At 46.5% G+C, this 127,255-nt stretch overlaps 5 protein-coding genes across 14 annotated transcripts; 3 read left to right on the top strand and 2 right to left on the bottom strand.

Annotated features, from left to right (window-relative positions):
* Positions 1–12,213: 12,213 nt before the first annotated feature.
* On the bottom strand, positions 12,214–26,064 carry EAF2 (ELL associated factor 2). 2 transcript variants are annotated; one of them, XM_087732669.1, is made up of 6 exons: positions 25,873–26,064; positions 23,093–23,187; positions 22,281–22,417; positions 21,399–21,544; positions 17,504–17,770; positions 12,214–13,054 (listed from the first exon to the last, which is right to left on the bottom strand). In XM_087732669.1, exons 1-6 carry the CDS (start codon positions 25,973–25,975, stop codon positions 13,008–13,010), a joined length of 795 nt encoding a protein of 264 aa, XP_087588795.1. In that variant the 5' UTR covers positions 25,976–26,064; the 3' UTR covers positions 12,214–13,007. The 2 variants fall into 2 exon arrangements, with proteins under 2 accessions (XP_087588795.1, XP_087588796.1); XM_087732670.1 differs by lacking the exons at positions 23,093–23,187; positions 25,873–26,064 and adding an exon at positions 22,066–22,178 and having other exon boundaries at positions 22,281–22,399.
* A 140-nt stretch (positions 26,065–26,204) lies between these two features.
* IQCB1 (IQ motif containing B1) lies at positions 26,205–50,244 on the top strand. Of its 7 annotated transcripts, XR_015698906.1 has the most exons (16): positions 26,308–26,616; positions 26,767–27,049; positions 27,877–28,039; positions 29,708–29,837; positions 32,261–32,354; positions 33,394–33,493; positions 33,881–34,053; positions 36,696–36,808; positions 37,917–38,026; positions 42,879–43,021; positions 43,448–43,596; positions 44,047–44,175; positions 44,556–44,712; positions 45,816–46,045; positions 46,775–46,923; positions 49,252–50,244. XR_015698906.1 is itself a non-coding variant. In XM_087732666.1 (15 exons), the coding sequence occupies exons 2-14, from the start codon at positions 26,932–26,934 to the stop codon at positions 46,043–46,045; spliced, it is 1,809 nt and encodes a 602-aa protein (XP_087588792.1). In that variant the 5' UTR covers positions 26,308–26,616; positions 26,767–26,931; the 3' UTR covers positions 49,258–50,244. The 7 variants fall into 7 exon arrangements, 6 of the variants coding, with proteins under 6 accessions (XP_087588793.1, XP_087588792.1, XP_087588790.1 ...); XM_087732666.1 differs by lacking the exon at positions 46,775–46,923 and having other exon boundaries at positions 49,258–50,244; XM_087732664.1 differs by lacking the exon at positions 46,775–46,923.
* A 1,016-nt stretch (positions 50,245–51,260) lies between these two features.
* Positions 51,261–107,942, top strand: LOC104020332 (uncharacterized). Of its 3 annotated transcripts, none has more exons than XM_087730672.1 (7): positions 51,261–51,322; positions 85,770–87,509; positions 92,854–93,028; positions 93,808–94,012; positions 94,442–95,064; positions 96,799–96,944; positions 97,800–107,942. In XM_087730672.1, the coding sequence occupies exons 2-7, from the start codon at positions 85,939–85,941 to the stop codon at positions 98,593–98,595; spliced, it is 3,516 nt and encodes a 1,171-aa protein (XP_087586798.1). In that variant the 5' UTR covers positions 51,261–51,322; positions 85,770–85,938; the 3' UTR covers positions 98,596–107,942. The 3 variants fall into 3 exon arrangements, with proteins under 3 accessions (XP_087586798.1, XP_087586796.1, XP_087586797.1); XM_087730670.1 differs by lacking the exon at positions 51,261–51,322 and adding an exon at positions 84,008–84,104; XM_087730671.1 differs by lacking the exon at positions 51,261–51,322 and adding an exon at positions 84,141–84,253.
* TSN (translin) lies at positions 106,979–115,613 on the bottom strand. The gene is made up of 6 exons (XM_087730674.1): positions 115,332–115,613; positions 115,165–115,258; positions 110,639–110,735; positions 109,703–109,818; positions 108,925–109,004; positions 106,979–108,585 (listed from the first exon to the last, which is right to left on the bottom strand). Exons 1-6 carry the CDS (start codon positions 115,395–115,397, stop codon positions 108,349–108,351), a joined length of 690 nt encoding a protein of 229 aa, XP_087586800.1. The 5' UTR covers positions 115,398–115,613; the 3' UTR covers positions 106,979–108,348.
* A 119-nt stretch (positions 115,614–115,732) lies between these two features.
* On the top strand, positions 115,733–120,671 carry NIFK (nucleolar protein interacting with the FHA domain of MKI67). The gene is made up of 6 exons (XM_087730673.1): positions 115,733–115,907; positions 115,990–116,115; positions 117,031–117,139; positions 117,858–118,069; positions 118,770–118,850; positions 120,091–120,671. The coding sequence occupies exons 1-6, from the start codon at positions 115,767–115,769 to the stop codon at positions 120,259–120,261; spliced, it is 840 nt and encodes a 279-aa protein (XP_087586799.1). The 5' UTR covers positions 115,733–115,766; the 3' UTR covers positions 120,262–120,671.
* Positions 120,672–127,255: the final 6,584 nt, after the last annotated feature.

The following is a 127,255-nucleotide window of genomic DNA, read 5'->3' as shown; positions in this document are numbered from 1 at the left end:
GCCCGGGGCAGTGTCGAGGTACCTACCCAGCCCTCCGAACCTGTGTCTGACAGGGACGTACACCAGCACCGCACGTGTCCCACCACCTTCACCCAGGCAAAGCGCCCTTCCTGTGGCTTCTTCCCACAAATCAGATTTATATGTTTTCTTTCCTACTTTTTCATAATTTGCATTCTGCTGGACGGGGCAAGTCCAGGGAGTCAGAGGGACACGGGGACCATGTGGCACACGCCGCACGGCGCGAAGCCACACACGTGCTCGGCAATCAGCAGGCGGCACGTTTTTCAGTGGCTGGCGAGCACCTGGTACCACACGGGTTTCTCTGCCCCTGAACTGAGATGTTTGAGAAACACAAGTCTGTAAAGGATAAAAGCCCACGTTACCAAGTGAGGAAAGGGAGGGGAGAACAAATCCAAATCACAACATACTGAGTGGTTTTTTGGCTGTCTGCCTTACTTCTGACAGCAGCTGCCTGCTGGCAGCAAGGAGGAGCTCCCAGGCAGGGAAGACCTTGTTGCTCCGGCTGCTCCTGAGCCCCATTTTCACCTGGGCTCTACCCATACCACCAACTGTACTTTGAATTTTCCCTCCCAGCCCGGGTGCAGGTGTTTCATCCCCAGCCTGGGAGCGCTCCGGGGCAGCCGGAGGGACGGGGCTCTCCTCATGGAGGCAGCGGCCGGAGGGCGGGAAGAGGCGGGAGAGCCCCGACAGGTCTCGCAGCTCCTCACCGGCGCCCCAGCCCCTGGGGCCCGCTCCCCTCCAGGCCCCTCTGAGCGCCCCTTTGCTCCCCATCCCCGCTGCTCCCTCAGCGGCATTTCCCCGCCGCTCCCCAGCCCGGCCTTCTGCCCCCTCTGCCGTCCGGCGGAGCCCAGAAGATGGCGCCGGCCCCTCAACCATCGCCGCCTGCCGTGCTGGCGAAGCCACGCGGCACCTGCGGGGCGCTGAGATAAAATACGATGGAGGAAACATTCCTGTTCCCCGGGGCAGCGATTAAAATAAAACAGCCCCTCGCCGTGCCCGCAGGGGAACAGCAGCCATCGCCCCCGCGGCTTTGGCTGCACGTCACGGTGTGAAGGGCGCCCGCAGCAGCAGCCGCCTGCGGGCCGTGAACCCGCCGATGCTGGCGGGCGCTCCGGGAGCTGCTGTGGCCGCTTCCCGCCTCTCCTCGCCCGCCTCCAGAGCCCCGGCGAGAGCTGGAGAGCCCCGGGGAGCGCTTCGGGCCACCGGCGACCCGACGACGCAGGATTTGGGGAAACGGGAATGTACGGGGTCACCCCGGGGGGGAAAACGCCGGGTTTATAGTTATGGCAGGCTTCAGCAGGCGAGATTAAACCGTGACCTGCGGAGACCAGGACGTTCGCCGCCTACAGAACAAGTTTTCAGGCAGCAGACGGAGCAGTCCAGGGAGCCAGCGGGTGAGGCGGCCTGTGAACGCCTGGGCCTGGCCCTGCCGCCAGGAGGATATTTATTTTTCCTTCAGATCGGGCTGCAGAGGAGTAACGCGCTCTCCCTGGCGCTGTCCTCAGTTGTCACTACCTTTAAATCGCCGCTGAGCGATTGCCAGACAGCTTCGGTGCTTTCAGGCTGCGGCAGGAATTCTGTCGGGGAAGGTTTGATGTGGCAGCTGGGACTAAGTGCTTGCGACAGACCTCAGGAAACGCAGGAGAAAATATCCACTTACAAGCAACAAAAATGCAGCATAAAGTTGTTTTTTTTTACATGGCTCGTTCTTTGGAAATGTTTTTCTTCCAGGGCTGCCGTTGGAAAGGCAATCCTTGGGATGCATGGCAGTCTCTGGTGGAACTGAGGAAAGAAATAGTTCCCTTCAGGAGTTACTGTCATCTCACTCATACATAGATATACACATATAAATCAACAGCGAAGCCTGATTTCTCAGCAGTGGCAAACAGCATCGCAAGATGAACTGAAACATCAAGAGCGCTTTTAAAAAGGGAGTCAGACATCCCAAACACCGGCGTTCTTCAAAGACAGCAAAACCCTGGGCAACTCCCTAGTCTGGCACCTGGCCTGAGCCCACATTATCCCTGCTGGAGGAGTGAGGCAGGGGAAGGTCCTTGAGCGGGAGCTGGGGAGAAGCAGGGTAGCAAAGCCCACGGGCATGGCCATTTGGGACCCGACAGGGAACTGAGCCCACCGGATAGAGGGCACACGCAGCTGCCATCTGGGTGTTTGTACAACGGTCGTCAGAGTTCCCTCCAGGGGAACACCTTCTGTGGGAGATGTTTCAAAAAGCTCCACTTTATTTGTCTTTCTTCTCTTTTCTTTTTTCTATCCCTGCTAGTAAGTCAGCTTCATCTTCTAGGTGCCCCGTTCCCAGTGTCTTGGTTAGAGGATCTGCTGGCACCCAGGCAGTCATTAAGAAATCTCTCAGTAAAAGGTCCTGCTCTGGACTGCTCTGTAGAATAACCTTGGGAAGCCCTCTGAGCTCTGTGAGTCCTAATTAATACCGACACCACCTCTCATGGGGCTGGTTCCCATCCCAAGCCTCAGAGGATCTCTCCACTCTCAATCTGAGGTTGTGGAAAAATGGTCTGCCTTCCTTGGCAAACTGTGGTTGCACAAGAAGGAAAGCACGCAGCATGCAAAAACAGATTTAAGACCAGAGCACTGTGGGAAGAGGCCCCAAACCAAATTGCTTCAGATTTTCTTGCAAAGCAAGAGTCCAGGGAATCAAACTATTCCTGAACACAGCACCATCTCCTGTCTCGCACACAAATCCCCCAGTGCCATGTACTGAAACACCAGTTTTAAGTAATATGTTATTTATGTGCTTCCCCAGCATGCAAATGTAAGTCTTTGGGGTAAGACAAGCGCCTGGAAAAAGGCGTGTGTCTGCAGGAATTGAAACTTAAGTAAAGGTTTGCCCAGATAGGGTACAAACTATACTTGGGATCAGTCTGGTCAAATCCGTTGGACTATTTGGGATGCCAAGTTTAGGCTTTTGGAAACCTGCAAGCACATGAAATGCAAGTACTTTCGTCAACTGGGGTGTCTTTTAATTGCAGGGTTTTTTTTTAAAAAAAACACAACTGCTTGGATTTAAACTTCCTCTTTGTTGGAAACGAGCTGGCTGCTCCTCAAGGGATGGGGAGCCAGGAGCCGAGCGTGATAGTGCAGCAGCAGAGATGGTAGCCTCGCCAGCGAGTTCCTGCAGCGCTGGCTGGGAGCCTCTCCCCACGGTCACCAAGGGAAGGGGGCTGCCCTCGGCTCCACTGGCTCTAGCTCGGCCCAAGCCCAGGTACCAAAAGCCCCAAGGAAAGGGGATGCTCTCAGGACCTTTATACGCTTCCCACTGACGGCCCAGCTACGCTAGTGCATAGGGATGAACAGTCCTGCTGGCCATCAGAAGAGTGAAGTGCAGAAAGACCAATGAAACCACACCAGTCGTTTGAAGTAAGCTAGGGAAGGCGACTCTGGAAGTCGTCATGTGTGTATCTAATCCCCATGGAAATTACTTTTCCGTGCCCTGAAGAATGCCACTTGGATATTTGTAAATTCAAGTTGTGATTTTGGTCACACTGAAGTCAGTTAGAATTTTGCAATTAATTTAAATGATGGTCAGAATTTAAAATCCATGTTACTACCCTGAGGCATTTAAAGCTGTTGTAAATGAAAAATGAAGTTTATCAACCATTTCTCCCTTGCACTGAACAAGTGCTCTTCACCGAACATTTTCTGTGTAACAGTTGTCTTCATCCTGTTGAAGTCGAGACCAGAATCTACAGCACCAAATGCTCGCTCTTCGGAGCTGTCTGTATCTCAGCGCGCACACACAAAAGACAGTTAACAGCAGGCCTTGCAGACGCATGGTTTTATCTTAACACAGCTAATACATTACCACCTAATTCATGGAAATTCAAAGCAGCCAGGTCTTGGACCCCACTCACGCGTGTTGCTTGTGATAAGAAGCCGCACTTTAGTATTTATGCATCTGTTTGTCAGTGTGACTGACCAGGTAAGCTGGTTTACTGCTAAATAGGTCCTGACTGTCTCCTTGCTTCCCAGCCCGGTGTCAGCCATCTGTAAGCCTGCCTCTCCAAAGAGTTATTTTGGCACTGCCGGTCGCTAACAAACAGCCATCACACTCTCGTCTGGGGGAGGCTGCACTGGGGCTGGAGATGAGTAAATTTTATGCCGTCCATACAGGGCCTCACAATGAAACGCTTAATTGTTTCATACCCTGAAGGCCTCAGAGAAAGCCATTTGAGAAAGCAGTGCTCTAATTTCCAGTTGTTTTGTTGTTCAAGAACTAGTAATGTTAAAAGCAGGAACAAGATTCTAGTCAGACAAATGTCTCTCTGCAAATTGCCAGAGATACACAATTAATACTAAACTGTCATTAACCCTGCGTACAGCTTTACACAGCAGACTATAAAATAATCCGAAATTGCGTCCTTCCAAATTCATCAGGACATGCCTTTTCAATACAAAGATGCCGATTGTTTGAAATAGCTCCTAATGAGTCATTTTGGGCCACAGATACATTGCTTCTGCCTCAAGGGATTCAACTCTCCTTTGTCACAGGCAGCAGTAGCCACAATATATCCCTGGTTTGCTTTTTACCATCGATTTTGTGATGTCTCCATGTAAGTCCAGCCAGACCCAGGCCTGGGATGCCATTTTGGCAGGGTGGCCCAGGATCAGAGTCAAGACGTTTCTGCACCAGCAGCACCTTCCAATGCCACCTTGAGCTTCAGCAGAGCCAGATCCCTTTCCTTCAGAACAAATTGGGAGCGATACTTGCCTGTTGCTGGGGTGGGTTAGTCAGCACAGCCTCACCTAATCCTACTCACCCACCCTTTATTTGTGACTCAAACATTTGCATTTTATGATTTTTCTTTCCTCACAGATGGTAGTGCCGGAGGCTGGGAGACCATGCAGCTGGGTGGGTTATGCCCTGACAGGACTGCGAGCTTGGATGCGTGACTAACTCAGACCCCGAGGGAGAAGGACTACCTGGTGTGGTTCCCATGGCTTGGCTCCCTTCTGAGGTGCGCTTTCTTTATGCTTTGGAAGTGGCACCTTTAGGAGGACTGGGCCTCGTTCCCTTTTGTCAGAAGGGACACGGCAATGACGTAAAATACTATTGCATCAACTGGACCAATATAGAGTAGCTGCATGAAGAGTAGGGTGAGAGTCATGCCCGCTGGTTATGGACACAGGACCTGCCACCCATCGCAGCTGTGTGTCTGCAAGGAAGCAATGCAGCACTGCTACAGAGCTGTCCCAGGCCAAGTCAAGGAGATAGGGGAGACCAGGAGAGGGCACATAGATGCCCCGTTTCTCTTTTCACCTCATGGGCTGCCCAACCACACACCACCGTGCAAAGTAACCCAGATGTTCCCTTGTGGCTCCAGCTTGACTTCAGCATAGTCCTGCTTCAGCCTTTGGAGAAGGTACCTGACGTGGGCCTGGCCACTGAGGCTGAGGGACACAAGAGTTGCCTCCACCTCCCCCATTCGGAGGGAGTGGAGCAGCTGTATGCATTGCAAAGGTGCTTTTAATTTCCTCCCCTGATGCAGTGGGAAGGTGGAAAGAAAAAACTCCAGTGTTTTACTCCATGAGACCAGGCTAAGGAGGCCTCAGCAAAGCCAGGAAGGAGCAGGGGCATATTATCAATTCCCCATACCAGATGCAGTTAACACAATCCTAAATACCCTCTCCCATGAGGAGAGAGGAGGGAAGTTCATGCTAGTATGGGGAGAAAGGAACCTGTGAGACCAAGTGGCCTGATGTCACTGGAACCGTGTTGTGTGGCAGTCTGGGGAGGCTGTAGTAGTGCAACAAGCTGGCTGGGTGTTAAATTGTGTGGTTTTGTCACCTGAGCAGAGTCCAGCAGTGAGTCCTGCTGTTGAGCCACTGGGCTACCTTGAACAGTCACCTCACCTTATTCTGGGATGAACAAAATATTTCCCTCCCTGCCGAGCACCCTGCCACTACCCCTATAAACTGGAAAGGTGTGAGAGGTGCCAAGGCAAGCAAGCTTGAAATTACAGTTTTCATTTAGCTTGGAAAACAAATTTACCATTTATACAGCCCCTCCTCCTCGTCAAAGAAGTACAAGGTGAAGACAACACAGCTGCGAGGCAGCCTCTTGCAGCTGAGCATCTATATCAGGCAGGAGGTCTCTGCCTGGTGTGAGCTGCTGATAAGACCCAGGAGATTCACAAGCTACCATGCAGGAGGGAGCGGTTTGCAGTCTCTGTGCTTCCAGCGACCAACGCACCTGCCTGGGGGTTGCTCTCAAGGTCCCAGGAAGCATCAGATCCATCCACCAGCGCCTTCGTACACATCCCACAGACGCTGGCTGTTTGCCAACCTCCCATCGCAGAGCTGCTCCCATTTAACAGCGGCCAAAGCTACCTGATGGTGATCGTTCTCCAGTACAGCACAGACAATCTCACACGTATTTTTGTTGGGTTTAGAGGGATTTGTGCAGCATAAGCACTTCTCGTTTCCAGAACAGAGGTCATTTGGATCAAAGGCTCTGATGTAACATAGCAGATTCTTTGGCTCGCTCAGCTCAGAGTCTTTTTACAGAATTATAAATATAGCCAAGACATTATTAAAATTTTAACAAGTTTCTCTCTCGGGGACCTCAATTATTCACCTGCGAGTAGCTGTTGTTTCATCACCAGGCGGGAGTCAAATGGAAAGTACAAAAGCAGGGATGGGTTTTAAGCTTTTAGCAGTCATTTTGTTTTACAAATTAACGGGGATAAAAAGTCCCCACTAAGCTCAGTACGCTCCTTCCAGGTGGTACTTTCTAAAATGTACTCATTATGGCAAGAACTTCTTAAATAGCTTAACGGTCTTGCATCCTCGGTTAAACATAGCCACAGCCACTGATCGTCAGTATCCTTGACAAATACCATATCCTGGTGAAGGTTACTAGGCAAGGTCTGGCTGTGAGGGGGAAAGGAGCTCAAATAAGGGAGCAACACAAGCGTAGCTGCTATCTGCATGGAGTTTTCCCCACCTACATTCAGGTCACATTTGGGAAACATTTTTGATAACCAGTATTTATAAAAAAAGCATTTATGAAATGGTAGCTAAATGTTTCTATTGGTAACTTTCGCCCAGGGCAAGAAAAAACCCTCAGGTTATCGTGCAGTTGGAAGTTGTCATATATGAGGATGTCCATGAGTATTTATTCCAAAAGCTGTGGCAATGAAAAGGTGCAGGAAAAAGGGGGGGCTGCAGAGTTTACTGGAAACTCAGTACATTGAGGGTCTTAGAAAAGGTATGGCCAATTAGGTGAGCTCGAGGTTAATTCTGCTTGTTGCTAAGAAGGAAGTCATTGTGCAACTGTTTTGCAAGAGCATTGAAACTGGTAGAACAAGATACACAGCATGTGGAAGTGAAACCAAAGAGATTAAAGAACAGTTTGGGTTGTTGTTGGGTCTTCTTTAATTACCTTTTTAAGACACTCCACTTTTCTTTAAACTTTAAATAACAGCATGAAGAAGGCCTCATCTCTTAGAGGGAGGAAATAATCCTCTGTCATGCGTAAGCACGCTTATGAGAACAAGCCAGGTATGAATTTTCGGGAGACAAACCAAGCTGCACAGCAAAGACAGCATATGGGAGATGAGAGATGGAGAACAGGTTCTGTAACAAGGGCCCCTGTTCAAAGCAAGTCAGGAGAGGTCTCGGTGGCTAACTCGCCAGGTATGTGTTGTGCATCAACAAAGCCTTCTCTGTTGAATGAAAGGCTCCTTCATCTTTGCCTCTAACCTCCATTCCTGCCTCGCCACAGCAGAGGGATTTGCTTTTCAGAGAAGGAAAATCTGAGAACATGCTCATTTCTTCTATGGATTTAGAAAACCACAGAAACAACTAGAGCCCAAGCCCTCGCTGTTCCCAGCAGGCCAGACCCTTCACTGCCGCAGATGTAGCACGGGTTTTATGAAAACCCTGTGTGAAGTTGGTATCTCTGCTTAGGAGCTGAATACTTCTCTCTGCTGACACAAACCCTGAGCTCTGAGTCTGCCCTCCAGGAGCTTTTCTCCAACACCAGAATCTGCAAGCGGTGAAATAAAAGACACACTAACAGAGCCTTTAGAGCTTTCCGCTAATTCAGCCCATTCCTGTGCGTATGGCTGCTAAGCAAGGGGCTGCTGCCTGCAAATACCCAAGCCAGCATGAATGATTCTTACGCAGAGGGACCAAGGTCACACGGGACAGAACTGCTAACCAGTTAACAACCAGGAGAAGTTGTCATCATGGTTTCATTGAACTGGGCAGAATACTAGCTGAGACACATAGGTCTTTCAGTCCTCCTCTCGGATGCGGATGACTACCCCTATCAAGTTTTAGGTCTGAACTGTGAAAGAAATTATCATTTCTCACTTTTTTCTCCTCATTTCAGTACATCTTCACCTTCTTTTCGCATTTCCCCTACCTTCCCCAAAGCAGGAGGAACATACATTTTAACAAAATGCAAACGCCCTTATTCAAAACCTCGCATTTTCTCATTCTTCTCTTTACATCTCCTCAAAAAGCTGGTCTGAACTCCATATCTACTTAGACTGTCCTCAGCACCTTACGTCGTTAGCTGAATGACCTCAAAAAATGGTGAGAGGAGGAATTCACATGTACTGCAAGCATCCAGCCTGGGAACCATCATGAGCCAAGTCATCTTCTCTTTCCTCCTCTGGGCTTCTTCGTTTCTGTCCAGCCTAGGCATCCTCATCTCTGGTTTATAAGAAGATTCAAAAGTCTGCTTGGCTATTCTCAGAAACCTTCCCGTAGAATTTCTAAAGAAAATAAAAAGCGTTGGCCAGAAATGATACAATTTTTGTGGGCCAAAGTCTTGAGAAGCAAAGCAAACTGTTATCTGAGATGATCTGCTCATGTTTGGTTCCCCAGAAACCAGTCAAGAAAGATCCAACAAATAATTCTTCTTAAAAATACTGTTGCTCTCTTCTCAAGATGATTCACTGTCTGTTAGCACAGAAGTGACTTACTAAAGTCCTTTAATCTGAAAAATGGTTATCTCCCACCTTCCTCCAAAACAAAAAACAAAGCTCATGCAACAAAGCTGATCATATCAAGTGCCTTGACAATAAACTCCGCAATGAGCTGTGCTCCAGCTGATGCTGTACCATGGTTTTGATGAGCAGCTGTTTTCAGTAATCCATGCCTAAGCATCAAAATAATTTTCAGAGATTATGCAGGAAATGAGATTATTACTTACCAAACAATTACCAAATGCTTGGACATTATATTGAGTTTGATGCTTGTAAAGCAGAACTTCCTAAAGGCCCATTACAGCATTAGGGGCACGGATCTCAAGAGGGAATTACAGACAGACAGAAACCCCCAGGTAAATGGCAATCCCAGTGTTAGTTGTGGAATACAGCGGTGCCAGAGCTGCCCTGAAGAGATCACCTCAGCCTGGCCACCTGCCCCAAGATGCTTTTCTCGTTGAAAAACAAGAGTAAGACAGAGATCTTTCTTACAAAAATTGGAAGCTGCCAGGCCAGGTAGTTACAATTGGTAAGCACGCATAATCACCATTTCAGGACTCAACAGGGGCTGAATACTACAACCCTGAAGAGGTGGTAACTAGACAAATTGTGCACGTACCAGGTGCCACGCAGAGAGAAGGGCTCAGGTGAGCTGCGGCTGCAGTGGTCCTTCGCACTGCAGTGGTCAGAAGGCTAACAAATTTTGAAGTTATTTGGAAAATACTTTTGATTTATCGATGTGAGCGATACGCAGATGTTCCTCAAATCCAAAACATACACAACAGCTTAATTATAATGTCACAATAAAATATATAATGTCAAAATAAAATATTCTTCAAATGTATCTTCTGCTTAGAGACACATACACACACATATGCTTTATATCTCTGGATATAAAGACAAAATAGCTGAAAGCAACAAGATAGAACCAGATATATTTCGGAAGATTATTTTGAAAGAGGCACTTGGAGGTCATAGGAACAGTGGTCACAGGAACCTACAGCAGTTGCTGATTTTATTCATTGCTAGCTAAGTTGACATGACAGGAATAAAACTGTTTTTAAAGGAGGAGAAAAGAATTTTCAAATCAGCGTCCAAAAAAAAATTCCAAGACCAAAAAGACAACCTGATCTGGTTTTCTATTGCTAAAATGCCTCCCTTATTCACGCTTCTACACCTCGACGCAGCCAACCACCTCCTCACTCCCGCCGTTTGGGAACACCCTGCAGTAGGAGATATGGGGGCTCAGCACTGCTTGGGTCACGCGAACCAAGCCTTAGGGGAGGAAATGCCCCCAGCAAGTCTCAAACGAGATCCGGGCCAGTCCCAGACAAGCTCTTTAGCTCACTTGCCTGTCTTTGATACTTAGATGCAGAGGGGGAGTCAGATCACAGACATTTGGGCTGGAACCAGCATACAGCGCTTTTTTCTTCACACATTTAAGGTCTGTTATCTTTTTTCCCTTATCTCTATAGGAACTCTGTTTCAGAATCTTATCTCCTGTCTTGATGTTTAAAGGGAGCCTTTCCTGAATTACCACAACTGCGCATTTGACAGACTATATCCACCTAGGTCACAAACTTATTTATACTGGGTAGTGCCTAACTGGCCACTCATCACTTTGTGCTTCGTGCTGTACAAAAGCTTAACCCAGACTCTTCCCATCCTAGAAAGCCTTCAACCCAAAGATCAAATCCTAAAGATAGCACAGGCTCGGTTACAGTCCTGAGACTCAGGAGCCTGGAAATCCGCGTTACTCCCAGAGCTGTATTTAAATACCTGTATACACGCGAGTGCAATTATATACAGATAGAGGTAGGTTGTACTCACCAGGCTTATCGCTGAAGGAGTGATTATAATCCACGAGTACGCACACTCTCCATGATTTAGACCCTGGCCTGGTCAGTGCTGCCACACATCTGCTCACTCCCACGCACCCTGAATTCACTGTTATTCAGAAAAAAACATCACTGGTCTAGCTAGGATTAGAATTTAGCGTTGGCCTAAAGGAAGGCTTTGCTGCAAATAAACCACTGGGGCAGGCAAAAAGAGGACACGTCAGCTCAGGACACCGCTTTCTCATGCACCCCTTCCTGTTTCGCACACGGGGCTGCTCCTTAGTCCTGAGGTTACCTGCAACATCTCAGCTCCTCACATCACCCTGGCCGGCTTTACTAGCGGCAGGTCCCAAGAACCAAGTACTCTGCTAGAGTTCCCACACCAACAGCAACGATCCATCAGAGAACTCAATGCCCTTTCCCTTGAGAAAGCTCCAAGTACCTGACAGTGCTTATTGCACAGCACCTTCCTCACGGTTGCTCGTTAGCGCATTTCTTCTCAAAGACCTGTTCGCCCATGGTTATTAACTTTTTCCTGTGAGTATAAACAAGAAAACGTTTTGCTTCTTATGACACCGGCTTTAGGAAGCTGTTAGCTGGCGCAGAGCATGGACCAGTGCCACGGTTTGGGGTACAGAGCGCAAGGTGGGGAAGCATCAGAAAGCAGAATTTCCCATATTTCATTTCTGCCTGGTGGTACCAATAAAGGTCGCTTTGCGAGGGCTAGACGCATTTTTGGCCTCTTAATCTGTCTAGAGGTAAGCATGGGCTGACACTGGCAGCACAGCTGAGAGAATAAGCTAGTCCAGTACCAGCTATTGTATACATTTACTGAGTGTGCATTTTGTCACGTCCGCACATTCAGGCTTACCGATAGAATTCAGTGCTCCACAGCTCAGGCAGAGCTGCAACGCGATCACTGCAATCTAGCAAAGGAGACTTCTGCGCAAGACTGAGCAGATTTATCTCGTCAGAATTCATCCTACAGACATTCGCTACTGTTAGTTACAACACTCTTCAGCAGTAAACCACAGGCTGAAATTTGGACTCCTACTGCATTTCTTCAGGTCTCGAAATATAATTTCAAATGAGGAAAAAATAAGACTGGGCAAACACCTTTTCTTGTCTAACACAGAATTACAGATATAATCTGTAATAAACATTCATCAGTACACTAGCACCGCCGTAAACTTTTGGCAAGCTCTTATTAGGGCTTGTCTCAATGTAGGCAAAAGCGACAAACACTTGCAGAGGGGGTGGGGAGTCCATATTAGCTACCCTTTCACTGCTTTCTGTTTCTTTGCGTGACCCTTCCACTGGCATGACTCCTACAGGTAGAAAGTGGAATTCTTAACCAGTAGAAACAGAATCGGACACATGAAAATGATAAATATTGCTTTATTAAATTACTTTTATACTCCTACAAAGAAATTTTCTGATTTCCGTTACAGAATTAAATGAAGGAAATTCATTGCTGTCTCTGCAGTTATCTAAATTTAGATACAAAAAGGTTGTAAAAAGACCAGCCTATTCAAGGTACATAAAAAAGGCAGAGAATAGACAAGTTCCCTTAGGAATCTTGAGGCTCAGAAATATAAAGTCCTATAATACAATGAAATTAAGAATTCAGCAATGTGTTGAACAATTGTAAACTGCAACTGCACTAGTGGACCACATTATTCAGCAGTTTCCTTAAAGGTATGAACTGAACTGAACAAAAAGCGTAGCTGACACAGCAGACCTCGTTTAGTTGTTCTCCCTTTCACTCCCTCCAAGTAAAAGTTGCGAGATCAGCATTCAGCATTTAAATGATAGGAAGGAAACTTGCCTCCATAAATATCAGAAATTTCTCCATTCCGTAACTATCTATATAAAGTAACTAGCTGTTACAAATCAGTTTCAAGTAAAACAGGTGGCTGAGGCAAAAATAATCAAAATCAGATCATACACAATTTTACTGTAAATACAGTAATTTGAAAGATAAACACACAACCATAGCACTGACAGGATATCAATGCTGCTGTATTATAGACATGATGTGTCAGTAGAAAATTAGGATGTCTATTATCAAAATCGAGGACATTCATTCCAGTCTCTGGTAATCTAATCTTAGTGCAAAACAGATGCTAAGACATGTTTAGCAAAAAAGGTGATACATTTAAGGCCAAAAATTTGTTCAGTCATCACTATCGCTTCCAGATTCACTCAGCTGCAAGTCATTTCCTAGAAGAGAGAGAGAGTCATCGTATTAGTCATTTTCAAGGAAATACTTTTCTTCTTTCAAGATATTCCCTTTCCCAATTAAAAGCTTACAGAAACTAATACTAAACAGGTCAGGGGGGTTGAACTAGATGATATTTAAAGGTCCCTTCTGACCCAAACTGTTCTATGATAAGAGAATAAATAGGTGTAGAACCAAACTCCCCAGTGACAGAACCTTAGAGAGATCGCTTTTCTACAGTTTTAAAATCTTGTCAAGGAAGCCATTTAGCCACAAGTGCATTTATTTGGTATCACCAGATCACAAAAGATAACACCTAGCTATCTTTGCCACCCACATTTTCATGCTTCATAAGTGGGAAAACTGCTGGTGAATGCAGTTTTGTGAAAAATGAGGAGTTTTTTTTTTTTTTAAACACATCTGAATGTGCTCAGCTGTGCTTGAAAACAAAGCGGTGTCTCAATCAAGAGCAGCAGCTCTTTGATGTACCATTTAAAGATGTATCAGTGACCTACTATTTCAAACAGGTTTTAGAACAAGTGAACAAACAAAACATCAAAAGAAATTTTACACAGCACCTTAATTTGGTGGCTATATATATATTTCAAAATGGGGAAGTAAGAAGAAAGACGACATTGTGCTTGCAATGGATGTCCATAAGCTTAGGGGGCGGGAGGGAGGGAATCTTTCCAGGATGACAGATAACTAACAAAAAATACAGCAGCATGCTATACAGAATCTACATTGTATCCAGCAACTTCCCACGCATTTTTAGGAATTTGTTCCAATTAGTATGCTTTTATTCACACTTCCCTTGCCAAACAGCCATTAGAAATGAAAAAAAAAAAAAGAATGCATCTCAGGTTGTGCAGAAATGGCCTAAAAGGCAAAGAAAAATCACTGAAACTGAGTAAGCACCCTGTTTTCACATGCCCTATCCTCAGCTGCAGCACTCTTCACAGATCACTTTTGCAGATGGGTAAAAAAAAAGTAACCTCAAAAGGGTAAGCCCAACAAGACACTCAGATTGCATCTTTTGTTATCAGGCATATCATTTCTGCCAGAACACTGAAGTCTTTAACGTGGCTGCATTTAGCCTTCCTTTGTTTTCCACTGTGTCATCCCTAAAGCTTAGGAAGTGGTACATGCAACAAAACGGAAAACACTTTATCAAGAATAGTGAAGATGGCTGTTTCCAGCAATCTTTAAAGTACTACTGTAGACAAATTTTTTCCAATCCTCTATATAGAGACAACATTTGCAGCTGTATTATTTTAATATAAATTTAAAAAGTGATTTTGAAAGAACAAAAGTAATTTGTCAATAATTATTCAGGACAATATATGAACCTGAGAAACAGTACTTCAAAGCAGAGAATGGCCTTAGTAAATTAAACTAATGCATTTATCACTCAAAGGAAAACTTACAGTGAATTCTTAGAAATCCCAGCCCTGTTATGCACTACCTAATTTAGGAGAGCACTGGGAGTACGAACAAGAAGATAACCTTCCAAATAGTGATTCTGCAGCCTTCAAAAGTTATTTCAACATAGTTAATAGAAATTACACAAACCCTATAACACCAGCCAAAAATACCAGTGCTTGTGAAAACCAGCAGATGGGAAAAAGCAAGAACTCCAAGTTCCAGAGGCAGAAATAATGCATTAGGATTTATTTCAGAGAAAACTTTCTGCCCCATTTTTATAACCCTACCTCCAAAAACACCTTCAGAGAGATGGCAAAATAACACAGACCGGAGTTGGTACTTTTCAGATGGGTTTGGTGCAAGAATAGAAACTTCACTTAACTAGGACTCTGAAGAACCATCTAGACTCTGTTGTACTTAGGAGGCAGCAATAAAGTGGGGAAAACTTGAATTCAGTTTTCACCATGCCAATTGCTTATTAGCAATATTAATTGGGGAAATAGATTGCACTGCAAATTACGACATTTTGTAAACTTTTAAATCAGTGACTATAACACATGCAACTGAATCAATTCTTGCGAGTTATAGGGGATGGGGAAAAACTCATAGAAGTGACCTGTGTTTCACAGATCTTAGTGGTCACACCAACAGCAAACGAATACAAGGGAAAATGATTTCATGACTAGCTGCTTGTACCAGCACCAAGTATCAAAAGAAGTGAAGCTGTACTGAATACTATGTACATAACACAAGGCCCCAGAATAGCCAACCTATGCTGGTTTTTCTTTGGAAAGCTACTTTATTTAACATAACTTTCGTTTAAACAAAAAGTAGGCATAAAGCAACATATGATCAAATATTTATGAAGAACAGATTCATTAGTGCCACCATGTACAAACTTTGTTATAAGGCAAGTTGTGAGCCTATATAATCAGCTTCTGAAGGTAGAAAGGGGAAAAAAAAAACAAAACAGTATTTTGGGGGTGAGGGGCAGGCTTGAGCCCCAGATTCCTGAAGAGGTAGATCACATATATCTTGACAGAAGTATTTGGTTACCATACTCTAGACACCACCTCCTGCGTTTTGCAAGTTCCACAAAACCTCAGCTGTACGATTTCTACATGCAGGATGAAACTCTGCTCTCTAACCCTTCCCCCAGCCTTCTGCCTGCGCACAGTAAGCCAAAGGAAAACTGCACTAATTACTCAGTACGGCCCTGATTCTACCAAGGTGCACACAACTAGTCACGCACATGAGCGGTCAAACCTCAAAACAGGATTAGACAAGCAAACAGCTTGTGCTGACATTTGTTGATTCAATATTTTATTTTTGTAAAACATTGAGATGGAAGAAATGACTGTACAGGACCCCGACAGAGAACTCTTGCCATTCAAGCTAGAACCATGTGCTATCCATTTAGTTTCTCCAGGTTTCACTCTCCTGCCAAATTCCCTCAGCAACAGAAACACATTCTCCTTGAAAATAACTTTTTTGATCCTTGTCTAGTTGAAGTGTATTTTAAGCGTTAACCGTACTGGAAGAACCGTTTTAAGCAGTAAATAGATCTGTAACGATAACAGAATGGGATTAAGCTAAAGATCTAGGCAAGCTCAGATAGTCAAGCCCAAGGCTTGATGCTACAGAGCTTCTACCTGCCAATGTAGTTCTCGAGCACCATCAAGCCACCAGCTTCGCCTGTAATAGTTTTGATGTTGTCATCTTTTAAGCAGCGTTTTCTCACTATGACTGTTGGACTTGGCCACCTGTACTTGTAAGTGTATTTCTCAGTGGAAGCTTTGCCAGCTGGGATCCTGTCACTGGGGATAGAGCTTAATCTCATTTTTGTAACAGTTGTATTTAAAGCGTGAAGAATGGGAAATCCCATTTGTGAATAAGGGTTGAAATAAATGGCACGCTCTGAAGTTACGCAAATTATAAACATGAAGACATTGTTCTCTACAGTGACAGTAAAATGAAAGCAGCGTTTAGTCCTTTGCACACAAAGTCACAGGACTTTTCAGTCTGATCTTATCTGTCAATGCAGTACATAAACAACCAGCACAGATATTTAATTAAGTATTTAAATGCTACCTACAAAAAAAAAAACAAACCTGTTCATGTTATCCATTAAGTACTGAAATAAAAGTAAATCTGCCAGAGTCTAAAAATTTCAGTATAACAAGTTTACATATAAATGATAAACCCTAAAGATCTTAGGCTGCAAACCAGGGCTGATGGGAATTTCTCGAAACTGGGAGCCTGCAGCTAAGCACCTAATTAAAAACGTAATAATTTTCAAAGAGTCACCGTAGCTGAATACTCACTTCTAGGTCTGAATACTCCTGCTATTTAGGTAGCAAACTTAAGATTCCCTACCTAGTGGGGTTTCTTTCCTGTCCAAACTCTCCTTTTTTGAATACACTAAGCATTCAGTTCCAGGCTGCGCAGCAACCACTTCTTGAAGAAGATCACAGCTACTCTTCAAATTACATTTTTAGTTGCCTGAATGGGTGGAATAAGATAGTATCACCTGAAAGCGAATCGCCTCCTTCCTTGTATGCAAAGGACAATTTTGCCATGCTGTCCAGTGGAAGAGTGCCATGAATAATAGTAACTGAAGTAGCTAAGAATACACCATCTCTTCTGTAATTCAGAGGATTGCCAGTACAGTATCTTTCCCATAGTTCTACCCAAGAAATTACAAGCATATGTTTTGGGAGTGCCCTGTTAGTTCAAGTATTTTCAATACAAAATTACTGTTCTCCAGTCCCAATGTATATAACTGGGAGGAAGCCAGAAGAACTTAGGAAATATTTTCAACTGCATCAGCTTTAATTTAATATCTCTGGGGACCAAGAACCTTCTAGCCCACTGTCTAATTCAGACCGCTGCTGAACAATCAAACCCTAGCATCACTTCCCACAGTTTTAATTATAACAGAGACATACTTAAAAACAATATGGTTTCCTTTCAGAATCTTGATGTCTGGAATTGTGCACTAAGAAAAGAACAGCCTTTGTACTTACGTAGTGTATTCATCATATGACCGCTGCTCTCTTGGGATCTGTTATGACTGGCATCTTTGTCAGGGACAGCCTGCTGTGGTATGGCAGACACGGTAGGCTGTGGCTGCAAATACGGCATTGATATAGGAAGAGAGGGCTTCGTTTCCTCGTCTTCAGAATCACTAGAACTATTTTCACTACTTGATGAAGAGGACGAAGAACTTTTGGAGTCAGATGAGCTGTCAGAGCTACTCAGCTGGTCCATGATACTGGCTTCTGCCTTTAGCTCTGCAAACAATAGGATTTGTTTCTTAGTTAACTTCCATCATAATTGAAATATAAGAAGGAAAAAAATAATAATAAAAAAACAACAACAGAAGCGAGGTACATGCATTATAGCAACTAAGAAACCAAACAAGACCAAACCAAACCAAGCAAACCTCTCCAGAACAAAGAAAAAGGCACAAGCAAGCATCCAGCCTGTTACGTGGTTTTCTTATCTCGTAGCTTGGGCACTTTCTCCCTTTCAAGCCAAGAATTAGAACAAGGGTGACTGTGAACCCAAATGCTAACCCCATGTTTCACAGGGCAGTGCATCCCACATAGATTTTTATTTCTGTAACTAGCAAGTCTTCTGTATTTTCCTTAGCCCAGAGATGCCTTTCCCCCATGATGCCCATCCCCCAGAGATGCCTTTCACTGACTAAAAACTGCAGTTACAAATCACACAGGTAAGTTAGCTGTAAGATGTCTGCAGCTGCACCCAAAATCCCTCCCAGCAGTGCAGCATTACAACCAATACACTTGTTTGGACTATGTGACATTTTGCTCAAAACCAGGTTAAGCCTGAAGAATATCCAAAGGAACCATCCACAGTTTACTATTAGGAAGATTTCACCAAATCCTTGTTCTCTTTATAGGTTTGGAGATGGGAAAAAAAGCTAGAACAACACAAGGTAGACAAGAAATACTGGAAATTAACAGATCAAACTGACTCGACCAACTTGCATTCTTGATGAAATAACTCACCTGACTACAACAATATTTAGGAGAGCATGACTGGATAGATCATGCTGCACAGTATGCATTTTTGATATATATTAACCAAAGTCCAACATACAGAGGAAGTTAAGTTTTGCAGAAAGGGTACACATGGTAACTGTGCAAAATAGGGGCGCTGCTGAAGCAAGAAGTCTGAAACAGACCACTGAATCACGGTGGATGGAGACTTTATACAGTAACTTGAGGAGTTACCCTCAGTGCAGAAGTTCATCATTATACGAGATTTTAACTACCCAGACATTTGTTAAGATGGTCTTAACAAGCACCTGGAATACTTCAGGAGCAGTTTTGATACAGCAGACGTAACAAGCAAGTAGGAGAGTGGCTCATCTCACTTCAGATTTACCCAATACAGAAGAGGTTGAAGATGAAAGTCACCAAGATGCAAGATGGCTCAGAGCTTAATCAAGAGAAGAAGGGATAACAGAAGAATAAGCTTCAACACAAACTTCCATGAAGCCGTCTAATTCTGAGTGGCCTTTGATAACTCTAAAGGAAAGGTACTTAGGCCAGTCAGCCTTATCAAAGGCCAGTCTAAAGTAAAACGGTGTTCAGGAAAAACAGCACCTGAAATAGTGCGGCTATGGCTACAAGGACAAACTAACCCAATGTCAAGGAAGAAGAGAAAGTACAATAAAAGATCATAATGGCTGACTCAGACATAAGGAAAGAGAAGGGAAGGAGGAAAAAAAAAAAAAAATATGGACGCATCCTCCTGTTACTAAGGATGTGTATAACATAACAGCTTAAGGGCAGAAAAGAAGACAGAAAAGCTAAGCCAAAAAATAGGATGCAGCTAGCAGAATGATCAAGAAATCATTTCAAAATTAATTCTACAGAAGAAAGGCCAAAGAAACACCTGACCTACCACACACCTGGAGCTGTAAGCTAACTGAAAGATACCACTCAAGTCCTATGCACTTAATTCCACTTCCTCCCTGCTCTCACCAATGTCTAATGAGAGAAAAATTTTAAGTGAAAGGCTAATAGCTAGTACCAAAAACTGAGGAATAAGATCTCTGCCTTGAATTTTAACAGAATTTAATCTGACAGAATTTAAATTAAGTATTTTCAAACAGTGAAGGAAGGGCTGTATGTATACTAGAGAACAAAGGTAGACTGATCTTTCCCCCACCCAAGAAAACAACATTAGTAACAAGCTCAAGGTAGTGTACTTCAGCAGGAATAGTCAGTTACACAACCATGGGATGAAGAATGATTAAGTAGGCAGCACTTCTGAAGAGTCTGAATTACAGCGGATCAGTAGGCACAGTTGTACCACACCACGCTCTTGCGGAAATGACAAGCGTTGCAATGGGACATGATACTATTTGGTCTTTGTGTATAAAGATAAATAGTGCCTGTAAGACAGTCTTCTTGCTCAACTCAGCACTGCTAAAATCATAGCTGAAACAGTAAATGTATTTAGGCACTATGCTTCAGGAAGTTTTTGGACTTGTAAGATAGCTAAAGGAGAGTGACAATGAATCGGGGATCTAGAAAACTTAACTTCTGTAGAAAGATTGAACCAGCTGACATCATTTTGCATAAAAAAAATGGAGAAGACATAGCAGCTCCCAGGTACATGAAGGACTGCTCAAAAGCAGCAGAGTAATCTGTTCTATACTTGCATGATAAATATGAAAGTAGCAATGGGCTTACTGTCGGATTATTTATTAGGAAGCACCTGAACACTAAGGAGAGCAAAGCCCTGCAATAGACTGCCAGAGAGAACACAGGATCTCTCACTGGAAAGCTTTAAGAACAGGTTAAAAAGTTATGTCAGAAATCTGACCTTAGGACAGAAGGATGGACTAGATGACTTTAAAAGGTCCCTGCCATCCCTATTTGTCAATTATTCCGCATTCTTTGCTAGTACTCAAAACTGGACTGGCACTACACAAGAGTTTGATACACGCTGGCAGCCACTTTGGTGACTTGCAGTGTTTGCCACCACCACTCCCCCCAAAACAACAGACCACCAAGAAAAAGCATCGTTTTATTCCATGCACTCAAGTACTCCTTCCTCTTCGCAACCTTAGATGTATTCTAGTACTGTTGTGTAGCACAGATTTCTGGTCAGAGTTTAAAACCAAAATGGAAAAAAACCCACAAAACTTCATAATGACACATCTAAAAAAAAAAATCTGTTTAAAGGAATTCAGAACATCTTGGGAGGCAGATGTCAATTCCAGTCAATGAAACTGCCACCTGTCAGCATTTCTGTAGCAAGTAATTACCACCTGCCATCTTCCTTGTCCTCCAAAAGGAAGTAAGGCCTCCTATTAAGTGAAATATGAGTGCTGCACCAAACCAAAACCAGAGTCTCTCAAAAATACAGTACATAGCACTGTTCAAGGGTTGATTTATGCAGGTTTTTAGCTGTCTTTTTCAGTGGAACCTCATCTTTCACAGGTCTTATCCGGTAATTTAAAATGTATTTTAAGTTGTAAAGCACTGTAACCTATACATTTGATGAGTGCAAAGAAAGAATGAGGAGCGACGTCAAAATGGAAGCGATTCAGTTGGTTCCAGCATAACCAACTAGATACTTGCTTAAAGTAGCACTGGAAGACAGAATCGAGGAGAGAGAGCAGGGAGACCCTTGGCATTATTAAGCCTAATGGTTCATCTGATTTTTTTTTTTACCTTAGCAAGTTTCAAATACTGCTTTGTTACCACTTGAGCCAGAGCGGTCATTTCCACACAAGGGTAAAGTGCTTACATAATCAGCTTCTAGTGTGAATCTCAAACTAAAAATAACCCAAAACCCACATAAACAAAAAACCTTGGCTCTTAAAAACCAGTTGCTAGTTTCTAAAGTTTCTAAAACTTACGTGACAGTGGAGCTTACCTCGTTCAATATCATCCATAGGAGAAGACGGAAACATCTTTTCTTTTGGTGGAGAATTTTTAACGTTGTTTGGAACCTTAGTTGCGTTTCGCATTTGCTGCTGTTGCTGCTCTATGCGAGACTGGACTTTACTGCTCCCTTCAGCTCTGTGTGTAAAAGCCAAAGATTTTTGATTACTCTAGAAGACAAGATGCAAGGAACAAGGCAAGAATACAGGGGACACAGTACCTTAAGTTATGGAATTATTTGTCATGCCTTTCTAAATAGCATCATTAGATTTCTAGGTACGTTACTATACTGGCATATAATTATACATAGATGTATTAAAAAGTGTTTTTAACTTTTTAACCCTTTGTCAGTTGATTTGTTTTTATACCTGGCTGCCCAGGATCATTTAATAACGGTTCTGCTGGAAATTACTTATATGGACTCAGCAGCAGAAACCAAAAATATCCAAAAACTTGGTATGAGAAAAACAAGTTGTTAATATTACTGAAAGGTGTCACAGAATTTATCTTTTTTTTTATTTTCTCATTTAGAAGTCAGAATACAGTAATCAAGCTACTTTCCAAACAGATTTTTCCCCCCTCTAAGTTAATCAGAAAATAGTTACAATCTCTTTCAACAATCTGACAGTTTTTAATTTAAAAAAAAAAAACAAACCCACATTCCCATTTCTTCCACCAGTCAAGACTCGAAAGCTGTGAAGTCAGTGTGCTGAGAAAGCAGGCTTTTCACTCTATTGAACAAGGCCAGGTACTTTCTAAAAATGATATTTTGCTAAAAATAGTAATGCGTAGTTACGTATCTCAGTTTAGACTCATTAACAAATCAATTTTCACAATGAGTAAAGCACAGTTGTTCCTCCTGTAAATCACCCACCTGGTTTTTTTCACAGTGATGTTGCTACTAAGTTTCTCTAGGCGACATTCTCCAGTGTCATGGTTGATAATTAAGATACATTCTTTTAGGTAAGGCTTCTTTGAGCCCTTGAACACAGTCACTGGTGGAGTTGAGCCCTATTAAATCAGAAGGCCAGTAAATGTTACTACTGTAGTCTTTTTTTTCCTTAGGAGCAGCAATCCATCACAGTGGTGATAAGTTCACTATAAGTGATTATTTCTAGCCTTTAAAAATGTTATCAGTTAATTCAACTTAGATTCGCAGCAGACATGACCAAAGGAGCTGGTGACTGACTGGAATGGCACTTCACCCAGCTTAGCTTAATTTGAAAGTGATTAAATGCTTATTTCCCAATGAGAGCATGCTCACTGTAGGACTCCTTTTACCAAGAGGGGTTTCAGTTACCGTATCAGCAGAGCAGTAAAGCATGGCAGGTAGTAAATTTTCCCTTTCCAGTCTTTCCTGCTTTAGAACTGCACTAGAGCAGTAAATACCAAGGGGTAGCTTGCGCTGCCAAGATCGACATGAAGCTTTTCTGTGTACGCAACACTTCTGGGTCATCCTACAGCATATTTCCAATGTGGTAAATACACTTAAAGTTACAGCGCAGCTGTTTAACCTTCAGGTCTTTTGTGGTTTTACATTCTTAGAGCAATTGTTTTTCTACCCCAAAAATCACACAAGCAGCTATGAAACAGCACTGAAACGTCATATCCTTCTATATTCAGTATATACTTATGACAAAATAAATCATTCCCTTAGGCCCACCACTCTTCAGCCACCCCACTCACCTCGATATTTGGCAGTGTTATTGTCACCTGTTCACCTTTGCCAACTTCAAGGTCTCCTTCGCAGGACATATCAATAGATGCAGGCTTAAAGTCATCTAAATATAAAACCAAACTGGATTATTTACAGGCTTTTCAGGAATCTTATAAATGTAGACACCTTTTAATTGCAGTTGGAGGCTATTAAGTTAAAGCCTTTTTTGCTAGTGTATCATCTACTACTCCCCCGACCAGATGATTCCATAAGTCAGTAGAATTCAAAGTCAAGATGGTTTTCTCAGGATTCAGTGTAAGTGTTAACACCTTTCAGCTGAAATTAGAAAAATGCTTTTAGGTTTTAATGGTTAAAGAAGCTGAACGAGCTGTGTTCTATTTCAAAAAGATAAATCTTCACATAATGGCTTCCAGAAAAATCAATAAGTAGTTCTTGAAAAAGTCAATCCCAAACATGGGAGATGTAGACAGGTGACTGAAAATGCAAAGAACAACATCAATCCTCAAATCCATTTCTGTATCCATTTCTGATTTCACTATAACACGCATGCCAGAAGCTGACCAAAACTTGGGTTTCAGTGTATTTATTTTTGCCAAAAGTGAAATTACTTCCCAATTAAATATTAATTTCCTTTTTGTCTTTTTTAACATCTAAAGTATTGATTAAAATAAGTTTTAAAAAAAACCCAAGGTATCAATTTCTGGTCCTTTTAAAAAAATCTGAGACATTGAAAATGAGCACGTGTTCAGGTGTCAGCACCGCTGCTACGTAACATACCATTATCTGTAAAGTATATTTTCCACCACAAATGAACTGGGAAAGGCTACAGCTAAAAGGCCTGCCTGCACAGATCTAGAGAGACAGGACGGCATCAAGAGGCTCTGCAGGGCACGTAGTAACAGATGTGGGCTTGAACCCGTGGTTCCAGCAAACTCGGGCGCAGAGCCAGCCTCGCAGCCCGGGGATGTCTGCTGCCCTGCCTCGCACGCTGGGGAGAGGCACCCTGTCGCAGCTGGAGAGAGGCATGGAGGGACCAGGGACCCATCAGACGGCACACTCCCTGGCTGCAACACGGCATGCGCGCCTTGCCTCGCAACCTGTCACGTCACCCGTTGCTGGTCACAGGCAGCAGCACTCTGTTACAGCTGGGGAGCTTCCCAGTTCAACAACACTGCCTGTAAACCACTGGCCAGGCGGCGCAGACCACAGCAGGGAACGCTGGCTCCAGCTTGCACACCAACCGGGCAAGAAAACCAAGCCTCAAGAGCTGGTGGGCAGGACTATGCATACAGCAGAAGGCTTTGAGCTAAGACGCGTGTACCAGCCCCTGCTAACCTTGCTTACGGCAAAACCCCACACGTCATCTTACAGGGATAAGCGTAAAAGAGTTCCAAAGTTTCTCATCAAATGAGAAAATGTTTGCTTTAATATACGGCCACTGGGTGGGTAATACTTTAGAAAAATAAGATACTGATTCCAGTGTCCATAAACAGACTTCTGCTCTCAATCGGCAGATGTCTTCCTCTTTACTCATTTGCTAACAAAAGCTTCAGGTGTCAGAGAAGGATATTTTTGCATGTGCATTTGACAGAACTGATGAATGTGCCAGTTTTTATGTCTCATTTGTTGGAAAGGAAGAGAGATTTCAAAACAGATTTCAGAATAAATCATCAAATTACAGGAGTCAGCAAGAAATTGTAAGGGTAGGAGGTACCAGACGTGGTTTTTAGTTAGCTTTAAAATTAGGGTAAATTTCAAGTTACAGCATTTGTTTAAATCCATTTATAGCTGTCGCCTGCTCCCTCCCCTCTCCTCCCCTCCCACAGTTGCAGACAATCCTACTAAGTGCCATTCCATTTGCTCACAGAAAGCACATTACCCATCTCGCTGCACTGCGTGAAAGCATACGGGACATTCTCCAGAGAACGTACATGAGACTGAATCTTGTGGATCAGTCTATAAATAATGAGACATCAAAACCAGAAGCAACAGTCCTAAATTACCAGAACTATAATCCTGAGAGCATTTGTTTCCTAGCTACCCTCAGAATCTTTGAGCACACAGCTCTCTAGATAGTAATTATGTACTCAGGGAGGGTATACTGGCTTCGTGATTAATATTGCCTTTAACCTTTGATTGCTGAATTGTAGTTAACTTGAAAAACTAAGTGCAAGGGAAGACGGCAAAGCCAGAGCTTCAGCCAAATTCAGTTTTCAGCAGAAAAATCCTATTCCGCATCCTATTCTGGATGCGGAAAATGTAAAAAGTGAAGTTAGTACCCAGAAAGCAGTGAGGGACAGTACCGGGATACAACGGCCGTACACCTCACCAGTAACACGCTCTCTCAGGAGCAAATGGAAACCTGATTTGCACCACATTGCTCCCCGAGATCCCGGACCAGCAGCCCAGCCATGGGGACTCTGTTCCCAGGTGTGCCCCAGGACCCCGGGAGGAAGGTAGGCAACTCATTTCGGCTCCCCGGGCGGTCGTCTCCAGAAGACAGCCCTTCGGTGCCTGCCCAAACGGGGTGCCCCGAGCTCGGCCGCAGCGCAAACAAACCCCGCGGTAGTTTTGTCACGCTGCCCTTCTCCTCCCTCAGCTCCCGGCCGCCTGCCGCGCCATGCCCTCCCCTCACACCCGATGCCCGCCCGGGCCTCAGCACCTGCCCGGCCAGCGCTCCCACCCCTCAAGGGACCGTTGGGCCCGGGGGGGGGCCGGGGGCCGCGGCCCCTGGCCCCCCCCCGGGCCCAACGGTCCCCTGAGGGGGCTTCCCCAGCCCCACGCTCACAGCGGACGGTGTGGAAGGCGCAGCGCGGCTGCTTCTCGAAGCTCTCGCCCAGCTTCAACACCCTCTCCTTGGGGTCAAAAAGCGACGGGACCGCTCCGTTCATGGCGGCGCCTCAGACCATGGCGAGCCCGGGCGGCCCCCGCCGCTACTGCTGCTGCCACCGCCGCCGCCGTCGCCGCCGAACATCCCTCACACGGCCCGGACACGCCCCCACGCCCCCACCCGGGCTCTCACAGGCCGCCGCCGCCGAAGCCCCGCCCCCTCGCTAGGTGCGTCACGGGCAGCGTGGGCTTGGATTGGTCGATGAGACGTCCCTCTGTAGATTTCCACGAGTGGAACGGTCGGCGGTGCCAGCCCGCACGCGGATATGCAAATGACACCCTCCTCCTTCAGGGGAGAGCTCTGGTTGGTGGAGAGCGGCCGCGACCACACAGCTGGGGGGGGTGTGGGGGCGCGGTCGGGTTAGAGTCGGCGGGTTCAGTGGGCAACCCCCCCCACCCCCCGCCCCGAAGTGGGGGAGCCCCCGCGCGGCGGTGCGAGGGGAAGGGGCTTCCCTCAGAGCGCCCCTGACGGCCCCGCCCGTGGCGTTGCCGGTCCCGGGGCTCCGTGGCACCGGTCACCACCACTAGCGGAGGCCGTGGGGGCGCTGAGGTGACTCCGGTGGGAGAGGGCACCTGTCCCTCGCCGCCCTGCTGGCGGGCAGCGCCCTTCCGCGGCCCCTGCCCCGCCCTGCCCGTGGCCGAGGTGATGCTGGCGGCCCTCAGGGAGGCCTCGCTCGGGCCGCCCTGCTGGAGCCCTGCGCTGCCGGCCGAGCCAGTCCCGGTGCCCGCGGCCTCGAGAGGCGACGGGAGGGATCGTGGATGGGCTTTCCTCCATGTTTGTTTCCTTCCTCAGGGGGAGACCTGCAGCCCGAGGCGCAGAGCGGAGCGTCAGCTTCTAGCTGACGGTGCGGGAGCTGGAGGTTTGGTGGAAGCAGTGGCTCAAGGACCCCACCCTGCACTGAAACAAAAAGGGAACGAGGCTTGAGTCGATGGTATTGCGGGCCTCTCTCCGTTTCCTATGGCCAACGCGCCCAGCGTGGGGCTGGCCGCTGCGGACCCCCGAGTACTGGCCTTAGCTGCTCAGGTCACTGAGAGCAGAGAACAGGACATCCCCTTGCTACTTCTGAAGTTAAAGGGTAATTAATACCGTTTCTAAAATAAAAGGGTGAGGTAGTGAAGTGTGGACAGTCCTTCCTTCTGCCTCCTTAAATACAGAATTTTTTTCGGAATATTTCTGGCAGGGCTGGAAACTCTGTAAGGTTGATAATACAGCTTTTGCTGAGAGTGGTACTGAGTGGTGTTTGGCTTGGCGACAATAAGGAGGAGGAGCTGGGGAGCAAATGGAGAGGAAGTCTTTTCTCCGTCTCAGCTGTCACCGTGTTTGTAAGCCCCTGCTGATGCGGGCAAGGATCTTGCACTTGGTGAAATGATTTCTCCCAGTGCTTTTGGGTAGAGAGCCGGAGTGGTCGTCAGTATTCAATTTTTAAGTCTTAACATAGAAACGCGGTCGCGAGCTCCTGTGTGACTCCCCCTGTCTTTCCTTTTGCCACATAGCCACTGCTCATAGAAACAGTAGAAACAAGTTAGGTCCTGTTCTAAATTGGGATGTAATTATAAGGAAGCTATATGTTTCACAGTGGTTGTGGTTTTATCTGGCCTAGGAAATTCATACAAATGGGCTATATCCCAGGTGGTGTATGTTTTACTACTAAATGTGTAATGAGAAAATGGAAACCTAAGTTTAGCTATCCTTCCCAATTGTCATGTAATCTAAGAAATGGGTTGTAGCTGTAGGAGTGAAAAATGCTGAGAAAATATTTTATGCTGTTGTTAGCACTTTTAGAATTACCTTAATCCTGGCTCTGTGTACACATATTCCTCTTATGTTCTGGAAAAAGAAAAAAAATGTTGCACATCACAATCTTATGCTCCTCTTTGTCTCTCTCCTGCTTTCTTCCCACAGGAATTTTAAATAGTGCTTCCTTGGGGTGTGAAGAGTCAAAAAAAATTAAGCAAGATATATACGATTATGATCTTACTCAGTACTGCATGCTGGTCCTTAGACAAGACCATTCTCGACTGTGTGGAGGCTGGGCTACTGCTGCACAGCTAGCAGAGATACTAAGGTAAAAAAAAATTGCTAAGAAGTTTTCTTCTTGTTTTCTTACTGGCTTTTCATCTTGCTCTTTTTCTTTTCAAGCTGTAATACTTTGGCTCCCATCCAGAACAAGGCTTGTTGTTCAGGAAAGGCCAGGGTTAAAGTGCAGGGAGCAGTCAAGAGCAGAGGGGTCAGGCATAGCCTAATTGGTCCTGTTTAATTCATTCGCATTGTGTTTCATAGAGCTGGGTAAACTGTTTGGTGGGAACAGTTTTTGTGTTGGCTTTACCTTTTTTTTGTGAACAGTACTCGTCAGTGTCACAGTTCTTACCCAGTAATTGCTAATTTTGAATTGCAGTTATTTTTAAAAGTTTGTTTACTTACATTTCGTCTTGCAAAAATCTTCAGCCTGATTGACTCACAGCTTGGCTTGAATCTGTTTAAATATCTATTTAATATACCTATTTTAAATATCTTTTTACATTTTAAACATAATAGAGCACACAGTTCATATGGACTAGGTAGCTTGATGTAGTGATATTGTGAGATTGGCATAATGAAGTTTAATGCATAGCTAGTAAATAAGACAACTTTAAACTCAAATCCCTAGTGATCCAATCTCAATCTTTGATGCCAGGAAAAATAATAAGTTTTAAATTTTCTGCAAGTTGTACTTGATTTTGGCTTAACTAGGGAACAAAATTCTAAGGCATGAAGCAATTAGGCAACCATCTCTTATTTATGTCATATCTGCAGTGTAGTATGAATTTTTAATGCCAGGAATTTCACTAAGAGATGCAAGATTTATCACCAGAGTTGTGTGATACTTAATCATCCGCTATAAGCTATTTCAGTTTGCAGAGAAAACTGAAATTTATTTTAGCTATAAAAATGTCCTTTTGTAACTAGATGAATCTCAGCTTCATGCCTAGAATTTGCTTTCCAAGGGCTTTGGTAAGCAAAGCTTTACGTGTGTGCATTCACAAAAGGCTAACAAAGCCTAGATAAGGTATCAGAAAGCAAAATTCATAAAAAGTTAGGAAGACTCTTTTGTTGCACTAGTATCAGTGCAGAGTAAAGAATTGAAAAACTTCCCAGTCATAAAACGTGCAGTTTCTTGTAAAAAGTCTTCCAGAAATGACCGACATGTTTGCGGTGAGTAAAATAAGAAAACTGAGATCTGGAGAACTGGTTTCTAGCCCACATGTATTACTCAGTTAGAGGAAAGTCGTAGACAGACAGACTCGCTGAAGATTTTGTGGTAAGTAATATTTTTTTAAACATATTTTCGTTGCCTGATCTGTACCCCCTTCATCAGGTTTCCTTTATGACATTTTTGTCTCCCTTTTAATTTTGCCTTTTTTTTTAAATTTATGACCATCAGAGCCCTTCCCTAACATGTGGAATGAGCGTGAATAGATCCTATGAAGCTAAAGGAGAAAGCGCCTTGGATATGCTTTAAACTGAGACATGCTGTAATAAGTAGTAATATATTTGCTGTCTCCAGCCTGCCAGTGATTCCTCTTCCTTTTGAGGCAGCTACCTTGGAGCCAGTCACAGTAGTTAACTGTTGTTCAGTGTTGAATTGTCCCATGCCAGTGAAGCATTTCTTCTCCGATGACGTGACATTCATTCAAAGCTGTTCAAACAGGCCTTCAACTATTCAGGTCAATTTTTTTTTTCCCCCCCATTTCAGTCATTGTTGTGTAGGACTAGAGGTGAAAGAAGATCCTGAGGAATTTTACAAGAAATTTCTTCCTTCAGCTGTAGACAACCTGCTGTTTTTGGGAAGACGCTTGCAAGCACGATTTATCCGAGCAATCAAGGTATTTAAATTTTGTAGTTAAAAGAGCAGAGAGCCTCTGTAAACTTTCCAAGGTTACGTATTGTATAAGTAGGATAGTATTCTAGGGACACTGTATTATGAAAATTTATTTTCCAGAAATTACAGTAGTTTTTCTTATGCCTTGGAGCTTTGAAACTGAAATCTGTCATTGTGGAGCATTTGGTCCATTACATGCGCAAAGCTAGTTTCTTACCATAGGTTTGTTTGAAGAGTTTGGTAACTACTTTTTTGCAAGTTTTAAAGGCAGGGGAAGGAATGCAATTATAAGTAGCATAGAAGAATTAGAGCAGTATGATAGAAAAAAATGCCTTACAAAAGGCAGCATCCCGGTCACGGTAGTGTCTTTTTAACTGTGCATATAATTAGTTCAGTCTTTGTAACGGCTCTGTTCCCACTGCTTTATTCAGCTTTACAAAAAAGGTTTAGGAAGTTTTAAGACTTTAAATCAGATTTCTTGAAGTTTGTTTTGCCATACAATTTCTGCCACAAAATTGGCAAAAAAATTCCAAAAAGGCTCACTGCTTCTGAACCTTTGGGAACCCCAAAGACAGACTTTGTAGGATTTGTACATTTGAACACTCTCTCTTTGCAGAGATGAAGGGTTTTGCCCAGCTAGGTTCCCTCATGCTTTTGAAGCAGTCCGAGTTCCAGGATCAGAAGGAAAAAAAACAACAAAGGAAACCCATGAATAATTGAAATAACCAACCTCATGGATTCTGATAGTTTCTTTTAATATCCCCATTTCCCCTTAGTATCTCATTTCTTGGCTCACTGGCTTCTTGCACTTAGTCAAACTTTTCATACAGAGTATTGTGCTGAACACCACAAACACAATCAATTCTCAGAAAGTATCAGTAGAGTAACATATTTTCTGTTAGTTGACTACTTTAGAAGTGCATTTAGTGCTTAAGGAAGTTTCCTGAATGACATCCCAGGAGACTCGAGTCTTATCCGCAATATGTAATTTCCCCCACACTTTCTTATTATGTCTCAGCTTCCATGCTACTTGAGTCATGCTTGTGGGCAAAGATTTCTTTTGAATACAAATGTAGTCTGCATTATAATTAGTACTTTAGCTTTTAAACCTTGTGGTCTCAGAGGTGACTGGGCACCGAGACTTGGTGCTTGCTCAGTGGAACTTTGGAAATCCCACTCTACCAGTGGAGATTAGTAGTTTATTCTGCCCTCATTTGCTTTTTGCACAAAAAAACTTCTTTGAAGTCAAGGAAGCACTGAAATAGCTTTCAGAAACTAATGTTTTGCCAAAACGCAGAACAGATAATATTACAGCTTAACTTATTGCTGTGATTTTGTATCTCTTATTGTCAGTAAGAACCAAATACAAAGTTAAACCATGACTGATGGCTGGGATTTACAGCACAGATCTAGGCTTTCCAGAGTTTCACTTGTGGAGGCTCGATTAATGTGGGAGATATCAGGCCAAGTGCTTTGTAGCAACATTTGTCAGCAATGTAGTACTATCAAAAGCCCTTTTGCTGTCCACACACCAAGATTCTAGATTTCCAGTGGCCTGTGGCTCACACCTGGAACACAGACTCTAGACTGTGCGCATGTATGTGCATTCATGTATGAAGACCTGGATTCTTCCTGGTCATTTTTTCCAGACCAGTGTTATCACAGGCAAGCACATAGCATAGTCCGTTTGGCAAACTGATCAAACTTCAGCTTAATAGTGGTTTGGTGTTTGCTCCCAGGCCTCCAAGTAGGAGGTGCTTCTGAAGCCTCACCATGCCAGTTTTTAGGAACCTTTTCCATTTTAACTGTGTCCTTGGCCACTTTGTACCCTTTTTTTCCTGTGCTTTAATCTTAAATAACGTATTTCCCATTTTGTGTATTAAATCTATGATGTATTTGTATTGATGTATTTGTATGTAATATGATGTATTAAATAACGTAAATACGTTATTAAATAACGTAAATAACGTAATAAATAACTTAAATATTAACGTAATAAATAACTTAACGTAATCTTAAATAACGTAATCTTAAATAACGTATTTCCCATTTTGTGTATTAAATCTATGATGCATTTGTATTGATGTATTTGTATGTAATATGATGTATTTGTATTTGTCTTCTTAGCTCTCCTATGCTATCAAATATTTTTAAAGGAGTAAACAAGACTTCTCTCTCCCTGTTATGATGTTTTCAGGAATGGATGCTTTTTTTAGTATGTTTAGATTTTCTTGGTTGATCTCTGGCCTTGAAGGACTCACAAGTTATTTTTTTTGACTGGTTCCTGCAGTTTCACCAACCTCATTTGGAATTGGGTGGAGTTTTGGTCTCCAAATTGGGGAAGCATGCAAACCTTCCCACTACATCAAGCTGAAGTCCTCAGTGAAGATACGTACACATGCTTTTACCTACTTCTGTTTTGTTTAGGATGAAGAAAAACAAGAGTTTTTACACTGGTTCCAAACAGTAACTGATGCCATCTGCTGGCTGTTCGGTGGGCATATTCAACTAGCAGCATGCGGTAAGGGAAAAGTAAACCCCTAAAACACCTGAAAATTTATTTATGCCAACTACAGGTATCAAGAATCATTCTTAAGCTAATCTCCACCTAGTTTTCTAAATTGGAGTAGATCAATCTCTTGAAGTAGTCCACTCAACAGAAACAGCAATATTGAAAATGGAAAAGATCCACTAAAGGGAAATACTAAAGAGTTCCTCTTCTAGTCTTTCAGAAGCAAACATTAAAAGTGTTTTCCTGTGATTTTGCTTTGTAATTGTATACCTTAAAAAATTCAGATTTTTTTTTCCTAATAAGATACAGTTAATCTTTTTACCTGTGTGTGATTAACGTATGCAGAAATTTGACCGGAGTACATTGCTGGCTCTGAAAAGTGGATGGACTTGAAAACAGTTTTCTGAAGTTGTTGCCATGCCAGAAAATTTTACAAACATCTGACAAACTTCACTATACACTTCTGACCAAAATAAGCTTTCAATTAAACCAATGTTAATCACACTGATGTTAAAAATCAGAATTTGGTTTCGTTTCTAATATAGAGCAAAAACCTAAGGATCATAAAATATGTAACTAAAAACACACATGGCCACAAAAATTACTAAATGTGTAGACAGTGACACACTGGAATAAAAAAGTGGTGATTTAAGGACATCAGTGGACTTGCATTAAATAAACCAGGTGTAACAAACTGTCAAGGTTGAAGTCCTTATCTTTTCCGGATATTGTTGCACCAGTGATAATTCCACTGTTGTAATAAGAAACATAAAAGGTTTTAAAGCTTTTATTCCATTGCAACACCAGTGCCTGAGGGATATCCAAAGGCAGAAAAACAGGGCTCAACATGTTTTTTGGGTGTTGAAGTAGCTTACTTATTCCACTAAGTTTCAGTGTAAAAATTATAAAAGAGTTTGTTCCACAAACAGTATCTGGTTTTACTTGCTATGGCTTATGTTCCATAGTGAAGTTTATTTGGTTTACAGTATTTTGAAGTCTGGTTCTGATTGTGTGATTTCTTGTTTGCTTGTTTTTGGTTTTTTTGCAGTACTGCAGAGTGATCACTTCCTCCAGTTGTTAATAACAGACGATGTTGAAACGGCAGTTATAATGATGTCTGTTTTACACAATATTTTGAGGGTCAATAGGTTAGTTGCTTTTATATCATTGATTTTTCTGAATTTTAAATTTAAAACTCCGTTCAGTACTGCTTGGTGAAATAGAACTTTTTCATATACAAGAATTGTTATGTTTTGTTTTGTTGTTTTTTTTTCCCCTGGTCTTTGTTGTAGAAGTAGAAAAAATAGCTATTTTCTTTATCTTGCTGTTAAATTGAGGGAATGGGAATCAGTTGATTGAAACAGTAGTACTGCCTGGATCAGATTGCTGGTTCAGCTAGCTGGGTATGTTGACTTGCTGAATGCCTGACATATCTAAAAATAAGTCACTGTTAAAAAGCTCGTAGTTTGTAATTAACACTTCAATTCTGTTCCCCCCCCACCCCCCCGCCCTTTTTTTTTTTCTTCTTTTTAAAGTTCTGTCTTGCTTCAGGTTGATGAAGAGACCCTTTACTCTGTTCTGGATGAACTTGTTTATAAGCTTTCATCTACTACCAACCCTGTCATAGGAAACGCTGCTACAAAACTGCTATTGTTGGTGGCAAAATTTTGCAAGCAGCTTGTGAAGTTACTCACAGCTCGCTACAAAGGTTTGTAAACACACATGGGACCAATCACTCGGCCTCCTCTTGCATTCACTGTAAAAATACAAAGGTGGAGGTTTCCTGTCTTGGTTCAGTAACTATCCAAGACAGATGGAAACTGCAGTGCTGTGTTGTTGGGTTTTTTTCCTTCTCTTCTGTTCATTTTCATTGTAGTTTAAGGTGCCACGCCTCTGATAGATTTATTTTCTTCTGTATATTGAGGGCTCTGCGTGTGGCAACTTGTCTCTTAAAGCAGTTGTTTGTTGCTTCCAACCTGATGGGCTTTACTTCTTTCTGGGTCATGTTCTGCGTCTTTTTTCTTGTGCAGGCTGGATATTGAGAGATCTTAGTAGCAGGGTGCCAGGACTGCCGCAGTAAGAGCCGTGCGTCAGGCATCTGCCAGTGTGCTAAGGCTCACTAATCCAGAAGCATGAAAGTTTTACTTAGAGCCAACTTCTGACCCTGGCTGTTACAGGTCTGCTTATCTGATAGGTGCTGTTCTGTTACTGAGGCGCTGACTCTCTTTTGATATCCGAGGGATTGGAATGAACTCTTTCCAAGAATTCATGAAATGAGTTTATCGTTCTGTCTTGATGCCTTTAGATGAGGAGGCTGAGTATGCATATAATTTGCTCTGTGTTATTCATTATTTAATGAGATGTCCCATTTAATGTTTCTGTCTCTAGCCTAGCAGAGAGCTCCAGGAAACCCCTTTGTCCCCTGTTATGCCCATGGAGACTAAGAAAGAGGCTTTGATGTTTGCCAGGTCTTTTATATTCTGGATGTTGTTGATGGTCAAAACTACTTGTGAGCAGCTTCAGTCCTTTGGGGACAAGGGCAGTAAGAAGTGGGTATGTTAGGCAAAAAGGTCCAATTCCCTTTTTTTTATGCTTTTGCTGACTACTTACTAGGCAGTACCAGCCAGATAAATTTCTGGACCAGATGGGCAGCTTTGCCATCTCTTGCCTACAGAATTGAGAGAGGAGGGCTTCCTTTTGGTATGAAAATAACATGCTTAAGGCTGGTATCGCATTGCGGATTCTTGCGAAGCTGCTGTGATGGTCTGATCATCCCAGCTGTAGAATGCTGGTTTGTCTGAAGAGGTGCAAGTCTCCATCAAAGGATTATGCTTTATTTTGCTCTAGAATCACAATATGCCACAGTCATTTAGAGACTCTTCATCTCTCTTCTATACACATTTCCTGTTTCTACTAAGAAAAAAAAATACAACGTTTTTCCTCTATTTTTTTTTTAAGTTTGAGTCCTTACATTAGTTTTCACTCGAGCTTTGGAATCCTTTAGATAGTTTGAGGAACAGCAGCAGCAAAGAAAGCATTCCAGCATTTCCACCATCTGGCCATCTCATTGCAGTAACTTGGCTTCACAGTGGCTCATAACCGTTGCCAGTGTGAGGTACTTCAGTGTCAGCTTTCTGTCAGTAAAGGGAGCCTGCCGGAGGTGAGGACGTCACCTGAACCTCACATCTCCAAGACTAGCACATCAGGTTTCCAGGGGGGCCTGGTCTTTTTGTCTGCATGGGTTGACACATCTGAGAGGCGCACTCGAGGTACTCCCTGTCAATAGCTGAAAGGTGCATATGGCTGTGTAGTCTGTACAGAAACTGGGAAATGGTTGCGTCAGACCCACAGGACTTTTGTGAGGGAACTGCCTTGTGTAGCCAGACTACGTGCTGTTGCAGAGCTCAGGAAGCCTTAGGGCACCCACTGACTCCGTTTGGAGTCTCACCTGCCTCTCTCCTGAAGTATTTAACCGCCATCGGCTTTCCAAAATGGCGCATGTGTGATAGAACAGAGGTACCACTTCTGTTTGCGTGAAGGACTTTGTGCTCCATATCCAGATCCTGTAAGTATATGTGAGTGTTGGAGTTGCCTAGTGTATGAATATGCTTATGGACAATGATTTGAAGATGGAAATGTTACTTGAATCTGCAGTTCTTCAGGAGGCTATCCAAACATGTGTCTGCTTCCTGCCCTTCTTCCTTTTCCCTCCAACTCCCTGCAGAACTGTCAGGCTCTGGGATTTGTCTGATACAAAGCTAAAAGCATGTGTTGTGGTCTACTCGCGTCCTGTGCGCAGCACAGGGAGTGTATGTGTGTTGTGGGCGGAGCACAAGTGTGCTTTTTAGCTACTGCAAACCTAAAAAGCTATTTTGTCTCAGGGATTGGATGCGCATGTATTCATAGTTAGACTATGCTATACAGATAAGACATCAAAGAATTCCAGTTATAAATAAATGAATTTTATTATGAAAAATGTGAAAGCAGCGCTAATAAAACCTAGCACTTGCATGGTGCTTTACATCCTTTTAATATCTTACAATGACTTACTGATAAGACACTGAAAGTACATCGATAATTTTAACTGCCAGTTATGTAGACACAATAGATAGTGACTTGGACATACAAAATTACAATCACTGTACAATTCTTCTCTGTGATGGTTGGAGCACCAGATACTCATTGATAATATTCTATGTTGAAACTCAAAGATGACTGATGGTGTTCAGCTCTAGTGTTCCTTTGCACGTAGAATCAGATTTGATTTTTTGACTTGAAAATTGTGAGTTTGAAATCCTGAAAAGAAAAATTCACCTTAGCGGTATCACATGCTTCTTCTCTCTCTCTTAGGATTAAGAGGGCTTTTAAGTAAACAGTGGACTGGCAAAGGATTTGACAGGGATCTCAGTCAACTGTTGGACCTGCTGTACTTGGAACAATCCAATGGAAAAGGAGAAATGCAGGTGCTGAAGTTTAATGAGGCTTTTGTATGAGAAATCCTGGTTACATATGATTTATATATGTTTAGAATGGATTTATCACTTTGGTGATGCTTTTCAAAGCCTGTGTTATTTTTTCACGATATTAATGGATTTTTAAATTTCCTATTTATTAATTTTTTTTTCTCTCCATTATTTTTTAAGACATCAAGAAATTATCCAGTGATTAAGGTGTGAAACTGTGACTCAAGAGTTTGACTTTCTGTTGCAGATTCACCATAGAATTCTATACAACCGAAGGGGGGGAAAAATAATTTTGTTTTGCTAACTACAAAACAAAAATAACTGTATCTGCTTTTCTCACATCAGTGTTACAAATTTAGATGTCTGAATTCTAGGCAGCATTCATATAGAATTAAGTCATCTAGAGGGAATGTTCAATAAAAACACTTTCTGGGCTGTGTTCCCAATAAAAGAGGCAATGTGTGTTTTATGAGCTTCTTACCAAAATTTTACATGCAGGTTTCTCAGAGACAGTACTTTAAAGGAAATCAGAGTTATGTTTGTAGAGACCTGCTTTCATCTTCAACAGAGCAGGGTGCTTTGTGGGTTTTTTATTGTTTTGGTTTTTTTTTTTTTAAATTCCATTTAAGAGTAGAATTGATTTTTTTTTTTTTGAATGTTCGCATTTCAGTGACTTCTGATCGTACTGCAAATGTAACATTTTTCCTGCTGCTATTTCTCCAAACTTGTCTTTCTGTCCTCTCTAGTGTGTAGGTATTTTGATTGAATCACCATTTGAAATATCAAGTGCTTTAGGTGTTTTAAATACAAATTTCTAACATTGATTAAGGCAGCTAATATATATATATTTGTGCTGTAGATTCATTTGTTTACCACAGAGAGCATCAATCCAGATGATTAGATCAATTGCCTTTGGAGCAAGTACAGGTGTCATGATAATAACTGTCTTCTAGGACCTTAAATTCCCCAAGCTGTTACAAATACTGAATTTTCATCTGAAAACTGACGTTTTTTCGCCAAATGTGGAGATTGTTCCAAATATGCAAGCAGTAATAAAGTGGTTTTATATGCAGGGAAAATATTCTACCAACTGCTTTATTAATTTCAGAGGCAGCATCAAGCAGCTTGTATAATCCAGGCTACGTGGAGGGGATTTCAGACAAGGAAAAGGCTGAAAAAACTACCCCAAGCAGTGACCACTTTACAGAGAAGCTTCAGGTAAACAGTATGGATTTGTAAAAAGCACTAACGAGAAAAATCTAGTAGGAAGGTTTGGTTTGGTTTGGTTTTTCTCAGGTCACAGAGACACAGGAAAAATTTAGGTCATCTAATCCAGTCTCCTGCTTGAAGTAGGGCCAGCCTCAAAATGGAATCCGGCTGCTCGGGGCTGTATCCAGTTCTGGAGGTCTCCAAGGATGGAGATCCCACCATCTCACTTGGTCCCTGTCCTGGTGCTGCTTGCCTTGCCTTGCGAAGAGTTCTTCCATTGCAGCCAGTGGGAATTCCCTTGTTGCAGCTCTTTACCACTGCCTCTTGTCCTTTCTGTGGATCTCTAAGACTGTGGCTCTGTCTTCCCTTCCTTTAGGCAGCGGAAAACAGAAATTAGGTTTCCCTTCCTCTAGCCCGAACAAGTGCACCTCTTCACCTGTCGTTGTATATCATACATTCCATAGCCCTAATTGTCCCTGTCTGAACAGTCTCTGTCCCTTCAGTTTGTCAATATCTGTCTCCTACTGGGGGGCCCAGTAGAGTGTGGGCGATATTCCAGGTGTGTCCTCAAGAGTGCCGAGTAAAGCAAAATAATAATCTTCCTTGATCTGCTGCCTCTGCTTTTGCTAGTGCAGCCCACAACGCAACTAGACTTTGTTACTGCAAAGGCACGCTACTGGCTTATGCTTGAAGTTGTCACCCACCAGGAGCCCCAGGTCCTTTTCATTGGAGCTGCTGTCCAGGTAGTCAGTGCCCAACCTGCCCTGGTTCATGAGGTCATTTTGTACCAGGTGTAGAACTTCCCATTTAAACTTCATGTGGTTTCTGTGGACCCATTTTCTGTGTTTGTGGAGGTTCCACTCAGTGTCAGCCCTGCCCTGCATGGGGGACTGTGATGACAGCCTTGATAAGGAGAACGACATCCACTGCTCTCCCCTCATCCACAGAGCCAGTCATCTCATCACAGAAGGCAATCAGGCTGGTCAAACGTGATTTGCCTGTGATAAATCTATGCTGGCTATTCCCATTCGTTTCCTGTCCTCCTGGAAATAGCTTCCCTGAGGATTTGTTCCCATGTCCTAGGGCATAAGTTTGGGCTGACCAAGAGTTCATTCTTCTTAAAGATGCCTTTTTCCAGTCAGCTGTTATTTCTGAAAAATAAAGGTAATGTAATGCCAATATGAGCTGTTTTGCTACAGATTCTTTCAGCAGAAACATCCAAACAATGTGCTTTTCCAGCAGTACCAAACTGCTGCTTCTGGTGCCAAAAGCTCCAACTGTCCCCTTCCCAGCTGCCAAACTTCTCCATGAAAAAACTTACTTCTATGATGCTTTTATATGTTTTCAGTGTAAAAATGTATAGCATATGGAAAAAAAGTACGCCACACTGTATCATGGGATTGCACTAAATAGCACTAGAAGATGATGTACTGCTGGTGGTAGAACAGTTAAGTGGTTCACAGTTAACTTGCCAGAAAATTCCACCATAAATTGAATGTGGAGCTGTCCTGGAGTTTCCAGTCTGCCATGCCATAGTGCTACAGAAACCAAGGACCATAGTGCTTGCTCAGTATAGTGCTTGCGAGACCTTGTTCTTCATTAATATTTAAAATCTTTGACCCTCAGAAGTGGAGTCACTTCAATGACCTAGAAATAGTGTCCTCTGACTTGGAGCACCACAGAAGAATGAAGCTATGTAAATAATGCTTGTCTTCCTTGAAGAAGGATTTCAGCAGTAATGTTAGCACATGTTAGGCTAACTCTTTTGAGAAATTTAGTCTGAATTTAACATCAGTTAAGGGATCTAAATCAAGTTCAGGCTCCACAGCAGGTTTTTTTCAACCTTTTTTTGCACACGTTGAGCACAATGGTGTCAAAACTAGGTCTTAGAAATCAATTAGTGAAATCACATTGCATTATGATCAAGGTGTTAGAAAGCAGACAGTTACGATTTGTCATCTAGACTGGCATTAAGAAGATATTGGACTATCTAGGGTGTAATCCTTAAATTCTGGAAGATTTGCAGGGGGAAGCGGTGTGTCTATTGAGGGCCAACTTGGCTGAAACACCAAGAATGACATCCATGTCACTCCTTTTTACTCCACCATACTCTTTGAGCCAATATTCCTGCCTTCATCAGGCACCTTGCAAGCCTGCAAGACAAAATCATAGCCCAGAAAACTTGGACGATGGGCTAAGACATAACATGGTAAAGCAGAAGGGAAAGGGTGGCAAGGCTCTCAGCAATCAACAAGCTACTTGACTTTCTTGTGTCATATTTTCAGTATTGTGTTAGTGTGCGCCTCTTGAGTAGTTCTTGAGTCATTTAAATGGACTTTTGAATGTGTTTAATCTTGAGAGGAATGGAAATGTATTAATATTCTTACAGTTGTGTGTTCATGGCTCAGTCAGTCCTAATGTATTGAGTACAGTATAGTAACTGTACAGCTCCAGTGTTGTTTTTTTTCTGCGTAGGTCGAACTGCAGTTAGTGTTGTGCTGAAAAATAGTGTTTGGAATACTGCGAGCATGACTGTAGAAAAACTTTCAAGAGGACTCTTGAATTTTGAACAGTCAGGGTTTGGTTATATTCACAGATTTATTTTAGAACAAGTGTGGTTAAATACTGCTGGGGTTGAAACTCCAAACTTGGCTCACCTGCAGCTGCAGTGGAAGATCTTAAACTTTGCAACTTATAAACTCCTGAAACTCTGTGGTTTCAGAAATGTCTCCTCAGTGAATATTAAAGCCTGTAATCTCTCCTTGAAGTTAGTTCACTGTTACATAGCTAATTGTAGAACTGTTAAAATGGCAATAATTTGTATTAATCATGTGTCAAAACCCAAATGGTTATATATATACATAAAGAGATGATCAGAGGGAGGCTGATCTGTGCCATGAACTGCTGAAGGAAGCTTGGCTCTTACTCTGTGTGATTTTGCATCTGTTCAGAGGCATTTCCCTGTCACAGCGTGGTCTTGTGCAAGAAAATATGTCTTGTCATTAGGAGGAACAGAGAATGAAGAAGAACACGTGTTTTGCAGACTACGTGGGAAAGAATCGGTATCAAAGAAACATTTAAATACCTGACAGGCACTATTAGTAGTTTCACAGATGCACATCTGAGAAGTTCATGAAACATTCTTGTAGTTTTCCACCTAGTGGAGCTGATAAACTTTTCTAGGGAAAATTATTAATAGTTTTATCAAGAAAATGTCATCAGAAGTCCTGTTTGATCCTGTGACATCATTCTGCTTAGAAGTATAATGTGTGCCTGCCTGGATTAAAAATGCAAAGATTTACAGCTCTAATACGCAGAAATGTGTGGGCTGAAAACCTCTAGTTTCCTTGAGACTGTTGTGATGTAATCACGTATATCATGATCTGTCTCTGTAGGTAGATGTGTGGGCACGCTTCAAGTCTGCATTACTGTCATGAAAGGATTATGGCCTCTCAGATCGTGGTGGAGGCTGTTTTATCAGTTAGGGCCAGATCTTTAAATCCAGAGCATCTCTTTTACACAATAGCTTCCATCCCATCTTTCCCAGCCAGTTACGGAGACTGAGGAGAAAGTATGGTTGGTGCAAAAATTACAACTCGGTTTATAGTAGCGATGGGAAACACGCAAATACCTTTAGACTCACAGTACTATTGAGTTATGTGACATGCAGCAATACCAAAATTGCTGGACTTTACTTCTAGTCTACGGCTTTTTTTTCCCGTTTCTGGCACCCCTTATGCCTGTGCTCTGTCCATTTGTTCTCTTTCCTAGCGCTTAAGGTGCTCCTTTCATTGTCCCTGGAAAAATGCTAGAGGAGAGCAGAACTGAGGGCAGTGGGCCCAGTGGGGGTACTCGGGTCCTAAGTGGGCAAGTGATTTTGCTGCAATAGGAGAAGAGAAGGAGTCACATCATTACCTCATTGTGGGTTAAACTTGTAAAGTCTCGAGCATTAAGCTGCTAATGAGGTCAGGTCCTCACAGCTCCTCATGCTTCACTGAATGTCGGAGTGGTCTCAATAATTATTAGTATCAATACATCAGTATATTTAGTATTAATATATTAGTCTCTATGTTAATATGTTAGCATATATATAATTGATATACATGCTATTATTAGCTTAAACACTCCAGGGCCAGTTACAGAGTTTTCAGTTGTCTTATCTGTGAAACATCTGCTGGGGCTTTTCCAACGCCAAGCACAGTGGGGCAACATCCTAATATCAAATTACAACAACTAGTGCAGATCAGGAAGAATTTGCAAGAAAATTCTTACCTAGCATTCTGTTAACAAAGTTGATGCAGAAAATGTGTCAGTCTCTATTTCCTGGAGAAAAAAAATCCCTCCAAATTTAAGAAGTGAGCCTTAACAGCCAACATTCTGACCTACTCTTGCAGTCGGTACAAAAATAATAGTATGTATTATGTAAAGCAGGTGCCATGCATGCTGATGGATGCGCTGGAAAAGGTGCGTACTGGAGCAGATGGCTAATGTCGCTTTACTGCTTCCTCAGATGATGGAGTCAAAATTGTTGGTCTAGTTCATGCTGACTGGGAATGTCCCACATGGAGCATCGTTCCCTTCAGGGCCCTTAGAACTTTATCCTAAGTAAAAATACATCCTTTGATTTGATACCAGATTGAGTGACTGGCTCAGAATGTTTTGTGGCTATAGATAGTGTGGTAGTTTGTTCGCTTGCAGGTGATTTCTTGTTGCTTGGTGTGGTCCTGCAGCCAACAGCTGGGATGGCAGATTATTTTGTGGATTTCCTCCCTCGATGCTGGACCATTTAACACAAAGAGAAAGAGATGCTTTTAAGAAACGTACAACTTAAGCTAATTGTTAATGTGTTTGTGTATTGCAGAGCTAAACGGGAACAGGAGCTGCAGCATTTAAAAAAACAGAAGGAAGATGAGGCTCTAAAACTGCAAATGCAACTTCAGAGACAGAGGGCCATGAGACTCTTCCATGAACGACAGCTGGCCTTACTGGAAATAATCCATGCCAGTATGATTTATATTAAACTATATCAGAAGATTAAACTGTCTGGGTCTCCTTAAGAACAGTTTCCCAAATGTATTTCCTAATCTTGCATGTCTGTTTGCACTGTAGTCTTACTGTCCCTTCTCCTTACCCAATTATCTGACAGAGAACATGCTAATTCTACAAGGGCTCAGTAACTACTGATCAAGATCTGCTGCCTTCAAATGGTGCAGGAGAAAGGGAGACCCAGTTTTCTCATGTTACAAAGCTCCATTGCAGCTACACGTCTCTGAGACATGCCCCATAGCTAGCAGACCTTGGATGAAGAGGGGTTTTTAACTGATAGCACCCAAACTTTTTTTGGCACTATCTAGTTTGAGGATTAAAAATGCAAATTGTTAAGAGATCCCAACCCACAGACTTATTACTGGATTTTTGTTACATTTGTAGGTCAGGTAAATAAGTACATGGAGGAAATGGAGGGGAAATCAGCATTAACTATCCAGAGGTTCTGGCGAGGGTATAGAGCAAGAAGAAATTTTCATCAACAGAGACAATCTCTTAAGGAGTATAAAGCAGCTGTCATCATTCAGAGAGCAGTAAGTATATATATTTTGTTCTAGCATTAGATAGGACTGAGTAGATTATTGCAATGCCTCAAGAAGCTCTGTTGATTCTCTTACTGTCGAGGTAGCCATAATTTATTAAAAAATTATTCAGAGGATGGTAGTCTAGAGCCACAGGTTGCTTAGACGGGTTAAACCTTGCATACACAGTCTTGTAACTAAAATACAAGAGCTTCCACTTTGAAACCTAAGGTTGGGATTTCACCACACTACAGATGGGTCACTAATTTATTATGAGTGTTTTTACTTACTATTTAGTATTCATGCTGACCGTTGTTTGTTGTCTTTTTAGCATCAAATCTAAATTTATGCTTTAACAGATGCAGTACTGAAACGTTTTTCTTTCACTGATTGATTACAAACAAAGTGAGAAGACAAACTTCCTGTCTGTGATTGTCATATTCTCATATGTTCTTTACAAAGGCTTGTAAATTCTTGGAAAAAAGAAGGAGGAGGAGACCTCTCTCTCCTTGGAAAGATCCCAAGGGACTGACTGATGAGCAGAGACTGGCTTTGCAGCAGAAGGTGGATGACTACATCAAATTGCATCCGGTCTGTTTCTTAGTCATTTCATAATTCTCATTAATGATGCAACAGAAAATACTGTTGGGATGAAATATATTCAGCTTCATAAATTCTGATCAAGATAATGCATGTGAGGTATGCATATATTAACCCTGCTTGTTTGAGAGCAAGGTACTAGGATATTGGGGATTTTAACCATTAATCTAATAAAAAGGATCAAAGCAAACTGTAATTGGAAAATTTATATACTCGATGATGGATAGTTTTGGAGAGAGTTGCAGAGGAAGCAAAATTATTCAGTTAACAATTAAGAACAGCATTTGCATTTCTTGTTTAGACATTATTCTGCCTCCAAAAGATTTAAAATAACCAGCTCCTAATGGTAATAAACTGTTATTTTCCTCCAGGCTTCCCAAATGTCAGAAGAAATGAGTAAAGAATTACATATGCAGGCTCAGGAAAAGCTGGCACAGTTCCTGTTGAGGAGCAGACTGGATCAGAGAGCAGCGCAGCGGAGAGAGACATTACTGGCTCAGGTCAACACCGATGTGGAGCTGCTAATGAGTATGTGACTGCTCCGGTCATAGTTTTGATTACCATTTGGATTAAACTAATTTAGAGAGAAAATTAAAGGGAACAGTGGTAAAGCCTCATTTCAAAACTGAAATAGCTTTCTTCCTTTGCCATATGCCTTATCTTGAGATTCGGGCTTTGTTAGAGATCATCCAGGTGTTGCTAGAGGTTAAGTAGATACACCTGCGATTCAGTGAGCAGCTTATTCTGCTATAAGTCTCTCTCTATGTTCGCAAGAAAAGCAATGGCCCTGTAAAAGGCATTAAAATTTCTAAGAAGGGGATCTCACACGACCTCTTCCTCTACATTTCTTTTGCTTTGGTCTGTTTTCTTGTGTTGTAAGTCAGCTGCTGGTTGAAGCGCTCTCACCTCTTCCAGATAAAGAGGGAAGTCTTTGAGCTATGAATTCCGAGTCATGTTTTCAGTTTCTCTGGCCTGGCTTTATTTGAAACGGAATTCACTATTGTGCTATCTTAATTCCAGACAAGTAGCCTGGAGTGAAAGAGCGAGAATAGCAGACTGCAGCCACCAGAGAGCACCCAAGCCAGGACAAAATTCAGCAAGTTACTGAATTCCATTACTTAGTCTGTCACGTGCTGTGTCACTGCAGCTCATCGCTCCCTGACCAGGCAAATCAGCAGCACACTCTTACACTGCGCCGGGTCCCCCAGGCAGGGAATACGCAGTGCCGCTGCGCCAGAGCGCTGGAAACACTACGCTGATGTCACCCTGCGCCGGGAGCGCTGATCCAGCAGTGGCGACCAGGAGATCCTCTTTCTGTTAGGTCGTAGTTTCACAAGAAGTCCTTTTGGTGGATGCCACTACTGCACCTGCATGAAGTAGTCCTGCTTTCCCCCCTTCTTCTCCCTCCCCCATTATGTATTTATTTTTTCAGATTAGCCTTAATTTGGATCGCTTCTCCAATCAGGTTTATCATGCAGCCGTAAAATTGTAATGCTAGCATAGGGGAAAGAGTGACCTAGGACAGTGGGAAGCGGGAGGGTAGCGCTCCTTCTTTTTTTGTTTGAAATACTCATAAAACTGCAGCCTAAAAAAAACCAAAATACAGAAAACTGTTCTCTTTGTTCTTACAGATGCTCCAGGGTTAGCAGAGACCACAGAAAAAGATCTCGATGTCTTTATGAGTCGATCAGTCCCTGTAGCTACCAAGGCAAGACAATCCCACAACACTATGCTGAAATACAGTCGCTGGCCATGGTGGAAGAAGCTTGGAGATGAGTTTGAGGAGGATGATGTCATTCCTGATGATGCCCTAAATGCAGAACTGGGAACTCTATTTATTGGTGGAAAGAAATCCTTTTAGGTAACAGGCAGAAGAATTTCTTACTCAGCCAAACTCATACCTTGCACTATGCATTCACTTGCATGTGTTTTTAAGGAAGGAAAACACTTGAGTTGTAAGACAAAGCACTGAAAAAGACCAAAGCCTTATTTTAGTGCATTTTACTTATCCTATTAAGAATCTATTCCTATACTCAACAGTTAGATCCTATTGATTGTGCTGTTGCAAATAGGATTTAAATACTGTAGTTGTAAATGAGGATATTTTGTAATTTTTATCACTTTAAAAGTAAGTTCATAACCTTTGGCTTTTCAGTTCTTATTCACACTTGGATGCGTAAAGAATCACTCCATTGTAAAAGCCTGGGCTTTTATAGCAAAACATTTTATCGGGTGATGTGCTTTGAGATAAAGATGGGTTCAGAACAAATGAAGACGCCAATAAGAAGCCAAGCAAGTGCTAGGCAGGCTGGGTGCTTAGGGCAGGGTAGAACAGCTAACTCTGGTCAGCACAGGAAAAACTTGGCCTGAGGAACCTTCGCCAGCCTCTTGATAGCACCAAGGGAAAAAGCAAGGGGAGGAAAAAAATGCCAATATTGTTGGTTTATATGTGTTTTCCCTTAAAAGCACGCAGTTCTTTCCACAGCCAATGCAGTGCATTGTAACATGGGCGCAGTCCAAACTGTTATATGGGATTGTAGCCTCAGTGTGACCATCTGGACCATCAGCTCTGTCTTCTTAAACCATGCAGACGCTGTTTAATCCAGAAGGGTTTCCAGCGCAGGGCCTCTGCAGTCACTGTGAGCCGGTACACAATAAAAACCTCCAGTCAAGGGCCAAAGGCTGCTGCTCACCGATGTGCCCAGAAAGCAAGGAGCACTCAAGGCTGCAGCTAGTGCGGTAGGTGCCTGTGCTATTTTTTAGGTGAGAGGCCCACAGAGTCTTAAGAATTAGATCTTGCTTCACTGCAGAGGAAGAAAAAGTGCAGTGATTTCTGCCAGTTGTATGTGGGCAGCAATACTGGTTCAGCGTGTTTGTTTTCCATTCTCTCTAGAAGGTTTCAAGTTTTAATTTTAGTGGAGATGAATGGAAAACAAATAAACAGAAATAGTGGGCAGAAGCCCAAGCCCATTCAGATGCAGCTGATACACTGAAATTAATAACTGGACAGCTGCCAAGAGGAAGAGCTGTGCTCTATGTTAATTTTTTTAACAGAGCTGTGATTTGGAAGGCACCGAATTGGCTCTCAGTTCCTTTCTTGGCGAGTTAACAAGCGGAACAATCCGTTAAGTATTTGCCAGGGCACTTGCATGTGTCTGTTGAGGCACATGTTGTTCTGCAGAGCCCTGCCCTTGGTTTCAGGCCGTGCCCATAACCAGCCAGGTGCTCTACAGCCACCAGCGTGGAGGGGCTGGGGGGCAGCCACCACGCGCTGCAGGGGATGGAAGCTGCCAAGCTCTGGCACTGGAAAAGGCCCAGCGTCGCCGGGCGAACTGCAGCAAGCCAGCCGTTCCCTCGCAAACACGTCAGTCCTCGGTGCACATCACAGTCCCCTCTGCCGCTGACCCAAACTACTTTGAGACAGCAGCCTCTGCTGTTATGTTTATTCCTAATCACCCTCATTATAACTGCTCTTTAGCGCAGGGGGATGTTCACAAAGGTGCTTTGCTTAATGTATTTGATGCAGAGATGAGCCCCCGTGGCCAGTGTTAAATACCAAGTGAATTATAGAGCCATCTTACCAAAAAGCCATTTATTGTAATGGTAATGGCCTCTGCCACTCACTGCCACTGGAGTGGATAATGAACTTCCCCTTTGGAATATGCAATTTGCTGGATAATGGGGGGTTTTAAGTGAACAGAGAGCCTGGTGGAAGGTGCAGTCTTGCTGGAGGAATTCAAGTTGCTGGGTCGTTTATTATGAGCCCAGCAGTGCAAATTCCCCCACCCCACCACTGCCCTGGTAAATAAAAATGCCTCTTCTTGCTTTGTGCTTGTCAGCAGGAGATCTCAGTCATCTCCATTTTACAGACCAGGCAAACCAAGGCAAGAGACCCATGAGGGAACGTGCCTGTGGCCACATATAACCGTATAACCTGCCACTTGTTCCCATCACTGTCCCAGGCAGAGCACGCCAGAAAGGAGCCACCGCAGCGTGCCAGGATGGAGCTGGGAGGTGTTCTCGGATGCCAGCTGCTGTGGCCAGCTTGGAGCCTGGGCCCAGCAAGAGATCCCTGAGCTCCCCTGCTGCCCCCCTTTGCTCATGGGTGGGAGGGATTTGGCCTAGCTTGGCTCGTCCTCTTCTCAGCTCTTCCTGCTCCCCACGCAGGACATGTTGCTGGCGATTTATTTCACTGCAGCTCCTTCTGGGATAAAATACTCCTGCCTGAATAATGGGAACAGACGTAGACAGCTGAACAGAGGCCACCTCCAGCCTGCTACCAGGTGAACAGTCCTGTCTGGGTTGTACGATCACCCAAAAAAAGACTGTAGGAGAGGCTGTGAGCTGAGATGGGTCTCTCCTTGTCTGCTTGCCACAGACCACGGGCATGCCCAGAAAGCTGGGAGGTGTTACTCGGGCATAAACGTGTGCAGCACAGGGGGTGCAGCCAGGTAGGAAAAGGGGCAGAATTTGGTCGTGCCCAGCAGGTCTGGGCTGTGCCGCTTCGGATAGCGAGCACTGAAGGCAGACTCTGCTCACCCCGGAGGAAGCACGGGGGTGCCCTGCCCCACCAGCGGAGTGACAAACTGGGGGGACACGCTGTGACGTGGGGGGGGCAGTGGTGAAGCCGGAGCTGCGAAGGCAGCAGCGCTCAGGTCATTAAATATTGACGCCGTCTAAGCTGGCCTGTGGGGGCGATTTAGCTGAATCGCAGGTTTCTGTTGCTGTGATAAATTGGACCGATTTGTCATGTGGTTTTGTTTCTTCCCTGCCTTAAGTAAAGCTGTACAGGAGCATTATTGCTACAGCTTCAGCAGCAGCAAACAATGTGGAAAACAAAATCCTCTGACGGATACGGATAAAAAAGAAGGGACAGCGACTGTTCTTCTGCCCAAGGTGCCACCAGAGTCGTGGAGCAGGAAGAAGGCAGCAAAAGGAACAAACAAACAAACAAAATATCACTCAGCCCTTTCAGAGCCAGAGACAAAGCAGTGTCCTCTGCCGGCTCCTGCAATTGAGGAAAATTTCTGTTCATGCAGACAGATACTTTTTTTTTTTTTTTCCCAGCTTTAGCTGTAACTGGACTCTGCAAACCACAGGATGCTCATCTCCAGCAGAGACACAGGTATGCGCTGGAGACTACGCTGCTGAGTCCAAGGGCGTCTCCTGGCCTTTCAGACTGGCTGTAACAGGAGCTCTGAGCTGAGGACGGGAGACAACCCCGATGCTATTTCACCTCTTGCCTCCGAGCCTTCTACTGCTGATTTCCATGGGAGCAGAACCCGGTACAAACATCTGCTCTCCACTGCACTGTCACATACATCAAGTACAAGGAGAAATGAAAGCTATCTCTAAGTAGTGGAATTGGGGCTATTTATAAATTAGCATGCATCAGAAAAAGAGGCAGCTCTTTGCGGGGGGAGCCATAAAGATCATCGCAATCGGTCTCCAAGTTCTCCTTATCATTCATCTTTACAGCACAGTAACACCGCGTCATCCTCCAGGCATCCTTGCGTACAGTGAAAAACTCTTTATTAAAGAGCTTGTTTACTAAATGAGTGATATACAGGCCCAGATTTACCAAGGGGAGCTAGAGGACAGGTGCCTCCCGTCCCCTCTCCCCTGCCCTCCCTGAAGGCAGGGCTGGGTTCGCTCTGGCTGCCTCCTTGGGACGGAGGGGCAAGGTCTGGCAGCTGAGGACCGAGGTCGGGACACCGCGGCTCTGCCAATTTTTCCCAGCTGTGCCGGAGAACTCCTCTGTGACCTTGAGTGCATTCTGTCTCTGCCTCTGTCTTTTCCTCCGTCAGATGAGGCTTACTGAGGAGGTTTCGTACGTTGCGTTTGTAATTTGTTTTAAGAGCTTTCAGTGGAGGGTGCTGTGTGAGCCCACTGCTACTGAAATCCCTTTCTACTAAGGTGAAATGGGAGTTTGACAGCCCCAGAAAGAAAAAATATTTGTAGAATCAAGTGTTGAACACACAGAAAGAGCTGAGGGTTGCTGTGCTATTTGTTTCTTTCCAAATTCAGCTTTTCTCTGCAGAATTTAGGTCTTCTCTATTTAATTATGTCCTCAAACAGAAACAATGTCTTTACCTATACTTGATCACTTAATAAAACCCACGAAAGCAAGCAATTCTGATCAGGGAAACTTCATTTAACACATCTCACCTATCCAGAACCTCCCTGTTTGGGACAAGGTGAAGGTACACACATACAAGACGGCTAATAAGACCTGGCTCAATCTAGCATTACGTGACAGAGCCAGTGAACTGCGACACTTAATCCTAGAAACAATGAAAGCAACCATTAAGTTTGCCAAGTCCTTGCTGTCTGAAAGGGAAGAGGCATTCAAGCTGGCACTGCTACCCCTAAAATGAATGGCGGATCAAAATAAAATAGTTGCAAATGCAGGATGCGACTCGGTTCTACGCTCGGGAAGAACGGAGGCATCGCCTTGGCTGATGAGCAGCTCCCCTGGTCGGAGCGAGGCCGCCCGCCACCCCCACAGGCCCACCAAGGCTGGGACAGGACGGCGGTCACGGATGCCACCAGGCCACGCTCGCCTCAGGACAACGTGCCACCTGTGACCCGGTACTGGGGACGTCCGAGGCGGTCAATCTAAAGCAAATCTACTGGGTGTGGAAAATGAGGGATCCCAAGCCCCGTAAGAGGAAGCCGAGAGCTAACCCAAACCCCGGCTTCCTCGCCGGTGCCTCGGACACCGCCAGGCACGCTAGGCGAGGAGGGGCGCAGGGCTGGGGAGCGGGGCGGGTGGCCTGGCCTGGCCTGGCCGAGCCGAGCCGAGCCGAGCCGCCCGCCCCCTCCCGCTCTCCACCCCGGCCCGCGGGAGCCGCCGCGGCGCCGCCGGGCCCGGCCGCCCGCCCCCTTCCCGCCGCCCGCTCCCTCCCCTCAGCCGCTCCCCCCACCCCCCACCGGGCGCGCGGCGGGCGGGGCCCCGCGGCCGTTACCCCACCCGCGCCGCACGCGCCGCCGCGCGCCCGCCGTTGCCGTGGCGACGGGCTAAGCCGGGGCCTGGCTGCGGCTCGGCGGGCGCGGAGGGGGCGGGCGGCGGCGGCTCGGCGGTGCCGGGGCAGGCGCAACAAAGGCGGGAGGCGACGCGTCCCGGTGGGCTCCGCAGGTAGGTAGGTGCGGGCGGCGGGCGGGCAGCTCCCGGTCCCGGTCCCTCTCGGCAGCCGCTGCCGCAGGACGTCGCCCCTCCGCCGCGCTGCGAGGGCCGGTCTCCTCAGGGGAGGGCTCCAGCTCCGGCCCCGGCCCGGTGCCGCACCTTGCGGGCGCGGGGCTGCAACAAAGGCAAATGGCTGCGCGCCGGGGAGGGCTGCGGGGCCGGCGGTGGCCTCCCTGCCTCTGCCCGGCTCCTGCCCGGCTCTTGCCCCTCTCCCGGGGCGGCGCAGAGCGCGGAGCCGCCCGCAGCCCTTCATGCGTTGATTTGTTGGCGGGGTCGCGTTCCCCAGCTCCGTCTGCCCGCCCCGGCGGGGCCCTTCGGGCACAGCCGCGAGCTCCGCGCCCAGCCCGGGGAGCGGGGACACACAGACACACGCTTCCCAACCCCTTCCCCACCTTCCCCGGTTGACACTTGCTCCTTCCTGGGGTCCCGCATGCCCCCCCCCCCCGCATTTGCCAGCCCCTCGCCCGCAGGGCTTAGCCACGGCTCCTGCGGGCGCCGAAGAGCGGGCTGAAGCGCTCCGCTCCGGGCGAATCGCTGGCCCGGGCTGCGGGCTGCTGCCCTCGCTGCGCCGGCCTTCGGATGAGCCCCCCGGCTGCTTCTCTCCGGGTCCTAAAGCAGCAACCGCAGGGGCAACTTTGTAAATGGGCGGGTTAGAGGCTTTTCGATGCCTAGGGGCGTTTGTCCTGTGCAAGGTGGAATATTGTGTTCTCGTACGGTATTAGCCTGAGTTTAATTGTTGTAAGGGCTGGCTGAGCAGCACCTAGCTCTTTAAATCTGCGGGGTGCGAGTGAGTCATTTCTTAATTCGTTTCCATGTGATTCATAACGTTTTCCACTCCGGGATGCATTTTCCCAAATTCATAATAGGTTTTGATACCTGAGCAAGGGCATCTGTTTGAATCCATAGAGGGAGAAGTTTTACTGCATTATTGAAAACAGTAGCTACGACAGAATTCCCCGGAGGGAAATCTATAAAACCTGTTCCTACCATTTTTATTTACACTGCAGCAAAGCAGCGCTGGGTGCATCTAACACTTTTGCCTTCCCTCATTTCCTAGTCATTGTGGCACTGAAAAGCATTATAAACAACTCTGCATTGTTTGTTGGTATTATAGAAGGCCTGAGGGCTTGGTAATGGTCTCTTTCATTCATGGCTCTCAAAATGCTTCACAGATGTCAATTAAGACTGGGAGCCCTCCTGCAAGTCGGGGAGGCTTCATTGATCCCGTTTTACAGATGGAGGAGCAGATCAGAGACCTAGAAAGATTTAAGTCAAATCCAGAACCTAAGCCATCATCTCACAGATCCTAAATCCTCTGTTTAGGGTGCTCTTCCCCACCTCCTCTAATGAAATTCTCTCTTAATTTCACCAGCTGCTCCAGGAGCTGTTTTGGGCGCTGACAGGCCATGTATGCTTTGGGATTTTGAGATACCGCTCTTGAATATTGCCAAAAATTACGTGCCTTTAGTGCCATACTGTTGAGAAGAATCGCTTCTGATTAAAGCAAGTCTCTAATTGTTCTCTGGTTTGTACTGGGGTAGAACCCAAGAGCTCCATCATGGATGAGGGTGCATGAGCCAAGGCATTGTACAGCCAGACAGCAAAGTGTGCGCAGAGCTGCTGAGCCAAATACAGAAAGCCTCGATATCGGCTATGACTGCTTTGACAGCCTCCCTCACAAAGAGAGAGGGTCTCTCCTCACTCTCTTTGAAGGGCATATTTCCAAAAGCAAAATAAGTGGTTCCTATGGTGATTGTAACCCAGAAGACTCCTGATCCTAGCCTGTTTTTGAGTCTGTCCCCTTGCTTTTGTGGCCCAGACAGGAGATGGGCTGTGTTTGAGGTCTGGTTCCCATCTTTAGGCATTGCTTATGTTGATCTCCTTTAAGGCCTTTAACCAGAGAACCCCAGCTGCAGTCTCAGATTTAAGTCTTGCTGCCCTGTCTGTAGAGCACTGCACAAGACAACAACGGTAGCTCCAAAGCATTTACAAAGTTTTAAGCTTCTTAAGCTTCATCTGTGTAAGAAAAGCCTACTGCAGACTAGGTGATGATGTACAGCTCCCAGTAGTCACAGAGGGAAGGGAAAGGAGCGGACTGAATGCTTTTATGGCTTTTCTGGCTTTAATATCCATTGGGTGCTTGCTGAGTCTGATCTAGTCTTACAAGGTGTTCTGGAAATCCTGATTTCTTAATATTTACATTTGTAGGAGATCAAGGGCCGCAAAAATGATCAGAGGGTTGGAACACTCCTCCTATGAGGAAAGGTTGAGAGAGTTGGGGTTGTTCAGCCTGGAGAAGAGAAGGCTTCAGGGAGACCTTATAGCAGCCTTTCAGTACTTAAAGGGGGCTTATAAGAAAGATGGGGACAGACTTTTTAGCAAGGCCTGTTACCCTAGGACAAGGGGTAATGGTTTTAAACTTAAAAGAAGGTATATTTAGACTAAATATAAGGAAGACATTTTTTATCATGAGGGTGGTGAAACACTGAAACAGGTTGCCCAGGGAAGTGGTAGATGCCCTATCCCTGGAAACATTCAAGGTCAGGTTGGACGGGGCTCTGAGCAACCTGATCTAGTTGAAGATGTCCTTGCTCATTGCAGGGGGTTGGACTAGGTGACCTTTAAAGGTCCCTTCCAACCCAAACTATTCTATGAATCTATAAGTTCCATTTTAAATATACTTCCTTCCCCAAACAAACAACCCCCCCGCCAAGCCCCAGGCACCTCGGTGCTGCCGTTGCAAGAAGCATCATTCATTGCTGGCAGGCAAGATATGGTATCGCAGTTTGTTTCCTTTCCAGTGTTTCAGAGGACAGTTCTTTTAGAGAAGAGAGAGCAAGTGTAGCTCCAGGGCCTCCATGGCTGGGCATCAGCCAATTACTGTCATATCAGATTAGCTCTATGACACATTAGCATTCGTTTAGGTTAATACAAATGCAGCATGACTGTTCCATAGTATTGATGGAATTATTGTATTTACAGCCCTATAATATGACTAATTGAAAGGGAGGTTCTGATTACAAAGCCATGGACTTCCAAGGTGATTCCTTCTGCGGCTTCTGTATGGGCCAGCTTTGAACCATGAAGAAGAAATGAACTACTAGAAGACATAATCCAGTTTTTATTTACCATTGATGCAGTTACCCTTTTGGCAAAATCTAGGGAAAAATCCTGTATCACAAAAAAAAGGAAGAACTTATAGGTTTTTTCCACCTTGCCACAATCCTGACTCAGTAGCGTGTGCTACTGTAGCTACTTAGAATCATAGAATCATAGAATTGTTAACTTTGGAAAAGACCCTTAAGATCTTCAAGTCCAACCGTTAACCTGTCACTGCCACGTCCACCACTAAACCATGTCCCTAAGCACCACATCTACCCTTCTTTTAAATACCTCCAGGGATGGGGACTCAACCACTTCCCTGGGCAGCCTGTTCCAGTGCCTGACTGCCCTTTCAGTGCGGAAATTTTTCCTAATGTCCAATCTACACCTCCCCTGGCGCAACTTGAGGCCATATCCTCTCATCCTATCGCTTGTTACTTGGCAGAAGAGACCGACCCCCACCTCGCTACAACCTCCTTTCAGGTAGTTGTACAGAGCAATAAGGTCTCCCCTCAGCCTCCTCTTCTCCAGACTAAACAACCCCAGCTCCCTCAGCCTCTCCCCATAAGACTTGTGCTCCAGACCCTTCACCAGCTTCGTTGCCCTTCTCTGGACACGCTCCAGCACCTCCATGTCCTTCTTGGAGTGAGGGGCCCAAAACTGAACACAGCACTCGAGGTGCGGCCTCACCAGTGCTGAGTACAGGGGCACTATCACCTCCCTGGTCCTGCTGGCCACACTATTCTTGATACAAGCCAGGATGCCATTGGCCCTCTTGGCCACCTGGGCACACTGCTGGCTCATGTTCAGGCGGCTGTCAACCAACACCCCCAGGTCCTTTTCTGCCAGGCAGCTCTCCAGCCACTCCTCCCCAGGCCTGTAGCATTGCATGGGGTACTTCTTGGCCTCTGAGGAAAAACTCCTACCTGCCTATGCTCTGCAGAAATCTAATCCTTGAAAACAGCATTAAGATTTCGTCAGCTGCCACTGCAGCGCGTGAGCACGTTCTTGTCCAGAGCAGCTTGGCAGCAGCAGTCGTGGGTGTTTGCAAGATGAGGAGGCATCACATGCAGCGCTCTGTAGCCAGGATTGTAAAGCTGTCCACAGCTTGGTGACTTTTCCTGCTCACATGTCACCTGCCAACATGCAAAGGATGCGCCCATTTGTCTCTGGGAATAAAGCAGGCGCATCTGGCCAGAATCTCCGCAAGTTTTGCAGTCCCTGCTTCGTAATTAGCTCAGCCTCAGCTTCCAGCTGCTTTGCAGTTTGCAGCAGCCCTAACAGCTGGTTCCTGGCAGCCATTATCACCTTCCAGCACAGGAACAGCTTTAGCTCTGAGTCTTGGGAGGATGAATAGGGCTGGCAGGATCAATGATATTAGGAAAAATAATGAAGGAGCAGAAAACAGGTGCATGGGCACAGGGAGGGCAGGTAGACTGAGAACATACGTGACGAGGAGGGGGAAATGAAGTGACAGGCAGGAGGCACTGCAAATCCCTGGACTTCGTGGGAGTCGCAGACGAGGTAGGATGCGGGAGGAGGCAGGGAGCTCCGCGTCTTATAGGAACAGGGTGAGGGATCTCCTCTGCTGCCAGGGATGGATTGCGTTACTGCTGCCAGCCTGCTGCCCAGGCTTCAGAGCTGTTCAACCAGCCCTGGGCCACTGCAGAGTGCCATGCCGTCTTTGTTATTTTCAAAACACCCTGCTGTAAGTTACAGCAACGGAGGGTAGGTAGCTCTGGGAACTGCACAGGAGTGCTGGGGTCAGTAGCCCCATCCACAGTGCCATCCCTGCTCAGGGAGGGCCCTGGGAAAACCTGTGTCACCACAGCAGACACCAGCATCGGTGATATGAGGAGCAGCTATTTGCTGCTCAAGGACAGTGGAAAGTCTGTGATTTCAGGAATTAGTTATGGAAAGCTGGGACCCTCAGGCTGAGGTAATAAGAATAGCTGGAGAATTAGGCAATTCCCATATTCATGAGATGACAGACTGCAGTCCCTTTGCCAAGACTGTATTAAATACACTGAGGGGCAGAGGAGTTTTCTGGCTTTGCTAACAGCTGCTTCAAGGTGAAGCACAAGGGGAAAAAGAAAAAAAAAAATTCACGACTATCTGCTGATATTCATTTTGCCATGTAACAACTCAGGGCCTGGAACAACTTGGAGCCATCTGCAGACCTTTTGGAGCCTGGGTTTGAGACGGTCCCCTCACCTTCTGGAAATCGCCTGATTGGAAATTAAACAGTACCTGTCCTAAAGACTTCTTTCCAGGAAGGAACTAAAGGAACTAAAGCTTTTGAAATCCTTCTCCATCTCCTGTCCTAGGCAGGAAGTCAAGGAGCAGCTGTACATTTTTTTTCTTAAAAGAAAAAACACGGCTTTGTGTTTTTAGCTAGAGAGAGTGTCTACGCCCTTGCCTTCTCTGCTGCTGAAATGCTTAAAGATACGTGTAAGCAAAAATCCATTTTTCCTTTGGGATATGAAGCTTCAGCAGATGCTAGTGGGAGTTTACAGGCTTGGTTCTTTGTCAGCGCTCGCAGAAGCAGCCAGACACTGTGCTAGCTGTGGGTGCAGTGCTAGAGCTGCTCCAGTCAGGCACTGTGCAGCCCATCTTGTGGCTTCCCCGGCGTCTGGGAGCAGTGCTGGCAGTGTCCCGTCAAAACTCATTTGTTTGCAGCACAGCAATTTGACTGTTTCTGCAGGCATGTTTAGGAAGCCAGTTAGCGACTGAAAGATGACAGTGGCTTTGATCACAAGTGAGTGATTCACAAGACTTGGAGTACACAGAGCTGAACTTTTCATGCAAGGTTCTTCCCCCAGGAAGAAGAGAATTAAAGACCCTCAGACACTGAGGAGAGACAGCTCCATTCAGACCCAGCGCAGAAATGATACACATTAGTTCCTGGTGTCACAGCTAGTCAGAGCTGCTGCCTGAGATTTATCTGCAGGCTTCGTAGCTTGTCTCAAGGACAACTTGCCTGCCATTCCCTCTAATCAAGACCTTGCTCATCTTGAGGATCTTTGCGTCTCAGACACCTCGCTCAATAAACCTACCCTGCAAAGAGGTCTAGAGGCAAAGCAGTGGTTCAGAGTTTGACCGGAGCAGAATTAGCACCAGCCATGGCTGATACTGGATTGAAGCTGAGCCCTCTGGACTAACAGGACATTGGTGCCTGGGGATATCGATCAGGTCTGTGCTGAAGTACTCCTGTCACTCATGGTGGTGTGGCTGATCCTTCCAGCCTGCTTCTAGGAGTAGACAGAAGCAACCCCTTTCAAGAGGAGGTCCCTCTTGAAAGACCCCTTTCAAGAAAGTGCCTTTCAAGAGCCAGGGAGGTAACTGCTTCTCATAAAGCATCAATAAAGTTTCACTGCTAATCCATGCTGTGGTATTTTAACCTGGAAAAACCTCAGGCCTGAACTGAGCTGAGACCTCTCGATTACAAGAAGATCTGAGAGCACTCCCTCAGGAGTCCTGGTTTGCAGTACTTAACTGTTTTGCACTGATGTGCCCCATTTTTTACCACAGCTGTTGCAACAGCTCTGTTCTCTGTGGACAATCAAGGTTCGGGTTTCCACAACACAAGATAACCTGTCTGTGAGCCCCAGTGTGGCAGTCCTCTTGCTAGTTCAAGGGCTAGACGTGGTTTTGGAAATTGGTGCTTTATGCTTGCAGAAGCCATACCTGCAGTGGGGAGACCTCACAAGTCATTAGTTCAGCTTCTCTGAAAGCTCAGTATTATTGAGAACAAACATCAGCCAAAGCCACAGGAGAAAAAAAGAAAGAAAAAGAAAATCTGTTTTTCGAAAAGGAGTAGGCTGTGGAAGCAAGCCTTCCTTACCGATAAGCAGCCCCTGAGCTGATCAGCTTTTTAAGATTAAGGTGCATAGCTTGCTTGTCTGATCTGCCACTTGAGTCTCAGGACACCTTCCAGCAGGTATGGGAAGACCTGACATCCCATTCCTGGCTCTGAGAACCAGGTCTGCTAATACACAGCCAGTCATGTCTTTCAGGGAAGATCTTCAGCCCTTTATTCCAGGTTCTGTCCTACCTGGTTGCCATATAGCCACGTCTCCAAGGGACACAGTCATTGCTCGTCTACTCAGCACTGCGTTATTTCTGGTCATGTGCAAACAGCAGAGCAATAACTCTGCAACACTGTTTATTCTGGCTCTCGGCACACTTCTCAGACTTTTCTTCATTATAGCAGTAGCATGAAGTAAATCCATAAAACAGAGCTAGCCCAGTCCAGAAGCAACCACAGGCACTAGCATAGCCCCCAGTCACATCAGCCATCCCCTCCATGCTTACGACAGTGCAGCATGCATTAGTGCATAGCTTGGATTTTTTTGTACAGGATGGCTTTTGACCTCCACGGGAAGAAGCTCCCTACTCCCTCTGGCTTGTTCAGAGGGATGAGAGTCAGCAACTTTATTTCCTCGTTGCGTTAGGAGCCATGCTTTTACCTGTATCTCACCTCGTATAGAGACTGGGTCAAAACACAGTCCTTTTTGAGTAAGGTCCTATTCAGTCAAACTCCAGTTATGCCTCAAGCTAACACTACCATAAAGAGTAATCCCTTTGAGAATGTCTAAATGTTATACTAATCAACTCAAAGTTGTTGTAATAGGAAATGCAGATGAGATATATATATATGCTAAGTAGTACATCATTAAAAATAATGTTCCTAGCCCACCATGAAGAGAAAAATGTAGACATACTTTCCCTTCTCGGGGTCTGTAGAAGAAACACTTCTTACCTGGTCATGCCTTCTGCTTTCCTCCCAGAACAAGCCCCAGCCTTTCCCTCCCACAGTAGCCAAGGTGAATGCACCTGCTTGCATGACACAGCAGAAGCTCATGCTGCTCATTTTCAGTGGGCTAGCTGAGAAGGTGTCCTAGCAGAGAAGTCCTGGCTTTCTGGACCAGGAGAGATGGTCTGCTATTTTCAGATGGAAATTAGAGAAGTGAGGGAGGTTGGCCCCTAGATAGGTACTTATTTAAGGGACAGATTTCCAGAGGGTTGCTGCAGTCCCTGCTGAATTGTTTTGAAAGATGCGAGCACTTATTTTTGGTGAAATGATGTAACACGTTCTGTGATAATGTGGCTATGAATATAGGTGCTGAACACTTTTAAGAATGAGGCTTTTGTGCTGTTCATTGGTGGATCTGAACATGGTTAGAGAGGTGGATAAGTGTTAGCAGAGTGACTGAACTTTTGAAACGCATACTGAGGCAAAGCTAGGTCAAGTGACATGTCCACCTTTCCAGATAGTGAACAAGATTGTGGTACGTCTGGAAATAAAACTCTCAGTCCATGGTTCCACCTGCAGGACCACACTACATCAGTTTGCAAAATAGCATTAACAGTCCACTTTGGATTATCTCTGTAGATTATCATAATGATTGCATAGTAAATGTCCATGTGTGAAAGTCCTCAGCAGTCACATATATGTGCAGACCGGAGTTTGCCACACACGGTATTTAGCAGCTGCATAATCCTGCTGATGTCAGCATAGCTTCCCTAGGTGGAAGCCATGCACAGGGTGTGGTGACAGGAGATAAGAGGTTCATAAACTTGAAGGCCGGATAAGGATGCTGAGATGTAATCCTTTGCTAGGCACGGGCTATAGGACTTCCTCAAACTGTTTTTTTTCTGTCCCGTGTCTTGCTCCTGTAATGGCTGTTTCCAACCCCTGAGCGCTGGTAACTAAACTTCGGCATTCACATCCCCAGTCTGGCTGGCTGGCTGTCGGCAGCCGGTGCCACCATCAGCTGCCTCTCTGGGTGCCTGTGCGGTGGCTGTGCTCCCGCCTTGTGCTGCAGCGCTGATTAGCTGGACACAGCGCTGTGCGTGGTGATGAGGGATGTGCTTTCTGTGCATGACACATTCTCCTTCCACTCAGTGGGAATCAGCTGCTGGGCAGAGCTGAGACAGAGCTGCGTGGGGCAGTGGGGCAGGGATAGGGTACCAAGGTGTGGGCAGCGGATGCTGCTTCAAGTTGAATCCCTGCTTCATAGCACAGCTCCAGTTCATAATTCATGCGGGGCTGGACCAAAGCTGTAAGGGGAGTGCAAGTGCCATGGCTTTGGGGGCAGGTGATAGTCCTCCTTCAGCTGCTGCTTCTTCAGGGATGTGGGAGGGCCAAAGGATGAGGAGTTTATAGCAAAGCACAGAAAGCTGGGTTGAGAGCCTCGTCAGGCAACAGGATAGCAGAGGGTGCTCTGTGGTAGGGAAGGGAGTTTCTGTAGTAAGGAAGAGAGGGTGTAGCAGGGGTGGCTGTGCTGAGGAGTGGGGAGGAGAGAGGAGCTCAGAGGGAGCAAGGTAAGGCAGTGGAGCAGGGAAGAGGCAGGACAGGGGTGTTAGCCAGGGCTGACGAGTGGCAGTTGTGTATTGGCTTGGGGAGGCCTTGTAATCGGGGTAGGAATCCCACATACAAATGCCTGGGGCTTTTCAGATTCAGCCCCATCGAGCACCAAAGCATCAGGCAGGAAGCATGACTCCAGGTGAGGAAGAGCAAGAAGCAGAATGCCTGGCTCCTGAACAGGTTCCCCTCGTACCCTGCCCTGTCCTCTCTGCCCATTTTGCTATTCCTGCCACCGTTTGAAATATACAGCATCTGGAAAAAGCAATGCCCTTGTACAGTGCCTCTGGCTTCAGGGGAGTTCTTCCAGTGTTGAATTTGGCCCATGGATTTTAATTACTCTCCACTGTGATAGTAATGAATGTAATGGAATTGTAGTGATTTTATTTGCTTTTAATTTGTTATGATGCTCTGGATACAGATTAACTTTCCCAGCTCAATACATATTATTGATTCATCTTGCCTCGTGATGTGGTAAATGGCTCGAAGAGGTGGCTGATTTCACTGTAGCTTCCCTTAGTAGCTCTGTACCACTGAGGCGTGTCTTCCTCACTCTGGCAGTAGCCAAGATCGGGTACCTTTGCTTGCATCTGATCAGGTTATTTACATCCATGTTACTGAGGATAAACTTAGCCTATGGTAGTGCCTCTTTCTGTGCAATAGCCGAGGTCTCCCAGCTTCCTTTCTGTTTGATGTGCTGGGTGTGAGGACAGGTTTGTGGTCATTTGATGGAGATGAGAACCGGCTTTTAGGCCCAGCACACAGGGGTGGTCCTCGCTGAGGGGAATCATCTTGCAAGAAGGGAGGATTGCTGTAGTCAGAGGTGTCTTCCAGCAGCACTCCTCCAAGCACACACTGTCCGGGAAGCCCCTTCACAAGGCAGTGGCCAGCCTCTTGCCCCATCCCTGTGTGCCGGGCTTGGCTGATGGGCACGTGGTGGACTGCACCACTGCCCAGTTGTCCGTGGGGTCGTGGAGCAGCAGGGAGACTCTTAGCCTCAGGGCCTTCCTCCCAGTGAGGGAACCTGACAGCAAAGCTTGTGGTATGAGCCTACACCATACTGAGGGATCCTTCCCCACTTTCTTTAGAGAAAGACCCTGCAGTCCTTAATGCAGAGTAATTCCTGTCTTCCTCTGCGTTTACGTCATTGCAGCTGTAATGGGGGTAGGGACAAAGCCTGAGTTCTCGCAATACAAAGCCCTACCAGAGCTTGAGATAAGGAGGCCGAGACAACGTCTTGCTGGCTGGTTGTAACGGGGGTGTCTGCGAGATAGCCTGCAGCCACACTGGCAGGAATTTGCTCCACAGGCTCAGAGACCACCCCAGTGGGGCCAGGCTGGGTCTGTCAGTGTATTGGTGTGAGTGCACGGCCAGCCCTAACCTGGAACCACGCGCTGGCTCTGCACCACGCAGCCTGCTGCTCCTGGCTGCTGCTGGCTTGCTGGGCCTGGCTGCAAACCTGGTGCTCCACCTAATCAAATTAGCTCACGGGGCAGTGCAGTGCTCAGAAGCAGTGGGGCTGTTTTCTGTCGCCCTTGGTGTTCCTATCCTACATCATTTTGGATAGCAAACAGCCAAGGGAGAAAGGGAGGAGAAAGGCAGAAGTTGGACTCAGCAGCCCAGCATCTCTCTGCATGCCAGCCCCGTGGCACGGACTGCAGCAGGAAGCCCGGTGTGCCAAGACCCATCTTAGAAAGCTACCTTGTCCTCAGCCATGCTCATAACCTCCCAGCTCAAAACACTGCTTTGTGGTAACTGATACTCTAGCTCCATGTGTCGTTACAGCGTGAGACCGCTGTGTCCCTCAGCAAGTCCAGAGGGATACTGACTGCATTGCAGGAGTGCTCCAAGTGTCACATCATCAGAGGCCACTGGGTATCCAAGTGCAGTCATTGCACTGCCGATGAGTAGCCCTGCAGCTCAGTGATTATTATCTGATTGCTGATGATGGCTATTGGTGCCGTGGAGACATTCCCTGGAGCAGAAACTGAACTCAGGCCAGAGCAGCTTTGCCTTAACTCAGAGTCCAAGCAATCACTTCAGATGTAAAATGTTACTTGTTCCTCTTGCAAAAAAAATCCATCAGCTCTGTGGACAATTCTAATGCACAAGAACATATGTACTGACCATGCAGCACTGGGCAAGCCAAGATAAAGGAGATAAGGAGTAAATATCAGTTTGTCTTGTCACACAGCTGACTTTAGGACTTAGAAGCCTATATCCAATTAAAGCAGCCAGGCAATTAACATCAAAACAGTTGAGCCTGGTCTTGATCTAGTGCATGTTAACATGGCTGCTGTGGCTGTGAGGAAACCTCAGATTTATCTGAGTGGGTTTGCCCCTGCCCCCCTCATCTCCATCTCACAGAAGTTTTGTTTCCAGACCTTGTGGTGTGTGACTTGTCCATAGCATCGTGGCGGCAGCAATCTTCTGTCCATCTCTGTCTTCCTTCACCTCCAAAGCTATCCTGTGCACCTACCTGCCAACATCCCGCTCATGCTGGCCCCTGAACAGTGAGGAACTGCTGTCACCAGCTTCCTGAGAGACACTGGGCAACAGGTTGGGAAAGTGCTTTTTGGAAGATTAGAAAATAGCCCTAGGCAGAAAAACTGAGGTAAATTGGGGCACAGTGAAAAGTCAGATACTGGGGATTAGATCCCAAACGTCATCATCCTAGAGAGTGTGGGGCAGAATCCTGCAGACCATCAGCCACCAACATCCATCGTGCATTAGCCCAGTGTCACAGTGTCCTTGTACCTGGCAGCATTTCCCCAGGATACCTGGCATTCATTTAGGAGGAGCAAAAGCTTTGGGGCCTAGTGATTCACCAGAGAGGGTGCTTATGCTGCCTTAGGCAAAGCAGTACAAATACACACTTTTGGCTTAGTTCCACCATATCCTTAGAGAAAATAAAAAAGCATTTAACTTTTTTTTTTTCCCCTGCTTAGACTAACCCAAGTTTAACACTTAGCTGGGCTCACCCACCAGCAGCACCGAGTGTGCCTTCAGCACACCACCACCAAGGGCAGAACTGGGAAAACCAGGAGAAGGGCCCTTCTGTTCCCTCACTGTTGTACCCCGGGAAAACATGTGTCTCTTCAAGCAACTTACAGACTGTTTTGTGATCCCAGCCCAGCCATACCAGTGTCCCCAAAGTCCTCACCAGCTCAATTACCTCCGTTTTGTATCTTTTAGGTTAAAACAAACAAACAAACTTAACAATGGAAGCATCTAAATTGTGCTACTCTTCATTTACACCAAGTTTGCCTTCCTTTCTGCCTGGAGTAAGAACTAGGCTGCTTTGTGCCCTTCTCTTTTTTTTACTGTTTAGGCTTGGAAAGTGGAAACCAGATGAATGTTTGAACAGGCTCCAGCCTCCACCGTTCCCCAAAATGGTTTGCATTGAAATTGACTTTTAATATCTTCCTGAAAAAAATGGGATTGTATTGGAACTGGTAAAACTCTTGCTTCCCTACTTATACAGTCCCTGTCTCACAGAATCACTTGGAGGGATACAGCATCTCTTCCAGGATTTCTTTGGGGTTTTGTGGGGGCTTTTTGTGGTGTGGTGTTTTGTTTTCTTCTTTAGTGATAAAATCCTTTACTTTCAGCTCCCAGCTGGAATTCCCTGAAGCACTGTCACGTGAGCATATCTCAGGGATGATGCCTTGCTTAGAGAAAATGCTGTAAATACCAACTGGTCTCCTGAAGGAACAAAGCAAAGGAAGCCACATAGCAACTGCTGTTGTCTGGCAAGTCAGAGGGGCACCATGCCTCCTAAACCAGCTCCCAGAGCGATTGTACATCATCGCTAGTCAGGTGCCCTTTCCAGAAGATAACAGATGACTGTTTAAAAAAAAAAACAAACGAGGGAGAAAGAGAGAGAAAGACAGAAAAGGAGAAGAAAACAATGGTGAAAGGCCAAAAGCAGCTGCAAAGACACAAACACACACAACAGTTACCCTGGTGGCATGTAAAGAGAGGCATGTATGCTTCCTGGACTGGTCCTTTGGTACCACAGTCCTGTCCTTGCCCACATACCTGTACTTCTTGCAGCTAGAGCCATGCCAGCTTGTGCCCAGACAGTGGCTTGGAGCTGTTACACTTGAACACAGGTCCCAGAGTTCAGTTAGTTCCAAATAATGACACTTCAGTTTTAGGAAACCGTACCCAACTTTCCTTGGTGCCCAAAGACTGCAAGGAGAGGAAGGGTCTAGTGCTCGCAGATGCTGGAAGGTAGTTTTATCATCTCCTTTTACAGATATCAGAGCTGAAAGGCAGGAATCAGAGTGCCTTGTCTGGGAGGACCCCAGGAGGTCAGAGAACAGACGTCAGTCTCGCATATTACCAGGTTACAACCTGTTCACAGCATCTCCCACTCTGCGTCTGTGAGAGTTACAATATTTGCTTCATTCACACAGTTCACGGTGAGAAGTCACAACATCAGTTTGTGGCTTCTCCAAATGATCTTAACCTATGTCCACAAAAAGCTCAGGAGTGTAAATCAGTGTCCTGTGACCTCCCGCAGAGAGGCTATTAAAAGACAGCAAGAGGAGAAAGTGCAGCCTCCATTTCAAAGCAAGGGGAGTTGGCTTTAATTTTTAAAACACTATCACAAGTGATTGATGAAGCAGTATTTTTGGAGAGGAGAGGAAACTGGCAGTCTCCCGGGGCTGGGTCAAATATCTCATGATGCCGATTGCCTACATCAGAGTACTTCTGCCAAAATACTTCAGACAGTGAGGCCTGGCCAAAATCATCTGCTCTGGCTGAAGCAGGAATGGCATCTAGAAATAAAATCTGGCTTGAGGCAATCAACAAAGCATCAGGATCTCTCCCTGTGCATCAGGATCTTGAGTCAAAGGCTGTCTTGTCCAGCTGTCTTAATATGATCCAGAGCTGCTGTACCGTCAGGGCATCACAAATTGCTAGGTGCCCGGTGGGGGACACAGGAGGGCAATGCAAACCAGAGCTGGAGCTGAGAACAGTACCGTCCCTGGACATGGCGCTGGCCTGTGGGGCCAGTTCCCATCATCACCAGCTGGGAAGAGAGAAAGTGATGGGCTTCAGGAGGGTCTTTAGTGGTGGCTAGTGGAGAGTTTCGTGTTTGCGTTAGGAGACCCTGTACCAGCAGCTGGGAGGCAGGAGGGTGTTCATTGCATTTATCTTTTTTTCCTCTTTCTTTATTAACTACAATTCCTCTGACCTCTGCAGAAGGAGGACATACAGAAAGAGGAGTATCAGCCATCTAATTACAGTGCCTGATTTTGCTGCTGCTTTTACACATTTATCAAAGGTTTTACCATTGACTTCAGCAGAGTTGAAAAAGAGCCCTTGTTTCATCAAGTGGCACCAGATTAAGTTAGCGGGATTCTGTTCCAGGGCTTCTGACACGCTTCCAAAATCCAGCCCTGACACTGCCCAGGCTGTGGGTAATTCGATTCTGCTGGCGCTGATGAAAGCCCTGAGCAGCAGCAGAGATTGCACCTTAAGATCTGCATACTCAGATGGTAGTGCCTACTTCTTTGCATGTCCAGCTCATTTATTTTCATAGATAATGATCAGAAAAGCAAGCCAACACCCTCAGACATCCCTAGCTTATGGTAAATGTTGAAATCTAAACTTGATTTCAGTAAGAATCGTGAAAAACAGAGACATTATGTTCTGCAGAATTTGATGGCTGAGGCAGAATGCTTCGTGCCCTGGCAAAAATCGGTGATGTTAGCCGGCTGGCTTCCACTTGAGAGGCCTTGCTGATTTTCGCAGATGGCAGCTGGATGACCTCAGCGATAGGAATCAGGGCCTCCCACTTCACATGGAGAAAGCCCTTCAATCTTTAACTAGCCAATCTTTGACTTCATTTTATTTAAAGATTTTAGGCACTGTGCAGCGCTAAAGAGGATCTTGCTGAGCTCCTATTACCTCAGCAGCTGCTGATATGTAATGAATTATTCAAGACTAGCCAGTTCCTTCATTAATTTTAATAAATCAAGTTTTCCACCATGTTCTAGGCAGTGCTGCCAGCTGGGATATGATGAGGTAAGCCTATTATTTCCTGGGGCCTTTTTCATTTGGTCCAGGTTTACATACCTGAGGGCCTTTATAGTTAACAAGAGATTCGTAGCAGACAGTGCTAATTTGGGGTAGATCTACAGTGGGCAGAAGAGGCAACAGAACTCCCCCATCTCTCAGGAGGTGGCAAAGCCTTGTCTTTACACAGGGAAGATGACTTTGCATGTACAGAAACGGACTCAGCTGCTACATGCTGACCTCCAGGGCAGAGCATAACCCTTCAGACAGATGGCCTGGACGCCACAGCAGCTGAGAGAGGCACTTCCCATCTTTCACAGAGACTCTCTCTCATGAAATTGTTCCTAGGTCTTTAATATTTCTCCAGAGCAGGCAGATTGTGGTGTTTATGAACCAATCCTATTTAGTAAGCATCTACATGGATCAATCTTATATGTAACACATGCACGTATTGCCATGCACAACTGTTAATACATATGCAAGCAGCATCTCTCGGCACACTGCATACATCCTGTCCAGGCTGCTGATAAACTTCCTCACAGCGCAATACCTGCCATGGCAAACGCAAAGTTGATCTGGTGACTCTTGTAACCTATCTTTCCTTCAGCTTCTGCTCAAACTCAACCACAGAAAATACTTTCTGACACTGAAGCGCTATCAGCACTTCCTGTACTTTCTCTTGAGTAGACAGGATCACACTTGTCTGTTCATTCGCTATCAACCTCAAAATTCCTCAGTCTGTTTTTTGCTTCTGCTCTCCTGGCCAAATAAGAACCAATCTCATAATGGAGTCAAAGGCAGAAAGATGCTGCAGGTCCCCTATAGAATTTCTTTTTACCATATTACGCTGTGTTGCATAAAGAAGTCAAATTGACCTATTTCCTCCTCTCTCTCCTCCTCTGTAAACTGCAGGTTACTCAGGGCAGGGGGTTTCTCCAGCCCAGGTCTTGTAGAGGGTTTAGTGCTTATGGCCCTTATCCTTCCTGTACACAGAACATGCAGTTTTTACGGGAGAGAAGCAGGGCGTTCAGCCCAAACCCCTTTCTGCTGTGGCTGCATCCAGACCTGACTATTCCTGTCTTCAGAGAGCTTAAATTGTCACGAGGACATGATCAGATATAGCATAGCTGCACTTTACAGCACATGCAAGGAAGGCAGAAATCTCTGTAGCTGCTTTTGTTATCATGTATTTTAGGAGAGGGAAGATGAGCTGCTGAGGAGAAGTGAGGCTAGACACCAGCGATGCTGAGCACGACTTATTCACAGCCATGGTGATCAATGCAGTGCGTGCGTTAGCCCACGGGCATCTAACCTGCCAGCATCTACGTGGTGCATACTGTCATGAATGTGCTGCTGGTAAGGCATCCAAGTACAGCAGCTTATCCACAGATCTGGCACCAAGGCTCCGTTGGATTGACAGATGAAAGACAGACCTTGCTAAAGGAAGGTCACAGTTACAGGAGATTTAATGATTTGATCTTTGGGGATGGAACATGAAAGAATAGCACCCAATTGTGAGAAATAAGAGTGTGGCTCCTCACAGTACATTAAATGGCAATATCCATATATCTGTGTTTCAAGAAGTGGGAGGGACATTCGCAGATCCCTGCAACCATTGCACCTGCTGGCTCTTCTAGCCTGCCTCACACAGACACAGGGCTGTTTCCTGTACCCAAGCCATTCCCACTCATCATCATAGCCCCCAGAAAATTGTTCTAAAGGTTGAATATCTTCAGTATGAAATTGTGCACCTTTCTGTAGTCTGCTTTATTCTAGCTTCTGTTCCCGACCAACAGGAGTGTGCTGCTCTTATGAAATGTATTTTCCAAACTGACTTAAAGCTAAGGCCACTCTTATGTTTTGGTATTTAAAAAAAAAAAAATCACCTCAGGTTAATGCTGCAGAGCTCCCAAGACAGTTATTGCTGAGCAGCTGAGAGAGGTAGCTTTCTACTTACTCTACATTCACGGCACTGCTACTGACTGTAGCTCCACTTCATTTGTGGAATGACACTGTCTTGTTTTTAGGACCCAATGTATTTCAGCTCCTGCATGCCATCATTAATCCTGAAGCTCTTTAATTCTCCCTGTGTCTTTCTTCCCATATCAGTTTTGTGCAATTCTTAGCTTATTTTTATTTACTACTTTCTATTTTCCCAGTGTTTATACACATAACACACTTGCTTTCACTTTCCCAATAAACAAGAATCCTATTTTTTCCCAAACCAATATGTTTACTTTCCTCAGCCACAGGGTTGCAGCTATTTGAACATTTAGCAAAAAAAAAAAAAAATAGGCTCCCAATTATCATTGGTATTTTTCTACTCAAATGTCCTTTATTACCTGCCTCACAGTTGTTTTCAGCTTTCTGAAATTGACATTTTTAGTTGTAATGATGGATAATTGGTTTGCACTGGGCTCTGTTTGCACACAGCAAATATAACCGTGTAGTGATCATCGGTAACTAAGCAACCAGTTATGTCTTTAATTCTGTGATCAATTTCTTGCTATCTGTCAAGATTAAGTCTAACACAGCATGTGCCCACAAGGGATACAACAATTTTTGGAGTTAAAAACCCATCATCTATAAGATTTGGAATAATAGCAGCATGAGGCCCCTGACTTACCACTCTGCCTGCAGTCTCTTACAGGCATGTAGCCTTTTGCACTTTCAGTGGATGTGAGTATTTAATGGTCTTGTTTTCTTGGTGGTTAAGATAATCGTTATCCAGAAGCAGTTAATTGGCTGCCACATTTTTTTCTGTGATTTAGGCAGTGACAGCAAACACATTTTTGCCCTTTCTCTGTTAAAGGAAATCCTTACCATTCAAAGGCTCTCATTTGGGTGGTTTGCCATTCAGAAGGCCACTTGTGAAAGGCTTGAGTAGCTTTCCTCCTATGTCGTGGAAGGTCTCCTGGCAGTGGTGGCTGCATGGCACAGCTGAAAACTCTTGATTTTCTACTCTCTTCTTCCATGTGAACAATTCTTTCTTCTATTTAACCTGGGGAAATAATAGTTGCCAAACCCAAGGGCTCAGAAAACTTCTTGTGAGGGACCAAGTAAGGGTGGGCATCTCTGGAAAGGAAGGTGAGGTGGAAGCCATGCAGCAGGGCAGGTTCAGACAGCAACCTTGGACAAGGGGTACAGTCCCACTGCACCCAAATGGGAAGAGCAGAGCAGGTCCCATGACTGTATCTTGATTCAGCCAACAGTCCAACAAGCACCAAAGAAAGCTATAGTCCCAACACAGCTCTGATGTCACCCAAGAAGTCAAGTTGGCCAGGCCAGAATCAGCATACATACAGCCTAGCTGAGGTAAGGACCAGGGCAGGGACTTAAATGCAGCTCCCAGGCCAATGGGTGGCAGGAGCAAGGGTGGAGGTCCCAGATGAGGCTGCTCAAGGTAATTACAGGCTGTTGTACCAGGGGCTGTGACACTCCTCAGCCTAGGCCTGGATCTGCTCTGCTACCCAACTTCTGTTCCAGAGAGATCACTAGTAGTCACTCATGTAAAAGAAATCCATTTTAACTTCATGCAAAAAAGAAAACATGGCCCATCTGGAGCAGGTCGTAACAACTCTTCCATCACTGTCCATCTGCAACGAATGTTTTATGGTGCTTAGAAAGAAATCTTTACAAGCTCCATCTTCAGACTCTCTTTGCCACTTCCCTTCTTGCTGTTACTGCTTGCTGAAAGCCATATGGATTTTGTACTGAATGTTGCATAAATGCTAATATGTAAGTATACTTAGAGGTGGCATATGGACAACAGTAAATGGAAATGAGTGCTTTTTTGGTTCAGATTACACAGGCAAGTTCAGTGAAGCCAGATGCTGTAGTGGGTTGGTCAGGAAGCTTCATTCACCTGGAGTCCCAGGTTCAGATCTCGATGGGGGTTATTTCTGCACTCGGCTGTGCTGGCTGACTTGGTCAACAGTACTGATGTTTGCCGGCAGATGTAGAAAATCCTGAAGACTTCATCCGTTGTAAAAAAACCCCACAACATACAGTCTGATCTGGGTGATACTGTAGACCAGTCAGAGACATATGTACATGTTAGAGTTATTTGTGTCAATTTAGAAAAGTCGTGTTGTAGTCTAATAGCTGACAGAACAGTTTGCTATAGCTAGTAGATGAAGGAAATTCTTTCAGCTTTGAATCCTTGCTAAGCATCAGAAAGTCCTGGGATATGTGGGAGTCTGCGGGCTTCAGTGCCCTCTCTGTCGAGGAGGGTATCGCGATTCATTCTGGTGCTGTGCATCACAGCTCCTCTTGTGCCTGCCCCGCTCAGGGAGCAGGAGCGTTCTCTGTGCTCGGGCAACAGGTATTTGAGCTGCCTCTGAAGGCTCTGGACTGAGTCCCATCTGGCAGCCTCCAGGTGAGCTGATGTTTGCACAGTAACGGCCTGCGTCAAGAAATCTCCTGCAAAATGGACTCGACTCTTTTCTATTTTTCAGTGTTTGGGGGATTTACTCATAGAGCCCCAAGCAGAAGAAAAAAAATCCAAGTTGAGCAGAGATGGAAATTTTTCATGAAACCGTAGATAGAACAGCCCCTTGGATGATAATACCATAATTTTATCTGCTCTGATTAAAAGGTTAATTAGATTTAGAGCATTTATACACCAAGGAAAAATGACAGCATCCTGACAGATTTTTACAGCTTGCTCAGGGGCTGGCTTACAGCAAATCCACTGTGGTCACTACATTCCCCACTTCTGTCACAGCCTGCTGTCTCTTGTTTACAGCCTCGCCTGCAACATTAAACCACAGCCATAAAGCATTTTGCCACTGGTCCTGCCAGCTGATGAGTCCATTTTAAAGCCTGCTCATTGCATTGCATGCATTTCTCTTTGCATAGGGAAGCAGTTAGTTTTGAATGTCACCCAGTCCTACCAAGGCAAGTGGGAAGATGGATTATGCTGGCAGTGATCCATCCATCTGTTCATCTGCCAACACTAATGTTTGGCTTTTCAGGCTCCCGGTTGTCTTAAATAATGCTGACCTACAGGATCTGGGGTGGGAAAGGTCACATAGCTCATTTTGTCTTCCATTTCTTAAGTGGTAATTAAACTTTCTGAGGTGTTATAGCTACATGCAGGAATTGTTGATGGGCAGTGTTTATGAAGTTGAGTTTAAATCCTTTTCTGAGATGCTGTGTTGCATGAGACTCTTACCATCACGTTGGCTGCAGCATCCCCATTGTATCTTCTAGAATACTCCTTAAAAAGGTGTTTATGAAGGATTCCTGTCTGTTTCCCATGAGTGATAGGGTGTCTGCAAAGACAATATTTCCTCTCTTTTGATTGATATTACCAAGTTGTACCTATAGAGTGGTTTTATCTCTCCTTGTTGTAGAGTGTTCAGCTTTGGGTGGGTGTGGGTACTCTGAGGCAAACACAAAGGCTGCGGACTTTCAGTGCTTGCCGGGGCCAGGTTATTAGAAGGAAGCTAGTTGGTTGCGTGCAGCTCAGCCATGATGCTCTTGGTTCAGCTCGTAGCACTGCCTTGGTAATCTAAATGTGCATGCAAGGGCTCTCATCAGCTACTATGATCTGTGTCTTATTTTTTCTGAGTTACAAACAAATTAAAGGTTAACAAGAATGTAGTGACCTTCATGAGACACTTGGAATGTTTTGCAGAATGGAATGAAAGTAATGATACCTAACCCTGATTGCGAGGGAAATAGAGAGCCCAGAGCTGGCTGGAAGCAGCCAGCTTCAGACCCTGCAGCAAGTTAGTGGGCTAGGAAGGGGCATGGGGTATCTGGTGACTCTGGATCCAGGGTGGGTCTTCTTCACACTTAACGTCATGAGGACTATGTGATGTAGCTAATATCTGAGATCCACAGCACAAGGAGAAGGGATCTAGTTTACGGTCCTTCTCTTCTCCCTCACTCACTTAGAAAGAGCTGCAGAACTGCTGCATTTATTCTTACTCTTCTTCACAATCTTATATGTGCAATGGCTAACCTGCTCTGCAAGAAGATGCATCTTACTTGCACAAAGTATCCAGTGCATTTGAGCAAACAAAACCATTTTCTTACAGCTGGCTCTAAACAAAGAGGCATATCCAGCCTCCTCCTCCATCACCTTTCCCTAGGAACTGTGATGGAGCAGCAAAAAGAGAGTCCCTTGGCAATATTGTTAAGTTAAAATATATAGATGTGGTTAGGAGTATCCCAAGAGCATATGCGTTGGTATTAATCAGTCTTAGAATTTGTTTCTTAATGGCAACTTTAAAAACCTTGCCAGTAAACCACGCATGACGTGAGGCATGTGGGGCAGGTGAGGCCAGGTTTGGGTGTGGTGAGAAATCCCATGGATCTGTATTGCCTCCGGTCTGATCTCTCCAAATCCCATTCCTGTGGGGTCACCTGGGAGTTAACGCCCAGCTGCGGTCAAAGACAGCCCAGAGAAATTCTCCTATCTTGAATGCATCTGATATTGTTTTAAATTAAGTATTGTGATAGAAGGGATCTGCTCTGAGAAACCTTTGGTGACCAGCTGTTTAGGGCACACCACACTTGGAAAGTTGCCCTCTGGAATATGGGCTTTTCCCACTGTGCTGGGATGTGTGCCTAAAGGCATTTACCCTGGTGTCCCCAAGTGGAGGAACCCAGAGCTCCTGCCCAGTCCGAACCTGTGCTCAGCCCTGAGCTGCTCTGGGCTGTGCACCAGCTGCCATGTCTCTGCAGCCAGAGTCGTTAGCAGAAAAATAATAGCTGCATACGCAGTAGAACAACAGTTCCCCGCAGGCAGAGATCCAATTTCAAGAAGCTATTATGTTCCTATAGCCTCCTCTGTCTCCCAGTGCAATAAACCAGTTCCTTCCCCGGCCTGGCCCCACCTGTTAGTGGCGATACCTCCTTTCTGCCATCCATAGCACTCAGCCCCCACATCCCCTTGCTCCTAGCTGGGGGAAAGGCTGGATGCTGCAGCTGGTTCTGCGCTCTCTGCCCTGGCCAGCAGCAGGTCAAGCAGTGAAATTAAGCTTGCTAATTGCAAGCCACAACCTTTCCTACAGGGAAGACACCAACTGCAGACTTCTCCAGCCATCGGTGTGCCTACAGCTTCTAATTTTCTAGGAAAAAAAAATAAAAAATCATTTCCATAGCTAATTGAAATGGAGAGGAAGGGAAGAGGTACAAATCCAACTTGAAAGAGCAGCCTTTGCCTCTGATAGTCAACTGGGAAAAATAACATACTGGAGCATTCAAGAATATGAAACACAAGCAAATAAATGATGCTGACAGTCTGATCAAAGGGTTGCTATACAAGAGAGAGCCTCTGTCAGTGCTGGTCCGGCCTCCATGTGCTTAGGAACCTTGCCCAATAAATTTGATGAACAGCTACATGTAATGTAGGAGAAACTAACTGAATTTTGCTCTTGGGATCTGTTCCTGATGTAAAGTGCTTTCAGACTCCATAGTCCATTAAAACTACGTTTATCAAAAGATGCAAAAGAGAGGAGCAGGGTAGTTTTGTCTCCAGTTCCTGAGTTCACGTGGAGGCGAAGGATCTAAACACATAAGTAAATGGAAATGCTGATACATCACTTGGATCTGATCTACACTGGGGCATTTACTGGCAAACCTGTCTGCTTAATGATAACTGCTATAGATACTGCTCCCCCGTGGATATGCTTCTTCTGTAATATCAGGTCCAAACCAGTAACAACTTTCTGGAGTAAGAGTGCCCATCAGGTGATAGAGGGGTACCTGCCTGCAGCGGTACCACTCTTTGGAGTAAAAACTTCTCTAGTGAGTTTGTATGTGTGTAAGGCAACTCCTAGACATAAAACACAGCATAAAAGATACGAGTCTTTTCTGGAACAAAAAGCATACTCTGAAATTTACTGATCATACTAAAATCCCTCCCAAAACAAGGCATCTTGCAGTTTATACACCGCTTGGTGGGCTTAGATAAATAGCATGTGCAGAGGAAGAGGGAGTTCCGCTAGGACTTTATCAGTTCTTCATTAATATGTCACCAACCTGAATTAAGAATGTTTTTACCGGAGAAAGCAAGGTCAAAGAGACAACTGGTATTTTAGGAAGATGGTTCCTGTGCCCCAAATTCCTAGAACACTTGTGCAAGGTGAGAGGGCCCAGCTGTGACTGGAGCGCAGCCTGTCCTTGCCAGTGGTCATTACTCAGCTAGGATGAAGGGTAAAAGATGACTCTAAACTGCATATTGCAGAGTAGAAAGCTGTGAGAGAGCCCACAACACCAGCTTTAGAGAGTGCACAGCACTGAGCCTCAGGAAAACACAGCAAAAAACTCTGTGCAACAGCAGCTTTTCCATGCTTGAAACAGCTCTGGAGAGGCAGGGGGTTCCCAGTGGCAGCTGAATGAAATTGTCACTTGTGATAAGGCATCCTGAGAGCTGGGGAAAATCCTGGCTCTGTGCCCACTGGCACAGGTCCAAGTGATTTTGCTGGAGCCAAGATTTTTATTCTGTATATGAAATGAATTGCCAGGCTGAAGCTGCAAAAATAACGCCTGGTAATGAAATTCGCTTGCAGCAGTGCACCTATGCGCCAGAGCCCTACTGCGAGCAGGAGTGTTTGCACTGGCTCTGAAGAACACCATGTTGTTCTTGTAAGGGGGAGGATGAGTCAGGAGGTGTGAAGTGCCACTGAATTTGTCCAGGGTGTCACGCAACTGCCCATTTGTAGGCAAACTCACATTTTCCCGGGGGATTTTTTTGACCCACTTTTTTGTTGTTGTTGTTTGCTAGCTTTCCCTGTATTCCCACCAACCCCAGGGACTATCCATCAATATCACCATAGCAACAAGAAGTCATTAATGGTATCCTGCCTGTGGACAGTCAGAGCCTACACGGCGCTGAGCCTGGTGGTGAGCCATCGCCATCAGCTTCAAGGAGAAAGGCGAGAGCTCAGTGCCTCTGTGGGATCAGTCCTCTCCTTCTCCCTCCCCTACATCTCCCCAGAGAGGTCCTGCATTGCGTGGTGCCAATAAGGGACACATTTCTTCCCTTAGCAAGTCATGTGCAGTGCGTGCTGCCAGGAAAAGATGGGGCTGGATTTGCTGCACAAATAAGGATAAATGTGCCTCTCTTGGGTTTGTTTGCACGGGGCTGTGGCACTGAGAGACACTTTACATTGCAAATAAGCAACTTATCCTGCAAACCTACAGGGAGTTCAGAGCAAAGCAGGAGGCTCGGGGGCCAGGAAAGGGGAATGGCAGGCTAAACTGTGAGGAGAGATAAAAGACATGTCATATAATTCTGCTAAATGGTGAAGGGAGGGAAATTCTCAGCGGGTGTAAATTAGCATTGACAAGCTATACTGATTTACACCCAGCTTATAGTGTGGCCCACAGTCTAATCAGCTGAAAAGCATCAGCATCTGAAAGGGAGGGGGTTGTTCAGAGAGGCCTGTGGGAGGAGTTGGGGATTGAGCAGTTGAAAATGTGCAAAAAAGAAGAAAAGAAATTCTCCTGGGTAGGTTGGGAAAAGCTTGTGATGTTCTCCGGGGCTGATGCAGAGGCAGAGCCTGGCCAGCTGCACCAGTTCCCTGTCAGGACTCTCACTGCCTGGTAGCAGGCAACATGGAGCGCTGGACCTTCTGAGGACAAATCCCTCAGGTGAGACAGCTGATGGGTACAGCCCTCCCAGATTTTCTGTAGAAGCGTTGCTGAGTACCTCCACGCTCAGAGGAGTGGGAAGTGTGGCTGCCCATGGCTATCCACGCCCCAGCCAGGACTGCTGGCACTGCTGCCGTCCAGATTTCCTCATGCCGAACCTGCCTCCGCCAGCAATATGCCAAAGTGCCTGACAGCTTTGGGATGTGACCAAACAAGGCGGAGGATGAGATCATCCATCTCCCTCACCCTCCTGAACACCTCCTTCCTCCCCCAGGCCTCCCTCTGAGCTCACCGATGAGGCATGCGTTGCTGCCTTGGAAGGACTCTGCTCCTCCACCTTCCATCAGCTTTGGGGAGTGCTGGACTGGGTCCCAGTGCAAAATTAATGAACTGAGATCAATAGTGTTAGGTTGGGGGATTTTTTTTCCCCACTATTGAGATGAGAGTTAGGGTTCACATTGCCTTGTTGGAAAGACCAATGCAGTAGGCCACTAGTGCGCTCAAAGTTTGAGGTTTATGGCTGTGCTGCAAAATACATCTTCCTGGTAACAGGAAGGAGGCAGAAACTTTTGACGTACACCTTATTCTTTAGAATTAACGTGTGATTTCTTTCCTCTGCCCTATGCATTTTAAGGATTGGGCTGGGACTCCTGGGGCAATGTTAGAACAAAGAATTGGGAATCCCTTCAGCAACCCTGATGGATCCAGCTGTATAGGACTGGTTTTCTGTTGTCTTCCTGGGGCAGGTGGAGGCAACGCAACAGGACGTGGGAGAAGCTGTGTTTCTGTGTTCCCTGTTGGTCATGTATTGCTAGTCCAGCCAGGAGTATTCCCACTGTGACAAAATCCAGTGCCATAACTCAGGCCCTGCACATCATGAGATTAAATCGTGTGCTAAATGATGATGTTAAAAAAGTCTGATTTTTTTTTTTTTTCATTTAGTGTGACTTTGCTTTTTACGTCTTTCTTGCCAGAGAGTGAGTAAAAACTGTGAGTTGAAAAGCCATTCTTCAGTGCATGCTGGAAGAAAACATTCAGCTGAGTGCTTTGGTGAAGGCTCTGTTGATCCTCATCACATGCTGCAAGGGGAGAGCAGTGGCCAGCTCTTTCCTGCTACTGGCTTGATTTACTTCTCTCTCTCAGTTCTCATGGTCGCCTAACCCAACATGCCCCCTGATTTTTTTGCACTGTCGCCTCTGCCTTCATAAAACGCACACAGAGGATCAAGACAGTTTTAGATGATCTGAGATGTAATTCCCCACCTCATCAGCTGCCTGTTGCAGGCATGCTCTATCTGTGTCTGCTCTTTCCAAAATTACCTGCTGCTGATCGCTGCTGGAGACAGGCCTCTAGGCTGGCAGCGCTGGGCTGGCTCACAAAGGCACGTCTAGCAGTTGGCAGGGTTGTGCTGGGGGTGCGCCTCTTGTCAGCTGGAAGCCAGAGGAGAACGGTCTGGAGCTGGCACTAGGAAGTTATAATTGATGTTGGACCCTTTGCTGGGCTGAGCTTCAAGTGACAGCCTTGACCTTTTCTGCCCCCCCCCCCCCCCCCGAGGAATAATAAATTCACTTGTAGCCATATTGTCACCATTTTCTGCAGTTAGTGCTGATGTCATATCTATGCAGAGTAAGTAGGAATTTGGAGGAGGAGTGGAGGTGCCAGGCTGTAAAGTGGGCTCACATATGGCTTTGTGCTTCCCAGACCTCACGGGGGGCTGGATAAGTTTTCTTGGCTCATGTTCGCCTCCAAGAACTGCCTGTGTCTGAGTCAGGGATCTTGGAGCCAGGTATGGAGCAGGGTTGAAGGCTGTGCTGAGCTCATGTCTGTTCCTCATGAGGCTAATAGTGCTTGCTGTGTGTGTATGCCAGGACCAGGGTGGGTGGTGGGCACGATCTGCTCTGCATGACCCAAAGGCATGGGAGTGCTTGGTTCATGGCGTGTGCATGGGGCAGGGGAAACCACCTGGTCCCGAACATCAGCTAACTCAAGCTAAGCATTGGCTCTGCTTGGTTATAACCCCCATGGGCTCTTTCTCCAGCTATGAGAGGAGCAGAGTGGCTCATGGTGTTACAGAAAGTGCGGGCTCTATTCCATCAGATGCACCCTGCAGGTTCGTTGGTTCTCTGTGTGATCTGTCCCAGGAGAGGACTTTATTGCAAATAGGATTTTCTTCCTCCTCAGAAGGAGTCATCCAAAGGAGCTTGGTGGCCAGCCAGGGTGTTGACTCACTGAAACTGATGAGCGATGCCATCTCCTGGGGTGCTTCACAGCTGATGCTGCCAAGCAGCTCTAGCTGGGGCCCATGATGGGGGTGTCACACTGGTGTCTCCAGGAGCGTTTGTCACAGTAATGGACATCCTCAGCCTTCCTTTGCTGCAAGGTCAATGCTAGTCCTCTCAAGCTCCGTTCCCTGTGCTGCATTGTCAGCAGGACTGTTGGAGCAATATTGTCCGAGATGGAGTGGTGCATTGGTGAAACAAAAAGGGTTACCCTTTCCCAAAGCAAGGAATCAAGAGGAAACGCAGGTCACCTTGAAAGTATGCTGCACTGGAATGGCTGCCCTTAGAGGCAGGCTGGAAGTGTCATGTCATCACAGCTTTTCTGAAGGAGGAACACAAGGAGAAAACCATGCTGTGACACAAGAAGGAGAAGCTGCGCAGACTTAGAGAGCAGCCAGAAAAATTCGTCAAAGGCACTGTTGCCAAGTGCACAGATGTGTGGAGCAGTAGGGCTTCTCAGGTGAAACCTTTTGTGTCAATAAAACAAAGTTCCCAAACAGCTTAAAAACCCCACAGAAAGGGAGCCAAGAATGCTTAAGACCTTCAAGTGATTCCATAAAATTTTGAAATTAGCTTTTCCACTGCCTTGAGACTATTGAGGAGCCAATCTGACCAAAATAGAAGTTCACGTGAAGTTATGGTGATTCCTACACTCTCCGTGGTGGAACTGTATGTACCATAGCAGGATGTTCCCATGATGATCAACAGATAATGTGGACACATTCTTCTCTGGCACATCTATACCTTTGGGCTGCTCTGATCAGCCAGCCCTGACCATGGCCATGACCAGTTCTTTTTCTGGAGGCAATGGTAATGGTGGTGATGCTTCAGAAGTGGGAGCTGTTCAGCAGCAGCCAGATAGGCTGTGTTGAAAACTAGTTAAACTTGTGTTGAATGCAGTGGGATGGAGGAAGAGTTGGGGAAGCAGGAAAATAAAAATGAAAAGAATGAGAAGAGATGTGAAAGGAGGAAAATGGTTAGACAATATCATGTGACAAGGCAAGCAGCTCATTGCACAGCAGAAATTTAATGCCATTGCCTGTGCTCTCAGCAACCCCCTAGACCCTGGGCTGCACTGGATCTTCAGAGGTTCAAGAGAGACTTTGTTCCCCATGCCAGGCTGTGTCTGAGAGGACATGGTCCATGCTTATGATTAAACTGAGAACACAAGGACTATAAATACAGTGAGCAGACTATAGAGATTATGATTTTCTCTATATTACCTAGTTTTGAAACCAAGATGGCAGTTGTTCCTCTTGTTAGCAGTCCTGGTTTGTGCCATGGAGCAGACAATGAAAGCAGAGATAATACTGTAAGCTCAAGGAAAGTTATGCTCAGCTATTTACCCTAGGAAGGAAAAGAAACCCAGGAAATTGTACTGATTTAGATAACTACTGTGGCTGTACCTCTCTGCTGCAATTAACAGACACTATATAAGGCCTGTTCCTGTTTCAGCTGCTAGAACAGACAAAAAAACCCAAGAAACATAAGTGCAGTCACCTAATCATCCTACTGCGTCAACTAGTTCCTGCAGCTCAGCTCTGGTTAAGCGAACAGCTAAGAAAGCAAGTACAGCCAAGGCACCTTTATTTTTCTTGTTAACCTTTAACTAGAGAAAATAGATGTATCTGGCATTCTTTCCCTTGAGATTGCTGGTGTTCTGCTAAGCAGATGAAGTGGAGTGATGTGCATGACATGGCAGTAGACAGATCATGCTGTGTCCATGAGATTTGCTGTATCAGATAGCAAAAAACTCATGGCAGTATCATAGCTTGCTAAAATCCTTTGTACAGCTCTTTGAAATGTGCCTTTCACATCCTTCTCACTGGGTAGATCTCTGAAATAAAAGGGAGACTGTACTCCAGAATAAACCAGCCTCTGTTCAGTGGTGCGATTTGCAAAACCCAATGCAGAGAAATTAGAGTAAGACCTGAAGGTTAGTTTAGTCTCTTATTTCAAGATGGAGTAAGGTGACTCCAGTTACTCCCCTCCCCTGGAAACAGGAGTTTGATGTGATGGCCATGACTCAGAAGTTAATTTGCTTGTGAATGAGTTGTAAATGTGGAGAGTGGAAAATGTACCAGACTCACTTGATCTCTCTGATCAAGGCATGAGAGGCCAAACAATCGCAAGCTGCTCTCCACCATCTCATGGAAAAACCTTCCCTGTTTGACAAGTCTATCGAGCAAATCTTGCTGCAGTGAACTCTGCAAAGCAGCCCTGGCAAACCTGCTCAGCCCTGCCAGATTTGGTGGCCTCTTTTCCTGAGGCCTTGTGGGGCTCTGTGGTCCCCTGTCCTGATGTCCCTGGAGTCCTTGGACATGACTGGTCCTCTCCACAGTGCTTTTCACAACTTACCCTGTGCCTGCCTGCTTCATCCTCCTGATGCTTTGGCTGGTGCTTTGTTAGGAAGGTCAGCCAGGCAGAACAGTTCTTATGTGTATGGGAAAGAATAATTTATCCTTCAAGCTTTAATCCTTGAGAAACAAGTTCTTTGGGGGGATTTTGCAGGAAAATGAAGGTTAGTGGCAAGTCTCCAAGCAGGCACTTATCAGAGTAGTGGAGAAGTTGATTAAACAGAATCACATGGTAGAAAATAAGCTGAGCACACGATGCCTTTAGTCTTATGCTCACTTAAGGCGTGAGGCTCATAACCACCAGGAGCTTTTCAGTCCCTGAGCCAGGGAACAGGCAAATGTTGCACAGACAGCGTGATCAAAGAGCAATGATGTGCCATTCCCATAGCAGCAGCCAGCACTAAGCTCCTTTTTGCTATTTGGCCTGGAATAAGTCAGCATTGGCCTGGAGGATTGCTGGACTGGAATAAAGCCCTAGCTTTGGGGAAGTGTGAACAGGACTGCCTGGAAGTACCCAGGTGGGTAAAGGAAGGAGTGCAGCATCAACCCACAGTGCTCACGTACACCGGGGAGCAACAAAAAACTGGCAAGTCACTGCTTGGTTTCACTGGAAGAGAACGCAGGGTGCGTTAGGACTGCTGTGTACCTTTAGGAGAGGGTGAGTTACGACCCTGAGTTGGGTCACCATGTGAGAGATCAGCATTTACTTCTCCCCATTGCCTCACACTTTGGTGGCATTTGCAAGTTTCCAGACCTGGGATCACCTGCTGTAGCCATAGACTGTAGTTGTAGCTCTGAGGTGGTGGAAGGACAAACTCTTTCATGTTGCTGTAGTTCCCAGTGTTTCTTCGATGGTGACTGTGTAAGACTGCAGCTAAATAGTCTGTATGTCCAGTGAGCCTCCAAGGATGTGCTGAAAGATCATCTTTAGCATGTCAACCATAAGCATATTAAGTCAGATGGGTTTTTTTTCTGTCTCAATCTCATGCTCTCTTCCAGCAGAGTGCCTAGAACATGCTTGTGGTCATGTTACTTGAGAGCTGAGCGTGTGGACACGTGCTTTATATTCCAGCAGTGTCCCTGACCTGACAAACACAGGCATCTGAGCTGAAACTGTGATACTGTTGCTGTGTGCCGTGAGGAACGGAGCACAGGAACAGGGGGAGGAGGGAGAAGGGCTCCCAGGAGAAGGTTTCCTGGTTACAGGCCAGGTCAGAATTACCTGGTGTTTAGAGAGACCTCTGCTTTCTTCCTGCTCCAGGCATCACCGGGCAGCGGGGGAAGCAGGCTGCGCCTCAGGACAGCCTGTCCCCCTTCACAGGCCACGACTGGGGCAGCAGCTGGCCTGGGTGATCAGTGAAATTGAGCCTTGCTACCTGACGTGCTGTGCACAGCCCTCAGGGTACTGACATGGGGGGAATGGGGAAGATTAGAAGAGTTCAGGAGGAAAGAGATGATCCTTTCAAGGATGGAGTGACAGGGAAGAAAGGTGCTCCTGTCCCGGCTGGCTGCTATGAGATCTCCACAGCTGCCTTGCAGGCGTGAGGCAAAACGGAGCCCACCAATTTCTGAGGCTCCCCCTCACTGCAGCCAGGGCGCTGGGCCCCCTCGCACGCCCACCTGTGAGCTACATCCACGTGCACCTTTGCTCTGAGCTCTCCTGAAAGTATCAAAGGGACCTCCTGTGTCTTAGAGCAAAAAGTCACTTTTTAGAGAAAGAAAATTAAGCTCTGATGGGTGACAAAGGTTAAAATAAATTATTTGGGAACAAAATTCCCCTCTTCCTCCACTAAATCCGGTAATTTTTGGTGCCTCCTACATGTCAGCAAACTCTGCACAGCCTCCTCTGGAAAGTCTCTGTCTCCTGCCGTCTCTCACAGCCGGCTCTGGCTGTTCTCTGTCTGCTCTGGGTCCTCCACTCTGCAAACCTGCCTCTGCTGCCCCCTCTGTCCCTCACTCTCTGCCTGCCCCACGTTGCCCGCAGGTTTCTCCCAGCTGCTCCTTCCCTGAAAGCAACTTTTGCCGCCCTGCGCACGTCTTCTGGAAAATCCTGCCCTGGCAAAGCAGCAGCAGGTCCCTGCTGCCCAGCAGTGCTCACAAGCACACTGGGGAAATCGGCCTCTGCTCTCCTGCAGGGCAAAGGGGTACCCTCTCCTGCCGGCAGGTTTGAGGCATTCCCCTGTGTAATGGAGGGACGCAAACCCCCGCTGCGTGGTCTGTGCCATACACCTGAGCAGGCAGGGGCCTGTGGCCACCCACGCCTGGTGTCACTGCAGCTGTCCTGCAGTCCAAAGAGGGGTCAGCGCTAAAGACCCGGCAATAAGTTTCCACCTGAAGAGAGACCGTGAGGACACAAGTCAGTTGTATTTTCAGTGCTGCCCCATCTGTTGGTGAAGGGAGCAGCCACAGACACATCCCACCCCGTTGTTTCTGTGGCTCTGCTTCCTTGCTCTTCTCGTGATTGCTTCTCCCTTTGCCTGTGCGCTTTCTTCGCTGGCTGGCTGGCTCTCACACGCACACACGCAGCGCTTGCCAGGCAAGCGTGGAGCCCAGGAACCTGCCTCACATGGGCCTTGGTTTCTTTTCAGGCCTTACTGTATGTAACTCCTTGCCTTGGGCAAGGACCGCTGTATTCTCAACTCTCACTACAGCAAGGGTTGTTTTCTCTTTCTACGTGGTCTGAAAGCAGAGTGCAGAAAGTACACGGTGGCTTTTAGTCCTGTGGCTGTGACCGATCACAGACCAACCTGACAGGCCATGGCATCTCTCATTAACAGCGCTTTCTCACAGGAGCCCTTCGGCACTACCAGGAGCCCTGTTCCCTGCTCAGTGACTGGCTCTCACATCATCTCATTCTCTCTTTCTTGACAGATCATGTTATAACCTATGATCACAGAAAGTCCCGATCCTCACGTTTCTCTGCTGTCACCTGTGGGCTCCTCCAGAGCCGCGAAGAAGGGGGAACTCCAGCCCCACCATGAGAAGACTGGGTGAGAAGTGCCTATGACATCCTGGGGAACAGCCACGCCTTGAGAGCTAGTTTTAATTTTTATTTTTAGCAATTACAACAGACTGAAATAATGTTCTCCATTCAGCAATGATCCACAGGAGCAGCTCTGCCTTCCCTCTCTGGGATTAGGTTAGAGATAATTTCATTAATGCAGGGAAAGTATGTTAATTTGAACCACTCTAAGCAAGGGGTGAATCAAGCTACCAGCGAGTTACCGAGATTGGCTTCCAGACGATACACTGCCTCAGACTTCTCCTCAGATGGAAGACGTCTGTTGGTGCCTCACATGGTTAGGTGCCTGAGGTGCCTTAGCCTTCAGGGAGTAACAAGCCTCTTCATTCCCCTCCTGGTCAAGGTGGCCGTGCTGCCTGAATAGTTGGCAGTGTGTGGAGAGCACAGCTGCACTACAAAGCAAACAGTCTGGGCTCTAACTTACATGGTCCTGTCTTGCTTTACCAAGACCTCTTCCTGGGTGGTCAACCTGGTTTGTTCTTGCCTGGCTATTAGAGACCGATGCCCCACCATCCCAGCTCTAAGTTGCCCATGCGAATGGCAGGCTAAGCCCATATGCCCTGCCCAGTCTTGTTCTCCTTTACATATGGCACTCGCTTGTTCCCTTTGCCGCTGGTTGCCAAGGGAGGGAGTGGACAGGGCTCTAGCAGACACTGATGTCTTGTGTGACTGCTGGCAAGTCCATGAGGCCTAAATCCTTAAGAGAAATTCATAGTCTCTCCGTTCAATGTAAGGAGGCACCTTCCACTTCCAAGGATGACTTAGACCTGCATCCTGCTGGCCCAAACTGAAGTTTTGGGATTTAATTCTCCACATTGCTCTGAACATGTGGTTTAGTCACTTAGGTTCCCTGGGCATTACAATGCTGAACACAGATCATAGGAGCAGCCATGGAAACTGCACCTTCTCTTTCTGGGCCTCTGCTGAGTTGTCATGGGGGGTGATCATTTGGGCCTGTTGCTAAGGGGTCAGGAGGGTGCATTTGTGAAAGTCTCTGAGGTACCTTTGTCTCTGCACTGGAAAGGCCTTGGAAATGCCTGGCTACCAGTCACTAAACCATATGCATCTTCCCTGGGAAGGGTAAATCAGAGCATTAAGGGGCTGCAGTGTGACTCTCAGAGATAAAACCACCATCAGTCAGCCGCCTTCTTTCTCCTTGCTACTTGAGCTTTCCAGGAGACCACACTGTCATGTCATTCTTTTCCACCCCCAGCCTCCTCCGTAACCCACACACTCTTGTCTGCACCCCATTTGAGGGAAAGAACCTGAACCCCACTATCTCTTGTAAACCTCCCATCTCCTTAGCGCTGCTGTGTGAGTAAGCTGAGCCTGCAGCAAGCACTTTTGAGCATTCGTCACTAGAGCTGAGCAGTGTTACTGTGAGGGATTGCTGAGGGCAGGTAGAATAAACTTGCCACATTGAGATGGGTAGTGTAAGGCCACTGTTGGCTTGGCTAGAGATGGAGAAGATTCCCTGCCCCAAGCCCTGCGGCTCATCTCCTAGTTACGCTGCTCTGTTTCTACCCAAGCTGTTGGTGTTTGGCTTCTGCGTTCCCTGGAAGCAGACCTGCTGTTGCATCCTGCGAGTCATCACCAGGCTGCTTCAGTAACTCATCTTTCCTTCCATTCACAGGTCTTCTGCGCATGGCGACTCAACCCATGTGAGAGCTCTCTTATGTGAGTACCCAGCAGCACACTTTGCTGTCTGTGGTCTGTGGACATTGACTGGCATCTAAGCGACACCCCAGCTCCCTCCTCTCCCCCTAGACGCCACTGTCTTAGAGCCTCCATGTGCATTTGCTATGACATACATCAATGTTGATGAGAGACAGGAACACTGCCGGGTGATCTTGAGCTGCCAAAATAATCAGCTCTATGCACAACATGGCTTAAAGGATTTTTCCGTTAGCAGCATGCATCCACTAAAGAACCTAGACACTCATATTTTTTCTGGGGACTTCCACAGTCTGGACTCCTGCCACACAGGCAAGGCACCTTTGGCCAGTCCTGTGGAAAACCGGATGTATCGGAGCGTGGAGAACCTTCACTGGGCATCAGTTGCTGACTCTGGGCTGTATTCTCACTGCCGGAGCCTGGATAACGAGATCATCTTTCGCTATAGAGGCACCAGTCAGTGGACAGAAGGCTGTGTGGATGTGGCCCCAGTACAGAGCACATCGGACTCTCTGAGAAACCTTTCTCTCCATGCTAAACAGACATCTCGATCAGCACAGAATGTGTTCCTCCCTCCCTTTGCCAAAGTGCCTCAGTGGCTTTTCCCTTCTGCAGAGGAAAGAGCCCTACACGGGGATGCCAAAAAAGAGCTGAAGGAGAAGCTGAGGCTGCACAGCAGTAAGGTGGCAGAGCCCTGCAAGCCAGTGCGTCCACAGGTGGCCCTGCCTGACCTGACGGCCCGGGAGTTTTTTGAATGCCAGATGTGCCGGCAGTACAAGAACGGTTGTGCTGTCAACTGCTGCACGGTTTTGGTGGAACACACTGCTCTCAGGCACAGCCTCACAGGGAGGCAGAGACTGTGTTTTGCACACAGGATCATCAGTCCAGAAGACATCAAGCAGGAGGCTCAAAGGAGGCTTCAGCTCCGAAGGCAGAATAGCTCCCCCAGTTTGCCCCTTCAGCGTGCTGGGGAAAGCCATGAGATGGCCAAATCCAGAACAGCAGAAACCCTGGAACAGTATAGTGGGGAAACAGATGTCAAAGCCACAGTGGGACAGAGCAAGAAAGGCCGCTGCAAAGGGAGGCTCTACATACCCACCTTTGAGGAATTCAAGCAAATGAGAAGTAAGGAGGCAAATTCATCTGCCAGCAGCAGTGGGCCAACAGAGTGCTTGAATAAGGGTCTGCCTGCAAACCAGACCCTGGAGGAGGAGAACAGTAAGAATGTGTGTCCAGAAGCTGTGGGGACCAAAGCTGTGAATGAAGCCGCTGTCACAGCGGAGGGTGATGACGATGTGTTCCATGAAAACCACACCTCTGCTGGCTTTTCCCAATATCCAGCCACATGGGATGGTTTCAGAATGAGCAGCCCTGAGGTGAAAGACAGAACCTTCCAGATCCCCAGCCCGGAGAGATCCCCAGTCCCCATTTGCTCTAGCCCTATTCCACGATCACCTTTGCAGGCAGTAACAACACACAGAGCCGGGCAGGAGATCTTCAGTGATGAGCAGCAGAAAGGAGAGACAAGACAATTAAATGATGTCCTCCACCTTGCAGGGCAGTCGCTGGCTTCCGAAGCCCAGTCCTCTTGCTGTTCATCGCTGCTGTTAGAAGCCACAGACTTATCCAGCTATGGAGCTAAACTGCAAAAAATGAAGGATGAATTCATAGGTTCAGCCCTGGAACTTATTAAGAAAAGGTAACATGCTCTGTGGAGTCACCTGAAAGCACTTCCCTTGTTAACAATCTGCTCTCCCTCTTGATATGTACATTTAACTCCCATAGCATAAATATGCTGTTGGCAGAGCCTTTCATCTTAGGATCTCTGATAGCCACATGGATGTGTCTTTAAGCTGTTGAGCTTAAACTCCATCTTTGCGTGGGATTAAACATCAAAAAGCATTTTCATCTAGACTTTGCCTTTTTGTACACCTTAATCCTGTCCAGACAGCAGCCATTAGTAGTCCTGACACCCAATTTCCCACCCATTTTATTTCTGTAAGAAATTGTTGAAAGGTCTTTTTTTTTTTTTTTTAACATCTGTTAAAAGTCGAGGACAACAGAGGGATACAAAACACTAATATGATTCCTTTGAAAAAAGATGTAGAGTCTGTCCCACCACTGCAGGACATGAATTTAGGTAGTGTGACATGCAGTAAAAAGTGCTTTCACTTGCTGCCTGTATGTAGTGAACTGGCAAACAAATGACAGCAAGATGGCTGCTATGAGCCTTTAACCACCCTCTGGAGACAAGCACACGCAGCGAGTGAAAGTACTTGAAAATACTGTCCTTCTGCCAACTCAGACAGCGTAAGCAGTGACAGAAAATACTTGCATAAAGCCTTCCTCCCTCCTCTCCAACCAGGGTTTTCCCCTTTTCTCGGTAAGATTTTCACAAGGACTGCTTCCTCTGTCCTGATTTTGGACACTGCAGTCCTGTTACCTCCCTCCTACCAAAGAAATGGGGATCCCTTTCTATGCAAGCAGGTGGCCCAACAGGAATCAGCAAAGTTCTGGAAGCTGGGAATTTGGGGCAGTTGTTACTGTCTTATCACTAGATAAGGCTGATGAGAAAAGGAAGAGCAAGTGTTTGTTGGTGGAGTGGTTTGTTTCCATAGGCTTGGCGTGCAGGACTGGCTTCGCCAAGAATTACATTTGACTCAGTTCCTGGCTGCTTTTGACATCCACAGATGTAGTCTGTGAAATGCCAGGGCATCAACCTTGTACACTGACTTGGTACTTCTGGAATGCTAGAGCTCTGAGACTGGACTCAAGTTTTAGAGGAGATGATAGTGACGTCTGCACAGGAATGAGAGTCATCTGAAAGAACTTCTGTGGAGCTGAAGCTCCCCATGTAGACAGAGCTAGAGTGACAAGCAGAAATACTTCTGCAACTTTATAATCCAAAGGGAGGTAGGTGGTGTCAGATCCCTAAATGCTTCCTTCAGCTGTCCAGCCCAGCCTTTGTGCTTTTGTTCTGGAGTATGAAAACCCAATGAAGAAACAGATGAGAAGGTTATGGTATGCAACCATTTTCATTGAGTAGGCTATTTTTATCATTGATGTGAAATGAAATACGCAGAATGGCACAAGCTGTGAGTAAGAACATAAGAACAGCTGTCTTGGAGCAGATCAAAGGTTTGACTAGTATCTGCAGCCCGAGGTGCATGCATAGCAAAGTACACAGGAACTGGGTAGTGCATATGATCTTTCTTCCTACTACTTTCCCAGCCTCCAAACACTTTCTGCCCAGGGCCTTTATGGTTTCAGTGTGGTTTCTGTGCTTTTAATATCCGCAGTGGGTTTTGTTTCTGCGAATGTGTTCAGTCTCCCTAGTTGGATTTGTTAAAATACATGAGGTGATTTTATTAACACCAAAATGGTAATTGGTCTAAAAATGAGAATGACAGTGGTTCCAGTATTAAAGAGGTTGTTTCATGTGAAGGACCCACCCTGGCCTGTTTGTTTTCCATAGTAATAACAATTAATGGTAAAGGTTGTCATTTCTTCAGGATAGCGGGAGGAAGACAAATCTGTTGGCAGTGCCAAAGTACTAGTTAGTGGGGAAACTCCAGTTTCCTTTATCTGGAAATTCCTCAGTTTTCCATCATTTTCACCTGAGACTGTAAAGTGCCTGAATATTCATTTATAACTCAAGTTGATTCTCACTGCAGAGGTGGGAGACTTCTTGTCTGGATGTTTTGGGTCCTAAATTATGATCGCTGACATCCAGACCACATTTTGTCTAAGTCTCAAATGAAATGAGCTGAAAGCTGGGGATGTGGTCCCATTTCCACAGATCCTGAGCTCAGCAAGCCTTTGATAGAGATGTTGTGATGGAGCATCACAGAATAAGATAGCTGAAATTGTCTTCTCTTTCTAGTGTTTCTGTGCAAGTGTTACAGTTTTACAAAGCAGTTTTAATTGCCTCCCTAGTAATTCATAGTTAATTACTTAAGACTCATTCAAATGGCTTAATATTTCATTAGTGAAGACTTGATTTTCAGCTTCATAATTATGGTGGCTTTAGCCCCCTCACAGGTGACTGGATACCTTTAACTTAGGTTGTAGTCCTGGCAGGGAAGGGGTGTTGAGATCTAGGTGGAAATCCTGTACACATTTCAATATATGTCTACTTTCTGAACTTGTTTAAGCAGTGAATTGTTCAGGATAAGGACATGTAAGGACCTGGGGTTCCTGTCTATGAAATGGGGGACAAGGTGACAACAAAAACCTGCACAAGGAAGCAAAGGACAAGACTAAGGAAGAAGGCTTCCTGAAAAGAGCGATAGGGTGTATTTGGGATGACACCGGGATGGTGGGTACAATAGCAGCTTCCGATAGCAGAGGACTCCAAGTCTGGAAGGCAGGTGCCAGCAGGGAAGGAGTGGACACAAATGTTTCCATTTAGTCAGAAAGAGTCAGGAACATGTGGAAGGGGCTGAGAACTGCAGGCCTGGACAATAATACAACCATGAAGAATCCTATAGAGACTGTGAAGGAAAGCAGGTGCGTTTCCAGTTGTACGTCAGACGCCCAGTGCCTCTGCTTCCATGAGATTAAGAGATGATGGCCCAGAGGTTTAAAAGGACATTCAGAAAGAACCTGTACCTCTAGCTGACCAGCCATGGGGTGGGTTGAATTTCTCAGTCCCCAGTCACACTTTCTTAGCTCAGCTCTCTGGGTAGCATTGGCTCTTATTCCCACTGCAAGTCATGTGTGGAGGTTTTTTAGAAATATCCCTGTTGGGTTATGGAAACCACAATAAGCAATGGCATCTGGTCCACAGACCTTATCAGCAGAGAGCTGCTGTCCGCTTCACTTAGAGGAGCAGTAATACTCTGGAGTACTTCCCGTGTTTAAGTGGATGATCTTGAAGCACTGTAAAAATGACAAATGAAAGCTCACCTTCTCTCTGGGAGTATGGTCTGTATGGTGGGACGTGGTGTGATCAAGAGGAGAAGATAATATTCCAGCTCTGAGCTCTGCTACTGACTGTGCACACATCCCATTGCCTCTCTGTGCTTCAGCGTGGTCCCTTCTTTCTGCACATTTCAACCAGAAGCTGTTTGAGCAGGAGCAGCTTTTGGAAATGGTTTTCTGGCAATGGCAGATCCTCTTCAAGAGCTTTCTTGCTCCTTAAGGTCTGCCTTCCCTCCCACAGCTGTGCCCAGCTGGACTGGTCATACTTTACCCAACTCAATGAAACATCAACGAAATGATCTAGCTGGGAATACCTGAGGGAGGATATTTTTTTAAACCCAGATCATTTCAAGACTGGTTTTAGGTCATGGCCACACAGAGAGTTACACTGGGCCGGCTGAAGGAGTGGTACCCCAAATGTGGCTGGGGATGGGAGGAAGGAGACAGGAACCTCTTAAGCCGGACTGGGCCAGGACAGTACCATGGTGGGACCACAGCCTTGCTGTGTGCCTGCACTGCTCTTACTGCAGGCCTGTAAGGGCGATAATGCAGTCCGTACTCCAGACTGCTCCGTGACAGCGCTGCTGTTGGTATCCCCTTTCTACAGGCTGGGGAGAAGAGGTCTGGAGGGGTGAAGTGACGCTTCCAGATCCACGTGGCAGGGAGTTAGCACAGCAAAAAGTAAAAGCCAGGAACCTGCTGTTAGCACTGTGCCGTTGCTGCGCAGCCGTGGCTAAACTCAAGTTTAGCCGTGGCTAAATTCAAGTCCGTAAATCCTCTGGTAGTGTCAGCTGGGACCTGAAAGCATAAATGGAGGAAGATGAAAAAGCATCAGCTGGAAAGTTGCAAACCAACTTTTCTGGCCTGACAACAGAGCCAGTTTGTGTTCTGGGAGATTTGTTCCCTCTTCAGTGATTTCAGTGTTGGCTGATGGTTTGTTATCGGAGCCAACTGCCATTCATTGTAAGGAAAATGCCCATCTGTCTCATGTGTTTGCTTGTAGCTGACAGTGTTGGAATTGCACATTAGCAGTATGACCTACCAGCATAAGTTCACAAGTGAAGCCTTTAAGAAGAAGCAGATTTTTGTCATGGGAGACTTTTGTTAAGCATAAACTACATGCGTAACCTGAAATACGTTCCAGACACAGGCTTCCTGTATGTACAAGAATCTGTATCTGGTCCTGACAACTTTTCTTTTTAAAGGAATCCAAGCCCATAAAAATTAAGTAAGCCCAGAATGAAAAAATTAATATTCTTCCAAGCAGGCTTCATTATGCATGGAAATAAGGTGTCTTAGAGAGCCTGTTAAAAGAAATATATCACAAGTAGTATCACAAACTACAGCCTGTCAACTACTCTGTCAAGTCGGTGGTTTTGCACCAGACTGTGTCTGTCTGGAGAGGTGGTGTTGTCCACAAAGAGGGGAACGTGGGGTTGGAACGGGCTGCCTGTGTCAGCCAGGCCAGGCCCTTGTTAGCACCGGACAGCCGTGAATAAGAGCATCCCAGAATTGCCAAGTGAGAACAACAGACTCTGCCAATCTTTTCAGGACGCTTAAGTGCACCAAAAAGCCTGATCCTGAGTTCACTGAAAGCCGAGGTAATCTTTCCAGCGGTTTCAGCGGGCTTGGGATCATATGAGATGAAAAACAGAGGGAAAGCTCCTTTAATCCTCTAATCTCTTCAAAGTATTATGGTTTTTAGCAGGTGATTTTCTTCCAGATGAGCAATATGGTTTCTGTGTTGACAACATCTCTTTAAATAGCAGCAAATATGGATATGGCCTACTTAGAAAGAGATTTTTATGGTCCCTATGGGAGAACCTCATGTTTTATGGACGCAAAAATACCCTGTGAACACCTGAGACTTGATATCCCAGACTGATGCTGGCGTGAGTGCAATTACCCAATTGGCACTGCTATAATTGAGCTGTGTTTAGAGCCCCTGAAACACACACACAGCCATCCATGCCAACCAGTCTAGATTCCTGCCTGCACTTTCCCTGAACTGTTGCGGCTGGTTGTTCGAACCTGGGCTTGCTGCTCAGTCTCATCTGTGTCAGGAACAGCAGGTGAACTGCATATGTGATGTTCATCAGAGTCTGCTTCTTCCCCTGCAGCTGCAATGCTGAGACTGCTGCCAAATCCCCCTCCAAGGGACAGTGTGATCTGAGGGAAGCTGATATCCCACCTCCGGAGGACAGCCAGCAGCCCACAGCGATGTCCATGGCAACAGAGACCTGGGAAGACAAACCAAGCAATGAGACATCCAGCGACACTCCACCTGCAGGGAATGTAAGGGAGAGGAATTCCCCTCTTATCTTGGGCATGCGTTCAAGGATTTTTTTTCTTGTCAGAAGCTCTAAAGGATCCCTTTGTCGTAGGAACTGGGCAAGCTGGGAGCCTGGCATCTGAAATCACACTAACTCCCATGAGCGATTAAACTCTGTTAGAAGCATTTCTAGCACCTTTTTTATTACAGTTAATGAAACGTGAGTCAGTTTTGTGCCCCTGCCTATCTACCGCTGCATCTCTTGCAGGGAGTTCAGCAATAACCCCTTCACGGCTTTTAGTGTGCCACCAGCCCCTCATTGCTGGACTGCCGGGGAGATCAGACAGACTCCCTCCTAGTCCCCACTTGGTCAAACCGCTAATGTAGGTAAGGCATAGAGGCTGGAGTTCCTGACCCTGCAGTGCTGAAACCTTCACAGAACAGAGGCAAGCTAGCTCAGATCCCTGCAGGTCAGGCTCAGCCTCCCCTTTAGGCCCTTAGCCAGGGCTACGCTGTTGACTTCTTCATGGTTGTTTGGCAGCCGTGATCCGGCCACCATGGAGCCACTGTACTCAGAGCTACACAACAGCAAGGGGAGAGGGGTCCTTGCTGTTAGGACTAGGCAAGACAGAGGGACCTGGGGGGACGGATTTCCTAATGATCATGTGGCAGAGCTGCATTTACAATCCCACCATTGACGAGTTTCCTTTTCTCTCCTTTGGCAACTAAAGGCTAGTGGCTGCAAACCAGGTTGGCTGCTTTGACCACCTCCTTGCTCCAAACTCACTTGCCTTTCTTGCAGACCCCCAGTCCCAGCTGCCGCCGATCCAGCTCTGACATCGTCCATGAGAGCACGGATGGTGCCAAGGCCCAGCGGGAGTGCCGTCTGCGGCCGCACTTCAGCGACCCTATGCCAACAGACTCGGTGAAGAGGAAGCAGCTGGAGCTGAAGATTGCAGCTGCAGCACGGCAGCATGCACAGAAGCGCCGGCAGGAGCGAGACTACGGTACCCACATTCTGCACACTCCGAGGGGGCTGATGGGCCAAATGCTGAGCCCTGCTATGCGGGTGATAATACAGAGTGACTCTAATGACCTGGGGGAGGGAAGTGTTCTGGGTTTAACCCAGGCATGCAAGAAATCAGGATCTACTCTGCTGTGTCTCTGTCCCTGCCTGGCAGATGGCAGGGGAAGAGAGAGCCCAAATGAGTTCACAGGTATGGGCAGTGCAGGGATGACAGGCCCCAGGCTTCACCCGGGAGCCAGTTACTTCTGACTCTCGCCAGTCTCAGCAGCAAAACAGGAGGGGAGACAGCTAACAAACAGCCCTGCTTTCACCAGACCTAGCCCACCCCCCAGGCTTCCTACCGCTCATGGCTGTGCCAGCTTGAGCTCCTCAGCTGGCAGTGCCTGTAATGATTTGTGTCTGTTCTCAGGTCCAGTGGTAGCAAAAGCCAACCTTGGCCATGGTGGCAGCTTTGATGAGACCCGCCGTGCCCCACGTGGCTCCCTCCGCTCCAGACGTCATTGGAGCAACGTCAGCAGCCTGAGCACGGACAGCGGGATTGTTGGCGTGAACGATGTCCGGGACGACCTGGATCCCAGCGAGGCCACCCGGACCAAGTCAGCAGATGTGGAGAGGGCAGATAGTGGCATTGGCCAGATGTCAGCCAGAAAGTGGAGGAACAGGGCATCTGAAACGCTGAGCTCCCTGCAGGCCTGGGAAGCCCACCGTCCCTGTACCGACTGTGGAGAAAGGGACCTCCCGGTGGAGACGGATGTGCAGAACTGCAATCAGAGGCGGGCTGACCTATGCGAGAAGTGCCGCAAGCGCAGGACAGAGCGCAAGGAGTCTGTGCTGGAGTTTGTCAACACGGAGGCCAGCTACGGAGAGGACCTGCGCATCATCAAAGAGGAGTTCTACCTCCCCATGCAGGCGGCTGGGCTGCTGAGCCAGGAGCAGCTCCTGGGCATCTTCAGCAACATCCAGGAGCTCATCGACCTCAACGAGAACTTCCTGGAGGTACTCCAGGAAGAGATCGATCAGGCCTTTGACCAGGTATGATGCTGCGTGCTCTACAGGGGCCAGACCAGGCAGAGAGGAATAGATTTTGCACTAGTGAGGCAGCATAGATGGAGCAGGGGATCAGGAGGTAGGACTCCGGGGTTCTGGTCATCTGCCCAGTCCCTTTCTCCCTCAGCTATTATAAACCAGTGATTTCCGTAGGCCTGTGCCAGGTCACAGCTGCTGGCCTCACCCTCTGCTGTGGTAATGCCACTGACATTAGCAGGCCATCAGCAGTCTAGCTCATTTATCCCATTAACAGGATCTAACTGCCCCATTACCAAAGTTAGCTTTAAGCCAGTTAGCTTGGACACTGATAAGTGTGTGAGCATGGGGACACAGAGCTCAGCTTGGTCTGGCCCAGAGGGACGGAGGGGACCAAGCTCACAGGTCACGCTCTTACCAAACCCTGAGCTGGCTCGCTTCAGGCTGGCTTGGGTTTATTTGCCTTGGGTTGTGGTTTATTGCAGCTTGCCTCTAGGCTGGCTGCGGGGCCAGGCAGCACAGGCTGCTCCCTGCTCTGGTGACGCTTCGCCCTTACAGCTCTGTGTACCAGTTGCTTCTTCTGATGCACCCTGCATTGCACAAGGGACTTTCCTACCCCATGAGCATGGTGGTCAGAGGGCAGAGAAATAGAAATAAGACTCTAGAGCAGCAGACAATCACTGCAAAGGACACATAAACAGCTCCACACCCTCCTTTCTTCAAGAAACCAGAACCTACTTGTTGCTGTATCAGTCTCAACCAGGATGTTTTGTTCTCTAGGAAACACATCCCTCCTTTCCCTCTCCGAAATCCTGCATGTCAGACTGAGCGACACATGTCTCAAAAACTGGCAACTTTGGCAACCACTCTCATGCACCTGGCACAGTGAAGACAGATGTGCACTGTGGGTGTGATGTCCCCTGTGAATAATTTATTGAGACAATGGCTTCTACAAACAGCCGTCAGTTTCCCTGTCTCGTTCTCCATGTTTCCCTTTGCAGTCAGAGCTCAGTACTGCACCAAAAAGCCTCCAGGAGCCAGAGAGCTGCTCCCTCTCTCGCTGCTCAAAGGAGCAGTGATTGCAGAGCGTGTCAGCATACACCTAGACAAAGCTAAGAGCATTATGTGGCACCAGATTCTTACTATTCCCTTATTTTATTACACATTCAGGAATCAGAGAACAATTTACCATGACATTTATTTTTCACTTAGGTGTCAAAGTAGCCAGTAAGAGCACAACTGAAGGAGACTGCTTCCCAGCCAGAACAGTTGCTGAGAACAACTGCAGAAGTTGTTAAGTGCCATGTCTGTTACCTGAGTTACAGGCCTCCTCTGCCCATTTGCTCCTAAATGCTCTCTGTGAATTTATGCACTGCTGCATTAGCCTTATGGCAGACGTGCCGGCAAGAAGGGCCACAGTACACCCTCCTGACTCGCAGGCTCAGTCTGGCCTCTGGCCTTTGAGTGCCTGCTCTGGTGAGCTGGCCAAGCCCACAGAACCAGAGAAGACGTCTCTTTATGTGTAGAAGAGCCAGAAGTTAGACCAGCTTTGCTTTCCCTCCCCATGCACTGCTTCCCCCTGGACCTGCAGGGACTGCCTTTCCACCAGGAAGGCTGAGCCCAGTTCCACCTTTGGTCTGGTGTTCACCAGATCCTGCAGTAGGTTCATGCTGATAGGACTGAAGGGCAGGCTCCATGCTTGTGCCTCTCCCGAGCTAACCCGCAGGGGCTGTATGCTTGCAGGGTGACGATGACCTGATGACCGTTTGCATCGGCGAAATATTTCTGGAGTTTGTCAACATGCTGCCAGCCTTTCAGACCTACTGTCTTCAGCAGTCCTCCTCTGTGAATATGCTCAACGCACTGGAGAAGGAGAAAGAGTTGCTCAGGTGAGAAAAGGGCTGAGCGTATTCTTCCAGGCTTTGGGGACAGGAAGGCACCAGGCTGAGGGTGAAGCCTTCATCAGCTCAACTAGATCAAAGTTTTGGTGCTAATGTTCTTCAGTGATGAGCTGCTCTCTCCTGGGGTGGGCAGAGTAATTTACTCTCCAACGTATATTAACCCCTTGATATCTCCACTGGGGCAGCCAGCTGGTCCCCAGCCGTATACTGTGTTTTGTGGTACCAGTGTTTGCCCACTGACCACTGGGCTGAACTTTCACCAAATAACACCCAGCTGAGAACAGCTCTCAGCCCCTGCGCCAGAGCATGGTTTGGATTTCCACTGGGGAAAGCCACTGTGTGAAGCATGCCTGACTTGAGTTTGTTTCCCATTCCTAGCCCTGGCCTATTGGGCAATGTCAGGCGAGTCACTTCTCTCTTTCCACGGCAACAGCTTAAAATGATGATGGTACCAAATTCTTGTTTAGAGTGCTTTGTGATCTAATGATGAAAGGAGCTACAAATTAATGTAATCTGATAGAAGCTGATGTGTCTGCCTTGGGCCTACATCAGTGTGTACCAGAGAAAGATCACACCCTCGTTGTTTTACAGTGATTTAATGGAAGACTGCCAGGATGTTATGTGCTAGTGTCCCAGGCACCTCATCGCTGTTCTGCAGCTGAGCACAGCTGCAGAAATTGTTGTTAGTTTTTGAGAAGACAGAATTCACAAGGCTGTTAAAACCAGAGGGGGGGCTGCAGTGCCCAGCAGCTGTCAGCACCACACTGTTCATTTGCATCTAGGATTGCAGCATCTGCTGGCAGAACAGCCACCATTTCATTCCCTCTTTTTAAATCCCTGCAGAATATTCCTCAATGTCTCCCAGAATGACAACACAGCACTGCGGCGGATGAATTTGAGGTCCTTCCTGATGGCCCCTTTGCAAAGAGTCACCAAGTACCCACTGCTGCTCAGCAGAATCATCAAGGCCACCACCGAGTACCACCCAGATCATGGCAGCCTGCGGGAGGCCAAGAGCCGCATCGAGTCCCACCTGGAGCACATCAACATGAAAACCAAGCAGGAGGGGAACACGTGGACCCTCCGCTCCTTTCGCCAGGACAGCAAGAAGAAGAGGGAAGTCATCAACATCGAGATGAGAGAAACCGCCCTCAAAACTGTAGGTTGGCTGCGGGAAGAGACGCGATTTGTGATGGAGGGGTCTCTGCAGCTGGCCCAGCCCCCTGACGGCCAGTGGGTGAAGAAAGGTAGCAAGACCCTGAAGTTCCAGAACATGCAGGTCCTCCTCCTGGTGAACATGAAGCGCGTGTCGGAGTCCAGCCTGGAGTCAGCTGAGCCAGGGCCTGTGAAGGATGCCGTGCTGGTACTCATCAGGGACAAAAATAACGGGAAGTTCCATTTGCTCAGGGAGCCCTTGAGGCTGAGTAATTGCATTGTCTCTACTGATCCTGACTGTGACGACACTTTTGAACTCATTGAGATCAGACGGGAGGCGTTTGTGTTCCGGGACAGCGACCGGGCACGGACTCACCACTGGTTCAGGCAGATCAGGCGGTACTCGAGGGAGCTGGGCTCCTGGAAGAAGCGGCGCAATGCGCTGCCCAACATCATGATCAGCACCCCTCACACCAGGCCCTGAGCCCTGCACGGGCAGCACGCAGGGAGACTTGGCTTGACCAGTGCCACGTGCCAAGGACCATCAAGAGCCTCGGTGGCTTGAACTTGCTCTGCTCCGTGGACAACACAGGGAGGAGCCTGGCCCACAAAGACTCTTAGCAGCACTGGAAGCAAGCATTACAGCCTAATTCTGGTCTCCAGCCTCGGGACTCACAACCTGTTTGTGGCTGATGTACATACAGAGATGGGCTTCCCTTGAGGAGCAGATCTCGAGGAAAATACTGAGTTTAACTTGTTAATATTGCACTGCGGGAGAATGATGTATGATGCTTGCCATTGCATGGATTGTGTTGAAAGCCAGTCTTGACAACATGAGAGAGGTTTCCACCATTGACTGTATTTCATCAGCATTAGGTAAAGTCAGGGTCAAAATTAGGTGCGGTATTATGCAACAGGGGAGGAAAGTTGGAGAAAATGATCTTTTCCACTGCTACTCCTAAGGACTATATTTCATTATTCACCCCTGTATATTCAGTCAAAATACTTGCTTAAAAAGAAAGGTCTTGTGTCTTAATCCAAATCAAGTAGGTATCAATTTGCTCAGATTCAGCTGCATGCACACAGCAAAGAAAAAAAAAAAGCAGACAAGAATAAAAGGAGTTCTTGCTCTCTGACACGTACGCCTCAAATATGTGTAGAACCTGTGGAAGAGCAATACACTCCCACTGAAAGTCTGTTATTTAACTGGCTTAGGGACTGGAACATAATGCTGCATCTGAAATGTCTCAGAAGTGTATGTAAATATAGCTCTGCTACCACAAATAGTGAACTTAAAAGTTTGCGATTATTTAAATGATGTAATCTAGTGTATTTCAAAATCTGAAAGGAACAATTTACATTGTACTGTAGAGTAACATAAAAGGTTTTAGTAATTATGTTTCAATGACTTTAGGTGGGTATTTTTTTCAATGCTTGTGTTCTGGAGTAGATACTTGATTTAGTATGGGTGGCATTCAGGGGAACAATGTGCCTACGTCTGTTCTTTGCATCCCCTGAACAGAATTCAGGGGCTACTCCTAATGAGACTGGGAGAACGGTACAGGCCTGCTACCCTGATTGTCACTAGACAACAATAGACTGGCACAAAGTCCTGTGCTCTGGCCGCAGCCCTGCCTGGGCAGGTCAGTCCCCAGCCGTGAGAGCCGAAACTGCAGCCACAAAAGCGCTCCCCCATAAGGTCCAGCCTCACAGCTCCGCAGCAGGGAAATGACTCAAAGCTGAACAATGGTAAAGAGGCAAACAGGGTTTAACCTTTTCAGCCTGACATTACCACTGACCGCGGCCTTGCGATTACAAGATCAGCAAAATGTCACGCTGTGACTTACACAGCAAAGGCCAGATTACAGCCCTAGAGGCTAAATGAAGGGAGCCTGAATTTTGGTTGGTGGGTCTCGGAGGACAGCCTGTAAATGTTCTTTCAGCCCCCCAGGGTAAAGACAGAGCCAATCAGTATTATTCACTCCCAACAAAATATTTCTGTTACAGGCATGTATTTTACAGGAGGATTCACACAAGGAAGCTTAATTGTGCATCTCTCCAGAGATCAGTCGGCATCAGTGAGCGCACAAGCGAAGGCGGACAGAGGCTACCTTCATACCTTCACGCAGGTAGCCCTAGTCTTGTAAAGTCACCAGTGACCTAAGGCCTGAGCAGGCCTCCAGACCGTGCCCAGTGCTTTGTCCTCCTGCCACAGCTGCTGGGGCTTGTTCCACCACTCCAGGCACCGAGGCAGACACCAGCAGTGAGACGTGTACATACTGGCTGTATTTTCTCTTCATCTGCACTGTCTAGCATTTTTGTCCTTGAGGAAATGGGAGCTGTTGCATCATCGGAGGCTTTACAAACACGTACCCAAGGTGTGCGGGTGGCAGCACACAGCTGAGCGCTGTAGCGAGCGATAGCTGGCAAAACACTTGTTAGGGCAGCAGCCTGACTCCCTCAAGTGAGTCAGAATCCCCTCCAGCTACTTCTAGTCGTTAGACAATAAATTGTTTGTTCCCCCAAAATACACACTGAACAGCCAGTGACGAGCATGAGGCATTGCTTTTATAAGTTTGTTGCTTGTTTTTCAAATAGATGGATGCTTAAGCAGAGCAGCTGCTGGAAGAAGATTTCTCTGACTCTGTCATGACAGACCTGCATCTAACAGCCTTCAAGCCCCATTCACCTGACACGCAAAAAGCAACAGCTTGTAGCACCTTTGTTTTCTCTCTCAAGATCAAAACGGCACAGCTACCTTCTCTTCATAACCGCCAGTGGCAGTTTTGGTAAGGGAAGGCCTAAGTACAGTAAGCCTAATAGCTTAATTTATCCAAACAGCGAGTGGCTTTCACAGCCACAGAAAGCTGCTGCTTTCTGGAAAGTTTTCAATTACTTTCCAGCACAGTGTTTTTCTCCACACCAATTCATGCTCAAAACCAGCCGCGGACTGTTTGTACAGTCATATCTTTAAATCAAGATACCTTCAGTCACCCTGGCTGTTCAGAAAGGTTAGAGAACAATAAGTATATGTAAAAGGTCTGATATTTAGCATCAATCTTGTGTTTGGATGATTGTTCAGTTTGTCAGATTCAGGTTTTTTCTAGGTATCAGAGGAAACACCTGCCTGCCAGGCTCCTAGTAATCATGGTCTATTTCCTCTGAACCAGGCAAACTCTCCCCAAAAGAAGGTCCATAAATAATCGCCGGGTGTTGAGTTATGAGCAGAACGTGTATGTGGTATTGTAGCCCTGTCCTAAAAAACCTGAGGCCAGGGAACAGTACAAGCTCTTTGATCTGGCACAGCCTCCTACGGGAAGCGGCAGCCCGATTGTTGAACCTGTCAAACTAGACAGAGGTTGTGCTTCCAATGTTATTTATCTTTTATGCATCCGGTGTGTACTCAGCTGCTTGCCTGCCTTTAAATTACAGGTGTTGAAAGGGAGCACGAGCACAATCTCTGTGGCCCCGCGAGCGCTCGTGCTGCGGGGTGAGCCTGCACAGGAAGGGCGAGGAGTCTCAGCGCACTGACAAGGCAGAAGGTTTCCATAATCCCCAGGCACTTTTCTGAACTGGATGATCCCTCTCCTGGGAAGTTCCAGGTCTTTTGGTATCACATATACACATCTTACTTGGCAGCCCTGGAGATTAGTTGTGCTGTATTTTTCCACTTCTGATTAACAAATCTGACAAAATGCTATTATAACCCAGGGTACTCGGGAACAGGGTTGTCTGTAAGCCAAGAAAGCAATTATTTGTTCCAAACTGGCCATCCTACGGCTTTGTAATAATTTTATGCCTCTCCGAAGTCATGACTGACAATACTAAGATTACTTTTCAAGACTCCAGCCCACTGAACTTACCCTGCTAGTACAAGCAGGCCTCTCTGGAAGTAGCACGTTAGAGAGAAAAAAGAGGAAGTCAGCTTACTCCCTTGATTTGTCAGAACTCGTAAATGACCTTTAACAAGAATTTAGAATGAGTCTTGCTCGTCATTTACCAGGAAAACAGCAACAGGCAGTCTCTGTCATAGAGTCCACCTAGTTTTGAGCTCAGGGCAGACACACAAGAAGACACAACACTTGGATGCCCGTGTGAGATCAAGTCCCAAGGAAAGAAGGAATAGCTGCTTTAAGAGTCAGCAGCCTGGGTGGAAAAGCCTGAAAAAAAAATGGGGAGATGAAGAGCAAATACTTTAGAGGGCAGAGACTTCCGCTTTAGTGAACAGAGATCTTCTCTTTTATGGTGTTCTTGTACATTCTTGGTTGTCCTTAACAGAAGTGAGGACAGGGAAGGGGCACCAGCTGAAAGGGAGCACCAGCTTTGGTCTGGCAGCAAGAACCTATCATCGTAGCTGTCATTGGAGACCAAGAGGTTGACCTCAGCACATCCCAAATCCTGAAAAAAAGCTCTGAGATAATCTCAGATCTCCTGCCTCGGGGAACTTTAATCATTCAATGCATGTGAATCTGTTATGGAGCTAAAGTCTCAGGAAGGCAGATCTCCGACAGGAGATTCTGGTGAATCTTGAACTCTCTTGCTTGTCCCTGACACCCTCGAAGGGAAGATAATTCAAATCTTCTAGCACCACATCAAAGATATCCCTTCAGGGCTCATGGATCAAGCAGCTGTAGTAACTCTCTTTTCATATCAGCCATGTCTCCTCTTAGATGTATGCTGGGGAACCAGGTGAGATTAAGCTGGAATTAGGCTGACATTTTCTGACTTGAAATTGGAAAAACCTGGAACCAAAAGCAATGGAGGAGACTGTCCTCCTGATAGAGATCGGATAAATGTTCAAAGATCTCACTGTCACTATTGAGTGACCTTCTGTCACTACAGTGGAATATGACAGAGCAAAAAGCCTTACCAATCAGGCAGACAAAGGAACTGCCATATGTCTCGCAGAGGCTGCTGCAGAATATCAGTATGGCTAGAGACAGGTACAAGCAATTACAAAAAAAAAAAAAAAAAAAATCAAAGTTTTAACAATAACGCTGCACAGTCCAAAAACTCCAGGCAAGCCCCAAGGGCACTCATTAGAAAAAAAGCCATCTCTCTCAGGAAGCTGAAGGTGGTCCCCCAAGGGAAACCTTTCTACAACATGGATGGAAAAGTTGAGCGATAGGAACGTAGAGGGTCCTCTTCAACAGCGTGTGAAGAACCCTAACGAGGAATCGGAACACGGGCAGAGCATCCTCCAGCACGGGTCTCTGCCCAGGCTTGACTGGGAGCAGTTACACCGCTGCGAAAAGTTGAAAAGCTGGCATTAGGCTCTGGCTCCATTAGCAGGGATGAACGTAATGGTAATTTGCAACTCTCCAGGTCAAATCCTGCCCCAGTGTGATCTCCATCAGCACAGGCTTTTCATCCCTGAAAAATGATCTCAGCTGCAGGTGAGAAGACCCAGACTGCAAACAGCCCTCCCAGGGAGGGTGCCCCACGTAGGAGCAGGCGAAGGAACCCTTTGTTTCAGTGGCGGTGGAGCCCCAGGTGGTTGTGAACCCTTCCCTCCTAGCGCAGGAACCTCCCTTGCAGTGCTGTGGTCACGTCCTCTGGAGGACCCGCATCAAATGTCTCTCTGGGTGTTGTGGGGAGGGCTGGCAGATGAGAGTGGGAAGCCTGGAGGTCACAAGAAAGTCACAGAGCAGATCCCATGACTGATGCCTGGGGTAACCAAAACATGCGAAGAGCACAAGGCCTTTTAGCCCTGGACCGTTTCACAGGGGCTGAAATCTCAGACTTTTTCTTCCCTGTAGGCTTTCCGCAGTCCCTGTTGAAGCCTCCAACAGGTTGTGGTGGTCGTCAGACTTCACAGAAGCCTGCGAGAGCTGCATAGGGCCCCAGTGCTGACCCAGAGGTGGCCAGACAGCATTCCCTGCCAGGATGGGAGCCGGCAGGCTTCCTGGGAAGCAGCCAGCGCCCTTGCAGGGCTCAGGCTCTTACATTTTCCCCAGCAGGAGGAGGTCAGATGTTGGTACGCCCATAGTGTGAACGTGCAGATGAGCAAGCATTCAGACAAGGAGCGTATTCCCCCTTCTTTCAAGAAAGGGCTGGTTTTAGGACAGCCATTTTCCCTCGGGCAGGGCAGTCCTGTGGTGGCTAACCAGGGCAAGCCAGAAGTGCCGCAGTTTGAAGTGACAATAAACAAAGACGCAGAGAAACCTGCAAGGCGACACCCATCTTCAGGTAATTCATGCCTGACCCACAACATGCGTACAGGAGATACATACCATAAATGACTATTCCTTACAAAATGAAACGCTGGCTGCGTGACTCTCCACGACTTCAGCAGGCAGGAGGTTCTCTGAACAGCCCCTACACACATTCCAGTACAGTTGCACCACGGTATCCAGCAACAAACGGTACTTTAACGAGGGAAGATGGACTGCTGATGAGTAACGAGTCGATACCCACGCACAGACCCCAGGAGTCATCCACGTTCACTTTCTGCTCTTGTTAATTGCCTCGGTGTGCAATGACCTTACCGGCTGAAAAATATGAGTAGGGCTCTACAGCACAGAAGTCATCACTTTGCAGTGAAATGAAGGCAAATTATTTACCCAAAGCGAAAACCTTGGCAATGCTAACGGAACTGGAAGCAGTTAAATTACTGCAAGAAAATCAGACAATTTACCATGTAGCCTTACAGCTCAGTGAACACTTAAAGCTGGCACCACGGGGAGGGGAAGAAGCCTCCCTCCACACACTGGCACAGTGTGTGCGGGACAGCCTGGTGAGCTGGATTGGGAGCAAACACTGCTGAAAAATAAAGGTTGTTTTGGCTAGATCAGTTCCTTGATCCAGTTCACTGCACCAAGATGTGTGCTGGCACTAGAAAAGGGCAGTCTGGAGGTGATAACGTGTCCTTTAACAAGTGCCAGTTTGAAGAGGTTGCTGGTCTCGGGCTGCAGTTAGTCTGCTCCAGCAGAGAGCCCCGAGGTCTGCTCTCCATCCTGTGCCGTGGAGCTCTGTTCACCCCTATTTCCTAAAAGGTTTCAGGTCAGCACTTTCATTGATCTGCAGGGGCTGAACAGGCAGTGCTATAAATAAAGAGCAGTTAATCAACTATTTAAGTGCCCTTTTTTCTGAAATAAAGAAAACATGCAGAAATGATGTCAAGATGGGGAAAAAAAAAGAAACCAAACCAGTGAGTGAATACAGATACAATCCGAGAGAGCGCTCCCTGGGACACACTTCAGGCTGAAGAGGCTCCGAGAAGAGCTGTGCTGGCTGTTGAGTCAGCCTCTCCAGTGCTCCTGTGCTGACTCACCCCCTCCCAGCCGCCAGCGCACGCTGCGCAGTCCATTCAGTGCCAACAGGAGTTGTTTGTTCAGAGTTCAAGTGCATCTGATTCATCACGAGCCATCAAGCTGCTGCAGCCCTCGGAGCTCCGTCTCGCACTGCCGTTCTCCGCTGGCTGACCTGCTCCTGTTGCCCCCGGGAGAAGAGAGACCCCCCCCGACTCAAGTCCTTCTGGGTCTTCCCTTCTTCCCTCTGCTCCTGGCTCTGGGATAGAAACACGACTTACCTTTTAGGACCAGAGTAATGTGCAGATTCACCATCAAGGCCACGAGGTCTATAGGCTACCTCTAGCCACAAGAAGCAGGTCCCTGGCTTTCCCTGCTGCAGCCTAGGGAGAAAGTTTGCGGTTTTCTTTTTTTCTTTTCCCTTCCCCAGACCTGGCTTGGGAACGCACTACGCAGCCTGGCTCTTGCAAATGACGCTTTTCTAGAGGAAGATGCTAGGCTCTCCCAAAACCCAGGAACGGGAACAAACGAGGTGTTTGCTAAACACCCTCCAGGAACACAACACTGCAGTCTCTCTTTCTCAGGCACTTGCTCTTCACAGAGCCTTAGACAGAAGGATCCCACACCTTGCAGACTTTGTAAACCCTAAGAGACTTGCTTTTCCAGTTGTCCCTCCCACAGTATCCGCACCTGTGGTGCGGCGCTCTGGTATCTCCACCAGCTCTCGGAAACCACGTAAGATGCAAGAGCTGGCAGATCTGGGATCGACTGAAAAGCCGTGTTAGGCACATGGGATCCCACATCAGGAAGCAGACCTTTTGCCTGACCAAACGCAACCGGAGCAGCCGGGACACAAGCCAGCACAAAGCCTTAACAAACACCTGCCCTGCAACCCGAAACCTGCCCCGCCACGTGGCCTCACGTCCCAGCCCCACATGCCAGGAGTCCTCCAACCCAAGAGACATCGGACTGACGCTCAGGAAACCTTTCTCTAATTCCCCTGCTCCCACGGGTTTCCTGTGTGACCTTGGTCTGCACGGCTGTGTCTCGGAGCCTTAGGGTGTTATTTTGCGAGTAGAACCGGCTTAAGCTTCTTCCTTCCTCCCACCTCCACAGGGTTAAAGCGAGAAAGCAGCAAACGCTAGCATGGGGCAAGAAGAAAGAACTACTCTGAAAGCTGGTCTCATTGCCGTGGGGCTCAGGAAGTTACACCTCATCTTCTTCAGCTGTGAAAGGGGTATTACCATCTCCTACATTGTGTGACACAAGATACAAAGGACGAGGAGAAACATTAAAGATGATGAGATTCTCTGAAGATGAACCTTGCCACATCTTGGATTTGGTAATGATGAACTCCATACCTCTCCCGTTTTACTTGGTGAAACGGGTCAGAATTAAAAGTATAAAAAAAAAAAAAGCCTATGAAATCTGTTTGCAGCTTGACTGAAGCTCCACTTGCCAGCACGTAAGAGCGCGCCACTGACCAGCGTACAGCCAAAGTGAGGAATTGTGTTATTGTCCAAGGACAGCTGAAGGCTGAACCTAAATTCTGAGATTTCAGAGTAGGCGCCCAGGCAGGGAACCAAGTAACAACAGATAATCAGACAACAGCCAGAGTTACCAAATGACCAAAATCAAAGAACAGCTTTTATTGGCCAAAATAACCAAGAAACCATTTCTTCCAATAAACAAAAACTGAAACAGTGGGAAGTCTTTCCTAACAAAATGAAACACTAACAAACCCCACAGAAACTTAACTGCTTGCGTTCATCCTCTGGAAATACTCCTCCTCCTAAGTAAATTTGTTTTTCTCTTTAACCCTACTGCACTACCAGAAGTAGGAGAAGAATGGCGAAACTCAGAGTCCTTTAGGACAAGAGAACACACACCCTGGGAGGTGTGAGTCTCTCCATTTACACAAATGAAAGAGGCTGTTGGTGTTTGCAAACATCTCACATGCAAATTATGTGAAACTAGTAATTTCCCCTTTTCTGAAGATACAAACATTTTACTACATGAACTATAGTTTTGGTGTGGGTTTTTTCTTTAATCCCAGGACACAGGTACAGCTGTGGCCTACATAGGTTGTTAAAACTCAGACGCTACCTGCAGTTTATCAGTTAACGCTTCTCTATTTGGAAACCTTGGTAGTTAAAAAAAAAATAAAAATTGGTTACACCGAGTTCTCAAGGCAAATGATCATATTAAAACTCAACATTTACTCATGTCAGTAAAACAAATACCAGCCAGTGAAAGCAGATGTTTGAGAAAACCTTGCTCTCCCTGGTAACAGAAATCTTGGAGGAAAGGAAAAAACAAAAGAGAGAGAGAAAAAGCGCGCGATGTGCCCGGGTGCAACACTCCAGTTCCAATGGAGACATTCTCAGGAATATTTTCACTAATTTCTCAGCGAAGGGGGATACATTAACAGAAGCCATTTAAAAAGATCTGTTATGCAAAAAACAGTTATGCAAATCTGTTCAACCTACTGGCATAGGTGAAAATTGAAGAAACAAAAAGGCAAAAAAAAAAAAGTGTCTTAAAAAAATGTATAGATATTTACACACTGTGTTTTTTAAAACATCACATGGACCTGCACTGAGCTGCGTGCTGTGCACACGTCCCGAAAGGGGTGTGCGCAGGGGCAGCTGAAGCACATCACTGCCGGAGCAGTGAAGCAACACTAGAGAACTAACGAGAATTTGAGCTCATGGGAGTTAGCGACTACTATTGCTGCTGTGCGCAGAACGGCACCCCGCGTCCTGACAGAGGAATTCCACTGGAACCAGAGAGCCTCCTGCCCTAATCTAGACGTGATTTTACAAAACATTTTGAGATCTAACACCCGTACTACACCTTTTGTAAGAAAATAGAGAGCAGCTTTCAGCTGCAGTTCTTCTAAACTACTGTAGGAAGGCTTCGCTAGCATGCTTCCTAAATTGGCAACCATCTGAGGTAATCAATGATGCTGTTAAACCGAGCATCCTTCATTTCTCTCCACCCACACCAACTGTTGCTTCCTTATTGAGTCCTCTGATTGACAAGTCGTAAACCACTTCCTCAATTTTCTTGACATCGTATTTCAGGCCATCGTAACGTTTCCTCAGGGAGTCGTTCTTCAGGTTGAGGAGACGGAAGCCAGAATCCAGCTCATTGATAAAAGTTGAGATGCGGAGAGGGCGAGAATAGTCACCGGCCGTGACGCTGTTGACTGCCAGCCTGGCCTACGGGAGGAAGGCCCACAGGAGAACATCAGCGGAGGAACCCACCCAAATCACGTCGCTATTCCCGTCAGTTCCTTTACCAAAGGAAGCAGTTTTGTTCCAGGCAGTCAGGTTACTTATACTCAGATCTACCTTTTTGTTGACCATAATCCTGGATTTTCAATCTAGTGACTAGTTTAAATCTTAAAATATCAGTGAGGATCACCTCTGGCATACAGAGAGGCAGTTTGCTAGAAGTTCAGATCAAGGCGTTATGTATCATAACTTCCAGGAACAACTTGGGAAAGTTAGAAAACTAGTCAGTTTCAATCCAAATGTATGCATGAATATCTTCCTTACCAGCTCACTGGCGAGAGTTAATACACCAGAAAGATAGTCTTCAATGTCCAGGTGAAAGCCCCGCTCTCGATCAGCTTCAACTAAGATGAAAAAGAGAGTGGTAATCAGGTGGTACTGAACGCGAGCAAAACCAGCGAGTTGAAATTGCATTTGTTTACTGGAGCTAATTTGAAATATCAAATTTATGAAATATTATTACAAAATAAAAGTCAGCCTTTTCCTGTATGTGATGTAATTACTGCCTCTTCTCAGCATTTTGATTTAGCATCTCGTACATCCTCAACCGGACGTGCAACAGCTTATAACTGATCCAGCAGAATAACTGAATTTACATCAATATACAAGAGAGGGGTCTGTAGGCATTTTTTAGAAAAACATTTTCCCTTTTCTTTTTTTCCCCAAATGCTTTGCTCTGGGAGGACACAATTCTCTTACAGCATCAGAATTTAATCTGTTTTCCACACTTTTTAAACACCAAAAGCAAAAAAAGTGAGAAAAATAAACTCTCATCTTTATATTATTCTTTTGGTAGATTTACGCAACTTGAATGAATAATCTTCATTGATGAGGAACTTGTTAATGAATAAATACTTTTGTTTACATTAGGTTTGCTGATTTCCACCTTCTAAAAGAATTTGTTGTTTAGATAATGAAATCAAATACCAGATAAATTTTGGAACCTGTTTCCTGGGAAGAAATGAAGTTCTGCTGTTTCCCTGTAAGCTACAAATCTAAAAATGTCACCAGCGTTTTCTCCTCAGTTACAACATTAACTTACTCCCAAGTATTTCTGCAACAGCTTCTCGGGTCACTAATGTTTCTGACTCCAAGTAGACTAAAAACGCTGCCAGAAACACCAACCGCTGAAGTACAAACCTCCAGTGCTCATGAAATCTGTTGAAGAAAACACCAAGTCAAGGCATAAATAAGTAACACCTATTGCTGGAGAGACAGACAACAAGCATACATTATGTATACTTTATGTTTTCCACCTTTACACATAGCACTTTGCAATATTTTTGGCTTATCAAAATGACACCAGCTTAAAGTCATCTCCTTGGTACTCCAGAACTTCACCCCCGGATACGACACTGGATGCTAGCACTTGCTCGCGCCTCTCACACACCTACTCAGCTCACAGAGTTTTTCAGGTTGTTGTGCCCACGAGACAACCAGGGCTTTCCCTCCCATCTTCCCTCAGCAGATCTGAGCTGACAAGATTCCTGTTCTTTGAAATGCTCTTGCTAGACACTGTCCCCTTCTGGCAGCAAACAAAACACAAAGGTGACAACTTCATTTAGCATCTGCGGTGTCCAACAGCCATTTCATGAGAGATTTAGAGCTCTGTTTTCAGAAATGCCCCACACCTAACTTAACTGAAATTAATGGAGCAGCAAATGCTCTGCTCCCAGAAACAAGGGCAGCTCCAATAGAACATCAATTTCTTAAACCTTCCTTTTTGTTTTCTAAGAAAGCTTCTAGAAAAAGAATTTAATACTGGGTATTTTTAGTGAAAAGTGATAAATAGAGTGTTTGAGTAAAAGCATTTTTTATCTGTGCTGATAAAAACCTCACACTTCTCTACCATGATTTACTTTTCAAACAGAAAGAAGCGTTGAGCCATAAACCTTTAAATCATTCTTCCAAAATAATGATGCCAAACATGCCCAGAGAATTCCCATATCCATGTCTGGCTGCATGTGATCCTGCACACCTGTAATACTGATCAGCAGGGAACTTGGTCTTCAGAGATTCCAGCTGTGTTCTCACTGTACCAAAGTGTTCTCGAGCCTTCTGACATTTCTTTGGTACTGAAAAACAAACAGCACAGCATTCAGTACTTGACAGAGAACAGGGTTTTGTAAACAGAGTTTTCTAACGTAGACAGCACTATGTATGCTCCTTTCTTGTCCCAGATAGTCTGCTGACATTCGAACCAATCTGAGAAATATTCATTGTCGCACCATGAGTCACACAGGTAGATGAGAAATACTCCTGAGTTTTGGGCTGTCTAATCTGCTCTAGTCCTTAGTTTTGAACTTGAGACAAGAAGCCCCGGTGTTATTTAAGAATCACTGCTAATCATGACTAATAACTGCTGCTATAAAACTTATGTCATGGACGAAGAACCCATTCTGTAATGGGCACTGACAGAAGAAAACACTGGAAAGGTCACACAGCCTACAGACCAAGAGGCAGCGGGGGATACAAACGGACAGAGGCAGGAATGGCAGAACACCGAGTCGATGTGGTGCCTGCCCGTGGACTGAACCAACGAGCGGCAATTTTGTTCGAGGGTCTATTAAATACAGAAGAGCTGAGACGACAGCAACAGATACTGGGGGGCGAGGGAGGGAGCCAGCAAGAGCAGTGACACGGTTACAGCCCTGTGCTACAAGCCCACCCAAGCAGCAGCGCTCTGGAGTGGCAGGGCTACGGGCGGCACCGCAGAAGGAAGGACGCAGCAGAAATCAGGCGTGAGCTGATAGCAGGACTGTTTGAGTTTTACCTGCGTGGATGGAGCAAGAGAAAGGGGTGGCCAGCTGGGCTGCACAGGCGTTACACAAAAAGAAACAAAATGTTCAGGAGAGCGCCCTAATGCAGCAGGTTAGAAGAAAAAGCAACAACCAGACCACAAGCAACAGAACAGCACTGCGCACAGCAGCTGGCCCCAAAGAAAGCACACACACCAAGCAGCACCGCCAAACGACTCGTACAGCCAAAGGAAAAGCAACTTTTCTTTCTCCATTTTAAAATCTTATGATTTTTTTTTTTCTTATTGATCAGAGTTAGGCTAGATGAGGTGCAACATCCCTTCAGGAAACTGCATTTCCTGCTTTAAACAATGTATTTGAAGAAACTGGGTTTCAGCCTGTCCAATGCACGTTGTACCTCTGCAGAGAAATGGTCTCGTTTCTGTACCACCCAGTGCCACCTCCCGTCTACTGACAGGAGTTACAGCCACACTGCACCCGCAGTACCAGGGCCCCACAGAAATAATCAAACCAGTACTTCTTAACTGCAGCCCGCTCAGAAATCCTGGTCACGACCCAAGGAAGGCAGAAGATCAGCCCGACAGGCTCTCCTGCATCTTGATGTATAGAAGCTAGGATTATTTAAACAAGATCCATAGAAGCCAAATCTGAAAGCTGTGATGAATTATTTTTATCAAACAAGCCCTACTAGGAGTCACTTAAGTGTGTTTAAAAACTTTCCATTAATAAAACATCAATTCAATGTAAAAAAAAAAAAAAAAAAAAAAAAAAAGGAGCATTTAAAAGCTTCAGGAAGCAGAAGTTGAAAGTGCTCCGTGTGGCAGCCAGAATGAAGGAAACGTGTGCAGCTCACTGACAGCTGCCCTTTGAACACTCTCCTCGAGCTATGGTCTCTGCCTCCGTCGTGGAAGCCGTCACGTGGCAGCTGGGGACAGAGTAAGGCACAAATTTGCATTTTGGCTTCTGCCAAAGGAACCTGGGACAAAAATACATGATCTTTACAGTAAAGTTTCAGTCAACAGCACCCAATGATGCACACGTAACCTCCCAACTTCAAACTATACTCGTGCATCCTTGGATATCCCCACTGATGTTTTGCTAAACTTGACACGACGTGTTTCACGAGCAAAGACATAATAAGTCAACTTTCAGCCTCCAAAGACCCTACCTAACAGCAGACTCATGTCAGCTAACAGCAGGCTGCAGCACACGCTGCCCCAAACAGCTTTCCAAGCAGTTCTCAAACTCCATTTTGGACAGGGAGCAGAGGAAGCTGAGAGAGAGATCCTCTGACCCTATTCCGACAGCTGCCGGCCTGAGGCTCTGCTGGTTTTCCTTCCCATCCCCACAGCTGAATAAAGGCTACGACTGAAAGCACTTGTCCCACAGCTAAACACAGTCTCATGCTTGGCGCAGGGAGAGACCACAGAGAAGCCGGCTCTGTGAAACAGCTGTTGTCTGTGGGTAGGGGGCTGCCCCACACGGAAAGAGGTTAGATGAAAAACTCAATGAAAACAGGTTTAGCCAAGAGGTATTTTAAGTCCCCGGAAAACAGAGGAAAGGCATTGTGCAAGATAACGTTTTAAATACCACCGGCTAGCACAGGGAACTGCCCTCCATCGAACTTCCAACTATCCGGTAGTTCTACTAACAGAGCTCGTGCCACCCCTTACCTTTCTCTTTGGTAGGATGGATTGCTCGGATGGTGCAAACCCTTTAACTGTTTTCACTGGCTTTCTGTTGTCTCCTTGAGTTTTTATCCCTCTACCTCAATTGCTGATGCAAGAATAATTACAAAGGATCAACCAGCAGGATGCCTTCTGCTGGTTGCGGGAGAAAGAAAGTCGTCTCCCGCTGATGCTGGCACAAGGGAGGGGGCACAACAAGCAACACAGCCTCTGTTGGCAGCAGCAGCACCAGCTTAAACCATCCACAGCAATACAGCTGCAGTCACTAATCACTGTCACCTGTGAACTTGTAGTAATTAATAGTATTTTTGCTTTTTTATTAATTAGTTATTAGTTTATATAGTTTATCATTTAATATTTTATAGTTCAACATAGTTTATTAATAAAGTTAATAGTTTTTCTTACAGGTTGGAATAAATAAATACAAGGCTAAAAAAATCTTGATGCTACAAAGTCCAGCCAGAACTTCGTTGCAATGAATAATCCTCTCTTTCATAGTTAAAAAAGTCATCATTTATCCCTTTTTCATCTACTCGGGAAGAATCATTCCCATTTCTTAGCAAAAATGTGGTCCTGATTCAACACAGGAGATGCTGTAGTAAGCCAAACAGCCTTTTAAGAGCACTACACTGCAGAACTACAGCCATTATCAAATAGAAGTGTAGTCTAAATATGCGACAGCTGACAAGTGCTCTTTATCCCCCTAACAATCCTTCTGTTAACTGGCATTATATCATTCTGCTGTAAACCTTTATTAATCTAAACCTTTATTGAGTTTCTTTATTACATTGTAATTGATGACAAACTGACAGGTCTATTATCATGAGTTAACTCCTAACCTATTAAGCATGTATTCATTATCTTTGGTATTACAAGAATTATAAGATGAGCTCTCCCCCCCCCCCCCCCTTTTCTTTAACTATTCCAAATCTCTTCTCAGACTCTGCAAGTTCCAGGACCAGCTCTCTCCCAGAATTAAAAATCAAGTGAAAATACACTGAGCCAGGCACTGGTCTCTACTATTAAATGCTGGAAAGCAACCCCTGAAGTGGATACCCATGCAAAACTGTCACAACGAGTTTCCAGGAAAATCAGAATGGTTGCTTCCTCTCAGGAGATATTCATTGACTTGAAAAAATAGCTTTTAAGTCACATATTTAAGGGAAAAAACTGTTTCTTCCAGTAGTTTCATCAGTAAGTCTAAAAGTGGGGATGGGGGAGCAGAAAGAGCACATTGGGTGTCTAAGGTCTGTGGTAGCATTCTCATGCCCTGCAGGAAGCAGGTTGGCTCAGAAACATTACATCAAACACTTTAAACGAATTTGGATTGAAAGCAAGGAACCAGGCTGACTACAACCCAAACCTCAAAAACAGCAGCACAATTCCAGTTGTCACTCAAATGTACATCAAGGACTGCTTCTGCTCTATCAGCCTTTGCAAATTCCCTTCATATTTTGGACTATTAAGCAGATTTTATATACACACACATAGTCAGTTTCATATAAACCAAACCAAAGCCCCTGCTTCCCACACCACCCTGAGCACCCCTCAGAGCACTGCAGCCTTTTGGGGGGCAGGGAGAAGAGGTGAGGAAGAAGATACAGATACAAAGGTCCAACAGGTCACGTTAGAATTAGCGGAATATAAAAATCTACGTGCGTGTCACTTAGTGGGAAACCTACGAGCCAATTTAACAACCCAGAAAACGAGCAGCTGTAAAAAGAACGCGCTCTTCTGCACTGAGACAGCGAGACACCGAGCTGGGGAGGGGAGAGGGAGGAGGGGAGAGCCCAGCGCCTCCGGAGGATGAGCGGCACCTTTTCTACTCCTCTGGCTGGAAGCCTCCCAGCTGCCCCCCCGCCGCCAGCAGCCCCTGAGAAGCCCACGCAGGGCACCCCCGGAGCGCCCGCCTGTGACACCTGGAGCAGGGCCGCCCGTGGCCGAGGGGTACCCCGGGGGCACCCCCCTTCCCTTCCCCCCAAGGGCTCTTCCCCGCTCGCCCGGGGAAGGCGGAGCGCGGCGCCACCGCCGGCTGCGGGCGGCTCTGCGGCACTCACTGTCCTGGAAGCCGGCTCCCTGGTGCACGCCCTGCAGCAGCGTGAGGATCTCCCGGGCCGTCTGCTCCAGCGCCTGCACCACCTTCCGGATCTCCTGCGGACACAGGCCGCCGTCAGGCCAGGCCAGGCCAGGCCAGGCCCCCGCCCGCCCCCGGCCCCGCGCCCACCTCACGGATGTCCTGGTCGGCGGTGAGGACGCCCTGCAGCGCGATGAACATGTCGCTCACCGACATGGTGCCCGCCGCCACCTCCCGCCTCTGGGGCCTCCCGCGCCCACGGGGGGCCTTCCGTGCCGCCGGCGCGGCGGCTGCCCCGCGTACTGCCTGAGCGGCCGGGGGCGCCAGGAGATGGCGGAGCGGGCAGGTGCCCGCGGGGAGCTGCTCGCCCGGGGCGGGGGGGGGGGGAGGGAGGGTGTCCGTGTGGCGGGGCCGCGCTCCCGGTGCGGCGGGGCCGGGCCCAGGGAGGCGCCGCCACCGCCCCGCCCGGCAGCGCCGGGCCCCGTTGCTAGGAGACAGCGCCCCGCCGCTCTGCGCCTGCGCGCCCCCGCCGCCGCGCGACACCGCGTGCGAGGGGAGTGACGTGTTTCCGGCGGGGAGGGCAGCATGGCGGCGGCTGAGGCCGCGGCGGCGACGGCTGCCGTGCCCGCACCGGCACCGGCATCGTCGTTCCTGGCCTTGGAGCCGCGGCTGCAGCGCGAGTTCCAGCAGAAAGTGCAGCGGGTCCGCAACAACCGGGCGGCCAAGGTGAGCGGGGGTCTGTGGCGGGGCGGGGGCGGCCTGGCCCCGGCCCGGGCCCGTCCTGAGGCGGCTGCTGTCTGCCCCGCAGGAGGAGCTGACGCCGGGCGTGGTGTACGTGGGGCACCTCCCGCGGGGGCTCTGCGAGCCGCAGATCCACGAGTACTTCGAGCAGTTCGGGACGGTGAGGCGGCTCCGGCTGTCGAGGAGTAAGAAGGTAAGGCGCCGCTGCGGGACCCGGCCGCCTCGCTGCGGGACCCGGCCGCCTCCCAGCTTGCCCGTTGGCCTTCGCGCCGCTGCCGCTCGTCAGGCGCCTGGGACACAGCGCTGCGCCCACAGCCGACTGCCCCAAGGCGGGGCCGCGCAACCTCTTGGAGCCCCCGAGGCTCCTTCCTTGCGCCGGCTGCCGGTGCGGCGAACCAGCAGAGCTGACTCCTCTCCGAGGTGTCCTCAGCAGCCGCGGCTGCCGTTGCCCGCCTGCCTGGGGCGCTGCCTGCCTGCGCACCACGTGGAAACCGCGTTGCAGTTTCATGAGCGGGCGGAGGGGGGCACCGTGCTCAATTGCTTGTCTTAAAAAGAGTACTTCCAAAACGAGCGTCAGGCTGATGGACAGCGCGTGAGGCATTGCCTCTGGGCTGCAAAGGGGCAGGTTCAGCGACAGCTAATGCAGCCCCTCTTTTTCCGTAAGTAAATACACTTCTGTGAGAAGCGTTGCCAGAATACACTAATCCACGGTAGAGCATGAAATGTCATGGAAAAGACTCCGTTTTAGCTTTCTTGTTGCTTTGTGCTCCATAAATGTAACTTCTTCTCATTTCTGGATTTATCGTCGCATTGTAATGCTATGTAAGCTGGGTAACAACAACAGAATAACAGCAATGCAGGGCAGCTTTTTCTTAAGAAATAGGTGTTGGTGAGCAGTTTGTTTCTTATGCAAATAGATACTTACTTACGAATAGCGCCATACCAATATAGGACTAAATCCGGTGCTTTTCATGATTTCGTGGAACTTTGTGAAATTACTTGTGTTTAGCTGAGAATGGGCTATGACTTCAGAAGCATAACATAATTTTAATGTAGTTCTCCAGGTATCGAAGCATTGTTTCAGGTTTCTTTCTGTCGCTGCTTGCAGACTGGAGCTAGCAAAGGCTACGGATTTATAGAGTTTGAGTCCGATGATGTGGCTAAGATTGTTGCAGACACAATGAACAACTACCTGTTTTCTGAAAGACTGCTCAAGTGTAAGTATAAGCTGAACTGTAAGTCCTCTAACGTGCAAAGGAAATCCATAGTTATTTGTGTTATTTTTTTTGACTGTTTGGAGAATCTTAGGGGTTTTTTACGAAGTTTTGTCCCAAAAGGTTTTTCTGTGGGGCTGAGCTTTTCTTCCTTTTCTTCACGTGTAAAGAACATCCCGAGCAGCCTTCTGGTCACTATTGCTGGTTTTTCCTCTAGGCTGGTAATGCTTGTTGTGCAATTGCATAATGTGAAATCTCAGGGAGCGGTGGGGTTTGCTGTGGAGACAGTTCCTTTTACGTGGAAATTCCTTGTCGTTTGTAACTGTTGCAGCTGCTGTCTGTACAGTCAGACATAAGGGGCTTTTTTGATTGAAAGATTAATGAAATTAGCAAGTTTCTCCGACATAGCGATAGCAGCACTTGCTTTGTAAAGGATTATGAGCTATATATGCCTCAACTTCTGAAAAACAAGTTTCTCTGACTGTTTTCTGGGTGAAACTGAGAGAGTGTTCTTTTCTTCCATTCATCCGTTATCAGTTCTCTTACTAATGAGTATTTCGTTACTTTCCATTTTCTCTGTTCATAAAACGCTGTACTATTGCGCTGCCGTAGCAGTGGGTAACGTTACAATGAGAACTGAACAGCGTCGTGTGAGTACATGTGGTGAGAAGTGTATACGTACTGCTCTGCTATAACTTGATGTCACATGTTTATCGTACAGGTCAGTTCATGCCTCCTGAAAGGGTCCATGAAAACCTCTTCAAAAACAGTAACAAAATATTTCTGAAGCCTTCTCAGCCAGCGGTCAGGCGGTACAATAAGATACGTTCACTCGTTCAGAAGGCAAAGATGACAAAGCGACTGCTACGAAAGGAGAAACTTTTACGGAAGAGGCTGGCTGAAAAGGGGCTCGATTATGACTTCCCAGGATTTGTAAGTTTGGCACCGTTTCGATGAGTGTTTTGTGCAAAACGTGTTCCTAAGGTGGTGCTAAATACAAGAAAATCACGTGGTTTGTGTGGAACTGGTAAAAGAGCTGGAGTGCCGGGGAGACTTACTTGTGTTACGAACTGTATAGAAGCTCCTGGAAATTAGTGTAGTGCTGCTGCTGGGTTGTGCTATATGTACATGCGGGTTTACCTTTAGAGAAGTAAATAAGTAACAGCAAAGGGAAGATGTTCCTTTTCTTCTGTTAGTATAAACAGTTGGATATCCTGTAGTTTTCATATTTGGCTGTAGATCACAGAAGAGCAACCGGGCTTTTCCAGGGTAGGTATTTGAAGGCGGGTCCCAAGACTAGAGCTTCCATCCCTAGGCCTTGCCTAAACTAACCAAGCGTATTGCTCATTTGCAGAATGCTTGGGTGAAGTGCTTGAATTTTAAGCAATACTGTTCAACACAGTAATTTTTTTAAATGCACAGTAGCAGCTTTTCTTACATTGCTTTGAGTATTTTTGTTCAAACCAGATCACCCCTGTGACACTGTAAATCATTTTATTAATTCAGACCTAATTTCTGTAGCAAAGATTTTGTAGCTATGAAGCAAAGAAACCTCTGTATACTGTTAAGTGACTGTTTGCATCTTCACACAAGGAGGTTTGTAGTGATCCACCTGATCTGTCTTGCTTCCTAGGCTGCACAGGAGCTTTCCATAAAGAGAAAAAACCTGAAAACATCCAAGAAGTCAAAACTGAACATTTCTTTGAGCAGCCAGGTAAGACCAAACAGCCCTGGTGCTGCCCAGCACCACGCCCCTCCATTCACACTGGGGCAGATGTTTCAGGTCTGCAACTGTTTCCTTCATATTAATTTCAACACCTGGAAACTTGGGTAGCATTTGCTTGAGAGATTTTTGTGCCAAAAGTAGCTCCTTTGAGACGGATTAACACTCTTGAACGGGGGAGGGTGGTTGGATCCTCTCAGTTCTTTCTCTTTGGGAGTATTAGCAGCGAAGGCTTCTGTTCAGCACGTTGTAACTAGCAGTGCTTGTCCCGAGGTGTGTTCAGGCCGCGGTGTGTCTGCTGTCGGCCTCTGCTATTCAGCAGTAACTCGAGGTGGGAGAAGTGCAGGGTGCTGGGGACAGACACCTGTGCACCACCTACGTCTCTGCTTCAGACGGGTACAAAATGATCTCGTTGCTGGCATCCTGCTGTTGGTCTGCGCTACATTATAGTACCAGTCAGTGTTGGAAAAAAGGAAGTTGAACCGTTAATACAGTCTAGTGCTGTCTGTCCCCATTTACATACTCCACTGTCCCTCCTCCCTCGTGCTCTCCAAGCATGGTATTCCAGTATTTTGAAAATGAATGCTAGCTAAAACTAGCAGTAGGATGAAAGGAAAGCTCACGTCATCAAGACTGAGATTTGGAGCACTGACAGTCTGAAAAGTCTGTCAGGTATTAACATTTCTGTTTTGTTTCATCACTGTTGTGAGTTTGGTTTTGGTTTTTTTTTTAATGTTGCTGGGTTTACTTGTGATAATTGGGACAGGGCTGGTTGCGGGGAAGACAGGGTACCATACATTCAGTCAACTGAGTTCTGAGAACTTAACTGAGATAATGAAGGTGGGATGTTTCAGCTCTGCTGTGGGCTTGAATGTGGCATTTCTGTATGCCAGTCTCAAATATACATCCCCCTCACCCCAGTTCTTTTCCTCTTGGCTTTCTTAGTGCTTTAAGTCAGGAAATAGAAAGTTTAGAAAGCAAATGTGCATAATGACATGTTAGAAAATGTGAACTAATTTACATTTGTCTTTCACATATACTTTTTTGAAGATGAGACTTTTGTCTGAAAAAATACTGTCTACAAAAATAGCTAGTTATAAAAACAACTTTTCCTAACGTGTGGAAGTTCTGAAGGAGAGCTGGACTGAGGTGCCTTGTGGTACTGCAGAGGCAGTGACAACTTTCTCTGGCAGATGCTTTGCAATGAATCGTGTTTTTCTGATCTCTTCAGGATCCTACTCCAGTCTGCACTCCAACAGTGCTCGAGCGCCGGAAAGCTGCTCAGGTGGATGATGACGGAGAGGACAATGAAATAACCCTCAGACTGCCTCCTGCCAGTGTTGAGAATGCTGTGCAGAGACCAAAGAAGCAGCCAAGAAAAAGACCAAACCTGAAGAAATAGACTTAAAATTTTGATGGCTGTAGCCATGCTTTTCCTCAACTCAAAAACTGGGAAGGCGGAGCTTCTAGTGGTTCTGCTGCCCTGGCTTGGTTCGTCATGACTAGACTGGTTCAGCCTTTCCTAGGCAAGGAATCTATTCACAAATCCTCCCCCTGTTTAGCCACCAGGGGACCTACAGTCTTCTCTGCCTTTGAAGATATTCTTGACTTTGTGCTCACAAGTGCCCGTGCTGTGACACGCCTACAGTCGCGACAGAACCTTCAGTTAATTCTGTAACTTGTGTCTAGCGCTGGCTGTTTTGAAAGATAACATGTGAGGCTGTCCATTCAGAACTTGCTGATGTGGGCTGTATCTTACATTTATAATTAACGACAGGTTATAAAAAAAAAAGTAACTGTTTTTGAACTGTGTTGGCTCTTGGTAGTGGTTCTTCCATTTAACTGAATGTCTGCATTTCATGCGAGTTCTCACATCGTTAGACAAACAGGGTGAGGTATTTTTTCCCCAAGGAAGACACACCTTGGATTTCATCTCCTGTTTGTGAGCAGTCAGGATCTGCCTGTGCTGTCCAGGGCAGAGGCAGAACACTGCGCTGCCTGGGCGAGCCAGTGCCTTTCAACCCTGCTTTCAGCAGTGCCTGGGAAACTCGGCCTTCACTGAGGGGAGTGGTTGCAGAGGGCTTGGAAAGAACTGGGATTAGAAAGGTGGTAAGAGACAGAGGAAGATGGCTGAAGCCACTCGCATTCAAGATTCCCATTCCTTTCCCTGTGCAGGCAAAAGATTTGTGTTTGAGAGTGCACCCTGCTGTGGGGGACACAGGGTGACTCTTCTGTTGGCTGGTGGCTTAGCCAGAGTCACAGCTACGCTTTCATGCCTCATGCGCTTGTGTAAAAGGCATTTCACACTGCAGAGGTCCCAGGCATGTGTGTACCAATGTACTGCTTTACCTCTGGGCTGCCAGGCAAAGGTAACTTGCTAATTTTCTGGGGTTTTGTGTGCCATAAACGTGCTGTTGCCTGTTCAGAAAATGTTCAAGGACCTGCAAAGTGTGGCTGCTTTTAGAGGGCCTTCTTGCTGAACTGTGGAGGGGAGCAAATGGTGACAACTAGCTTATGTACAGCTGTTCTCAGTGAGCAAAGCTCTTAGAGAAGATGCGTCAGTAGTAGAGCAGTGTGGGTTGTATTAGGAGTTCTGTTGTCCTTTGGGCCCTGCAGCATCTTGTCACTGCATTTTAGTTTCACTGCCTGCATGAAAGAACGATGTCTTCTGCTTCGGGGGTGATAAGCACATCACAATATCGTAATAAGCCTCTGGGTGGGTGAACCAGGAATGGGAAGGCAGGGTTTTGTCACCAGGAGTACGAGTTCAGAGAATTGAGTGTAGCTTTTTGTTGTGCATCAAGATTTATTCTTGTTCCAGCGTAACCTGTCATAGCTGACTGCAGATATCCAGTCCTGTTTGAAGATGCAGTTTGACGGTGCAATTAGAATTTGGATTTTATTGCAAATCCGAGACCTGCAGGAATTCCAGTTTGGGTTTTGTGGCACGTACTTAGCCTTGATCTTTTATTGTCTGAGATGAAACGCTCTCTACTGCTGTTGGCTGCAGGTCAGGCTTGGCAGATTTCAGAGGAAAGCCCAAGTGATAACAACCAGCTGCTCAGGTAGGTGGCTGGCACCAATTTCTTGGCTATTTTAAGACTCGGACTGCTGGCAGAGGAGAAGAAATCTCAGCCGTTGGCCTGGCTACTTCTGTCCTATCTGGCCTGATCACTTGAATAATCATGTGATCGTAATGACATTCGGTGGCTCAAATTAGATCATTCTCCTTTGTGGCTCTAAACTGTTGGGGAAGCCACTTGGATAAGTGCGTCTTTATGCCAAATGCTTGTCATCTTAGGCATGCTAGGGAGATCTGTTGATCAGCCTGATGGTTGTTGACAGTCCTTGCCTTTTAGTAGCAGTGTGGCTGCATACATCTCTAGGCTTTCTTCTCTGTGCATTGTTTGTTGTGAAACAGGCAGTGTTTACACCTCAAACCCCTGGAAAATACATCCTCAGCTAAGGTTTGAGATAAACGTGATCAGAGTGGTTGGCAGAAGTTCCTTATCTGTTAGTAACTGACACGCAGCTCTGAAAAAAAACTTTTCTACCTCGACTTCACACAGCAGAGAGCAGCAGAAGAGAAGCAAAATGCATCTGCCCAGAACGGACCGTTTTCTTTTCAAATCCATATTCCTAACTTTGTGTTGTGCAAATAAAGATGGCTGTTGGGTCGAGATGAACTGGGAATGTGGCTGCACGTTCTCCTGCCTGGAGCCGAGTCTCTTGGGCGCAGTCTGACGGCGGGGGGGCAGCACGCCTCAGTTGTGTGAATGACAAACACAGCACAAGGTTTCCTGGGAAATGACCTCCTGGATTTATAAAAAACCTGTCTAGTCCAGGCAGTTTGGAGACACTGGCTGCATTGGTGTGACTAACGCATCTCTAACACGATTTAAGAATACAGGAGAAACCTGGTATAAATCTTGATCAAATATGCCCATTTCTTTGGTGCTGCCACAAATATTCCTTCCAAGGCTGTTCAGTTAAAGCTGCTCTTAAGAAAACTTAGTTTGTGTAGAGTAACATATCCAGTGCAGTTCCATGTTGACCGAAGCTTGAGCAGCTCCCTTCCTGTGCTTCCCGTTCCAGCCCCTTGGCCTGCATTTTGAACATGGAGTTGCTTTCTTCCTACTCTGCTTCTGTTACCGTGCTGCGCTCTGTGCCCGGTGTTCTGCCCCTGCCTGGAAGCCTGTGTCTGCTTGCTGCTTTCTTCTGTGTTTGACTCTGTGGCTTCTTTTCGTGCTGCTTGCCGTGCCTGGGCTATCCTGTCTAGCTGCAGATCCAGCGACTTACGCTTCCGTAGATCTCTTGAAAAGGTTTGTCCCTTTAAGCTAGCACCCTGGTTGCTGCTCGCTCTCCATATTCGCATGGCAGCGTGAGCCTTGATGGGAAGACGTTCAAGAAAGCTGTGCTTACAATAAGGTTTGCTTCCTGCTGTAATTTTCCTTTCCCTTCCTTTTGTTTATTGGTCTTCCTTCAATTGAGATCAGCTTAGATGGCAAATCTGAAAAGCAAGGAAACAAAATTCTGTGCTGAGTAAAGCACAGCAACAATACCCGGGCTACAGCAAGGAACTCTCAGCAGAAGGGTGGCTTTTCTTGGTGATAGTTTCTGTTTTTAGGCTGCCTGTGTTATTAATACACTGCTGTCCTGGGAGATGTACGTAAGCAGAAATTCAGACACCTGATACTTGCCAAACATAGTTTCCATAGCAAGTGGACAGACGTGCTGTGTCATTAGTTATGCCTCAGTCCTCGCACCGATTTTTATTTCTCGGCTCTCCAGTCGTTTGTTCATTCATCTTGGACAAACACAAACCTCCAGGCCACTGATTTTTGGGCAGGCTGTGAGTTGTTTTTTCTGGGATGCTAGGAGCGTTGGGGCTTTGGTTTCAAGGCATAACTTGCAAGCTCTCTGCCTTTCTGTAATGAAGGACTTTGTGGAGCTGGTTTACTGAACACCTATGTATGTAGTACCGTTTTCAAGCTTCAGAAACACTTAGGTGCTAGCAAAGTCTGCTAATTTACACTCGTTTATTCAGATTTCTCTGTTTTGCAGAAAGGGGAGCTGGGTTTAGGAGTGCACAGCATTTCCCAGCGCATGAAGCACCTGAAGTAAAAGAGGAGTAGGGTGAGGGAGGTGGGGAGAAAAGCAGAATTGGCTGCAAAATAAGAGGGGAGAAAGGAATGATGAAGCCAACGCACACCTCTAGAGAAAAAGGCATTGGTGAATTTGGCAGTGTTAGACTGCTCGAAATTAAAGATGCAATTGATGTTGTTTTGCCTGTTAGATGTACTGTGGGATGCCCAGGCTGCACAGTGCCGTCGGCAGTGTGCTGCAACCCATGGTCCAAGTGCTGGTGCTTGCTCGTGAGCCATGGGTGGAGGAGGAGAGCAGGTTGGGCAAGTGACACTTGCTCTTGCCAGTAACAAGCCTGTTTGCTTGCCTGCCTGGCTTTTAAAATGGCTGCAGCCCCGAGGAACAAGGCTAAAACCTGTCTGCAGATAGCTCATGGCGCAAGGGAGGATTTGTGCGTGGCGCTGAGGGGTGGCATCCTCTCCTTTCCAAGTAAAGCACCAGCGAGGCAGAGTGTAGCTCTAGCAAATTCCTCCTCTCCCAACTTTCCCTTCAGAGTGCTGGGGTGTTTGGTTCTCACTTTGCCTGTGTGATGCAGCCGGCCAGGGTCGAGCTGTGTTGTGTGAGGTGCTGTGCGCATCCCTGCCCTGCGCAGGGTGTTGCAGGTGCAAGCCGGGCCAGCGGGTGACGCGAGCACGGTGGATGTGATCTCCATTAGGTGTTATCCAGGAATACCCACGAGTCCTCCTCTTGGACCAGACTCCTTCATTGCCCAAGATGTTGTTCAAACACATCCTGTTTTCCAGAGTTTACAATCTAACCCACAAAGTCTTGAAATGTCCAACTCCAGGCAGCAATAATCTGCAGTTTCTTGGCCAGAGATAGGCAGGGGACAACCCCAGGGTGCTGCTGGAACGGAGGCGGTGGGGAAGGCCCTTCTGTGCGTCAGGCTGCTGCCTGGCACCACTAATCCAGGCACATCCCTCCCTGCCCGAGGCCAGCAGCTGTCAGAGCAAGCCGAGGAAATGGTTAACTGCATGAGTGAGAATTGCTAAAGTGAAACATTTTCTCCCATGCAGGGTGCAGCAAGGCCTCTCATCACTTCTCCCACCCAGCATTAATTAAGCATATGGCAGGGACAGAGATGCTGGCTGCCCTGGGAGGCTTGGACTGGTTACACACCTGAGTGTCTGTGGCCAGTAGCTGTGTGGCTGTCCTGTGCTGGGAAAGGGTAAGTTACAGAGAAGTTCCTGCACAAGTCTTGGCTCTAGTCAAGGAAGAAAATGCTGTTTATAATTGTCCTCAAATACGGTGTTGAAGAGAGCAGCCAGGATTGTGAGGACGAATGCTGCAGGACTTGGGAGACAGCGAGGTGGGTGTCTGCAGTGAGCCGCGGGCACTGGGGTCACCTCCTTCCCGTGGCTGCGCATTTGACCCTGCACTTGACCCATCACGTGGAGTCTAGGGCCTGGCCTGGATTTAAAACTTGTTGTTTTAAAGAACAGGAAGGAGAAAACCAAATAAAACTGGTTTTTAGAGTAGTGATTCTGGAAAGCCCTGGTTTTTTTTCTGTGTGTTTTTCCAGTGCTGACTGGGAGGAGGGCTTGGTGAGCAGGTACAGACCTGGAAACCAGGCTGCTTGCTCCACAGCGTGGCGTTGCTGCCAGTTTCCTGCAAGTGCTTGCACAAACCCCCAGCTTGCGTGTGTTTTGGTTTCTTTAAAACGAGCAGGGAAGTAGAGTTACTTCTGTCAGGGTGGCTTCGCGAGGCTGAAAGCGTTGCACCATTTTGAGAGTGAAGGCAGTACCTTGCCTCTGCCTTGCTTGCCGGGTGTACTCAGTGTTACTGTTTTCTCGCCCGCTCGCCCTGCAGAAGGCAGTGCGCGGTGGGGAGCGAGCAGGGGTCTGTGCCGGTTGCGCAGCAGCAGTGCAGCTGCTTTGTCGCCTGCAGGATTTTTATTTCTGTTGATGTGAGAGCTGGAAGGGATCCGCTATGCCTTTCCGGCGCTGGGCTGCGTTTGCAGGTCTGCCTGTTAGAAGGGCTGGGTTCATCTGCCCAGAAGCAATGCAAGACAAATCTCTAAGGCTTTTCCCTTAGCTATCCCACACAAAGACATGATGTTTGTGGTTTACTAGCTGGGCAATGCTTAAAGTGCGTTCTGTTGAATTGTATCCTGAAAAACAAACTCCAGGTTTGGAGCTGCTGGAGCTGCCAGAGCTTTGTGACTGGGCTGGCAGGAGCTCTGCGAGCGCAAGGGACTTGTTTCAGAGGCGGTGTGGATTCTCCTAAGGCAAACCTGTCCTTTGGCGTAACGTCAATGCAGCCACATCAGATGAATCACAGCCCAAGTTTTTATCCTGAGAACTACTACCTCAGCTTTTTTTCCCCATCAGCTCCTAATTTTACCAGATGAAATCCTGCCGTGTTAATATGTAGTACAGATTCAATCAGTCGGTTGCTAAGAATCATTTGGAGTCGGTGATTTGGACAATTGGTTTTGAGTGGGCTGCTGGTATATGTTTGCTGTGCTGTTGCTGTTCGATGTCAGCCCTCCCGTTGCATTTTGTGAGAGCTTCCATTAATTTCAGTAGAAATCTGCATTTGGGGTGAAGGGTAACCTAATCTTCAAAAAGGATCTTAATCCACCTAGCCTCTCTTGCAAAGCTCAGCATTTTTTCCTTGTCAGGAGCAGACTGCATTCCTAACCTTGATGTGTCACTTTCCAGTTGGCTTAATATTTGGGTGAGGATAAAAAGGAAATGTTTTGCAAAGATTAAAAGAACCCATGCTGCTAAAGTATGTGCATGTGTGATGTGCACATAGAAAAAAGGAGATATGAGCATAATTGTAAGTGTTCGGGTGGTGGAAAAAAGATAAAATAACACCGGCACATGACTATAGAGAACAAGCACAGGAAGAGGTAAATCAATTTGAAAGAGTGTAAATGGGGAATTATGAGGGAAGAGGAAATGGGGCTGAAATGTTGTTTAATGTAAATTTAGGTGCAAGACAAAAATAAGACTCCTGTTAGTTTGTCCTGTAAATGTCTCTTCCCAGAGGCCTGAGAGCAGCCAGGAAAAACACGGTCTCCAGTGCAAACACGAGACCCGGTGCCTATGCCTTGCTAAGACTGGAGACCTTCTTCTAGGCTACTGCGTTAAATCTAGCTCAGGTCAGAAAGGGTGGAAAGCTGTTGCCAGTAGGCTGGGTTCAGTTTTGGGGGGTTTCAGCTCAGATTCCAGTCACAAACAAAGAATGCCACAATTAACACTAATTGGTACCTTCCTTGATGTTTTGGCCCAGGAGAACGAACC

Source organism: Nipponia nippon, unplaced genomic scaffold (assembly GCF_047370975.1).
Source record: "Nipponia nippon isolate SJK-2023a ecotype South Korea unplaced genomic scaffold, ASM4737097v1 scaffold_5, whole genome shotgun sequence".
NCBI classification, from domain to species: Eukaryota; Metazoa; Chordata; class Aves; order Pelecaniformes; family Threskiornithidae; genus Nipponia; species Nipponia nippon.
Note: the sequence above shows the minus strand (reverse complement) of the source record. Positions and strands in the feature narration are given on the sequence as shown.

Coding starts and splice junctions, on each gene's coding strand:
- EAF2 (XM_087732669.1), bottom strand. CDS start 25,975: ATGAACGGAGCGGTCCCGTCGCTTTTTGACCCCAAGGAGAGGGTGTTG. Junction 23,188..25,872: donor CGCCTTCCACACCGTCCGCT/GTGAGCGTGGGG, acceptor TTTTATATTTAG/ATGACTTTAAGCCTGCATCT. Junction 21,545..22,280: donor ATCACTGTGAAAAAAACCAG/GTGGGTGATTTA, acceptor TTTTACACACAG/AGCTGAAGGGAGCAGTAAAG.
- IQCB1 (XM_087732666.1), top strand. CDS start 26,932: ATGGCCAACGCGCCCAGCGTGGGGCTGGCCGCTGCGGACCCCCGAGTA. Junction 27,050..27,876: donor GCTACTTCTGAAGTTAAAGG/GTAATTAATACC, acceptor TTCTTCCCACAG/GAATTTTAAATAGTGCTTCC. Junction 44,176..44,555: donor ACTACATCAAATTGCATCCG/GTCTGTTTCTTA, acceptor ATTTTCCTCCAG/GCTTCCCAAATGTCAGAAGA.
- LOC104020332 (XM_087730672.1), top strand. CDS start 85,939: ATGACATACATCAATGTTGATGAGAGACAGGAACACTGCCGGGTGATC. Junction 87,510..92,853: donor CTGGAACTTATTAAGAAAAG/GTAACATGCTCT, acceptor CTTCCCCTGCAG/CTGCAATGCTGAGACTGCTG. Junction 95,065..96,798: donor TCGATCAGGCCTTTGACCAG/GTATGATGCTGC, acceptor GTATGCTTGCAG/GGTGACGATGACCTGATGAC.
- TSN (XM_087730674.1), bottom strand. CDS start 115,397: ATGTCGGTGAGCGACATGTTCATCGCGCTGCAGGGCGTCCTCACCGCC. Junction 109,819..110,638: donor CCTGCTGATCAGTATTACAG/GTGTGCAGGATC, acceptor TTTCTTCAACAG/ATTTCATGAGCACTGGAGGT. Junction 108,586..108,924: donor TAACTCTCGCCAGTGAGCTG/GTAAGGAAGATA, acceptor TTCCTCCCGTAG/GCCAGGCTGGCAGTCAACAG.
- NIFK (XM_087730673.1), top strand. CDS start 115,767: ATGGCGGCGGCTGAGGCCGCGGCGGCGACGGCTGCCGTGCCCGCACCG. Junction 116,116..117,030: donor GGCTGTCGAGGAGTAAGAAG/GTAAGGCGCCGC, acceptor CGCTGCTTGCAG/ACTGGAGCTAGCAAAGGCTA. Junction 118,851..120,090: donor ACATTTCTTTGAGCAGCCAG/GTAAGACCAAAC, acceptor TGATCTCTTCAG/GATCCTACTCCAGTCTGCAC.